The 143187-nt window shown below is 52.3% G+C and overlaps 1 long non-coding RNA gene across 1 annotated transcript; it reads right to left on the bottom strand.

Moving 5' to 3' along the window:
* Positions 1-21937: 21937 nt before the first annotated feature.
* Positions 21938-83331, bottom strand: LOC122188239. The gene is made up of 6 exons (XR_006181530.1): positions 83065-83331; positions 81751-81930; positions 55657-55724; positions 31284-31440; positions 29257-29422; positions 21938-23644 (listed from the first exon to the last, which is right to left on the bottom strand). It is a non-coding gene; the product is annotated as an uncharacterized LOC122188239 (long non-coding RNA).
* Positions 83332-143187: the final 59856 nt, after the last annotated feature.

Below are 143187 nucleotides of genomic sequence, written 5' to 3'. Positions count from 1 at the left end.
CCCCAGAACACATCCTACTTCCACCTGTGTCACCTTCAGGCAATGACCCCTGGGTCCCCAGCCTTAGGCGCATAGGTCCAGCAAGAGAGAGGCAAGCCTCAGTGTTTCCCTGCAGGACATAGGCCCTGCTCCCCTCCATCTGTGCTCTGCTTTTGCCCTTCTTGTTGTTCCCAATGCCCCATAGCCACAATTATGCTTGGGCTGGGCCATGACAGTTCTATGTTGTGGCTGGGCAGGTGATGCTGGCTTCTTTCTTTCACCCTTCTGCTTTGATTTAACCTCTGCCTATCTCTCCTCAGGTTAATCAGTGGATTAACTGCAGCTCTCCCTCCCTTTCTCCCAAATCCTTATCCTTCATCACTAATCTAGGAAACAAAACAGACCAGGTACTTTTCCATAGAGGCAGCCAAACTATTTGCTCCCCTATCAGCCAGCCTCTCCCACACCTTTCCCCAGGCTGCCTGACCCTGCAGACACCATTCATCTGCAAGTCTGACCCCAACAAAGGGGCAGCATGGATCCGTAGCAGATCTTGCCACCACCTCAGAGCCATGGTTGCAGGAGCAGGGAGCCTCACATACACCCCAATCACCGTGCAGAGCCCAGGACACCTGCCCCTCCTGAAACACTAGCAGGGATTCCACAGGTCAGGGAAGACCCAGAGCAGAGCCACACTTCGCATTTCCTATGGGGATATTGGTTCCATCCCTATCTGCCCCAGTGCCCCCCATCCCTGCCTGCACTCTCTCTTCCTGCCACCTAGAACCCCAGCCCTTCACACTGACCCAGCCAGGTCCCACAGTTCTCTGGGGACCCCTTAACAGCACCCTTCCTCCAGGCTCTGCCCCCCCCCCCCCCAGGTCACCCTGGATGATTCTGGATGTCTGAGCCTGGCAGGATGCCAACAGGGCGATCTGTCCTCCCATCTCCAGAGAGGAAAAGGAGCAGCTGATAGCAGTGAAGTACCTTCGCTGCTAAGATCCATCATGTTTTCTGCCTTAATCAGCAGCTTCCAGTGCTGGCTGAAGGCAAGATAAACTCTGTCAGCCTTCCTGCAGATGGGTAACCAAAATGAGAGTCTCCAAAATAAAAAATGAAGCCACTGTAGAAAGGTGTCCAGATCCCCCCAAAAAGATTGTTTAGCATTATGGTAGAGCATTAAGTAGAGGGAGAGAACTCTTGTGGCTCAGCTCTGCATGAATGGCCACTCAGTACCAGGATGACCTAAAGGCTAAATTGCTCTGACTGAGTGCTGGGAAACCTCAGGCTCTGCAGAGATCAGTAAGCTCATGGAAGGATGGATGCAAAGTTTGTGTTGGACAGAAGGGAAGAGATGACAAGCACTCAATTTATGAACATAATGCTGCAACATGAAAGTACAGCAATAGTAGCAAAGTGACAGAGTCCTAGGATGCAGCAAATGAGGATAAGCCCAAAAGCAGCTACCGTGGACACAGAAACAAAAGGAAGAAAAATTGCTTACCTTTAGAATGCCTCAGGTAAGCAGGAACCTCCAGCAAGGTACCTTTACATCCACTGCCAACCCTTAAATGAGGGCTGGGCAGGGGTGGATCCTGGCTCCATCCCTTTCATCACTCAGTGCATTGCATGCACCTGAGCTCCTCTGGGTTGGCCCTGCCTTCCCACCAGGTGCTCCATCACTGCTTCAGGCCATAACTTAGCATTGCCACTGCAGTGTAGCACTGTCTGGGAGCAGAGAGTCTCCCAGGACCTCGTGATTATCCTGTGACTGCTTCAGGCTCTCAGCAGAAGGCTGGGGGATGCCAGCTCCTAGAGCTTTCACCCCAACGGAGAGGAACTTCTCAGAGTGTTCCTCATTCCTGGGGGCTGCTAAAGCCCTGTGTGATGGATGGATGGATGGATGGATGGATGGATGGATGGATGGATGGATGTGCAGAGCAGTGATCCTAGCCACCCAGCCAATGTTCGTCTTGCTGGGCTGGTCACAGCTCTTCCACTTCTTACACAGCTTTGGGACTGTGCTTCTGAGTTCAGCCTCACAGCTCCCACTTTCAGCCAGCTGTCCCACTTGCTCAACAAAGGAGATTATGTTAATGCTTTCCTACCCTTCCTGCCCATCTCTGGGGCTCTCCTTCCAAGCTTGGAAGGCTCCAGTTCCTTCTACTTATGGGTTAATCATCCTTCTTATAAATCACACAAAAAAAGAGGGGCACCAAAGCAGCAAACCCTCATCACATCGAGAGAGTAACCCCACAGAACCTCCCTAGGATGTCTGGGCTCCATTGTGCCAGAAGCCAAACATTCAGAGAGAAATGGATTTGTTGCACCCAGCGATCAGACACTGGCCATGGAGCTGGAAGGCAGAGACCAGCATGGCCCCATTTCTCAGGCTGTGGGGCAGAGCAGACAAGGAAAGGAGAGCAGAGCAGGGCAGAGCGGAGGGGTCTTCGTGTGAGAAAGCGATTCCAGCAGCTCACAGCAATGACCCAACTGTTCAACTCAACCACTTCTGCCAAAGCAATGTTTCTAAAGCTGCAGCTCCCTGATAAAACCTAATACCGTTGCCCATAAATTGTATTAAATAAACAGCAGCTGCAGATCAAGGTATATTCATCAAGGGCTTCCTCCTTTTTTATGAATGGCTGAAGACTCCAAGATGCCGTTTGCCAATAGTCTGTCAGCGAAGCCTGCATTTAAAATCAATTTGGTAATTGCAACTCCGACTCAGAGCCACAAATCAAAAAGGAAACTTCAGCCCTTCAGGATGTTTTGGCCCATTAGGGAGCTGGTAATTATGCACCCCAGCCGGGCATTAATTTAAGGCCCCGGTGGAAATGCTATGGTGTGAATTTGAGACAGGAAACTGACTGTAAGGAATTTCAAAGGTTGGGAGGCGTGCTGTCAGTCTGTTTACAACCACCTAACTTAACATGGTTAAAATCTGCTAGGAAACACTTGCTGAACTCAGGATTGCCATTGTGTTCGTTTATTTTTCCTTGTGAAAGAGACCACTTTTCTGCTGGAGAGGAATAAATGAGGAAAATATATATAACCTCTGTTTATATAGGATCTACAATGTTTGTACTGTGCTACTCCAGGTCACTTGGATTCTGGTGTGATGAACGGCGTGTATGTATATAGATAGATAGATATATACACGGACAGACAGGAGGCTTTGACAGGACTAGCAAAAGGAGCATATCTTAACTCTACTAGCAGCAAAGTGAATTTGACTGGAAAACTCTGTTACACGCCCTCCCCTTTGGCATGTGAGGAGCAGGGCTGGAGGCCACACAGCCCTTCCCATCACAACGCAGAGCAGAGCCCTGCACTGCATCCCTGCCTGCCTCCTGCAGCTCCTGCCCCTGGGGCTCAGCGGGTTGTGCCTGGCCAAAGCTCTGTGCTGCTACGTGAGGAGCAGAGCGCTCCTGCAACTCCATCCTCAGCCATGCAGCGCCAGGTCTGGCTGTTCCTGCAAACCAGACAGCACTCAGTAGCTGCACAGATTGTTAATGGTCATCAAAGGATCCCGGTTACACTAGTTGTCACAGTGACCTCCTGCAGGCCACCCCACAGCCCCATTTTTCTGGGCTCTCTAAAATATTGCATCTTCACCAAGGACAGTTCAGCCCCAGGGTCCTGCTGAAGGTGAAGGGCAGATTTAGGGCTCTGGGGAAGTAGAAGTCTCCATCCCTCCATGTGCAGTATGGCTCCTCTGGGGCTGATTGCCTGGGCTTGTGCAAGGGCTCAGCTTCAACATACTGAAGGAGAGCAACAAGAACTGAGGCAGCTCCTGCGATGCAGCTCCTCTGATGCTGCTCCAGTGACGCTGCTCCTCTGATGATGCTCTTGGGATGTTTCTCCTTCAATTCTGCTCCATGCTTGCCTTTGGACACAGTCGGAGGACAGGCCATCAGCACCCATCTGTACTCCCAGGTTTGAAGGCATACATGGTGACTCCACTGATGGATGTTCTACCTCCATGAGACCTAAAGAGCCCAGCGGCTGAGGAGGAAAAGCTCTGCCTGCTCTCAGCTGAGGAGATGCTTTACATATGTGGTGAAACACTGATCAGAAAGCCACAGCCCCCATTCAATTGCTGAGCCCTCTGCAAGCACCAGGAGAAGTCCAGGCAGCCCCTGCGAAGCTGAGGCCCTATGGAGTTCTGAGCCACTCCTCCCAGCTCTCTCCAACGTGCTTGCTGCTTGGCAGTTGTTGTTTTTCTTCCTCTGCCCCAAAGTATTCATACTGGTGGTGCCAGCATGCAGCTGGCTTACACTGCCATCAGCCCAATTTTACAGAAAAATACAGCAATCAGGCAGGGAAATAACAAGTTAAAGAAGAGTGTAAATCCCTCATTCCGGATTTAAATGCTTTCATTTCAAGTTTCTAAACACAGTGGTGGCGGATGGCTTTGCAATGCGGGGCGCTGGGGTCGCGGTGCTGTGCCTATGGGGCTGCCCTCCCTCCGCCTGCAGTGGGGGATGCAGGCAGGCAGCCCAGCACGCAGCCCCGTCCTGTAAATAATGAGGTAACGCGGCAAGGATGTGTCTCGCAGCACTCCATTAAGTGGATGCATCCAGGCTGCCGGCCGGCGGAGGAGCTTTGATGGCGCAGGAGCGGGCTGATGGAACCAGCCCAGCTGCAGGGCACGGCGCTGAGCTCTGCAGGGCACGGCAGCACTGCTATGCCAGGAGATGGTTCCTCACCGTCCTTCCCTGGGCATCCCCCCCCCAGCTGCACTGCCCAAGGTCAAGGCAGCCACACGGTGCCGCCTGGCGCTGCCACGGCCTCTTGCAGGTCAATGCCACCATGTCACCGAGCTATTTCCTACCTCACTTGGCATTTCTGCTGATGTTCCTCATGTCCCCTCCAGACAGAACCCAAACTACACATAAATATATGTTGGAAATGTTGCCTTTAGTACAAATCTGGCTCTGAATGGCAATTTCTGCATTTGCTTTGAATACATCCATTTCAAGCGACAGGCGGAAAGCCGGCTGAGCTGCCATCAGGACGGCAGCGAGGAGAGGGGGTTCCATTGCTGGGCTCCCACATTTCTCTCCACACACAGCCTCTGGCAGTACAGCAGGCACAGCCAGGGAATGGGAGCATAGGGACGGGGTGGTAGGCAGGGATGGTGCTGGGATGCAGGGGACAGGGACACAGGGGACACTGCTGGGGACCATCTCATGTTTCCCCATTGCTGGCTTGAGCTGCCTGCAGGAAGGGTGGGGAAATGGGGGAAAGAGAGAAAGAAGATATTAAAATGTTCCATCTGAAGTTACTGACAAACTGTCAGGCTTACGGTCTGCGCACAGAACAAAGGTTTGCATTTGCAAATCAATAAAAATAAATATGGAGTGAAGATGCGGGAATATTTTAACATAAATCTGCATAAACCCTTACCCTGGAAATGCCTGTGCATGTGTGGGCTGCTGGCTGCCATTGAGGGGGCTGAGCCCCGGCCTGGGATGGGGAACAGAGGACAGGAGACAGGAACAGCTCAGCACCTGCAAGCAGCAGGGAGGGGTTGGGCAGCAGGTGACACAGTGACCCACATGCAGATGGGCACAGCGACTGTTTGGATGCTCAACCAGCCACCCACTGCATGAGCACGAGGTGCACTGATGTCTCGGTGTCACTGGATGGTGTGGATGCTTTAAGTGTCACATCAAGGCAAAAGCATTGAAATAGACACGAAAATCAGATGTTCATCAAAGATTTCTGTTGCTTGCCTTGGAAGATCTCTCAAGCAGGAAAAGTTGGGAAAGCTGAAATGTTGTGGTCTATATCCACTCTACACAGCTTTGCAAGCTCTGTGCTAAAGCTTTGGCCATCAGCCCCATCCTAGAGAGCGCTCCTCTCTCTGCCATGGGCTTGCTGCTGGTGGTGTCACCCTGATGCCAATGTCCGTTAGCACCTGCAGGCTACGGCAGGGGAAACTGAGGCCCAGCAGTGCTGTCTCCATCTGCTGTGACAAATCTCATCTGTGGAACAAGGGACGTGGGGCACTGGGGACAGGGAGAGGCACTGGGGAGGGGAACGTGAGACAGCCCCCCCAGGATGGACCCCAGGGCTCCTCCACACCCGGGGATGAGGTCACGCTCACTCCCTGCCGCACCTCCGCCATTCCCAGCCAATTAATTGCCTCTTCTCTCCCTCTTCTTCCGCCTTAATTGGGACAAAGACATCTGGCAGAGATTTGCTGGTGCAGGCCCCGCTCTTTAATTTAGAGACACATTCTGCTTATTGGGAGATTTAATACAGAACTCCCCTGAGGAAGGAAGGCAGGCCTGCAGAGCACCAAGGTCCTGAACACAGCCAGTACCGGGTCCTGGGGGCACATGCATCCCATCCCTATCCCACATCATGGGCATAAAACATGTATGCTCCGCTTCACCCCAAGCCTCCCCTCTGGGGGAATGTTCCTCTGTGCAGCTGAGTGGGATCTGCCAGGCAGTTGTGAGCAGCCTGGGGAAAAGCAGAGAACTCCCTCCAGCAAATCCCGTCCCATCGCCATTAGCAGGAGCTGGGATGATGCTGTGCTGGGAACACTGCTGGGTTTCTCCAGAAATAATGCGTGGTGCAGCTCTGCTGGGATGGCAGGCTTGTGTGGGGTGGGCTGGGGCCATCCTCACCCCTGCCTGCACCCCTCAGTACTGGGACACCCAGAGAGGGGGGAATCTCTGGGAAGGGATCCCCAAACTGCCTGGAAAAAGCACAGCCTGTGAACACTGAACCTTTTAATCACGCTGCTAGCTCACTCGTCCTTCGTTTCTTTCACTAAAAATGACCCAAATGGGAATTGAAACATTTTGTTTCATTTTGAGCAAAGCGTTTTGTTTGATCTAAAATGAACATGGGTTGTTATTTTTTTATTTTTTTATTTTTTTCAGGGGGGAAGAGGAAGAATGGGTCATTTCAGCAGCCAGGAAACAGTTCATTTCAACTCAAATAAAACTTAATTCTGTTATTGTTGTTGCTGCATTTGCTGTCCGGGCACCCCAGGGAGAAGGGAGGCAGCAGCAGAGCAGGCGGGGATGGGAACAGCCAGAAAAGGGCTTGGAGCAGCCAGTCCTGAGCACCACCTGCAGGGCCATGCATTACAGCAAGGCGCCACCCATTGCAGCAAGGTGCCATCCTGCCACCCCCGTGCCTGGGGAGCACAGAGCTGCATGAGTGCAGCCACGGCTGCGTTCCTCCCATCCAGCCCAGCCCAGCACATAGCAGGCTGACTAATGGGTGGCAAATCACTTATCAGGCAAACTTTAGCCTCTCTTCCGGTTCATGAATTGCTCATGAGCTATTTATGGTTTTCTTGACTTTAATTGTTATCCTAAATTATTCATCAAATAATTTCAATAACTAGTTCTTTGGCCAGATTACATTTTAAATGGGCTGTTTCCGTGCATGCTCCTGCCAGAGAACTCGTTGCCGAGGAGCCATGGAAAGCAAATGCAAGAAGGGCAAGAGATGCAGGGAAATGGAGAGCAGGAAACACCAGGAGATTTCTGCAGCGGGGTTCTCAGCCTGCACTGCTCAGTGTGTAACCAACACAAATAGCACATGGCTGAGCTGTGCAGCACCACACAGGAGCTTTGGAGAGGGCAGTGATGGATAACACAGTTTCTCCCTCAGGTCGCCAAGAGCGGAGCACTGAGGATGAACCCAGTGCTACCAGTTCCCAACTCAGGGCTGCAGGACCAGCAGCTGCTGCCATTGGTTCTCAAGCAGTTTCTTGGTTGTGGTGCATGCAGGGATGGAGCTCACTGTCCCCTTCCATCGTTGCTCTGCCTGGATGGGACCACAGGCACGGAGGGGTCACAGCTGATCTTGCCACTCTGCCGTGCTGCTGATCAACCCAATAGCATCGAGCAACCACCAGTGCCTCCTCTGCTCACCCAGCAGGGTACAAGCACATCGACCTGCCCCAAGGCCACTGTCCAGTGCTGTGCAATGGCCAAAAAAACCATCACTCCATCATCTCTAAGCTTGTTACCCCGCTGCTTGGTGGCTCAGCCCAGCACATCCCAACCCAACCCAAGCACCATGGCACAGCCCACATCCACAGCTGCGTGAGCACAGACTGCGGTTGCGACAAAGGCAAGGTGGGAATGGGGAGGAGGCTGACAACTGACCCTGTCTGCTCCCAAGATAATGTATCACTGAAGGCTGGTTTGGGTTTCCTGGATTCAGTACTGCTATTGAAAATTTACGGTTTGAGAAAGCTCCCAGAGCCCAGATCCCTCGACCTCCCACCTTTTCAACCTCGTGTTTATCAAGACACAAGTTCCTCTTCCTCCCACCCTTTGTTTTCGGCTCTTGGAGCCTAAGAGGCTCAGTCCTGAGGCTGCCCAAGCCAGCACTTACAGTCACGTGTCACAGTGCAATAAACGCTCCCAGTTTTCTGCTTCTCTGCTCCTCTTTTTTTGTCCTTTCTCCCTCTCGGGTGCTGCAGAGCAGTGCTATATTCTGCTCTCTGCCATCTCCACGTGCCACAGCTGCTCTCCTCTTGGCTCCGCTACTCCATCCCTGGGTACCAAACTGTACGTTTCCACAGTGACAGGGACCCATCAGTGCTGGGATAGGGCAACCTGGGATGTGCATCACCCATTGGTCCCAAAGATGTCCCCAGCTCCTGGCTGTCACACAGCACAGCACCTCGGGAGGCAGACAGACACTGTCAGACGGTGTGAGCTCAGCCCCTGCGCTGGGAGAGGAGTTTGTTTCTGTTGCTTCTACTGACACTGTCACCAGAAAAACAAATGTATCATCATTTTCTTTCTCCAAAGTGTTTCCCCGTCTCACAGATACTTTTCCACCTACGGAGTACAAAGCAGTTTGCTGGTACCAACAGGGGAACTTCCAAGCTTGTGCTCGCAGGAAATAGCAGAGGGCAGCAAGTTCTGTGCTGGGAAGGCTGGCAGCTGCCGCCTGGGGATGAGACACAGAGGGGAAGGCAGCCCCAGTGTGGCAAGCAGCAAAGCACAGGTGAGGGGCAGATGGTGCCCAGTGCCAGGGATCCACGAGGAGGGCTTGTAAAAAAACTGCAAGGATGGAAAGGAGAGAATAAGGACTGGGAGAACAGAGCGGTTTATTCCAGAAGGAGCGAGATGCTTTGTGGAGGAAAGCGGAGGAAATACGACAGAGCTCTATAAAAATCGTGGACAATTGAGATGAGGTGAACAAGAAACCATTATTCACATTTTGTCAGAATACAAAACTCCCAGGACATCCAATAAAGTTACCCGGCAGCAGATTTAAGATGAATGAGAGGAAGCCCTTTGTCACACAGAGCCCAGCTGTGCTTCACCACGGGATCTGCAGGGACAAAGCAGCACGGGGACAGCCACCACGAAGGGATCCTACCACAGCAATGCAGGCAGACACAGCTCAGGAGCCCCAGGAGCTGAGGGGGAAGCTGCCAGCAGCTGGAAGGTGTACGTGGAGGTGGATGGATGTGCCTACCCCACTGCCAGCACTGCCCATCCGCCTGCTGCTGAGGTGGGGATGCAGCACGAGGGGACGTGTGGCCCCAGAGACACTGACAGCTTTGCCAGTGGGGCAAGGGGGGAAATTTCTGCCTTTGTAGCAAAGGAGAAGGAATGAAGGGCCGTGCACACAGTCTGTGAGGAAAAGGACACCTCTGCCTTTGATTTTCATTCTCCAGCTGAAGTCACAACAGCCTTCTGCAGAGGACACTCCAGGCAGCTCTCACCAGTTATTAAAATCTGATAAAAGCCCACTCCAGTTAATTCTGCTGACAGAAAGCTGCAGATTGAGGGACAAATGACTGTCCCTCCTGACACAGCCACATCTCCCTGTTTATTTATTTACTCCTAATGTAAGCCTCAGCTGCACAACAACAAAAATTGGGTTTTGCAAGAGGCACGAAGGCTTGTGGGACAAAAGGAGGCAGCTCGGGATGCTGAGGCCGTGCTTCCCAGGACATCCCCACACTCATCTCTCCTTCGCATGCAGTTTTATAGCTACTTTGCCAGAATTATATATAGCTTTTACGGTCTGTTTTTATGATGTTTGAGTAATTGCTGTTTATTTATCATGGACTGTATGTCAATGGCTGGGTCACACCCCCCACGCTTTGCCTTGAAAGGAACTGTTTGATAGATTTTATTAATTATTTTTCTCTTCTTACACTATTTAACCTACCTTCAGGTGGCAGCTGGCATCGCAGCACGGCAGGAGGTGGGTGGCTCAGCAAAGCCTCAGTCCCTGTCCCGCGGCACAGCCCCATTGCCAGTCTGCAGCCTCCATTCTCTATGCACATTACTGGGCTTTGGGCAGACCCAGCTGGGGCTGGGAAAGACAGAGTGAGCTTTGGCCATAGAGGGGACCAACGCCCTTTGCCCACAGCTCTGCCAGCACAGGGCACCACAGGGCTGCACCAAACTGACTTTGGTGCCACTCCACACTTCGGCTGTGCTCTCCTTTGGATCTCTAAAGCAGTATCCAAGCAGCACGCTCAGGACTCAGTGAAATGAGGGATGAGTCCATCAAGGACCAGTTTCAGCAAAAGAGAATGGAAAAAAAAGAAATCACTCTCCAGCCATTCAAGGGAGGGAGCAGCTGTCCCTGTGCTTGGGGAAAGGCAGGCGGCAGCCAGCCATGTGCTGGCACATCCTGCCCACTCCAGTCACTCATTTCAGCATTACCCACTGACAGGGCTTGTGCTGCACCAGGGAAACAGATGGCTGTCACTATTTCAGAGCTGAAAAAAGGAGAAAAACCATGTGGGAGCATGGTGGAAGAGCGGGGGGAAGAAACAAAAACAATAAAAACATATGCACATAACTAAAAAAGCCTTCTCCTCAGGCAGGGCCCTTCAGGAAGGTTAACATGGGGAATGGGAGCCTGACAAAGGCACTGCCACCTTACAGCTGTGCCCAGAGCAGGGACCACAGGAACAAACACCACCAACCCTACCTGCATTCACAGTCCTGCACACCTTCAGCTACCCCAGCCCCACACTGCTCACTTTGCACTCCTTCTGGTTACTGAAGCTCTTATTGCCTCCCTCATGGACAGCCCAGCTGCTGTGAAATCCAGCTTCCTACCAGCTGGGAACTTAATTATGTCAATTAATTAAGATTGTTACGCCACCTCCTCATCAGGTCTGAATGGGAAAGGTTGGGGAGTGCCTCTAGGTGGGGAAAGGATGGAAGGGAGGAAAAAATGGATGGATGAATGGAAGAAAGGATGTGTGGACGGATGATGGATGGATGATCTCTGCATTTCTTAAGCATATTTATCCCAGGAAAACAAGACTTACACTCACACAGACAAGCACATTCCTGCTGTCCTGTTTGTACACGATGCCACAGAATTTGCTCACTGCAAAGTTACTCTTTTTCCTCTTTAAAATCTGGGCCGTTTATTTGAAATAAAACCAGCGATTTAACATGGAGGAACAAAACCCTTCCGGTATTGCATTTCAAAACATTTTGGTTGTTTGAACATTTCTGTCACATCCAACAGGGTAAGAACTACCAGAATTTAATTCGCACTCACAAACGCCTTTATTTCACATCACAGCTGTATTTTTTAGCAAATTTGGTGTCAAGGAAGAAGAAGAAGCTGTCAGGCTCAGCCTAGCACACCCCGACCCAGAAGCTCCCCAGCCTCACCCGCTGCCAGGCTTCATGCAGCCCAGCAGGAGGATCTGTCCTTGCCCATAGCAGGGTGGTGATGGGAGGTTTTTGGAGAGGGAGCAGAAGGGTCAGCCCCTGACAGCCCGTGCTGTGAGGCGTGGTGTGGCTGCAGCCCTGCTCCTGCAGCAGTGAGGGTTTATCTCCTGGTACCTTTCCTTTGAGGTGGCTTAATGCAAAGCAGAATCCAGATTTGGGGATTAAGGGAGGGACAGAAAGGTCAGCCTGTATCAATGATGATTAGCTGGAAAGGACCTAAAGAGCCCGTTGTTTGCTCTGCATTAACGATCCTGCTGCTGAGCGCTGATTCCCTCCGAACCACTTGAGAAATGAAAGGACAAACAAGCGGCCCTGCAGATTAAAGCCCTGAATCCCTACACCTGTGTGTGTGCCAGCACTGCTGGGACAGCCTGCAGGGACCACGGCCCCGTGTGCCACAACGCAGTGCTGTGGGGAGGGCTGATCTGTCCTCATCCCACCGAGTGGTGGCACACAGCCCTGTCCTGTTCCCATCCCCGTGTCTGCCCTTAGGAAGGGAAGTGAGGGCAAAGGAGGTTGTACTGCAGCAAGCAAAATGGGGAGCAAAGCCTAACAGGAATACGGTGACAGAGGAAAGGCAGGATGGTGGCAGGGGTGCAGAAACTTGGAGGAAAATGGAATCACATCACGGTGCTGTTTTCACGTGAGGCATCTGAGGAGCACATGAAGCCACCCACCTGAGCACGTGTGGCCGGCACCTGACTGCACTGTGGGATGGCAGCAGCACCTGGAGGCACCCACCCAACCCAGCCCCTTCCTGGAGCTGTATTGACATGAGAGCAAAGACTCAACCCAGGCACGGGGCAAACACCTCTTTCCAACCTGTCCTGAGTTCTGCCCATTGCCCACACACCGCTCGCTCGCATCTTCCCACCCCACTCTCCAGATTTCCTGTAAAAGCTTCATTTAGATTGAAAATGATATTTTCAGTGTGTTAATTAAGTACTAATTGCTGATTAGAAACATATTTACCGAGGTCTAACAACTACGTAACAAGTGATGTCTTATTACACCACCATTCCCTGGGAGTTAAACCTGCAGAAAAAGATTGTTCTAATAAGCAATTGGCATTTGGGTAATGTGCAGTTAGCAAGCCATGGAGCCGCTCTCCCAAATGGGAGAAGACAGTTATTTATGTTAATGAGATGCCAGCTGATTATTAGAAACACATTGATACAGGTTTGGGCTGTGGTGTAACTGATACATATCTACTGCGTTCAGTAGCTGCGAAACCTCAATCAATGTGTTTCTCATATTCAGCCTGCATCTCGTGCACATAAGGAATATCTCTGATGGGGAGAAGAGCTCCGGTTCCCGGCAGCTACCAGGAGATCCCCATATCCTGCCCTGCTCCTCTCTGTGACGCTGGGATGGGCTCAGGGTTGGGCTGTGGGAGGGCTGTGGGGCTCGTGGGCGCCCCTGGCCACATGCAGCATCCTGCAGAGGGGAGGTCCAGAGTGCTGGGTGGCTCCCACTGGGAATCAGATCTCAGTGAGTTCTGCACATAATTTAATTCTTCAATATTTAAGGCAAATGGGACTTTGGGCATACTGGTCGGGGGATTTGTCTCACGACTTTCACATGGTGCAGAAGGCAGGGAGGTGCCCAACACGGAGGGGACAAAGCAGCAAGGAGCAGAGGGCCCCCACGAATGCAGCAGCACCTCAATTGGCCACAGCTCTCTGTGCCACCACCTCCCATCCCGTGGCGCCAGGGTGCTTCTGCCCCATGTCCGGACCTTTCCCCTTCATTCCATGCAGCTGGAATGTGTCTGTGGAAACATTTTGGCTGCAGAGAGATTTGGAACAGAAAGGAACCCCAAGGGATGGTGAGAGGGCCCCTTCCCATCCAGAAGGGAGCGTTATTTTCAGTGTGGCCTTGTTCACACTCAGCCTCTGCTCAGCACTTCCCATACTCCTTCCCCCACTGGAAAAGTAGTTTGAGCATCCCCTCTAATCTCCCTAAACCCACGCTCATGTACTAATAGGTACTTGCACAACGAAGGTATTTTTTCAGCCATTTCTGTGGCTCTTCTCTGGACCCTTTCCATTTTCTAGTGGCTTTCCAGAGTCCCAGCAGCAAAACGAGGCAGTGGGCAGGATGGGGCTCACAGGGTCATCACACCCCCACCCCAGCATCCCCAGTGCTGCAGCCCCCTGCCCCTCCTCGTCCCATGGAAACCCCCAGGGCCCCCCAAGGTCTGGGGTGCTGGGGTGCACAGGAGCCAGCAGCCCCATGCTGCAGCCACACGCTGCCTCCGCCGCTGCAAGCCTAATCTCATTACCAAACAAAATCGGGTTTGTTTGGCAAGATCTATTTCTATAAACCTTGCTGACTGACACTAATTCCCCCTCAACTCAATTTCTTATCATTGTTGCCCCTCTTCTGCTGGGGCTGGGTCCTCCTTCAGCTCTCTCTGCGGGCAGCACGTGCTGAGGGCTGCTACCTCTGGAGCCAGCTCTGAGCCCCCCTACATATCTGGTGTTGGGTCGTGATGTCCTTGGTGGCTCTGGGACTGGAGCTGAAATAATGCTTTTTGGTAAATTCACATTTTTTCTTTAAAGAATTTCCTGATTTCGTTCCGATTTTTCCTCCCCCACAGCTGTCAGCAGCCGTGGGGATGTCAGTCCTTTCGAAGCAACAAATCCACGGCTTCATTAACACCGCACTCTGTTTAGCCCCATCAAATGCCATTTAGTCACAGCAGCTAAATCCTTGGGCACCACTAAGTTCTGTGCCAGAATTTAATTCTCAAATCAAGAAGTCCAGAGCAGAATAACTCTTCCTTGTGCAAGGGAGCTTCTGCTCACACACAGGGACACTCACAGGGACAAGGATGGGTTGGGGGAACAGCACCCTGCTCCCAAACACTGAGCCCAGAGAGCACCGAGCGAGGGGCTGTCCAGGCTCAACCCGACACGCAGAGAGAGAAAGTAGCTGAGGATGAGGTCAGGTAGAAAGGAGAGACAAAAAAAGACATTAGTGGGGGAAAAAATCAAAAGGTAGGAGAGCAAAGCAGCGGGGATGACGCAGGGCGCTCAGCCCACACCTCATGAATGCCAGAGAGGGGCAGAGAGGGAGTTGTTTTATTATATTTTTTTTTCAGCCCTCTTCCTTCCTTTAATCTTTGATCGGGAAACAAGCTGATTTTAATTAAAAAGCCCTCCAATTAATGCTGCCGTGGAGTTTTCATTTCCTGGGCTTCAGTAATTTGCAAGCCCAGGTTATGGAGGCTTTGTGTTCCCTCTTGACAAATAAATAACAACAAGCAGAGGAGCTCACCGCAGGGCCGGGCTGCTCCCAGGGCTGCTGGCCGCTCCCTGCTGCTGGCATGGGACCCTGAGCGCCGTGGGGGGACAGCACCCACAGCACCCACAGCACCCATCTGGGCGCTCACCCCTCTTCCTATCTCACACCCATCCGCACAGCTGGACGGGCATGAAAGCCCCGGGGAGGAAAAAAAAAAAGGATTGTGAAAACCTTTATTATCCTCAGTCCCATCTATTGTTAACGTGATTGTGAGCAGGGAGTGTTTGGAGAATTCATTTGTGATAAATATTTATACGCTGTGTTTTTGGGCTGTTATCTGCAAAGCGTGGCTGTTTGATCTGGTGTAGTGCTTTTTTTAGGTCATTTACATTCCCTTTCATAGGAGCCCTTGTCCGATAGCAGCTATCACATAATTATGTTTCTTTTGCTTATCCCTAATCCTGTCAAACCACCTACTTATCTCTAATTTCCTGTCCATTACCCTTATTGTTTGAGCTTAAATCTCCAGCGCGGGACAGCGGGCTCTGGGGGCTCCGGGGCTCAGCAGCAGGCGTGGGCAGCCTCCCATCACCAGCAGCCCCGGTGCTGGCACTGAAGGGCTCTGCTCGCCCTGCAGAGCTGCACGGGGCACCCCATGCTCGGAGCAGGTGGATTCACACACAGGAGCCCATAGGAATCGGACCGCGTGCAGCATTTCACTGGGTGATGGGCTGCCAGCCCCAGGGGTGCAGCAAGGCAGCACAGTGTGGGGTAAGTTGTGGTGCACGTGTGGTATCGTGTGCTATGCTGCCTTCGTACCAGGACGGCTCCCTGTGAGGCACGAGTTTGCATCTCGGAGCCATCAGAGCCACGGGGACTGATCGTGTCCCACTGTCTCCAAGGCAACCTCGCGTTTGGATTTGAGAGGCAGGAGCAGGGGCACCGCAGGGGTGTCACCTCCTGGCCGCTGTGCGGTGCTACGTGGTGGCACAGCACAACGTGAACAGCCCCTGCCCTGCCAGCCCCTCACACCAGGCACTGGGCTGCGTGTTTTGGAAAGGTCCTGGGCTGAGGTCGCCTCTGGAGATGGCTGCTCTTCACCCCCAGGTACGTCACGATGGGGTTCTCATAGATACTGTGCCCGCCCCAGCATTCATCGTGTGCCCTGCATCCCCAGAAAAGGAAGGTTACTTGGAAGCACTCTCCCCATATTTCAGGTAAGAGTTCTCAGATAAAACAGCACTCATCTCAGTCAGCATCAGCCCCAGCTGGGGTACCAGCACTGCTCCTCTCTGGCATTGAGACGCCATTCTCTTTAAATGCAATGAGGCAGAAGCAGTCTGGTTGATGAAGCTCAGGCTCCACGGTGCAGATTTCCAAGTCACTGCATCTTCACACAGAGCTTCAAAGGTGAGACACTATCAGACAAACCCCGCTGGCTCCCCTGGCTGTGACCTGCACTCAGCCCCATCAGCTCAGCTCCGTCAGCTCCATATTGCTGCTCCAGCAGTGACCACACCGTTAGCATTTCAAGCACATCCTCCCCCATTAGTGCTGGCACACGGGGCACAGACATTTGTCTCTCGCATCCTCTTTGCTGCTTGCTGTCACCTCCCTGTGCCACATGATGCTGGATGTGGCCACTCATCCCACCTGCCAGAGCTCTGCCCTACAGACCCTGACTCACAAAGCCCAGGGCTGAGACAGCAGGACTCTGAGATACCCCCATCCCTGTGGACTCTGGTGACCCTGAGGTCTTGGCAGGGACGCGTCAGGGCCTGGGTTTAACCACACAGGTGCTGTTCCTCTTCCTCTCAAGATTAACTGCAAACCCAAATCTGGACACAGGAAACCCAAAGCTGTCTGAAATTGAAAGCTGGGTTCGAAGCCCGAGGCTCAAACTCACCTCTGGGAGGAGGAGGAGGCATCTCAGGGCTGGGGCTGGAACAGCTGCAAGGCGCTGAGGTCGGCTGCCTGCTGGATCCAAGAGCCCAGTGTGAAGCAGCCATGCAGTGGCAGCTTCAGAGCACATCTCCCCACCAGTTACACGGTCTCCTTGGCTTGAGCTGCCATACGAGACCCCTCTTACTTCCCATGGAGCATCTTAATAGCACGTGGCTCATTTCTTAACCATTCCTTATTACAGCTGCTTTCTGCCAGATGCGCACCAGCTCCGTGCCCACCACGAGCGGGGCACTGCGTGCAGCCCTTCGGCACAGCTGAGCTGTGGCCAGGCGCCAGCGCTGCCTATTATGGGTTTTATATTGGAGTTTTACTCCAGATAAAGAGACAGCCGCTGGGGAATCTCTGTCTGCCACTGATGCCTCAGCCTGACTGCAAATAAACCGCTCCTCCGTCAAACAAAGAGCACGCATCACCTCCACCGAAAGAACCGTAGGTGGCATGCAAGGCCAGCTAACAGGGACGCCCGCCACCCGCTTTGTCGTGCAGCCCTCGCTGTCTGCATTTCAATGACGCCGAGCTCCGAGCAGCAGCAGCGCCAGGTGCCGGCTGAGCTCCGCCGCTCCCGCTGCCACCGCTGTCACCGCGCCGGGTGGGACATGGGAGGGACCTCGGGCTGCAGCCAGCCCCTGGAGGACCCCAAGCAAAGGGTTTGGGCTTTGGGTGGGGGATGGGGTCTGCCTCAGCCCTTCCCTTCCCCTGGGGACTGGTCATGCTGTGTTCTGCATGTCCCTGTGGTTGTCACTTCTCTGCAACAGCCAACAAACGGGCGGTCTGCATCCCATGGGGAGCTCCAAAGGACAATGAGACACCCAACATCCATATGGACAAAGGAGCTGCAGGGCAGCGAGAAGTGCTAAAGCAGCTCTGGATCCACGAGATGGGCAGCGTGGGCAGCAGCACTGACCTGGGCTGCAGCAGCAGTTCCGGAGCAGCAGGACTTGTGCTCCCATGTGCCCTGCCTGGGGCTGGCAGGAGGGCACCAAAGATCCACGCAGCCCCAGCAGCACCCAGGCCCTGTATGGTGTTTTTCAGGGCTTTCCAGTCTGACTCACGCCGGCTCCCCTTGATGCTGGGCTTCTGACGCAGGCACGGTTTGAGGAGAGCAGCAGCTCGGTAATTAGCAGGAGCGGCTGGCCGCGAGCGGGGAGGCAGAGCCTTGCATTGCCACCAGACAGAGACCTCAGCCTTTAAAGCAAGAGCTGGGGGGACTTTGATTGCTGAAGTGACACTGAAAGACAGCAGATGTCCATGTCCTCCAGCCACGACATCCCTCCCAAAGGAAAAGCTCAGATACGAAAGGCTGCATTTATCTTTTTATTACAAAAAATGTGTGTTGAGCAGGGAACCTGTCCCCCCAGCGTGGCTACCCGCAGAGACTGTGCTGACTTTCCCCTCCTGTGTGTGTGCATGCTGGGTGCTGAAAACAACTGCACCAGCTGCAATGTCTCCTGCACTGGGGATGCTGAGTTCCAGCTATTGCACTACACGAGCTCCATGCTAAGCCTCTCCCTGCACAGCACAGCACAGCACAGCACAGCACGGCTGCACTCAAAATTTGAGATCACTCAGAAATGTACAAATGCACTCATCTCGACTCCCTAGGAAAAAAAAAAAAAATGAACTAAAGCAATCCAGGGCACACTACAGTAAAGCAATGGCTTTTCTTAATCCTTCCTTGTTTTCAACTCCCTCCTCCCGGGATGGGCAGGGATGGGGCACACCATGTTATTAGCAGGGCCACAGTTCCCATGCAGCTGCCCCAGTTGGAAATCCAATATACTGTGAGTCTGACACCAGAGCCAGCTCCCAATAGATGCCTGCAAGATGTGGGTCAGAACATAGGAACTGACACAGCAAAGCAGAGCAGTGCTCCATCCAGTCCTGAAACCAGCACTGTATTCATCTAAGTTAGAGAGCCACCAAGAAGGGGACCTGCACACTGGGGAATTTGTGTCTGGTGCCCATCAGGATCACAAACAAATGCTTTCCAGATTCTGTACCTGGATGGTCACAGCATGCCTGAAAAGGTCAAATCTCTGTGCTTTTATCTTCCTCAGTGTCTGCTAAGCAACTTCCAAAGTCCCCACAACAGGAGCAGTGCATCACTCCCAATCAGGCAGAGCAAGCCTTGCCCCTGTGCTGCTGTTGTGTGCCAGCCCACAGCCATGCAAAGGGATACAGCACTGCACTGCCAGCATGGCCCTGCCTTGCCTGGCCCCACCAGCCCCCTCTGACCAGGGCTTTGCAGCGCTGAAGCCCAGCCCTTCCCTTCTCCTCTCCAAAAGCCTGCAGCTTCCTGCTGGGCTGCTTCCCAGCTATTTATAGAGCAGGGCTGACAAGGTGTCCTGCAAGTAGCCAGCCCTGGGAAGCTGCTACCATGAGTGTGCTTGCTGGAACAGAGGGTCTCTGGTGCTGTTGCTGCCTGCATATGGCCCTGCATACCCCAGGGCCAGACTCACCCCAACTTGCAGAGCCCTGCACGGTGCAGGTGTCTCCTGGCTGTCATACACCCACTGGATAAAAGCACAGAGTGACTGACCCTGCAGCACTGACAGGTGAGGACTGTCCCTGCCTCACAACAGGGGGGCGAAGCCCTGCAGTGTCCCTGCCTGTGCCACCCAGCACCTGCATGCAGCTGCACCCCTTTCCAACACCGCCAGGGATGCAGCCGCTGATCCTCTCTGGAGATGCTGCTCCTGCCCTCACCCTCCAGCCCCAGGTCCAGCATTCTCACCCAGTCACAGCCCTGCATGGCCCTTCCTGGAAGCTGGCTAAAGTGGAATTCTTACCCTGAACAGCGTGTGCCTTCAACATCACTCCACCCCAAGACAGTCCCTGCAGCTGCCCAGCCCTTTCCAGGCATGATCACAATCCTTGTGCCCATTGCTTTTTCTGTCCTCCCAGACCTGAAGCACCTCCACACCTCCAAGCAGGTCAGTGGGACACGCAGAGAGCCCTGGTGCAGGTCCCAGCTGCATGAGGAAAGATGTCAGGGGTTTTCCCCATGAGAGGAAAGCACGGGGTCTGGGCCAAGATGGGAATTAAGAGGAGGCTGACTGTTCTGTACCTGGTGTGAGAAGCAGACACCGCTCCCCAGAGCTGTCAATCTGGTACCTTTCACCAGCACTAAAATTCAATTAGTTAAAACAACAACAACAACCGAGGCTCCAGACAGCTTGCGCCTAACACATTTGATCCCTTTTATTACTCAGCACTGCTCCAAGCCCAGCCAGCAACATCCTCACTGACTCCCACTAGTTTCCCTGTTTTATTCTACCAGGATTAAGTCAACCCTACAGACTCCAGCTGTTTTGTGGTTGGGCCTGGATACATCTTTATACTCTAGCTACATTATTAAGTGGATTGTGGCCAAATTGACAGAGCTGCTTCGGGGAGGACAAGGCCATTCAGGTCAGTGATGGTCCTGCCAGCTGGAGAGACACTCGGGACTCATGATCTGCTAGCAAAGCTCTGGACTGTTGTCTTAGCCTCACTTGATGTCTCGGAGGGGGCTTCTGTGAAAGCCCTGACTCTAGCAGGAATGTTTGATTTCTTGGCAGAGATGTGTAACAATCTGTCTTGGAGTATTGCAGGAAGATTTCATGTTTGGGCGGTTTGTCCATAGCATCGCTTCATCATCTGCTGCGTAATCCACTCCTTGGCCTTCCCTGAATGGAGGCTCCGCTGACCGCTGGCAGCCCTCTCTGCCCATAGCTGCTGGACAAGGCTGATCTGGGAGCACTGCGTCTGGGCTGGCGGGAGCTCATGCTGCTCAGGAACCAGGCAGTGACACAGCTGAGAGCTCACCCAAAGGTGCAAAGGTGCATATTGTGATGTAATGCAACACGCTGCCAGGCCATGCAAGGCAACAGGATGCCATGCAGTATGATCTGATGCAATGTGACACGATGCGACACGATGCAAGGCAGTGCAGTGCAGTACACAACAGAATGCAACGTGATGCAGAGTAATTCAACACAAGGCAATGCACGCACAAGGAGCATGGCTCTGCCTGTGCCAAATGGGAGGACTCAGGAGGAGAGTTAACTAAACAGAGAAGAGCCCGGTTTGCTCCTAGGTTAAAGCACCCTTTGTGCTGTTAATGAATGCCAGCAGAAGGGTCATGCAAAGAAAGGGATAAAAGCTCCATCCATCGGTTCATTTGAAACAACACTGTCTGTGTGATTTATGAAACCCCTTGAATGCAGGGGGCTGCTGGGGGCTCTCACACCAACTCAATGCAGAGCAGCAGTGGGCTGTTGGTCAGTCACCCCCTGCTGCAGGTATGTGCCGGAGAGTGGGCTCCTGGTCACACGTAGCCTGGCGGCAGCTGTGCACCCACCAGTGCAGGGTGCTGCACTGAAATAACTCCTTGTGAGCAGATCCTGGCATTACAGCTCTCCATCTGCAGTAAGAAGAGCTTATTTTGGAATGGTGAAATTCAAGGTTGGATGTGGATGATGCTCAATGTGGGCAGCGCTCTGACTGTGGGTGAGAACAGCCCTGCAGAAAGTTAAGAGCCTCAGCAGCAATCCATTGTCCAGAGCCATTCCATGTGAACCTCACACCCCACCCGGGCGCAGCTCAGCCTCTTTGTGCACACACAGCCCTGCACACCCCAGGCATTGCAGGGTGCAGCCGATGCACGCTTACCTTCGGCAGTCTGCAAAGCTGATCCTCCTGCAGCACAATAACACTGCTTCCATGTGTGACTCATAGTTTTCCCCCTGCCTTGGTCTTGTAGTTTTTCTAATTACTGTGAGCTTTGCAACTGTGAACATGTAATGTTCCAGAAATGTGTGTGTGATTCACCTAACGCAGGGAGCGTACTTCCAGCCAAAAGGGACTCGGAGATTTTTTTGGCATCAGTCTGCTACCTGGAGAGCAGCCAGAAAAGCTCACCAAGGTCATTTCTTTCTCCTTCTCCTCTTCCCTGTGCTTCTCTCTTCCCCTCAGCCCCTCTCTCCCTCCCCTTTTTCCTCCAAACAAGAATCAGGCAGCACCTTGTTTATTACTCATCAGCCTTCCCCCTATAAAAATCCCCCCAGAAACTCACACCGAGCCGCAGCTGCGCTCCTGCCAACTGCTCTCCCCGCGCCCTCCCCGCGCTGCTCCGTGGGAGCACATCCTGCTCAGGGCACAGGGGCTGTTGGCTGGAACACGCTCCGGATGTTCCCATGGGACTGAGGAACTCAGCTTCCATCGGGATGTGTCCATGGAGTTCCCCCGGTGCTTAGAATCTCCTATAGGAGCTGTGTGTCCATCTGTCCCTCCGTCCTCAGCCAGCGGTCAGTACTTTGGGCAGCCCCAGCCTCAAGGCATTCCCAGCCCCATTTCCACAGTGGCTGTGGTGGAGATGTTTGGGCAGAAGGCCATGCGACAAGGCCCCAGGGTTTCCATTGCGCGTGGAAATAATCTGGCATCCCACGAATTTTTATGAAAGCAGCAGCAGCATTTGCGACTGTTATCAGCTGTAACAGGTTAGCATCAGACATAACAGTCTGTGGAGGGAGCGGGAAGGGGGACATCAATTGTCACTGCCTTATTTCAGTCCGTGGGTTCCATGCTGTCCCATAGGAGCATCTCAGCTCTCTCAGCACATACCTTGAGAAGCAGGATGTTTCTGAGCCCTGGCTGTGCTCACATGGCAGCCACAAAGCACCCACATGGCTGGGTGCTGCAGTCAGAGCCATCTGCCCCTGTGGCATCAGCGCAGTGCCTTGACATGGGCTCATGTGCTCCCATCCCACTCTCCCTCCATGTAAGCCAGGGCCAAGAGTCTCACCCTCTGCATTCTGCCAAATCCTTCCCCAGTGTAGGACTCCACAGTGCTGATGACCCCAGAGCCCTCAGACCCAAAGCCATTTTAACTGCTTTAAAGGTGGCATGTGGGGAACTCCGGCACTCCCAGGGAGCAGATGCAAAAGGCTTTCATCTGCTTCCTCCGTGCTTTCAGCAGCTGGGACACAAATGACATGGAGTTTGTGACACAAATCCCAAAGCTGGCAAACAAACACCAAGAGCACAGCTGGTCCCATGGCCTTGGCCATGAGCTGTGGCTCAAAGCACATTCTTGCAACACGCGCTTTCTGGGTCGAGCGGTGCGTGTCCGCGGTTACGCTGCAGTGTGAGCACAGGGGATGCTTCGGGACATCTCCCCCAGCAGCATTTTGCTGAATTCTTCATCTCTGAGATCACAGATCAAGGCAGAGTTTAAAGCAGTGGCCAGATCACTGTTTCACGGACCTAGAACAAATACACTAAAAGCTTCCCCTGTGTGTGTGCAGATTAAGTCGTTAATGAATATTTTTGCTAAGCATAAGAAATCTGGCTGGCCTGGGAGCTCAGCTCGGCCAAGATGTGGGAGATTTGGCGGAGCAGCTTCAGCACAGCAGCAGTGGGGCCTCAGGCACCGCACGGTGAGGTGAGCGCACTGGGCAGCCCCTGGGTTGCTGCTAAGTGGGCAGGAATGTGGCCCTGCATATTGCTGGGGGGCTGCAAAGCATTGCAGGACAACTTCCGTGTATCCACTGAGGGAGTGTTCTTGTGTGTGTGTGCATGCAGACAGGGGTGAGAGCTGTGCTGAGAAAGTCCATGAGCATTGCTGGGTTCTGTCTGCTCTGTAGGGCAGTGGGGCTGTGCTGTGGGGAGGGGCAGGGGGCAATGGGCTCTGCGCTGGCACAGATAACGCTGGTAAATGAGCCTGGGTAGACAGAGTTCTGGGAGTCTGCTGAAGAGATCTGAAAAAAAAAAAAGGGGAAGAAAAAAGAATTTAAAACCATCGTGGTACGACAGTCACCTTCCCTGCCTCACGTTTTCCAGGAATGGTGCTCAGGCAGCTTTACAGATGTTAATTAAGACTCGTGCCCTTCCCCGGGGATGCACTGAGGTATTACAAATAATAGTATTAGCAGGAGTATCGGTACAGACAAATTAATTAAGGGTAATATCTTAAAGGCAGAAGGCTGCTGGGTCATGCTGCTGGCTGGGAGATGGGGAGAAACGGCCCTGCAGGGTGAGGGCAGCACGTGCAGGGAGCAGCAGCTGCACTGAATGGTGCAGGTGCGTTAGGAGGGGTGCAGTAGAGGGGCTTTCCCTGCTCTGCTCACCCCAGGACAAGGAGAGCACAGCAGGTGCTGACCCTGTCAGCCAGTACTGTGGGATGCTGCCCTCCCAGCCCCAGGAGCACTCCCAGCCCCACCGGATGCTTTTCGGCCGGCTGCGTTTGGCCTTGGTCAGAGGGAGGATGTGGCCGTGAGTAGCCCAAGAATCAGCCCAGCAGTGACTGCACGCTGAGTTATTTTGGGAAGCCAGCTCTTTGTGTGTCACACTGCTCCTCGTGTCCAGAAAGAGCCACCGAGAACAACTGGGGAAAAAATATTGCCCTGCGGCGTGATGCATTTAATGGGGGATATGACCTGGTCTGATTTCCTGCGATTCTGCCACTCCAGGCCACCAGCACTGAGCTGGAGAGGCACTGCCGGCCGGTGGCTGTGGGACAATGGCCAGAGTGCCATCCGTGCCAACACCATATCTGATCCTGCGAGGAAAGAGGGGTTCCTGCAGTCCCCAGATAGGGCTGTGCATTGTTTGAGCCGTTTATATCCATGCAGGTTTGGCAGCCAAGGTCCTTGGGATACTGGGTGAGGCAACTCCTGTTGTTGTAGACATCACTTCCATTTTCCTTCCTCTTCTTCCTTTAAAACAAAGCCGTTATCACTGCCCTGATCTTGCTCCTGAAGGGGGATGAGGAGGGGCTCGTGCTGCCCATGGAAGCCTTCCCATTCCCTGCACGCTCGTTTGTCACCTGGGAGCGGTGACAGCGCAGCATGAGCTGGGGCGCACGGCGAGGCCACTAGGCTGCATTCTTGGAGCGCTGCTGAGAAAGTCTGTGGCTTCTTCAGGGAGGCTGCAAAGAACGGAGATGGTCTAACAGAGCCAAGCTCTAGTACGGCCAAAGAGACCACAAACAGATGGTCTGTGTGGATCCGTGGTGGGATGAAGGGGAGGAATTGTGCATCTCCAGGGAAGGTAATGACCTGGTCGGGGCACCTGGGTGGAGCTGCACAGAGCAGTGCTAATGGGAGTGGGTCACTTCTCAGCTGCTGCTGGAGGGAGCAGCAGCGTGTCGCTGGAAGTATCTGAGCACAGCCTTGGCCAAGGCCGTAGGAGAGACTGTCCAGACCCCTAATCCAGCACCAGAAGAGCATGAGCTAAATACCACTTGGAGAAATAATGCTTTCAGGAACGCACCTGGCACAGGTAATTAGTGAGGACAGCCCTGCCTGGCTGTACCTCTGCCTGCTCCAGGAGCCCCTGTGCTTGCAGGCTGTAGCAGCCACCGTGCAGCAGGCCCAGCACTGCAACTCCATGGCCAGGAATTGTTTCCCACGGTGTGTACAGGCACCCACGGGTGGAAGTTGCCTGCCCCCAGCACTGCCCTCGTCCATCCGCAATGCACACACAACCACAGAATGCAGACCGGCCCCTTTTTCCATCTTAAACTCCTCAGTACATGCGTTCCTCTGGAGCTGCTGTTTTGTTCATCACTCCTCTTCCAGCATGTTCCCAGAGTGTGCTCAGCCCTTACTAATTAAAGCAAAGGCAAGGAGAGGCAACGATCTGTGCGTGGAGCAGACATGCAGAAGCATGGATGCTGTGAGTCAGGGAACACTCCTTGCCAATTCTTCACATATGCTTTTGTACTCACTCATTGTTTGGCTTCTTTATATTTTTCCCAAAGAGTTCAGCAGATGGAAGGGAGTGCTCCCTGCGCATACCCATGATTGTGCTGAGCTGTAGGAAACCTGCTCTGGGCATCGCCGTGGGGCTGGGCAGAGTGTGCAGAGAGGCCGGCACCAGGGTCCTGCTTTGCTCTCAGCACATGTGGGCAGGGCAATGGCAGCAGACAAGCAGCTGGCTGGGAGAGCGGTGGTCCACATGAGATGCAAGCCACAGAGGCCAGGGAAACCAAAGCTATGTCATGGCTGGAATGGATCCTGCTGCTTGTGGTGAGAAGCTGTGCAGCTGTGTCCTGTGAGGGAGTGCAGGCTGCAGAAGGGCTTTGCCCCAAGGAGTCCTTTGTGCCTCCAGGTAGCATTATCAGTGCGGCAGAGAAGGGTCCTCAGCACCCTGCAGAGCATCATCACAGCCTCACACACTTTTCACAGTGCCCCCTCCTTCAAAAGCAGCTTTGGGTACCCTCACCTCATCCAGCGCCACTCTCCACCTCAGCGGCAGTGCTGGCTGGGACCTCATCCTCTGTGAAATGAGGGAGAAGAGAAGCACAGCATCCTTGGAGCCCAGAACAATATCACTCGTAGCTCTTGGTTGGCGACCTTGTCTGCAAAAGGCATTGCAGTCTAATATAAGGCCCCGACCAGCCAGCTCTGCTCAGGCTGAAACTGCGCACACAGGTGGGAGCATGCAGGGAGATGCAGGAGGCGTGACAGAGAGAAATAAAGACTGAGACCTGCTGTAGCAGAAGAGACACCTCCAATTGGATCAACGTCAGCTCTAATATGGAATCTTCCTCTCACACACATCTGTCTCATGGCTCTGGGTGGGCACCAGGCTCTGACAGCAGTTTTGTTCAGCAAGGTTCGTGTAAAGCAGCTGGAAACAGGCACTGCTCCTGCCCTGTGATTGTGCAGAGCTCTGCAAAATGCTGTAACTGTCCGGAACAAAAAGCCAAATTTTCCTCAAAATGAGGGACACATGATGATACCAACACTCCCTTACCACCATTGTCTCTGCAGAAACACATGCACCTCATCAGCTGCAGATTGCCAAGGAGAGAACAAACCATCTTCCCACACTTCGTTCCAGAGAAAGGCTGCCAGCATTACCTACACGTGCACTGAACAGGTGGAGGGAGATGGCAGCGCTCAGATAGGGCACCGTGCTCAGCCTGAGGGAGAAGGGAGCTGTGTTTGGCTGCATGTGGGTGTGTGAACACTCAGCCATCGCCTCAATAATACTCCACTGTCACTGGGACTCTGCCCAGCCTGGTTCTGGTTTCTCTCGGTCACCATGGGAAAAAGCTCCAGGCCACCCAGCATGAAAACGCAGCACAGAAGGGCAGCAAGAGGAATCACCTCCCAGCTGGAGGGTTTTCTGAAGATAGACACGAACCAAGCTTCTGTATTTTCAAAACTGCTTGGAAAAAAATCATGCTTTGGCCCAGGACTGCACTCTGCATCTCACATCAAACCTCAGCTGATACCGTCTGAAATGTTCGGTTTGCTCTCCTTCAGAAAAGCACATCCATGGCTCCTCTCCTGCCTTGGCTCTGTATCCATCTCCAACAGCAAGGTGTGATGAGAAAACCCTTCACTCTGGCACTGCGGGTGCAGCTCAGGCAGAGCCGGGAAGCACGCAGAATCCCAGGGGAGCTGAGGTCTCTTAATGTTTTCCAGCACAGCCCTCGTAGCAAAGATCTTTGCAGCCCTCCGGGCTCCAACCTGTCAACCCCTGGGACTCAGCACAGAGCCCCACCTGGCACCTGTGAGCAGCAGCACCGGGGCAGCTCCTGCTGAGGAACACAGCCCAGCTCAATGGGCTCCTTTAAGCCACGCCAGGCTGCTCTTTGGAGCCATTAAGACTTTCTAAATACCACAGAAATGCCAGAACATGCATCCGACGGCCACAAATTAATCAGTGCCGGCCAAGGCCAGCACAGCCTGTTGTGCACCACTCTGCTCACTGGGAGCTCCCAGCACTGCACTTCCGAGGGCCGGCTGTGGCCACAGGGCTGCTGCCCACTGCTCCCAGAGCACTGCCAGGGACCCTTGCCGCAACCCAACCGATAGATTAGGTTCAAAAAGAAAAGCCAGCCACCGAGTTTGCCACAGAGCACATGTGGTATTTATCCGTGGGGTGGAACACACTGACACAGCGGGGGGACAAGACCAAAATTCCCCAAGAATAATTTAGAAGAGCCACACACAGAGCCGGCCACCTCCTCCCCAAGCAGCCCAGTGGTGGCACATGGCTCTGACAAAGCTAGTGGGGCTCTGCAAGAAGCAGCTCTGTGCAAAACTGTGTGGCACAGAAGGGCCGTGGCTGGGGCTGATCCCTAACAGCCACTGCAACCCCGCTCCACCCTGCACAACGCACCCCTAGGTGTAATGAGGTCCCCAGGGCAAGGCATGAACTATCTGAAACCAAATGAAAAGGCAAGGAAATGCCTGGGGAAGGCCTGTGTGGGACACAGCCCCGCAAGGACACATGAGCCGGGACCTGGTGAGCCTGTTCCATCTGCAGCTCCTCCATATGAGTGAAAAAACAGGGGAAAGAAAATTACAAAGAATGCGGGACACAGAAACAGAGCTGTTTCTAAACAGGATGCTTTTAAAGCCTTCCAGGAGGCATGTGCTGGTTCTTTAATCCCCATCAGTTCATTTATACCTAGTAACTTTTTACTGCTACCCTATTACATCAGGCCCTATAGGGACAGAAGATGGTGGTGGGAGAAACTCAGGAAGTTGGGAATTTGAGGGAGACAGAGCGGATGAGTTATGGAGGCCCCTCCTGTCACCAGCTCTGCTAGAGTTCAGCTGCGGGTAAAGCACTCAGAGGTCTGAATACTTCTCCAAACTTGCCCAGCGCCCCAAGCCAACACTGCTGGCTGAAAACCTGGCTGAGAAGTGCATGTGACTCCTGCTTGCAGCTGGCCAGAAGCACCAAGGGACGAGCCAGCCTAGCCAGAGGTGAGAAGAGGGCAAAAAGGGGAGAAAGAGCCTTCCCAGTTGCCCTGAAGCCCATTCTTGCAGAGCTTTAGAGAGAAGAACCCAGGGCTCACAGAGGGTTCATTTATTTGCTACCTCGCTAAGTCCAGCAGTTCCCTGGGTCCAAGATCTCTGGTTTACAACCTCTGCTCTTCTGCTCCAGGAATTCTGCACAATAACAGAGCCAGGTTTGTGCTCAGCCAAAGCTCTGGCACATTTGAAGAGCAAGGAGGGTTGCAAATGTTATTAATGCTGCGCACACTGGGCTTAGGAACAAATTCCTCTGCAGAGTGCATCCAGGGCTGACTGGCTGGAGTTCTGCTCCCAGCTTGGGGACCTCGGTGGGGCGATGAAGCCTCACCTTGGACAGAACGCTCCAGGAAGAGGGGAAGGAACAAAAGTCTCTCGTGAAAAGCAGTAATCGTTGTTTTTTGTTTGGGTAATTGTTGTGCTCAGGCCCTGTAGGCCACTAGTAATCGCTGCCTTAACCAAAGACCTCTGGGAAACAAAGCAAAACCTACAGGGGATGAAAGCTCTCTTCCCTCCTCCCCCCCCCCAGAACAACGCACAAAGTATCCCTTGTAAAAACGGGTCATTGAAAACAGCGGCAGTTTCTGGAATACCTGTTAATTTACTCAAACATAACAATAGTCAGACTCTGCTCCTCGTTCCTGCGGCTGGAGGAGGGCTGTGGGTGAGGGTTGGCACCCAGACTCCATCGCACACAACCCCGGGCTGGGAGGAGGGGACGGTCGCTGTGCACCAGGAGGAACGCTGCCTGTCCACTGTCTGCAATGGCACAGAGCAAAGGGGATACATGAGGGGCCTGCATACATAAAGAAGGGACTGGAGAAGGAAAGAGGGATGGAAGAAAGCTGGAAAGAGAGGGAAAGGCAAAGAGGAGGAAAAAGTCAGCGGCAGAAGTGAACGGAAAACGTGAGAGAGGCTGAGCCCCTCGCAGGGAGCAGCCTTGCCCCTACAGCCCTGCCGTGCTGCTCAGGCCTCCCCTTCCCCCTTGCAGAGCAGCAGGAATGCCTTTTCCCACTAGCACCATTTTGTTCTTGCTCTGGTTTTTGCTCGCCTGCTTTGTTCTTCTTACAAGCCATGGCTGAGGGTAAGCGCTAATTCCTTCCAGGTGCTGCGTCCTGACATCCTGCCGCTCCCTGCACCCCCTGCAGCTCCCAGCCCTGCCCCGGGGGGGCTCAGCCCTGCTCCTCCAGCCCAGGCAGCACTCAGAGCCTGGCAGTGGCCTTCTGGCCTTCAGCGCAAGTTTGGGTGCAGCGGGAACACTTGTCCCACCCGCAGCCACAGGACACTGGGCTCAGGGAGATGAGCAGAGCCACAGTGACGTTCTGAGGGACGCATCCAGCACCTAACATGCTGCATCAGTGCAGGCTGACCCCAGGAGTTCAGTATCAGCTCCCTGCTCTGAGAGAACACGTTCTCATGGGGGCCTCTCAGGGTCTGGACAAAGCTCGGAAGAAGCGAAGAATCAACATCAGACCAGGAAATAACATCCAGCTCAGTGAAACGCTTTGGCATCTCAGTGAAAGTTTTAGAGGGGGAAGAACAGTTATGGGCAGCAGTTCAGGACGCTCACAAATGAGTTCACATGACTCTAATAAAAACAAACCCAGGTCAAATCACAATAGGTGGTCCACATTATGAAACCCATGGACCCCGCAAGATGAGTCCATAGGTGGGTGACACGCAGACCCTGTTCCATCAGCCCAAAAGGGCTCAGGAGCACCCCTTGGTGTAAAGGATGGTGCTGGGGAAGGTTGCCTGGAGCTCAGCAGAGCCTCCTACCATCAGCATGTCTGAGCAGTTGGAAAGGAAGCACAATAAAAAGACCACTTAAACAACTCATCAGCTAAACAGCTGAGAAAGCCAGGCAAGAGGTCTGCCAGCAAGTTGGGGTCCTAATGTGTTTGCAATTCATCAGCCTCCTGCTCAGCTCCTAGCAAGCCGGCAAGGCTGGGATTCAAAGGTGAAATACCTGCATCTGCTCCCATCGTGTCTGCTGCTTAGTGCAAACATTTATGTTTCTCGGCATATAAAATAAACAGGCCCGTGTTCCAGGGAAGCCTGTCAGTGCAACAGCAGATACAATTTATGGTGTGTGAGCATGACTCCCAGTGCACAGGTCCAGGAATGGGGGAAAGGGAGCAGAGTCTCCTTACAAAGCAGACAACTCTGGCTCCTGCTTCATTCTCCACCTGCAGAGAGACGCGGGGCAAAGGAGAGGACAGACATCTCTGTCCTGGGCTGCTGGAAGGCACATTTCTGGGGAGTGGTTCTGGCACAGCAGATGCACTTGGCTGCCTAGACATGGGGTGGCACCTCCCAGCCCTCCAAAATACACAGGCACCTTGGGGCTGTGTCTTGCCTTAAGTGTACATCTCAATAGACACATGGGCAGAAGCAGCCAAAGGCTCCAGCACAGCAGCTGCAGCCACTGCTGGGTGTGGGATGCAGAAAAGAATACGGGAACACGGGGCGTAGAGGCTGCACAACCCCAACACAGCCCCACAACACCCTTAGCATCCCTACCCACCCCTGGCTGAGCGGAGGAAGCAGGCCACAGCCATTTATTGATTGCTATTACATCAGCAATGGCAGCATTTTGTGCAATAGCGTTGCATCTTACCTACTAATACTGGTGATGCTGGTGCAGCCTCGTGCCTGGGAACAATGGCAGCAATTAAATGTCATCCCCTCACCAAGGACGATGTGAGAGAAGTGTTCCTGTCCAGCTCCTCTGCTCAGGGCCACACCTCCGTGTTCCCAGGGCTTCAAAAGGGGAGCTGGAGATAAGAGATGAGAAAAAGAAACACACAGGACAAACGCGAGGAAATAAGGTTACTGGGACCAGCAAGAGAGACTTCCTCTATAAGCCTGTTTCCCATTTCCTCTCCCTCCTCTGAAATTATCTCTGAGCTCTTTTTCCCCTCTTCACTGCCCAATATTTAATTGAAAACGCAGATCTGTGGTGCAGAGAGGTGTTATTTTCGGCACAAGAATTGAGATATCTCCTAGCAGCTGTCAATCCCCGCGACCTCAGCTTCTGTACAGACTTCACGGGCCATTTTTCCCCTCCTTTTTCTTCCCTTCTTTTCCCCCACCTCCCTTTCTTTCCTGCAGCCGAGTTACTGTTCCATTGCTCTCCGTTGGGACTCCGACAGGAGCTGAGCTCCTCGTGGATGACACAGAATAATTGAGCCGTCCTTCTGCTGCCCTTCAGTCCCTGCCAGCGCTGCCTCCTGCAAGCGGCAGCTGAGCAGCACCCGCACGGCACCGAGCCGACATCCACAGATCCACACAGAGCATCGCCTCTGTGCACCGAGGAGGTGGCAGAAGCGCCGGCCCGGATGATGACAACATTTGAACGAGGCGGTGATCTGAGCAAAGAGGCTGTTATCGCTCCTGATGGCTGTTATTGCTGCCCCTGGAGATAAAACCACCAGTGGGGATGGCACTTCTAAACAAATGCAGGGAGAGAGGGGCGCTCGGTGAGGAGGATGGCAGTGCATAGGGCACAGGGCAGGGCTGCAGGCTGTGCCGTGGGGCAGGAAGCGCTCAGCCCGCAGCCCCCGCTGCAGATTCCTCAGTGTCCGCTCGCAATACAAACAAACTCATTTCAGCAAACGCTATGACGAAAGGTTTTGACTTTTCTCGTGGTTTTTGTTTTCCGTTCTTTTTTTTTTTCCCTCCCCCCTCTATTCATCCTTTTTGGCATTAGTTCACCAGTGGATTTGATTGTCCCCAAAGTGGTGTTTCTGGTAAATAAACCATTGTCCACCTCTCTCTCCCCAGCATTAGCCATGCCAACTTCCATTGTGCTGACAATTGATTCCAGGTGCTTTCAGCCTCTCTTTCCCAACGCAAAATGCCTACACAACATCAATCTCAGCGGTTGGGGCGAGCAAAGCACCGCTCAGAAGAGCCCACACAGCCCCAGCCAAGCTCAAAGCACACACTGCAGCACATCAGAGAGCAGGGCAGAGAGGTGAGCACCTTCCTGCACACATTAGCTCCAAAACAACCCACAAGAGATTGGCAAAGACTGCTTGTAACCATTGAAACCATTCTCTATGCATGGGATCCTGGAACACAATGGAAAGAAATACCCAAAACAAAAACATTCTTGATCCCATGGCTGGGGAGAGGGTCAGAACCACACAGCAGCGCTTCCGGGAGCACTGAGCAGTCACCATCAATTTTAAAAGCAGTATCACTTAATTACTTCCTAATTGTAAATACAGGTGCTGTACCTGTGCTGAGCTGGGAAACCTGAGGCAGGAGAAACGCTTTGGCCACTCGACTTCATGACTCAAGCTCTAAACCAGGAACGCTTAATTCCATTTGTGCACTCGATCTGGTCCTGAGATATTTCAAAGGCTATCTGTGGTGCTTTAGAAGCATTGCAAGGTGTTGTAAGTTACAACAGGAAACGTCTTTAATTTTGGTTAGGGACCTTAAAAACACAAGGAAAAGCTTAGGTGAGACTTGTATGCAGAGTGGGAAACATGCTGCCTATAAAAAAAAATGTAAAAACGGAATCAATAGAGGTTAGATGTAATGGTAATATCTGTGCAAAGATGGCTTAATTGTCAGTTCAGAGGGAAATGTCAACTCCGCAATGGAAATATTTACAGGAATTTATAGCAAGGAACTATTTGGCTCAATCTATGGTCAATAATTGAGATAATTGCTGCAAAATGAGATTGTCTGGCATTGAAAAAAGGGTCATAAGAGACAGCTGAGCTGCTAGAAATGCTGCTCTCCAGCCTGCGCTCGTTAACTAACAGGGAGAGGAATGGCTGGACCTGGTGTGGGATCACCTTGTCCACTTTAGGGAGATATTATCCAGGCAAGCAGCTTCTCCAAAAGAGGAAAAATTATTCCTGCATCGTTAGAGTGGGGGATTTTATAGGGATAAAATAAAAAAGGGGGTGGGATTGGCTCTGCCCCTTCCTGAAGGAGGCTCCACAATGCCCAAAGCTCCTGCCCACCGCTCTGTGCTGCTGCAGGGAAGCTGCCTTCAGTTCTCACCAGACAGGGTTGGCACTGCTCCATGAGAAGGAAACAAACTGTCCCACACCTCTCTGCCACTGCTGCCCTGCAGAGACCTTTCTTCTGCCCTGTCGATGTGAGCACACTGGGCTGCTAACATTGCTCCAAATCCATCGGGACCTCAGGCACATTCCTTATATTCCACACTCTGTATTCCCAGCTCCCCATGCCTTGCTTGCCTCTGTTCTGCACAGCTTTCCTCCTCCAGCCCATGCAACTGCATTCACACAGAGATGCTCCTAGGGAGAAGCAGAGCAACACTCATAGAGCCCAACCCACCCTGACATTCCCTGCAGCAGAAGATGGTCATTGCTCTGAGACGAGCCTGAATTACAGTACCTCACATCAGAAGGTGGGCAGCACCAAGCGCCATGCCTGGGGGCAGTGACAGGGGGCCTCTCCAGGCTGGCAAGGAGCACAGGCCAGAAAATGGCTGTATTTCATCCTTTCTTCAAAGGAAAGTGGCTGCACACCTGCATAGGTGTTCCCACCAACCCAGGCTTCCTTTCCCCCAGCACAAAACACCAGTGAGACCCCCAGTAACCCAGTGATGTGCTAACAAGAAGCCCCACACCACAGGTTGCCTGGCTGGGGGAGGTCAGGACCACCTCACCTGTGGTGAGCTTTTATCAGCACTTAATTAAAACTTGACAAGAAGATTAACGCACAGAGAGTAGTTTTAATTAACTTAAAATCGTATTCAATTTTCCAGCTCATCCCAGGCACCTGCAGATCCCAGTGCAAACCTGGGTGGGGTGGGGTGGTTCTGCCCCACACCTGGTTTTAGGATGTTAATAACCACTCTGCCCCCTCTCCCCCGGGTCCATTCAAGCCTAACTGTGCATGGAAAGAACCTCTGCCCTATAGGGAACTGCAAGCAGTGTTCACCAGATCCTGCTATTTCATCATGGAGGTGCTCTGCAAGACCTGAGAGCTTTCCCTGCAACCCTGTGCTGCTCTGAGTGTTTCCTCAATGCTCCACCACCCACTGCAGCAGCACACAGGGCTGGGGGTACCTGGCTGCACCCCCGGGGCCCGGCTGTGTTCCTGCATCAGGGAGCACACTGAACCTTCCACCAATTCTGTCAGAAATAGCTTGCTGTTCAAAAAAAACCCCATGTTATTGTTAACTTTCTCCTTCCATTGTTTTTTCTGTGTCACCTCGTGCCTCTCCCCTGCTGATTTCCTGACAACCTTGGGCCAAACAATGCACTGACAGAGTATTTTTTTCCTCCAGAGATTTACAGCCCGGGGGGGTGGGGTGCTCTCTTTCAGCCCCAGGTCTCAGCACTGCTCTGGACACTGCTCTGAACCCTGCAGGGCAACTGCAAGGATTGACACTTTTGCTTTCATTGCTTCAGAGCAGTATTAGAATGGGGCAAGGTACTTTGGATCCAATGGGAATAACCTCCCAGCCATGCTGTAAGGTCATGCAGCTGACAAAGGAGCATATCCAGCTCCAAAGGCAGGTGTCAGCTGAGTGTGTTCTTCTGCAGTTTGTGTGACTTTATTTTTTGGCTCCTGCTGTCTTTCTTGATGCTCTGAGTTCAGTCAGTTGTGATTTAATAAACTGTCGTGTTCTAATTTCCCATGGAGAGTTTCATTCAGGTTTGATTTGGGAAGGAAGAGCGAATGTCCTCCTAGCACCTTCCTAAAGTAGGATTTCCCTGCCCTTCTTTTGGATGAATTCCATCCAAAGCCTGATGGGTGCTGTGAGACACAAAGGAAACGCAGTGGCCAATGTCATCAGATGTCCCTGTGAGCCCCATGCTGCTGGAAGAAGAAAAGGAGTGGTGGTGCTGGCTGTGGTGAGCCCATGAGGGCTGGGAGCAAGGCACAGTCTGAAATAGCAACCATAGGGTCTGCAGTACAAACCCAGATTGATCACGAACTCAAGTGAGATGCTCGTGGCCTGACTGCTGTGTACACTCCCTGCATGAGGGGACTGCAATCAGGTCCAAATTATCCAGCAAACACTTCAGGATGACAAATTCTTGGGCAGAAATCAGCCAAGGGCATGTGAGTGCTTTGCAAACAAGAACTATGCTGTCGGATTGAAGCAGGCAGTGTTCAGCTGGGTCTGACCCCAACATCACACCCGTGGCTGCGGCAAAGGTGGGCAGCTTTCTCCTCGAGCATTCCCTCCAGAGCAGAACCAAAGTGGCTCTGCAGGGAGAGCTGCTGTGCACACCATGCTGCCTGCCCCATTATAGAGCTCCTGGCTCGGGAACTTCTCACTATCTCCTCAGCAAAGCCTTGAGGCCCTTAATGCCACTGTGTTTGCTGACATCTGGGCAATGAGAAAGTGGGAATGAATTTTTAACAAGCCCTTCAGTCCTTGTAGGAACATACTTGCAGTTGCTGAAGATAACTATGCTGACATGGCGCCAGGACACTGAGCAGTCCTCTCCAGTTCACCCGATCATCAGCCGCACTGGAGTGTGCCCTTTCACCAGTACTGCCTTTACAAGGATGGAACTGTTTCTGTGCTGCCACTGAGTCCTCCAGCCCAGCCCTCATGAGCTAACTCTCATTCCAGGTCATTTCCCAGCACAGCATCTCTGGGGACCCTCCTCCCCAGCCCATTCCCACAAGGAACACCAGGACTGGCAATGCCAGGGGACCGGGAGGCCGTGGGAGATGGGACAAGCATTTTACAATGATGAATGGACAGAAGCAGCCCATCCTACATGGGGGGCACGACCCCCTGCAATATCTCAGAGGGCAATAGAGGCAGACCCTCCTCCCCCACCTTGTACCAATATGGTGTAGGGTTTAAAGGAGGCTCCCCATAGCGAGAAGCTTCAAAGCCTCGCCAGCCCCTCCCACCGAGTGTCCTCCTGCTTTGGTTCCACCCTCCACATTTCAGTGCCTTTCATCCTTCCTCTTCTTCGTCTTCATCATTATTAGGTTCCCTTCCCCCGCTCCCGCCCACTCCCACCCGTTCTGGAGCCTGCCTTTGGTCAGGAGCCCAATGGGAACCAGCTGTCAGGCGGAGCTGGGATATCCTGGGGAAAACAGCTTGAAAATGCCTCCCTCATGGCAAAGGAAAAAAATCCTGCTGCAAAATGGCCCCGCAGATGGAAAAGGCATCCTGCGGCCCCATCCCCTGACCTGCGTGGGTCTGCTCGCTGGCGCAGTACCAGGAGGTCCCGGCTCCTGTTGGGTCCGTGAACCCATCCTGTTTGTGCTCCTCCTGCCAGCGGGACCCTGCCGACCCACGCACAAGGACCCAGGGCCCTGGGCTGGAGCGTTTTGCATCCATCCTCCTTGTGACTCCTCCAGCACCTCGCTCCAGCATTGTTCTTCTGAGATGCTCCTGCCCTCCCCGGCCCGGGGGTTGTTGTTGTTTAAACAGCAGCAGCAGCCACACAAGCTGCGAGCTGTCCTGCCTATACAGGGTGGTCTGTAATTGCTTCCTGTCCTCTCCAGCAACTGCCTTCATTTGTTTGAATTTCTGCCTAATCTCTGAACTGGGGGAGTTTGGAATGAGAGATGCTTGCTGCAGGCTCCTGGGTGTTTCCCTGCACTGAGCCACAAAGCCAGCTAGGACATCCAGCCTGGTACAGCCACAGTCCCTCCACAAGGAGGAAAACCTCAGCTCAGAATAACCCAGCTTTAGCTGGAGTCCCAGCTTTAGCAGTGCTGCGAGAGCGAGACTCAATGTGGTCCTTGGATGCAGCAACTGGAGCCCAGGTGTGAGCGGCAGGAATGGGAAAAGCAATGGGGGGATGGGGAGAGGCGAAGAGCTATTTCTCAGGCTTCATAGCCTCACTGTTCTTGGTGGTGTTATGGTACAGGCTGTGCCTGGGGTGATTTTATCCAAGCCGGTTTGCACACATCCCGCTGATTTCCCAGCATGCTGACTTTGTGTCTCTGCGTCGGCCTCTGAGCTCCCATTACGTTGGAGCAGGAAAAGGGGATGCTGGGGGTCGGCCATGAGCAGGGCTGAGAGCTCAGATGGCTGCAGGCAGAACTCTAGAACTTTCTTTTTTCCAAAAGAAGGAGCTTTGTCTCTCTTTTCAAACAAAAAGGGCTGTGGGTAATGACCACATCTAACAGTGTTTTCCACATTGATGTACTAAAACCTTTAAATAAAAATTCCCCAGATGTTGCCAGAGATATGAAGCATCTTCCAGCACCAGCCTTGTGGTCTCTCTGGAGCAGGAGCTGGGCTTTCTTCTTGAGTCTGGAGGGTGACCGAGAGGGGAGGAAAAAGACCAGGGCTGATAAGACCAGGGTTTGAGCTGCAAATCCAGCATCTGTCTCCTAACCAGACAACTTCCCCATCTGCTCCACCTCTGCCTCTGCTATGGCTTTCTAGCTTACATCAATCCTGCATGGCAGAAGTATGGGAGAAGTATCCTCCTGTGCAGTTCCCGTGGCTAACAGGGGATTTTTCCCTTTGCAGAGTTGAGGAGGAAAGAAGTACAGGTATGTGTGTGTGTCAGATCTGGGGTGCTCAGAGCCAGGGCCTCAGGCACAGCCAGTCTGTAGGAATTACAAGGCCAGAGAGATAATGCAACAGATACTGCATGGATTGCAGGGGTGGGCATCTCCCTGGGTGCACAGCACAGGACTAAGCCAGTGCTGTCCCTTCCTACCCTGCATGCAGTGGGGAACTGACTTTCCCCAACCCTGTCTGTGCAGAAGGATCACCAGCAAGCCCTGCACTGGCAGGAGTGAATGGAAATGTCAGTTCCTTTACTGCTCCTTTGTACTGCACGGCCATTGTGGCAGTGAGGTGATGGGCTGCAGGCAGCAGGGCTGTCCGGCTCTTTCTTGGCCACATGTTTGGGGTCACCAACACATGCTGGGGGACTCCCAGGACAGGAGATTTGGAGTTAGAGCAGCCACAAACCCAGAGACATCACCAGCCCATTCCCACCCCTCACCCCTCGCACCATTTTCCTGAATGGCTTTGCAAGCTGTTCCCGGTCCAGATGCATCTCACACACACATTTCACATCTATCTGACATGCTCAGAGCACACATTGGGTTGCGTGGTGCATATTGAAAATATATTGGCCTACTGTCTAATTTAAACTGCATGAATATTACGTGTTAGGTAGTATTTTATATGTAGCTGCGTATATTTTAAATTAATGGATGGACAATACAATGCGTGATGGCTTTTTAATGCCCCCTGTTGCACACAGGCCTCGTGGCAGCTGCAGTTCAAAATACCTGCAAAAAAGCACAGGCTGCCCTGCTGCAGCAAGAACGGCTGTTCTCATGCAGCAGTGAGAACAACCTGCAGGACTGCCATCCCCACGGGGCAGGATGGGGCCATCAAGGCAGGATGATGAGCAGAGCTCTCCCTGTGCAGTCTCACACACCTTCAGCCTCTCTCTCTTGGCTCTGAGATGTGCCCTGCTAGCTCCAAGCCCTGCGAGTGCTTTTCCCAAAGCTGCCTTCTGTAAGCACCCGTCCAGAGCCAGCCCATGAGACACACGCAGTGGCAAGTGTGACACAGGCTTCTGGAGGGTCATCCAAATCAGGCACATTTCAGAACACAGCAGGAGCATCTGCTGCAGTGTCCTTGCCATGAGAGCTTTGGTGTGGGCTGGTGGACTCAGCCCCAGCTCCCGCCTGCCGCCCTTTCTGCATTTGGCCTCCTGGTTTTGGCACCGGGTGTCACCCATATCCATCCCCCTCCTGATCTCCATTCCCTGTCTCCTTGTTTGATGAGATGCAATTCCTAATGAGGCTCTGCTCTCCTTCTGGCAGCCTCTTGCTTCCCGCGCAGCCTGGACAGTCAGAGCTGTTCCCGGAGGGAGCAGTCAGTACCGGGATGCGGAAGTCGGGGAGGAACTGAGTTTGGAAGAGAGATCTCCAGTGGTGGAGTGCAGCTGGACTGTGGGAGACAACAGGAACTGGCCATGACAGCTACTGCTGTCCTCGCACTGCTAGCAGAGGTGTGGCCTTGGCAATAGTATCTGTGGAAGCAGAGATCCAGGTGGAAGCCCAGAGACCATGCAAGTCCTGAACAGTGAGCCTCAGGGACAGGGAAGGGGAGGCTGCAGCTCAGGCTGCAGAGCAGGAAGCAGCGCTCCCAGCTTGCGGATGAGAGCCACGTTGCTTTTCCTTCAGACATGGATGTTAGGCTGCCAGGAATGTAGCTGCTGGCTCACAGCGGGTTTTAAAGCATGATCCCAAAAGGCCACAGCCTTGCCAAGGCTCTGATGTTGGTGGTCAAGATGCTAAAGTGGACTTTCTGAACCAATGGAGAGACATGATCTGATTGGTACCAGAAAGTGATAGGGGAGACAAAAAAACATTCATGGTTCTGATTACCTGGCTTCAAAACCATGCTAATAAACCCAAATTTGGGAAGCAATTAGAAAGAGAGAAGAGCAAGAAGAAAAAGGAGAATGAGAGAGTCGCCTGGAGGTCTCAAGGCAGCCTTTCAAGGATCAGCATTTGGAGAAAAGCCAACATATCAGCTCTAATCTTTGGCTTTTTGTTGGACTTAACAAGAACTTTAAAATGAATCCAGTCGCAACTGACGGGCCCCATATGGATCCCGGTTTGAAACCTCCTCCCCAGCACCAAATCAAATAGCCTGGAACTACAGAAAGCAAGGGAGAAGACTTTAAAAGGGAAAGACAAAGTCAGAAGTGCGCTAGCCACTCACACAAGCCTGTCCGGGCGCACATCCGTCTGCTCAGGCTGTGCACGGAGCCATCAGGCTCTGTACCACTACAGTGACTGCAGACAAGTGGCTCTGTGGCTCCGCAGAGGGGCTGTCTGTGACCATGACAATACCACGATGATATTTCCCTTGATGCCACTCAACTGAGTCGTTTCCCAGACTCTCCGTGAGTTCAATCGCATGTGCATCTGTAAATTGCCTTCATTTACTGCCTTTTATTTCAAACTTTGATATAAAGTATGGATATTTTCCTTCACGTACCAATTTATTTATTTTTTTTAATTCTCCCCTCATCTTTCTCTGTAGCTGGTGCATCTCTCATCTCCCTAAGCTACACCACAATGCGAGAACAAAGGCATCTGACCTGTATCCATGGCAACCCTCAAATTCTACACCTTTGCCTTTTGTACAAAGTACCCCCTCCCCTCGTCTCTACACACGCGTGCATATATACACATTCGCCATGTCTCTGCCTACACGCACACATTTGTGTATGTACATGAGTACATATTATAGATATGTAGATATTTAAAAGACAATTATTCCAAACTCTTACAACGGCTTCTGTATTTGCCTCATCTGCCAAGTGAACTCGTATTAATTCCATGGTGGGTTTTGCCTTTCAGGTGATGGCAGGGTTAACTTAAAATCCACGGATGGCCACAAGGTAGCACTTGGTTCAAGGAAGAAAAGCAAGTGTTGAGAGTGAAGTGAAGCAGGGGTGTAATAATGCATTATTACTTGGCATGCCAGGGCTAGAACAGCCAGCCTCTGCCTTTTTGTGGTCACTGCTGGTGATTTGAAGGGGCATTCCCTTATTCAGTTCATCAGCCAACTCAAGGTGAAAGGCATCCCATTCCTGCAATGAAAGAAATAACAAGCATGCAAAAAAAAAATCCATGTGGCAGTTCAAAAGGTGCCAATTGACCGTAAGCCGGGTCACTTTTTAGCACCCTGCTCTCACAGACATCAGGCACAGACCAGCTCCTCCATTGCTCTGCCTTCAGCCAGCCTCAGGACCCCTCTCAGAAGCTCGGGCTTTGCCTCTTCTCTCTATTTCCTTTGGAGGGATTTCAGGGCTGTGCAGCAGAAGCCAGGCACCAGCAGGTGTAGAGGATGGCATGGAGGAGCAGAGCGGTGTGCAGGCAGCCTACAGTCATGGCATGAGATGGAAGCTCTCTGCAGAAGGTGGCAGTGCTCAGGGCTCACTGAGCGTCCAAACAGCAGGGTGCTGGAGCACAGCCACACACACGGTCCCACTTCACTGAGCAGCTGATGGGCAGCATCTTGCCTCCTTCAAAGACTGGTTCTCAAGAGCTTGTTAATTTGGAAAGGGCTGGCACCTCCTGATGCATCATACCCACAAGTCTGCCAGTCCTCGAGCTCTTGGAAGATACAAAAAATTCTCACAATAAGCTTCGAATCATTGGTTTTGTATCAACTCTCCAATCAGTTTTATTCTGAGAGAACATTCAGAGCTGCCACAACTGTGTCACAAAGCTCTCTCTGCTCCTAACCTTGCCTCCTTCCCCAAAGCTGAAAGCATCAGGTACCTGATCTGCTTCTCCCCAGACGGACCATCACCATGGAGTCCTGGGGGAACAGAGGATCTTCCAAGAAGGAGGAGCTCAGCACTGCTAGCATCACAGCCAGACCTCCCATGACCATGTGGCATGGTGACAGCCATGTCCCTGGGCAGAGAGGGCATGGTCATCTCTTTATCCTCCTCTCTTAAGTGTTTCCAGTTGTTAGCTTTGCAATAAAAAACAAAACAAAACAAAACAAAAAAAAAACCAACCAGCTGAATTGTGGTTATAGACAATGAATGATGCAACAGAATACCTCATGCAGACATAGATTTGCTGCTCATTTCTCTTCAGCAGGAGGGCCGTATGCATGGGACCTGGTCCAAACTTATTGACGTCAACAGAAAGACTCCCATTGACTTCAATGAGCTTTCACTGGGACCATCGTTCCCTGTGAGAAGCACTTACTGGGAAGCCAAGGGAGAATCTAAATCCAGATGAACAAAGCATTATGGAGCCGTGGTCCTCAGCAGTACCATGGCCCGACCCATAGAGACTGCATTTCCCAGCATGCTATGTTCCATCTGTAGCCACTGACAAAGTAGTTCGCCGTGCTGAGGCTCATGCACGAAGAAAACTGATGTTGCTGCTCTTTCATCTAAGCAGAAGCAGAAATGTCTGAGCTATGCAGTGGCACAGAGTTTTGCTTCATTGCCAGGACAACTACTTATGAGGTTGACCAACCAGCTGTGGCAGAAGCACAGGTACACTGAAGATGAAAGTGACAAGCGAAGCCTTGGCTGTTTGGGTCCCTGGCACTACACTGCTGTTTGGCACAGTCCTCATTCACTCTCTGGAGCAGGGCAGACTACAAGGACTCTGTCTCATACTCCCATACCTCAGTCCATAGGCAGCTTCTCCCTCCCTGGCCAAACACACCCTAGAAACCATCAAAATCTGCGTGAATTCAGACTGAAGGAGTGCTTGCCACCACTGAGTAAGAATCCTCGTTCTCTACAACTCACTTATTTATCTAGAAATTGCTGCAGACTGCCTCGTGCCCCAGGCTCTCCTCTGGGTTACCAGCACCAGGGAGCTGGCTCTAGGCACCACTGAACTTCACTTCCAGACTGTATATCAAACGATGTTTGAGGTATTTAGGCCTGTAGTTCAAATTCCTTGGCCCCCTGAAACAAAGCCTACAAGCTGTTTGACACATGGGGATGAAAGGGGAAGCAGAGATGAGAATGCTAAATAAAAGGACCAGCACACGCCAGTTCCTCTCCTCAGCTGGGAAGATTTGGACATGCAAGCAGAAAAGAGAAGCCATCTCCTCTCTGCCCTCTGCTCTGTGACCCAGCCTCCCCCACCCCTCCATCCTCCTCCTCCGTGGGGAGGAGGTCCAGAGTGAGAAGCATTCCAAACACCCCGCTGGTACCATGTTTATACAGCGTGTCCTCCTCGCTGAGCTGCTCAGAAACAGCGCTGGAACAAAAAAAAAAAGGAAAGGGGAAAACAGAGAGAGGGAAAAAATGAACAGCTTGGGCTTTTTGGCCAGAAAACAACATTTTTTTGTTTGTTTTTCTAGCAAAAAGAAACCCTGCCAGAGATTCCCAAGTTTTCAGATTTGAAGGTGTATCTTGAGCTGGAGACAGGGAAATCAATGGATATTTGGTTTATTCCTTTTTCCTAAGTTAAATAAGAACCATCAAGGACTGATGTTTTTGGCGGCAATCACCCTTTCTTTATCACCCCTCTGGGTGAGGGAAGGACTCGGGTCCATACGCTTCAGTTTCAGTTCCAAAATCAAGGAGAAAACAATAGAGATGTTAATTTACAGACCCCACAGTTATGGTGCAAGGACTGAGCTCTGGATCCCTTTGGCTTTTGTTTTCATTGGAAATCACGGTCCCCAGGGGATGCTGCAAGAAGCTGCTCCACGCTGAGGCAAAGGAATCTCTAAATGCAGCAATAGCCACAGCAAGGGCTGTCTCCACAGACACTTCAACAAACTGGGATAGCACATGGTTTGCTGTAGTCCCATTTGGGTGTGAAATAGCCATGTCTTTCCAGGAAGCACAAGAAACAAACGCTATGCCAGCAAAACTGTAGACAACATCCACATCTCATGCAGTTAAAAACTTTTAGGGACACAGAAGGACTCTTCTTTAATGAAAGTATCTTGGAACACCCTTAGTTCCTTTATCAGTCTCTTATGAGACCGTCTTTTTTAGGACCCACAAACACTCCAGACACAATAGATGTAGGTGCCACTTGTTGCTGTAGACAAGGGAGTCTAGAGCTTATGAGCAACTCTCTACGCCAAATTCCCACACCACGCTGCCAAAAATACTTTGTGTTTCACTGATGTGAAATGTTTCTTTATATTGTTTGCTCTTAACATCTCCATTTTTTGTTGCCAAACGCAGGAAAGAACAGTATAGGGACCCACATCTCCATCTACAAGGTTGGGAAAAGGCCACTCTCCGGGAAGCACTGCTGGGTTTTAACCACAAAACTGCATGAAGACAGCAAACACACCAAGAATGTACTCAAACACTCCTGGGATGAGTGTGAAACACCCATGTGTCAAGAAGGGATGTTGGCTCCCATAACCCTGACTTAGCTGTAGGTGGTGCGGCACCAGAGAGCCCCACAGCCCAAAATGCAGCGCCATGTGTCCCTTCCTCCCTCGCCTTTCCCAGGCAGTAGACCATGGAGATGTTCCACTAATTTACCCTTGTATCTTCTGTTCACTGCTAGATTTATCTCTTGGTTCTCAGTCATGCACAAAAAGAGTTAATTAAGTGCATAGCATGGAATGACACTGAGGGAGTGCCATGTTCCAGTTCTACTTTGAGGTACAGAAATGGCTCACTCACTGAACCGCACTGGAAGTACAGGTCAGGGCTGTGCTTTCCCCTGTAGATACGTGGGTGTGAAGCTGAGTGCCAGTATGAATTATGTTGTTAAGCAAAGGGCTGATAGTGCCAGACAGAGAAAGCCAGAGAGAGAAGATGTTAGGCGAGCTCCATCTGTCCCTGCTAACGCCTGCGGTCCCAGGCCTCACCACACCTTCCCACGTCTCACCCTCAGCATCCACAGATTCCCACTCGCCTTTCCCTGGACCAGAACATCCTCTTTCCACTTTCAGTCTTGGCTTTGCTGTGTGGCTGCCATCCCTCAGCCCCTACCCTGTCTGCCCATGAGAGCAGTTCCATGGGGCTTTTAGCAGAGCAGCGTGAAATGCCTGCAGTGGGAGCAGCAGCACTCAGTCTTCGCTGCTTTCTGCTTTGCTGGTGTTTGAGGCATGGTGCCCCTATCTGTGCTTCCCACGTTTCCACCCTATTTCACACAGGATGTTCCTCACTGCCAGAGTGTTAAGAATTTCTCTTCCTCAGCAGAGAATTTCTGGGCTTGTTGGTGCCAGATCCAGGATATCTGCTGATGATGTGATGGACCTCTGTGTCTCTGGGCTCAGGATGGACCATTTTGACTTGCTTTGTCTTTGCGGACAAAGGACAGCCTCATCTGCCCTCTATTACCCACACAAAGCACATCTGCACAGTTTTTATGTGTTTTCTACAAGCAAAGCAACTTGGAAAAGGACTGTGCTTGTCATTCATTCGCAATATTCCCCCTTGCATCCTCATCCATGGCGTTGCACAACACCAAGGCTTAATTTGCCTCAATTACCATTCTGATGGGCCTGAAACTCTCACCCAAAATGAACATCCTTGTTACTCAGCTGAAGTCTGACTGACCAGTGCCTCATGGGATTCCCCTTTGATCTGGGGAATGGACTGACTGAAATTTTATTGCTACCGATTCCTCCCTCATGATCCTCTGCGAGGGAACCGCTTCCCTTTTTCAGCCTGCCAGTGTTCGAGACAGTAAATAAGCCTCACATTTATTATTAGCACAGTATACTGTTTTATAAGGGGAACACAGCTGTCTGAGAAAGATCAGAGCTCTCTCCCGCAGTGTCCTACCATCGCAGGCATTCCTCGGACCACGAAGGAGGCTGGAAGCAGCGATAGTGGTGGCAGCAGCCCTGGCGGGGGTTCTCCACTCGTAAAGGAGCGCCTCCAAAAAAGTGCCCTTCGTCATGGGGCCACATACACAGACTGGCTATCTGTGATGCAGAAGCTTCTGCTTGGTCACACTGAGCAGCAGCCACCTCCCTACCCAGGTGTGTCTCTGGCACGGGGTCTGCGGACGAGCTGGGGCTGGGCAGTGGCTCAGGCAGACTCATCAGGCTCAGCGGAGTCCCTGCATGGCCTGGGATGTGTGACCTTACTCACAGCCCTGCCCTCCTGCAGCAAGAAACAGCAGGTCAGAGGGAGGATGGAGGGTCACAAATAATCAGCTTTGGCAGCGAGATTTTGCAATCTGATACGCTGCTTTGCTTGCTGGAGGAAGAAAAATAATAATAACGTGTTGGTTCTCCTTCCCTGCACAAGATTCTCAGGGAAAGCAGGAATGCCAGTGAAATCAGATGAGAAAAAAAACAAAAAACTGTTAACAGTAAGATTTGCCGAGTGCATTCAGTGGCCTGGAAAACGAGCCAGCAAGTGATATAAGAGCTCCTTCCGAATTCTGCACACTCAAGGAAACATTCAATACATCTTGAAGTAAAAATATGCCTTGTCCCTTGCTGCTGGTGTAAATATTTGTGTTCACAAGTGTTGGCAAATATTTGAGACATCTATGTTGTTTAACCAAGAGCTTTGTCTCTCTGAGTCCATCTCCCTGTTTGGTCTCCCCTGTAATCACATTAGCCAGAGGAATCCTCTTGGTATTTATGGGGAAGATGGGATCAGAATCATTTCTATTCAGACCTTAGAAGCAGGCACAAGCTTACAGAAGACAATCAACAAAGGGTAGCAGAAAAGCTGCCAAAGATCACATCCTCCATCCCTTTAATATTGGTAGTCTCCTTTAGGAAATGGCTAATTTAGTGTGGATTTGCAGACACAGGTAGTGCCATGCTGAAGGTCTGTCTTACCTCCACAGTAATTTCCAACATTTTATACACTATATTATACAGAAGGGAAGAGAGGAAAGACAGCTTTCTACCTGCCTTGCTTGTGGTAGTTGTTCACATTAGATACGTTAAGACTTGAAGTCCCTCTGTGAACAGCTCCTGTACAAAATGTTGATGCTTTGGCAGCTTCTGGTGAAAGGGAAGCAAAATGCAGGGACAGCAAGAGTTCCATCGTGTTCAGCCTGGAGATGGAGCAGCAGGGGTCTTCAGCTGTGCAGCAGGACTGTGGTGCTTCTGCAGTCCGGGTGTGCAGTTTGCTATGCCACTTGTTCATGGTTTGTCTGCCTTCAACAGCGTGTGATGTTATCTTCAAACAGCATGTGGATCAGACATCTGTATGGTCTAACTCACCACCCGCAGGACCTGCTCGCACACAGCACCCACCACGTCCCGCAGAGATGGTCCTACTGGTAGCACTGTGGAAGTTATCTACTCTGATAGAAGTTACCTCCTCCAATTGCCGGCCCTTGGGGGAAACCCATAGGAATGGTAGCAACCCTGGTATCACTCAGTTAAGTCCACAGATCCCCACAGAGTGGTACAGACCTCGTGACTTTGCACCACAGCTGATGAAGAGCACTCACACAGACTATCATCCCAGCTCAGAGGGAAATGGAAACGCCTGACCACACAGCAGTTGTTTCAATGGTGATTTTGCACCCAGGTGCTAAGATCTCTCCTCCTTTATCTCTGCTAGCAGTGGCAGACACTCTGCAAATTTGCCGTGCCAGAAAACAATTAGCAAACAATTCCTAACAATTGCTAGAGACAAGCTGTCATGTTTTTTGAAGAGGTCACTGGGTGCATTCAAAGTGTTCTAGATAAGTCTTGGACTTAGGACAGCCAAAACACTTTGTAAGTAGGTTTGTGCCCAGATAACATACTAAAGATGTTGAATTGGAAAAAGATATCAAATCAGATCCTGACAGAACTGAACAGAAATGGTCATCGCAGCCAACTGAGAGCCAGCAGGGAGGCCTGCAGATGAGTAAGTATGGAGTAAACAAACTGAAATCTTCAAATCTTCATTCACCCTTTGGCAAGGACCAAGGTGAAAAAAACTTGAAATGATGAGGATCACATCTGTATTTCAACATTCTGTCCAGAAGTGGGCCTACAAAAGTGCTCTTCCAACCTGTTTATTCAGTGGAAGATGTTCAAGCAATAGGAAAGAAGCACTGAGCTACACTTCTGGGTGCTAACCCGAACCACTGCTGTTTTGACAGGTTAGCCATCATGGACAGAGAAAGAGCTCCTGTTGTGCTCTGGCTGGCAGGTTCCTTACAGCTAATGCATTAACCTCTGAATAAACAAACGACTAAGAAAGGCCCTTTCCTAACCTAGCAAAGTACAAACACAGGCTACATTCTTCTGATTATAAAACCACAAATGCAGGACACACTCCTGGGAATGGGCTTGATACTTTTTCTCTTTGATTCCAACCTCTTGGGAAGATTAAATAGTGTCGCTGCCAGGTTAATACATAATGACCTCAATGTCTCGAAACATTATTGCATTGCAAATAAGACTGACATTTACATATTTCTCAGTTGCCCAAGGGTACAGAAGACATGTTTCAGGCGCCTGCACTGGAAGCATGCTGGAAGACAGCAGTGCAGCATGGTGCATGGAAAGCGAAGGCACGTCATTAATGAGTCGAAGAAGGAGGATGGCTCCCTAATGAGCCAGCCCAAACCCTCTGGCCAGACCAGCGAGCTGTCAGTCAGCAGCATGCTAAAATCAATTCTTCTGAGCTGAGCTGCGTGCTCCCGTGCCAGCGGTGGCTGCATGGAACAGAGCCATCTCCTGTCTCCTCCTGCTCGGGCTCCCACCAAGGAGCAGCAGGAGATGGGCTCAGCTCCTGAGCTCTGGAAGGTAGCCGACAAACAGGAGCCATTCGTGTCCAGGTCTCCTCGTGTTCACAGCTCAGTGGTCAGTCAGGATGTGCTCCTTTCACCCAGCTTGGCTCTGCTCCCGTGGCCAGGCCTTCCTCTCACAGTATAAACGCTGTGCTCTCTGCGCGGGCTGCTTTCCACAGCAGCAGGCAGCCAGACAGACCGTGAGGGACAGAGGCCCCGAGTAGAGGGGACTGGTGAGGGGACGTGGGGCCAGGCCCCTGCAATTACTGCACGTGAACCTGCTGACAGACAACTGAACTCCAGCTCTCCCCTCAGCCAATAAATCTTGCAGTGGTCTAATTTTGCAAGGAATGATGCCTCAGGGAAGGCCTGTGTGGTCCAGAAAAAGAGAAATTAAGCATGCTCAAAACCCCTAATTCTGCTTATAGGGTCCCCCTCCCACAGCCCTCCCACTCCTCAGCAATGGTGGCTAGTGAGGGAGCACAAGCTGATACAAGCCACAGCAGCAAGGCAGGGAGCAGGACATGAGGCATGTGACTGGCCCAACCGCCTCATCAGGATGTGGGGGGATCTCTGGGGCACTGTGGAGTGGGATTGGATCAGATTGGATCATGTAATGGGGCTGCAACCAGTCACAGAATCACAGAATCACAGAATTGTTCAGGTTGGAAAAGCCCTCTCAGATGCCCAAGCCCATTCACAACCCACCCCACCATGCCCATCGCCACGTCCCTCAGTACCACCTCCCCATGGCTTTGGAAGAGACAGTGACTCCACCACCTCCCTGGGCAGACGTGCAGTGTCTGATCACTCTTTCAGGTAATAAATAATTCCTAATATCCAACCTGACCCTCCCCTGGTGCAACTGTAGGCCACCACCTCCCGTCCTATCACTGTTACCCGGGAGCAGAGGCCAATCCCACCTCACTACAAGCTCCTTTCAGGGAGTTGGAGAGAATGATGAGGTCTCCCCTGAGCCTCCTCTGCTCCAGACCCAATTGTCACTTTCCTTCAGGTGCTTCATAGACCATATCCTGTGCTGCCTTTTTGTGAGAGCTATGCACACAGGGCATGCACCATCACCATCTGGTTCTCATCTCCCCACAGTCTGGAAAAAAGAGCGCCTCCTGCCTGGGCTCAGCTGCTGCCAGGGCTGAGGAAGGGGCTCTGTCCATGGAGAGCATAGGGAAGCATACTCCCCTGATCACCCTGGGTCAGCAGAGCTCTGGTCAAAGCCCTTCAGACCCATCTGGGGTTTTGTATCGCTGCATGAACTTGCTTTTCCAGAGCATGGAGAAGGAGAGCATGTGGTGAGGCTCCTTCCCCTGTGCATCATAACAGGACGTTAATTCAAGGCCTTTGCAGAAGACAAAGGGAGAGTTGTAGCTGTTTTATTTGGGGGGTGGGAGGAGGCACCGCATCCAGGAAGCGCCCTCCCCAGGGAGATAAGGGAGACCTGGCCACCCACGAGCCGTGGCTCGCCAGGAATCCAGGCTTCCATATGTACAAAGCTTGTGCCAGAAGTGTCGTTCCCATCATCAGCAGGCCACCCGCCCCTTCCCCCCCCCTTCCCTGCCTTCTCCCTCCTCCTCTCCTCTCCCTGCAACCAGCTGACTTTTTTCACAACCAGGAAACAATCAAACAACCTCTTCAGCTGCTTTGGCTCCTCCTCCCAACACCACCATCTCCCCCTGCAAAGGATGCTGTCACTACTCCCAGAGCCTGATGTGCTGTGCAGTGCAAAACTGTTATTCCAGCCTCCCAGTGGGGAATACCCTCTGGGCTGCAAATACCTGTGTTTCGTTAAGTAAATAATCACACAAGATAAAATATCCGTCTTGATGGTAAAATAGAGGGAGGGAAGAAGGATGCAGACCTGGTGTGCACCAGACAGCACTCCCTGAATTCGTATTGCAGGGGGTATGGCAGTGCCACTGTGTGCCTGGCCTTTCTCCTGCAGGTAGATAGCGACATTTGCACCCACCAGAGGACAATTAAATGCAGAGCTTCAGAAGAGGGGATTCTGTGAGGGGCTGAGAGCAGGGGGAATGTTGCATTTAGCTTGTTAAAATAGCTCTCACAAAGAGAATGGCTGGGAAATGTATTCAATGCAACTCACCCAGGGAAAGGCTTGGAAAGCAGCCAGCTGTGCTGCTCCGGTCTTACAGAGCACTGAGGAAGAGGAAGGTAGATGGCCCTGGTGGAAGGAGAGCCATTCCTAATTGTCCTTGGGGCTTTCTGTGCCACTATGGGTCCTAGTGACCACTAGACCATCCAAAAGAGCTGACTGCTGTGGAAAAGCTCAGCTCCTGGGGAAAGTCCCTGCCTTCTGCTCCTTTCCCAGGCCATTGAGCAACTTATGGCAAAGCCAAGCATTGACCTCGAGTGTCCTGGCGTGCTGCCTGCGTGCTCCAACCACCAGACTGCAGTGCTGCTGCCTCCCTGCCACGAGGTCTTGACTGTTTTATTGCTCACCTGTTTAGGAGACTTCACACATTCAGCACAGAGGCTTATAAACCTACTGGGAAAACAGAGGAAGGGAAGAGGTGAAGGAGAAGTTCAGCCAAGAGTGAAATGCTCAGGAGGTGTAGGAACCTTGGGCTGGGCTGTGCCAGGGTCCATCACAGCCCGTGGAGGTGAGCAGATAATTTGCCCATGCCAGGATCACAGGGAGGTTGGTCTGGGGTCACCTGTGGGACCTCAGGACATCCAGCAGCCAAGGGCATCCTGTTGACTGCAGGTAGAGCTGGCAGGCAGCTCACTCTGCATCCACAGCTGTGAACTGGGCTTGGACCAGGGGTGAGAGTCTCCCAGATTCATTTCTCAGTCATTTATTCATATATAATTGCCTGTCTGCCTGTCTTAAAGCTAATGACTGGATGTGAAGATTTCCAGCTAGGGTTTGTGAGAAGGTAATTACACTGCAATCTCACTGTATGACTATTCCTTGAATGAAGATAAACTTGTTTGAGTAGGTCTGCACATCGCAGGAATCAGTTGTATTACAGAGACCAGGCATGGCAGGGGAGATAAGGGAATGTTTTCACTGCTGCTTTTTTATCTGCTGACCCATTAAAAGCTTTTCTGTCTGAAGGGGGTGAGGAGCAAGTAAAAGGGTTAATCCCACAGCTCCTCGCCCCTGATGAACACGATTTAAGTCTCCATCACTCGGTTGGGGATCAGTGGGTACCCTGAACTGCCTTTCAGGTAGGCGCTGCTTTGCTGAGGTGCTCGAGACAGAGCTCCAGCTCCATGAGGCTGATGGACTTAATCTATGAAGGCCCACAAGAGCTGGACAGAAATAGGCAGACACAGCTGGAGCCTGGGGAAACAAACCCAAAGCGGGAAAGCAGGCAGGGGACAATTGCACGGCTCATATCAGAAGGACCAGGGGAGCAGCTGTGCATCACCACGAGTTTGAGGCTGCTGCCAGAGCGATGTATTGGCTGACAGCAGGAGCTGCTTCCGATCAGCACTGCAGTGCATGTGCGAGCAGAGCACTCTGTCCCTGTGGGTGAAGCCATCTCTGGCCAGCATTATCAGGGCCTGCTGATGCACAGACATTCACTCTGTGATTAGAGGGCAGATAAACACAGAGCGTCCTCTCTAAACAGCAGCTAAGGAGATAGAAAAGTCCCACAGCAAGATAACTTTCCAGGCTCAATCACTTACAAGCCTGATGGTTAGATAAAGCTCTCTTCCATCTTTAGGATGCCCTTGCATTTTCCAAGACTGCAGAGTGATGGAACTCTATGCAAGAAAACAACCAAGTTTATCCATGCCTGTCAGAACCTGGGTATAATCCCCATCGCAGTTTACACCACTTACCAGCAGCCTTGTCATCCGATGCCATTTCCGTGCAGTGCACACTCAGCCACCCTGTGCAGCTGTGGTCCCACCCCAGTGACACTGCCCTGTCAGCTGTGTCAGGGCGCAGAGGCACCTCTCCTCTCTGCAGGGCTCTGCTCTGTTACTTTAAAGCTCTCACCCTTCTTCCAAGCACAAGCCAATGCACTGAGATCATCTCTCAGTCCCATCTAGCTGTTAAACCCCCTCAAATCTTTCTTGCTCAGCAGCACTTCATATAAATCCAGTAATGTGCATATCAGTTTGGCTGCCAACTGCTTTTGGGTCAGGAGGGAGGGGGCTGTGTGGGGTTATTATTACAGTCACCACTCCATTTCCCTAGGGGATGCCAGGAAACCACAAGCTGCCAGCAAACGTCTCGAGGACGGAGGCATGTTGGGGACCCCTGGGAGTCAGCTGGCAAATCTGATGCACTGGCTATGGATTAACAACCCATTAGGGCAGGGGCTCGGGGCTGCATTAAGCAAATCCTTCCCCTCAGCCTTTGCAGACGCTAGCGATTGTTTCCTCAAAGCAAGGCAGATTCAGCATGGGGATGGTGCTTAAGCATCAGGCTCGCACCATTAAATATCGGTGAGGGCTTAAGGGCATTGCACAGCACTTCCCTAAGGGAGATGAATGATTTCCTGGGATGAACCCAACTGGCCCACTCCGTGCTGCATTTGCTTGATGTTGACGCGGCCAAAAGAACACTCTTCGGCATGAATAAAACATGCTTCTTGAGTAGCAGCAGCAACTAGTTTGTCTGGAAGAGCCCCTGACTATGACAGGGCAAGATGTGTGAACCTGTCTTTCAAGGAATCGCTGTTTGAGCTGCTTTCGGGAGCAGCTCCACAATTACTCCTCTTCGCTACAGCAGGGAGCCCATGCAGGTGGAAAAGAAAACGCTTCCCCTATCCGATTTCTCTCTTCTGCAGCAAACATTGGGAATTGATGGCAAGCCCACCCTGGGGAAGTATTTTCCTCCACGGGCCATTAGATCCCCTGCAGGGTCATGACCCATTTGTCAGAGCTCTTCATGAGGTGGCTAGGAAACGTGCATTCAGATATGTGATACAGGCACTGCCAGCAGCATCCTGCTTTCTACCAGGACCAAGTGAAAACTGAAAAGATCTGGAAGCTTCTGCTTGAAGTGCAATGGTTTTGGGGGGGGGTGTGAGTCCAGCCCTGCCACTGCCCAGCGGTGCTGTACTGGGGAACGTCACACACCTGCTGTGTGCACTGGTTTGCCCACAGATCTGCAGCACCACAACTCTTCTCAAACGCATTGGATTTCCACATGGAAAGTCTGATGGAACAAATGTACGCTGCCAGCTCCTGAGCTGTGGATTGGCAGCACGGTGAGACGGGGTCTCTATGCCTGGAACTGCAGGGATATGGCGTGTTGAGATGGAAAAAGGGATGGGAAGAAATTAAAGATCTCAGCTTTGCTGCTGTGAAGCGCTCAAGCCTGCACCCAACATCAAGACGTTGAAATCAGCCTTGCTGACGCAGGGCTTCAAGTGATTAAGAACATTCGAATGAAATGTTTACCTCCTGGAAAACACCATTTTATCCAAAATAAAATCTTTGCAAGCAGGAAAATTTAATTTACAGATCAAACAAAAATAGTCCTAATGAAGCAGCGCTGCACAGCTGGAAGTTTCCAACCTAATTTGTCAAAATGAACATTAATATTCTCCTTTCATTTGTGACTTCATCACTTGAACTGCATTTTGTTACAATACCATAATGAAATGAGGTCACTACGAAAGGCTGCTCTTTAAAAAGCGAGCAATTGGCAGCACTTCCATAAGTCAGAGGTATCACTGTCTAAACAAATTCCAAACTGCTGGAGCTTTCTGCAAACTGGAGATGTGGCCATAGCTCTGCCATTAGGGGGGCTGGGGGGGAGGGAGGCGGAGCCATAAATCCTACAGGAAAGGGAAGTCTTCCTAGTGGGGAAGACAGTGAAATTCCAGATTGTTTTCTTTAAAGCCACGCTGGCTTCTCCATCATTGTGCCTCTTCAAGGAAGGAGCAAACAACGCCAGCCAGGACTAGCAGGGAAGGGGCAATTCTGCCTTGGGGCGAGGCTGCTGTGGCCCCATTTCATGCTGCTCTGCACCCATCTGTTACTCTGATGCTCCTTTGCCCAGCAAGGCAGTGGGATACCCCAGCCCCTTGGGGACTGCTGGAGGCAGGGGCTGTGCTGTGCCCTGGGCTCCCATCCCCTCTTCCCAGATGGGCTCCTGTGGTTTGAATGGACTGCTCAAAGCCCTGCAATATCACCGAGCAGGCAGCTGAGGAAAGACTTGATCAAAGTATAAACAAATTCTAAGTGCCTGAATCAAGAGAATGACACAAACTAACCCACCCCTTAAAGTGCCTGTGACCACAAACCACATCACTGCAGCAAAGGAGGCACACTTTTCTTGTTCTAAGTCATAAAAATTACTTACTGAGGTGACAAATTTATGGCTGGAGTAATTACACGATTACTTTATTATGTGCCACCAGCGTGAGAAATATATATTGAAAAGTCACTTATGTCCAAACCAAAAGGGCCAGCAAAGAATTATTGGAGGCAGTAAATAACTGTGACAAGTACAATTATTTACTTGGTTGGAAGCTGGAATTTCAGATTGAAAGCCGGCAGTCATGTTCAAAGAGCTCAGATGCAGTGGCAGCAATCTGTCCAACCCTCACGCTGTCCTTAGCACCGTGTGGAAGGTGATGGTAGGGAGCTGCAGCATAAACCCAGCTGGGCTGTGAGCTCTCCAGCACAGGTCCAGCCTTTCGGGTCCGTGCTCTCAGTCAGAGCCAGGGGCCCCAGACACCAGGGAGTGGAAGACAGAGGTGGCTTCTGCCCTGTGGGCAGCAGCACTGAGCCCCGATCCGGAGAACAAACCCAGGCATGGCCTCGGCTGAGCAGTGAGTTCCCACTGGCCCCATCAAGGATCTTCTAGTGCATTGAAATAAATAAATAAATGCCCTACTGAAGTGCTTTCTTACCTTGGGCTTTTCCGTGGTGGCACAGATCGCAACAGGGAGAACTGCATCCTGCAAACAGGAATTACCAGCTGTAAAGACAGAAAGCAGCAGACAGATGCTTTAAACCAACTTGGAAAGGAAGCAGTCACAATCCAGCAGTAAAGGAGGAGATCCTTACTCTCTTCCAAAGATTAGGGCTCACTAAAGCTCTGGAGAAAGCAATCTCTGTGTAGAGATGCTTCCCTTGCAGCTATCAGCCCTTATATGAGGTTAGGGAGGGGTGGATTCTGGGTGTATCCACAGACGTATTGCTTCCACCTGTGCTCATAGGGCTGGCTACGTCCCTTTACCAGGTGCACAATCACTGCTTCAGGCTGTGACCTAATGGCTCCCGTACACCAACACGCAGGACTGCATAGTGACAAGGGCTGGCAGGGTGAGGGGAGGGGATGCGGTGGCTCCGGCAGAGGAAAGGGGACCTGAGGTTGGGGCTGTGATGTGTCAGGGCCACCCCACCTGCGGTTGGACCTGAGCCGTGGTGCAGCCCTGTGCTGCTGATGGCAGCAGCCCCTGGGATCTGCCCGCCCCGGGGTACCGCAGTGCTTGCAGCTCTCACACGTGGTGACAAGTTGATCTCAGCTTTAATTTCTTCTGTTTTCATTTCACCGTCTGTTAAAGTACTTCCCTTCTAGTGCTCAGTTTTACCATCACCGTGAACCTCCGAAGCCATTCAGAAAACCCTGAGCTTGCCTCTGATCTCTCACTGCCGTCGGCTCCATTTGTGACTCTTAGATAGCAGATTTAAACTAAAGTTACTGAAAACCACTTCTTTTTCCTTAATTCCTTGCCAAGACATGAGATTGGAGTTCTAACGCTTCCTCTGTCAGACAAGGGTTTCTCAGGACACTGCGCATAAATCTTATCTGTATGGAATCGCTCTATTTTTGAGGGGAAAACAGAACTGAACTCTCATCTTAGAAGGCCAAAATAAAGCATGTAACCATAAAATGTATAAACATAATAAGGGTTTTAGCCCTATCCCAGTGGATTCACACTGTACATTCTTTTCTGCTTTCTTTTTCTTTTTACCAGGGAAATTGCTTCATCTGTTGACTAACAGACAAAATCGATGCCCGGTGAGCACAGGGGCAGCCTGGAGGCTCTGTGTGGGCAGAGCATGGCAGTCCTGCACCAGCCCAACAGGTCTCAGCCTGCTCGTGTTCTACCCAGGCAGGCAGCTGGGGCTGGGGGGAGCAGGACTGAGTCGGGGGGAGGCTGTGGGAAGCCTTAGTACAGAGCTTGTCCCAGGAGCCCCAAGTGCCCCGGATACTAATTGCTAATAAATGTGCATGCTGAGTAGCTTTTGTTTTTCCAGCAGGATGGAATAACAGAGAAAATATGTGCAAGTCCCCCGACTTCAAGAGTGTGTTTTTCTTTCATTTATATTTACCTAATTATGCTGTCACAGGCTGCTGAAAATCAGACCCTCATCCCCTCCCCACATCCCCAAAATGACCAAATAAGCAGAGCAGAGACTGCGGTGTGCTGACATTGCCGCCAGCCATAGAGGAGCCAAGGGAGGGATGCTCAGGGCTGCCTAAATCCCCTGGGCTGTCATCTGTACCATGGAAATGGGGCTCCAGCCCTACCTGCAGCAGGGAGGTGCAGCAGGATGGAGGCAGGGAGAGAGCTTAGGGCTGTGTGCTGCAGGTGCTGGATCCAGGGGGAGGTACTGCAGGTGGAAATATTGCAGGTTGCCATCCTCCCAGCAGGAGGAACAGGCAGCTCTGCTCTTGCATTTTGCCCGCGCTGCTTTGCAGAGCATGGCAAAGTGCACCTGAATGCTGAAAGATTGGTCCAAGAGCTGCATCCAGCCCTAGAGCTCCCAGCTGAGTGCCTGTGGCCTCAAGATCTGGAGCAGCTCATGGAGAGGAGCAGGAGTGGGAAAGGTAGAACACAGGGCTGTGGTGCATTCTTGGCATGCTGCTCATCTGAATAGATTGCGGAGGAGCAATTAAATGATTCTGTCAGATTAAGCTGTGAAAAGCAGGGCTCAGGCTGCAATGAGGAGCATGGGTCAGACATGGAGGGCAGCCCAGCCCTGTACAGAGGCTCACTGGGGAGGGAGATGTCAGCACTGGAGTGTTTTAACTTATTTGCAGCCTCAGAAGTTCAGAGCTTTAGTCAACAGGGTGCAGGAAAAGGGCTGGCAGGTTGTGCTGCTCATTTTAAGGTGAACCACCAGCACCACTTGACTGCCCTGTGTTACAAGGCAGCTTCGTTAATCTACTTAATTCCAAAGCTATTTATTAGACCCAAACCTCCAGAGGTGCTCCATAGATGTGGACCCGCAGCGCAGTGCTGGTTAGAGCAGGAGATGGAGCTCCACTGCATTCCTGGAATGAGAGATGAGCAGAAACCTCAGCTCTGCTCACAGGCGTGGGGCGAAATGCCTTGCGGGCACTAATGCAAATGTGAGCATGTATTCTAGTGTGCATGTAACTTAGTCAAACTGAAAGAATGCAGAAGTAAACAAACAAGCAGAAAGTCCTGCAGCGTGTCATGTGTTTTTTGCACAGAAAGAGCAGGGCAGAAGGAAGGCAATGTGGACATTACGTTGCAGAACTGCAAGGTTCTACAAGTGCCTGGGTGAGGCTGGGTGCTGAGCTCTACAGAGCCCAGCAACAGGCCCTGCTCCGTTCCCATCTTCCTCCCAGTCTGCAGAGGACAGGAAATGGCTCTGGATTTACAGAGCCTTGGATGACAGTGTGAAAGAAAATGCAAAAAGGCCAAACCTGACCAGGATTTTCCCGTGCTAATTAGGTACAAAACACTGGTTTTACTCCTCCATAGCTTGGATGAATCGCGGTCCCAGCCCAGGAGGAGATCGATTTCCATGTACAAACATAGCCTAAGGTCTCAGGATTTCCTCCCTTCGCTGCAGCTCTGGCCAATTTTGTTCTTGAGATAGAAACTGATGGAGAGAGGAAATGTTAAATTTGTGTGGGAGGTGACTGGGGCTTGTTCAGTGCTGGGCTGGGGGTTTGCAGCAAAGCCCTAATTGTGGCTCCTGATAACGGGAAACCTTAAGCACATCACTGCTTTATTGGCTTCAAACCCTGTCCAACAATTAAGCTTGTTTTTAAAAAGCTCCATTTCGCCTAATCTGCTTTGTGACCTTTATCTTGCCAAGCCCCAGTGGCCGCAGCCCACCTCTGTGCATGCTGAGGTTTGCTGTGAGCTTTGCTGCAGATGACAGCAGCACCGTGGCTGTGCATGCTGGGCAGGGGCTTCCACCTATCACTGCTGCACCTTGCCCTTGTGTTTAGCTAACAGGTAACGGAATCCTCCTTCCATCCAGGCTGAGGTACGCATTTACTCCTCTGGTTTGAGATAAGCATCCGTCCAAAGAGTTGCACGGCTTTTTCACGCAGCTAAGAGTTTCTCAGGAGCATGGCTGGGTTTCCTCACCCTGCGCACAGAGGAGCTGCCAGGGCTCTGCTGGGCTGGCACAGGGCTGCAGAGGGGCCCAGCACACGCAGACCCCCTCAGCTCTGCCCTCTGATGTGATTGGGATCTGTTGCCACGGGGAGCTGTGCTGGTACCCAAGTGCTGGCAGCACAGCCTATGCAGTATTTCACTTTGCACAGCATTTAAGCCAGCAGCGTGCGGCACAGTAACCACAACTGAGTGCACCGTGTGTACTTATAGATACAAATGTGTGCACATGTATTTACATAAAGAAAGCACGAGAGAATAGAGTCGTTGAGGAAGAGTAAAGCCAGCAGTGGGCTGGTAGTTAAAATCAGGTTTATTGAAATCGATTTGCAGCGCACAGTGCAGCAAGATGTGTTGTGCATACAGCAGTGAGGTATCACAGCCGGTTCTGAGCGGGGCTCTAGGAAACCCGGCCCCATTTTCCTCTGCCTCTGTACCAGGCAGCTCAGGAATGATGCTCACTGTGAATGCCCCACTGTTTTTTCCACAAGTTGCTCACGGAGCTGGGGCTCAGCTGGCCTGGCACCAGATAGGGCTACTGAAGCATTCCAGCCCCCTTCTCACCTGCAGAAATGGGCTGGTTTCCTCCAAAAATTAAAACCACCTCATTTCTATTGGATTCCTCCTCCCACAGCCCCTCTCCCTGCCTGCGCTGTGCTGCAGGACATGCAGGTTCGCAGTGCTGCTGCCCATTCCCTGCACTCCCTAATGACTCCATAGGCAAATCACACACCTGCCCTCCTCATGAACGGGAACGATGGCTCCAGAGAGCCACATGCAGGAGCTGCAAGCACCCGTCAGAGCTTCACCAGGACAGCACAGCCAGTGAGCTTTTGGGGAGCACAGTGGCATCTGAGAGCATTTTTGGGGCACTTGGGTTCTCTGAGCCCTCAATGCAATTGCCCCCTCCTCACCCTCCCCTCCTGCTTCAGTGCTGATGGTACTGCACAGATCTTATTGGTTTCCCTGTGGATCCTATCAGCCAAGGAATTTGCTCCTTTTTAAGGGCTCTTTTTTTTCCCTATTACTATTAAATGAATGCACTTCAAAATATGTGCATATATACATTTGCTTTGAGATGAAATTTCAGAGGTGAGGTTCTGCACACAAACTCCAGGCTCTTTCTGCCTCAATTACATGTTATATCCATACATGCATAACAGCTGAGTTACTCCATGAGCCCCCACTGTGCCTGTGCTCCCTGCAGAGCTGCAGCTCCTCCCCCAGTCCTGGGAATACCCTCCAGCTCCATCCAGCTCCATTCTCCTGTGACTGCCACCTGTCCCCAGCCCTTTTGGAGGAGGTGGCACTGATGGCACTGCTGTTGGGCTGCCTCACAAGAAGGCTTTGGTTGTGGTGTCTCCACAAAGCCCTCTTTCATTTCAGAGCAGCAGAGAGAGAGGTTGCACTTGTAGATCTGTCTGGCAAACCACTCCAGAAGGCGTTTGCAAGAGGCAGACAATGCTGCCAAGAATCTCATTACACACCCTGCTTCACTGCCTGGTCCTCCCTGGGAAGGATGCTCCACGGGCAGCCAATCCATAAAGCACACACTGGGTCACAGCCACAGCAGTGGCACTGGTGCCATTGGTAGGGGGGGATGTGTGGGGGGAGAGGGGAGAAGACAGCCATCCTGGGCAGCCCCAACTCCTGGCAGACCCACAGGACCCAGGAAAAAACCCACACCCCCAGTAGGAGAGGCACAGGAGAGATGTGGAGGAGGTTACAGGAGGAGGATGGAGACTGCAGCCCAGACTTTGTGCACTGCTCGCAGTGGGTTGGGAGAGGGCTGCAGGAGTGCAGCCAAAGCAGACACCCAGACAGAGCAGCCATCATTGGGAAAACTCACAGCTCAGCCTCTCTGTCTTCATTTAGAGAATTTCCACGCAGTCAGGAGCTGAAGCGAGGCACTGCTCTCCTGTGAGCACCACACTGTGAGCTGCTGGGGTCTGCAGTGGAGTTAATGTGAGGGTGCAGCCAGAGATTCCTCTCCCTTGCAATGCTTCGTTAATAATTTTGTGGTGAAACAAAGCGAAACCGTCCAAGTTTGGTGACAATTCTCCCACAGTCATATGCTGCTCTGATTCATTTTCATCTGCAGATTTAAGTGGTAATGGCCTGACCACAGGACATTTCCTGGGGATTAATCACAGCTGGGAAAAGGCCACAGTGCCGAGCTGTGCTCCAGGTGCCCCAAATTCTCTCTGCTAGTCAAGAGTTTGGCAGTGCTGAGGTCACTCCACTCTGACTTCACCGGTGCAATTATCACCTGAACAATGCTGATTAACAGCAGCATTCACACACTGAGGTATAAGCACATCTCTACTGTGCACATGGCAGTGCGCCACGGCAGAGCACAAGCATGTGGGCATGGGAAGGGCTGGGCACCCATGGGAAAGCCCTCACTCACCCAACAGCTCTCCCTGCCCCTCCTCTGCTCTGCACAGGGCTGCCCAACAGACTGACAGATGGACAGACTGTGGAATATCCCTCAATTTCAGACTACCCACTTCCCTTCCAGTGAATGAGTCAACACTGAAAAATCAACTCCCAGGACAACATTATGGGAAATACCACTTTTTCCATGCACAAACAAGAAATTCCCAGTCAGTGGCAGTGCAGGATGGGACGGCCCCTGGCTGTGCTTGGGAGATGCTGGGCTCCAGGTGATGCTGAGTTTCCAGTCCAGTTCATTGAGGCAAGAGCAGCTGGTGGCCTGGGCACGAGCTCTGCATCACTTGCAGTGCTTGCAGCTGTGGCTGAGCGGGCTGTCCTGCAGCCAGGTTCAGGCAGGCTCTCCCTCTGCCTTTTTCAGCCTCCAACTGGATGGAGCATGCAGAACCAGCCCAAGACAGGGAGCCTGCGGGGTACTTCTGAGTCTCTTTCACTCTCGTGTTATAATACACAGCTGCCAAGGGGAAAAACAGCCAATCCCCACAGGTTTCTAGCCCACAGCACCGTGGCCGCAGACGACGGCCCCACGACTGCTGCGGCTGTGGCCGGCGCAGCTCGGGGTCCTGCTGCTGTTCCCATCCCCGTGCCACATGTCTGCGGCTGGCTGTGGGCCATCGCCTCGCAGGCAGTGAGTGCAGCTGGGCTTCCAGCCCCGGTGCTGCCAAGCGTCTGCCTGGAGTCAGGCCCTTCGCCTGCCCGCAGCGGGATGCCACGCTGCCCCGTGCTGCATGACCGAGCGGCTCTCGGGCCCGTGATGCTCTTCTTTCCTGCTTGTCTCTTTTCTCCCCCTTTGTACAGCCGGGGATGGAGCCTTTTCAACACACCTTCTCGTTGTCTGGAAGGTTCCTCGGCGCTGTGTCCCCATTTGATTTCCGCAGGCGGTGCAGCCTCCGACCGTCGTTTGAATTTCCAAGGCATCCCGGCACACGAGCGCTCGCATCCATCTCTCGTCTGTGTTTTTGAAATTGAGATTCTGCCTCCCTGCATGATCAAATCTTTTATTTCTGATTAAAGCTGTCAAAGAAACAGCTTTCCGCCTGCTGGAAATTCAGATTAAAAAGGAAAAGAAATTCACATCAGGCAAAGAAGTAACAATACCATTTTCATTGACCTAAGGAAAGGAAAACACCATCAATGGTCCCAATTCTTCATCTGCGCTTTTCCTCCTGCTACTCCTTTTCCTTTTTTTTTTTGCTGTGATGGGCATTTTTTGGAGGCACAGCCCCATGTCAGCTCTTCCCATTGGGGATTTGTCGTTTTCAAAGCATCAAAAATAAAAACCCTCTGGAAAATTCAAAGGCAGATTTCTCCTGCGACGTTTGTAATCGCTGCAGCCCATCCAAACCCATCCCATTCGCGGGGAATAAATAAATAAACGGTTCTGGTTTGATCGTGTAGCATTTTCCAGAACCATCAAAAATCATCATAAAATTCCCAGCTTGCTTCCCATTGCTCAGGCTATCAATTACCGACACCTTGGCAGACAGCACCCTCCTGCTTTGCACATTCTTAGTAGTACAAACTTCTCTGCAAACAATAGGACTAAAAGGGAAAGAGGAAAGGACAAATTAAAAAAGCATGCTGTGAGCTTAAACTGGAGGCTTGACACTGTCAGCACAACCCATATGGAAAAAATAGACCTTTTCCATGGCATAGCAACATGTTTCTTCATAAAGGGGATTGCACACACATGTAAAATATATGTGAGGATGAGAAAAACGCACATGTAATAGATACTGCATCACCACAGTGCCAGGTAGTTCCAAGATTACGAAAGCTGGGCAATTCAGTGCAGATATTTTATAGACTGTTGCTTCAAATGGCTTAAATATATTGTGTAAGAGAAGATGGCCAAGGCAGTAATGTTTGCAGCCAATCTTGTTAAGGTAATGAGGAGGGTAACTGAATCTGCAGTCTGTAAGGGGCAAGTTGTTTGTCACGGGTCGGGAAGGGGGAGATTTTCCAGTGACGCCTGGCACGGACGGCCAAGGGAGTTATGGGATGGGAATGGCTGGCCCCAGCAGGGCTGCAGGAGTTGGCCACTGCTGGTGGAGGCTATCAGCAGCTGTGGTGTAACAGTCTGGCTGGGAAACATGGTAAACCTGTGCTCTTGGTGAGAATTTATGGCCTCTGAAGCTGCGGTCATCTGCGGGGCAGGTGGGTCGCCTCCAGTGGCTCATGGTCATTCATCTCCAGTGCAGGTTGCTCAGCTCCACAGTCTGTTGGGTTTCATCTCCAGGAAAGCATCCCATGTAGCCACACTCATCCTTAGGCTATGGAGGCCAGGAGGCTGCACAGAGTGTCTGCACCAAGTAGGACACAACCTGGCCCATCAGGCTGGTCCTAATGGCAGTGTGGAGCTACCTACCTCTCTACCAATGCAAACAGCCTTGTGAAGCCACCCAACAGCCATTGGAAATGGAAAATGGTGGTATTTGCTGTCACCCATCCTATTGGTTGTTTTCAGAGGAGCAGAGAATTCCCCTACTGAGCCTTTGTGGCGTTGGAAGGAGAGCAGTGGGGTGTTCAGAGGTGCTGGGGCTGCAGCATAGATGGCCCCAGAGGATGCTCCAGCCCTGCGCTCTCTGTCAGGGCAGGGAGGCACCATCCTGCCCATCACAGACCCCAGAGCAGCACTCCTGGAAGGTTCCTTGACCCAGGTGATCACAGGGCAGCATTCACAGCTTCTGGGTTTAATATACATATTTATAGTACATGTGCATTTATTTAACAGGTCTGGACCATGCAGCCAGTGTTTGCCAAAAAGAGACAATCATCCTTCATTTCACAGCTGTGACATCATTAGGTCATATTTCACGGATATGATGTCACTACTGCGCAATACGACTTCTTCTTTTCAAAAGGTTTTTATTAATGCTGAGGTTTTTTGTTTCTTTTCCTCTGGTCTGGCCAGAACATCTGGAGCCGGGAAACTTCAGAGTCCAGAAATATTCACAAGATGTAGCAGACAGCATTACAACCCGCAGTATTTCTTTGAGGAAAAGAGAACAGATAACAGTGTGGGGAAGCAGAAGTCACAATTAACTGCTACGAGTCCCAGCACTGTGCAGCAAGGGAAGGAGCAGGAGGTGCAGGGCTGAGGGTGACCCCACTCCTTCAGATGGCTGCTCTGCCACAGTGGGCTGCCTGCTCTGCAGTGATGTGCAATTGTGGCCACGAGATCCTGGCCCTCCAGTGCAGACATCCAACGGCAGAGACAGCACCAGGACATCTACATGGAGCAGTATTTGTTTCTCAGCACCAAGGGACAAAGTGGTGGCACCTGGGGTCTGTCCATTTCCTTCGTGCTGGTCCCTTCTGTGTCCAGCCCAGGGATGTGGGACAATGTCCTGCTGCTCACTTGAGGTGCGTGTGGGGATGGGAGGGACATTGATGTGGTATGGGGGGTATCCAGGGAGCTCACTGGGGCTGGGACCTGGACCAGGGCATCTGGCCACCAGAAGGACACTGTGGGGCACACAGGTGCCTCTGGAGGTGAGAGGTCTGTCCCTCTGCCTCCAAATAAAAGCATCAGTCCTTCCAGAAAACCAGGAGAAAGGGAATGGGAGGCATGCTGGGGATAAGGTGAAGGAGGGGAGACGGTGCCCCTGGTAGGCAGTGGGGAATAGGGGCACTTCTGGAGGACGTGGGCAGGATCTGTGTGCACAGCTGCCCCACAGGGCTTGGGGGTCCCTTGGTGGTCAGAGCTCACTGGGACCAGTCCCATCGCATGGCTTCTCTGTGGGGCTGCAAAGCACAAGGTGGGAGAAGGGCTTGGGTGTGCATTCATCTGAAATCTCTAATTAATACATTCCAGCTGCATCCCTTTTGGGTTCCCTTTCCAGCAGTGCTCATGTAAGTGAGCACAAAGAGTCCCAGACAATAGATTTTAAATGCTTTTTCCATAAGCCTGCGCAGCAGAAGCAGGAACGCGAAAGCGTTGCTGTCAAGGGAAAAGAGCACATCGCCGATGTGACCACGCACAGCCCGTCTCAGGCTCCAGCAGTGGGTCACCTACTGAGTGCCAATCCTGATAAATGTCACTGCCTAATTCTGAACAATGAAAAATGGCCGGAGAGCTGCAGCCTTTGTGGCACGCTGCTGTGCCATGTCAGCTCCATGCGTGCTGTCACCCAGCACCGGGCGGGCAGATGCTTGCAGCCCAGGGGAGGAGGATGCCCTGGGATGCAGAGCAGGTTGGGTGCAGCTCAGGTGGCTGCCGTATGCTGGGAGAGGAGATCAAGGCTGTGGAATTAAGACTGACAACCTGACGAGATAAACTGGTCAGATAAAAGGATGACAGAAATAATTTTACACGGCATTACTGTGAAAAGCTAATTTATACACAGATGAGTCCATGACAGACTCAGTGGAGGGTGGCAGACGAGCCGGGAATGAAGAGCACTTCATTTATTGCCTGGAACAGGAGGGGGAGTGTGAGGAGTTAGCTGCCTGGGATGCCTCTCTCTCTCTCTCTCTCTTCCTCTTTCTTTTTCTCTTTGCAAAGTTATCAAACTTTATCTGGGCGATCTTTTGCAACTTTGGGAAAGAAAACCACTGCATCTGTCAGTGTTTCTGCTTTGCCCAGGCCCACGGGTGAGAGTTTTGGGTTGACTGCAAAACACAGTCCTGATTTCCCCTGCAAAAATAACCAAAAGCCAGGCAGAAAGGCAGCTGCACTTCTGCACTACGTGGAGTTTTTGCTTTGCTTTCCAACCGAGCCAGAGTCACCATTCTCCCTCTTCAGCTTTTTTTCAGCTTAGTGGTGTGACCAAGCACTGACTGCTTCCCTTCTTCTGGGCACTGCCCAGCCTTGGCCTGGGGTACAGCAAGCCTTCATTTCCCACCTCCTTACCCTTCCCCATCTCTGCAATCCACACCACGCTCTGTGTGAACCCTCAGCCCCTTGCTTTGGGGCTGCACATCCTGGAGATGCTGTGACCAGCCCAGCTCAGGCACCAGCTGTCCCACAGCCCCAGCCGCCTACTCTCACCCTGTTCTTGGCACCAGCATCCTGTGCCGCACCTCATATTTTATGCAGACCTGACAGCCTCAGCCCTCTTGCTTTTCTCCCAGGCAGCAAAGCCATGCCCAGCCCTTGCCTGCAGCACAAAGCAGGCAGAGCAGGGTTGCTGCTGGGGATGCTGTGTGCCCATCCCCTCCCACCGCTGTCCCTGCAGCCTCCTGGCACCCAGAGCACCTCTGTCGCGCCCCGCATGCTCTCTCAGCCGTCCCTGAGCAGGCTGGCTGCTCTGCAGCTGCCAGAACAATAGTAATAATACTAATAAACCTCCTTCACACTGAATACTGCAGGCTGTTGGCAGGTCCTTCTCACACAATTAGCATTTCTCGTCAAGCAGGGGGCTCACAGATTGCACATGCTGGTTAGTGTTTTGCAGAACAGACTGAAACCAATATGGCCCTCCCTGTGCCATCAGCTGAAAGTGGCTTCCCACCAGGCCAGGCCCAGCACGCCGTCCTCCAGCACAACCCCCGGGCTCTGGGGACGAGGCAGCTCTCCCAGCTCCCCAGATGCTCCTCGGCATGCTTGCACCTTCCCCAGCATGCACAGGCTGCAGACAGTGAGCAGAATGCTCAGTCCGCATGGCTGCAATAAGGGATGTTGCATGACTGGCTTCTGCCAGGGGCAAAGATGGCCATACAGGTAGAGAGAGCGCTGCCATTCCTTCACTGTGCTCAGGGACTGCGCCTTTGTGCTTTGGTGAACTGCAGGGCTTGGACACAGCATTGTGACCAGAGATTTTGGGTTCAGATCCCCAGCACAGCTCTGTGGGTTGCAAGAGCGCAGGGTGCATCTCTGCAAACCACTGTTTGCCATCTTGCTGCTGATCAGCTTGGTGATGATGAGTGCTGAGCGGGCTCTGAGCCTGCTGCAAGTGCAGGATCAGGCAGGTAAGACAAGCCTCATGTTGGGGCCTTTGAGCGCTGCCGCGGCTCAGCTTGTGCACAGTCTGCTGGTGCAGCTCACCAGATGCACAGTAGCTCCTTAAACCAGTATAACCCCAACTTCATCCTCAAAGTGACACTTGAAAAGAGCCTTAAACTTCTGTCTGCCTGCGTAGGCTGGACCTGTAAATCTCACAGTAGATGCTGGACTTCTCTCCACGCTGTTAAACCAATGTAAGCCCATCCAAACAGCAGCATGCACCATGATTAATTGCCTTGCTTTAAAGCTCCTATTTATAGACAAGCACTGCGAGCCCATTGCCAGTGATAAGGGGCTGGCCAGGCTCCTCCCTCCCCGAGCAGCCAAATCCCGTTGCTAATCCATGGCTTCGGGCTGTCCTCTTGGCTCCTCAGCTCCAGCTGCTGCCACAGGCTGAGGAGGACAGGGACAACACCAAACCCCAAGGGACAGCAGGGCCTGGGGACAGCATCAAAGGAGCTTTAGATCTCAGCACCTGCAGGGGCCAGGAGTAGGACCCAAGGGTGCATGTGATCTCTGACCTCACGTCACCCACCAGCACTGGGCTCCCATGAGGCTCGCTCAGCAGCTCTGGGCTTTGCATGCAGCTGCTTCTGGGGCCGTGTGCTCACAGGGGTATCCCAGGCAGACCTGGGCTGCAGTAGGCAGCTGGGTGTGCTGCTCTGGGAGCCACGTGTTTGGGGAGCGATGCTCCACATCAAACAGGTTCCTACCCTACAAACATTTTTCTTTACCCTACGTTATTCTTTTAAAAGAAAAGTCGGAAGAAGAAGAAAGAAATCCATTCCACCCTCCGCTTTTATTTTCTCAAAAGCTCCAGATCTTATCAACAAAGCCTCCTTCCTTTCTGGCCTGCCTGCGGCTGCTGACTGACGGCACCGGGGATGAAAAGGACAGATCCCTTTGAATGCCAGCAGCTGGAAGAGCCGCAGCCACTCCCAGGCTGATTCCTACAGGACGGGCTTCTTCCTCCTTCCCACTGGGGCGGATCTCTCTCTGTGGGTTCGCTGGGAGCGAGGGATGCAGGCATTGCTGCCCAGGAGCTTCGTGTGCTCTGCTCCTCCTTCCATCCATAGGGCAGCAAAGCAGCCCCAGCACCGGGGCATCCCTGGGGCAGGGGAGAGGGCAAGAAATATTTCCACCCCGTGGGCTTGTGGTGAATAAACGGCCGTGCTTGTGCTGGCTGGCTTGGGAGGGATGAGGACATGTTCAGTAGGGAGCAATGCCCCTTGCACACGCACACACACACACACACAGGCGAGGGGAGCGGAGGGGGAGGGAGGCATTTACACACGCACATGGAGCAATCCCTATTTGTCTCCTAAGACAGACCCCACTGTTGGGTTTCCTGGGGTCATGCAGCTGCACGAACATGTGGAAAAGAAATGTATCTCTCTTAAGTACTGGACACAAATGTAATTCAATACATTGCTCCCATGTGCAAGAAATCCACCAAATCCGTTTCAAATCACAGGGAAATACAGACTATCAGACAAGGAGGCAAATCCACTCTTAATTCGACTCTTCATTTCATTTTAATTGGGTTGGACTCAGAGTGTGGTGTCAGAGGCTCTCGGGGTGCTGCCATACAGGGGTGCCCCCAGTCCCTGCCTGTGTCCCACTGCAGGCAAACCCCAGCATTCCCCCCAGCTCCATTTTTGTCTCCTGGGTGCCCCACAAGGCCCTGGGGGGGGTCCCTGCCCCACACTGCCTCACCTCAGCCCCACACCTGCTCCCCAGTCACAGAGCCAGGAGAACCCATCCGACTTCCACTAACGACACGGTGAGGACATGAACTGCAGTTACCTCATCTGAGCGTTAAATGGATTTTTCCATTAAGAGGGGATTTTTTTTGGTCTTGTTTTATTGAAAAGGAATTTGCAGTAATTAGCTCTTACGGGGGATTTCACTGTTCTCTCTCCTCCTCTAAAGCATAAAACACTTATTACAACACATTGTTTAACATGATATCCACTCCCAGAGATTTTTCTTTCCTCATGCGACGATCAAGCTCTGCTTTTGGACTTCAAGGCCCTAAATCTTCCTGCAGACTCAAGCCATGCCCTGGTCCCCTCTGCCTGGATCCGCATTTATCTTTCCCCCGCAGTCCTCTGAGCAGCTCGAAATGAATGAGCTTGCAAAACGAGGTGCTTTTTTTAATTTCCCTCTGCTTTGTTGGATTATCACTGTAGGGACTTTCCCTGCCTGCTTCCACTGTCATGGCCAGAGCAGCCGCCCATGCGGTGGCAAAGACAAATTCTCCCTGTGGCCATTTACCCCTCCCAGAACCTTTGCCTTTGTTCTACTGCCCTATATTTAGACCGCCGGGCTTCGTTTTCCTCATGGGAGAGCACTGGGAGTGGAGCAATAAATCACTGCCCTGATTCCTGCTGCTGTAGGGGGTGGGATATGGTGGCTCAGCCTGGGGATGTACCGTACCCTATGATGGGGCACTCCAGCACCATGAGAAGACCCGTCCCCATGTCACTGCTGTGTCGCCACCAAGTCCTCATTCACCCTCTCTTCCCTGCTGCAGTCCAGTTTTCCTGATGCTCTCCCACATTTTCTTTCTCTCATTTCCAGGCCTTTGTGCTGCTCACTGCAGCCCCTTGGGCCAGCCTAGCCCACTCCACTGCTCTGTGGCACTTGGGCTCCAAGGAGCCTTGCAGATGGTTCCCATATCCCTCCTGCAATCAGCAGGCTGAGCTAGATGCAGTTAAGTTGTTAATGCAGTTGGGCGTAGTATAAGTTAGCTTCATTCAAGTGCAAAGATGAAAACCACTATGTGCTGTGAGCGCTTATTATTGTTGCTATTATGCAGCCCTTTTAAACTTGCCATATAAATCATGCCCTCCAGCTCCTTGATTACGTTCCCGGCTCTCCTCTGAACTCTCTCCAATCCATCAGCATCGTTCCAGCCCTGAATGCAATATCGCAGGTGCAGGTGGGGAAGCTGAGAGCCCCCCATCCTTGAGGGCTCCCATGCAGGGTCCCCATGCCCACAGAGAGCCTGCACTGCCAGAGCTGCTGCAGACAGTGCTGTGCCTTAACGGCTGCTCTGGTTGTGCTGTCATTTCCCATTAGAGGCCTTGGTAACTGGCGCTTCATGAGGCTTTGCAGAATAATTTGTATGTTTAATACACCTCGAAAGCCCATGTTGGGCTGCAATTAAGGCAAGGGGGAGGGAGAGGAGAGAAGAGGAAAAAAGCCACCTCCCGCTGGCTGCAAAGAACCTGCTGCTTTCTGCGAAGGGCTGCTGCCATTGAGGATGCCAGACAAGCTGGAATTAGAGGCAAAAACATAATTTGTCATTTGGAAAGCTTGGGCTTGTGGGAAGTGAAATGAGGGGCTTGGGAGCTCCTATGGGCAGATCACCACGTGAAGAGCTGCACTGCTCTGGGGGTCCAGAGCCCAGAACAAGGGGGGGAGGGGGACACAGGGCTTGGCAGTGCTCCCTGCAGAGGGGATGCTGCAGTTGGGGCTGAAAACCGCTCTGGGGATGGGAAATTCATCTTCCTGAGCACCGCTGGGCAGATTTCCTCAGGTTCATTTTTGCTTCTGTTATACACAAATGTTTGAGAAGATAAACAACAGCAAATATGAGTGCCCCCTCAGCCACCCAGCTGCTGGGTTCGGAGCGCACCCTGGCACTGAGTAATTCATCCAGGCAGCAAATGGAGACACTCCTGGGGACGTAGGCACAGGGAAGCTGCAAAACTCTCCTTATTTCTGCAAACGCAAACACTGCTCCACATGAGGAATTATGAACTGCCAGAAGTAGAAAAGTCTCAAGTGAATTATTCAGTGTGAATTACTCTTTTAGCCCTACGCTGCTGCACTGCCGATTGAAGGGAGTTTCCTCTCATTTCAGCTAGCGTGGGGCGGGTGCCTTGGTTGGAAGATGGCAAAGGCAGAACAACAGGCACAAGGCCATGGGCAGCACTGAGCCCTTGTCTGCTCCCTGCCTCGGGCTGCTCCCAGCCAGCAGCTCCCAGCACAAGCTGCTGGAGCTCAGCATACATAGGGAAGGTGGCTGTGGTGCCTGGGCACGGGGAGCACAGGGCCAGGGGGATGCAGCTCAGCCGTGCACCAGGCAGGAGGGATAACTGCAGGAATGGAGCTGAAACCTTGCTTTAGAAAGAGTGCAGATTAAATATTCCTAAAACCTAATCAAATGTAGCAGTGTGTGGGAGCTGAGCATTACTTGAAACCATCAGAAATATCCCTTTGTTTGTCAGGTGCTGCATCTCTGGGTGCTTCCTCAGCATCCCTGTTTAGCGCTATGGGAATTCATCTTGGACACAGCCATGACTGCTGTTTGAGGAGTGCATGAACAGATCCCATCAGGAACCCTCATCCCCAGCAGCTCAAGTGGCTCCAGAACAGCAGAGCTACAAGGCAGTGCCAAGCCAGGTTGCCACTGAACCTCACAAAATCACTTGAGCTTTACTTTCTGCTTCTCCATCCTGGGGACGCAGCCTGGGTGAAGGCGGCTCTGCCATCATCTCCTGAATGCACTCGGAGATCATCAGCCGGAAATGTGATCGCCCTGCAGCAGCCCTGAGCCACCTGAGGAGCTGACCTACGCTGCTCTGTCTCAGTGGGACACCCTCAGATTGTCCCATTGGCTCTGAGGTGCTCGTTTGAGTGGCACTGCTCTATGAGATCGATGGGAACAAATCAGCTTTTGGTGTCGGCTGCACCATGGAAAATCCCAGTGAGCGTTTTAACAAGCTTCCATCAGACCTCACATCTTGTACCTAGCACCTGGCTATGGAAAATCCAGTTTCCACAGCTGGTATTTTCTTTTGCTTTGCTGCAGATCACAGCACACAGGGAGCATTCACTGCGCCATCCCTGCTGAGGTGGGCACACATCCCTGGCTGCCCGTGTCATGGCACTCTCCTCCAGGGCTGCGTTTAACTGATAGAGGCTTAAACCCCTCTGTTGCCAGCATCCCAGCCTGTGTTTCCAGGAGCTGGAGGAATTCCTCAACTCACTGCTGGTGCTGTCTCAGGGCAGAGTATGGGTTGTCCCTGTACTTTGCCCCAGCCCAGCAGCCCGCACCAGATCTCTCCTCGCTGATGCTTTTTCCTGTGCTCCACTTACGGCTGTTGCTGCCAGTAATCTCCCAGGGCTGCCCCCCACCAGTCCCCCAAGCTGTGATTTACGCCCCTCATATCCTTGTAGATAGTTATCAGATCTCGCCACGGATGTTGGGTAGCCTAGCTAGACAGATTTAGCTCTTTTAATCTCTCTTCATAAGTCAATCCCTCCAGCCGCTTAATCATTTTTGTTGTTCTCCTCCAAATTCCCAACGAGATGGTTTATCTTGCAAGCTCCTGGTGCATGGCCGTATATTTACCAAAACTTCAGCAGCTTAACATAGAAATACCGCTGTGCAGAGCAGATTGCTGACTCACCTGCACCCCAAAGAGCAGCTGAGCTCCTGCTGAGGTGCTGAGCAGATCCACGCACTGCTGGCACAGCCCCCAGCATGCAAGTGGGGGATTGGCTGCAAGAGCGCAGACAGGGGATGGAGTTTGGTTCAGCGGCTGTAGGGGAGATGCAGCCAAGAGGATGGGAAGGTCCTTAGCTCTGCCTCACTCGCAGCATTTGATGGCTGTAAAACACCCGTCACTGCCAAATCTGGGTCCCTGTGGTGGTAAGGATGTGGTGCACAGGCACAGGAATGGCACAGTGCAGCCAAGTGGCTGCCACTTATGTGCTGAGTCCCACCCTGTGCTCACCAGGTTTGTCCCTGTGCTCACTTTGGGACCCCTAGTGAGAAGCTGTGATGAGGGACTGACACCCTAATTGCTCCTCTGGTCCCACTTCACTGTGTTCTTTTCAGAAGTGGGAGATCTGCGGGCAGTGTCCGCAGACTGGCAGCATTCACCTGGCCCAGGTGCCCATCCCAGAGCAGCAGGGCAGATGCAGAGGGATTGGGCAGGCTTTGATCCTGAGGAGCTGCCATGAGGACAGGCATTGGTGAGAGTAGCACGAGCCGGAGGGAGCACGGCGCTGCCTCTGTCCTCAATCCCAAACCTCCGACAGTGTACTTATAGCTTCCTGAGCAAAACATTCCTCCTGCCCCCACTGCTCCCTAGTTCCCCAGTCAGCAACATGCCCGTGCTTGAAATTACAGCCGGGAGCCCACGGGATGTGAGCTGAGCGCACATGCACCTGCTGCTTGAGTGGGAAAGCTTTCCCCGTTCTTTTCCAGCCTCTGAAAGGCAGAGAAGAAACCGCCTGCTCCTAGCAGCATGTCATGAGCAGCCCATGGACATAGAAAGAGTCAGTCCTGGGCTGGGGATGGCCCGACATGAAGGCATGGGGTTCAGGGATGGGCCGGAGTACCAAGGATGAGGTGGCTGTCGGTCGGCTCATGTCCCTCCTCATTGAACAAAATATTTCAATGGGTGCTGAGCAGTGTCAGAAGAGGCACATTGCTGCAGGAAGGGGGGAAAGGGAGGACTGTGGCCATGCAGAGAGATCTGGGGCAATAATTTGGACCCTGCACAGCTACCCTGGCAGCCTCAACCCCAGAGAGCTGCAGCCCCAGCTCCTGGAATTCGCCTGTGTTTCGGACAGGGGTGATTGCTTCAGCAGAGCAGGGTTAGGATTTCACGGAGCCCCAGCAACACGAGGCTGGTGGATGGCAGAGTTTACATTTCTCATCAATATCTCCCCTCCCTCTTCCTTCCCTGTTCCCTGATATTTATTGTTTCCCCTCGTAATGCTTTTTTCATTATGCGATCAAAATCTCTCCCACTCCTCTAATAGAAAACAACAGCAAAGTGGGGGGCTCGGTCTCAAGGAGCTCCCACAGTGGCTATGTCCCATCCTCGAGATGCCCCCACTGAGGCTCAGCTCCTCCATCAGCCTGGAGAAGCAAATTATAACCAAAGGAATTACAAACCTGTCCGTCTGGGGCTTTTCACAGCAAAGCTGCAAAGATGGGCAATTTCCTCTGTTCCAGGGAGACCAGAGCTTATGTAGGATGGAACCCTTTGAGCACTGTATGCCCACTGCCCCGAACCCTTCATCTAATGGAAAGCCCATCTCTGCACACACTTGCTCCCTTTACATCTCTCTTCTTTTTTTTCCCCTTTTTAAGAGACCTTAGAGGAGGGGGAAGAGGAGAGGGCTGGCATCTCCCCCTCCCCCTTGTCCGAAATAAAGGGATGCAGCTGGAGAGGCAGCGGTTCCTGCTGCAGTATGGATGGGGTGAGAAAGTCATTACCTGCCTTGGGTTTCACTGTGAGAATGGCTGCAGCTTCCACTGGGAAACACTGCGTCTGAGGGGGCTCAGAGGGGGGCAGGAGGGAACGGGGCACAGGGGGCACAGGGCAAAAAACGCCTGTCAGTAAAGAGGGGAAGAAAGTGAAAAAAGGGGATTACGTTGTTTTGGGGGTTTTTGTTTTTTTTGTTTTTTTTCTTTTTTTTTTTCTTTTTGCATGCAGACATGTAGAATCTGAAATAAATTACCTGTCTCCAAAAACAGTGCATTAGGAGGAATAATCGATTGAACACGCCACAAACTCTGTTTTATGGCACTGTAAGGTTGAGCGGGGCTGGGAGCTGCGGAAGGGAGAAGCTGTCAGACACAGAGAGGGGATACTTCAGGGGAGGAGGGCTTTGTCCCTTCCTTTCTTCTTTCTTTTTGTTCCTCTCCTCTCGTTTTGTGGGTTTTTTATGTTTAATCTCCCCTTGGGGACTTTCTCCTTTGTTCTGTTTTGGGGGGGAGAGAACTGGATTGTGTTTCTCCTGCTCCTGACTAAAAGAAATGACATCAGCTCAATGTGTGTTAGCATCTCTTCCCTCTGTGCTCCTTATCCCCTTGTGCCCTGTACTCTTCAGTAATTCAGAATTTAGCCCAACAGCAGGGATGGTCTGAAGGACAGAGGGAGGAATGCAGCATCCCTCTGCACCCGGAGCATTCCTGGATGGGACAGCAGCAAACAGAGCCTTGAGATGGTTCAATGGCTTGGATTCTTCATCCATTTGGGAGCAAGGAAGTCACCTGAGCCATGCTGAGCCATGCTGAGTTATGCTGAGACATGCCAAGTCACGCCAAGCCATGATGAGCCACACTGAGCTGCCACTGATGACCCAGAGCCACCTTTGCCACCCCCTGGTCCTACAGAAGCCACACATCACCCGAACTCTGCTCTGCAGAGGACACTGCTAGCCTCAGCAGCACGGCTGCCTCAATCCCTGCTTTGCATTATCCATAATTAAAGTCACACGAAGGAAATAAATCTTGCTCCCTACTAATATGACGGAGGAGCATGTTAAATTATGGTGCCGTTTATCAAATGATTGCTCAATGCAGCTACCTTCTCCAGTAACTTATGATAAAACATGTCATAAACTGATTTGGGAATTAATACCTACTGGATGATGTGGTGACAAACGGCTGCAATATGCTCTGCTACAGAAAGGAGCGAGCTCTTGTTTTATTTAGAAACCTGCAAGTGGATTTTGTATTCATGTAAATAGGGGGCTGACCAGTGGGGGTTTCAGAGAACAGGGGGTGGCATTGGCACTGCCCGTGCTGCCTTGCCCTGTTGCCTTGTGCTGCTCCCATGCTGCACAGCACCACGTTGGTCCTTCTGCATCCCTTCCTTCCATGTTCACCCACCTCTGATAACCTCCTGGCTCACAGCAGCCATCCCCAGCATTTTGGTGTTGATAAGGAGGTGAGGACAGCCAGGCTCAGCTCCCTGCCCTGCTCCCCAGCCGTGCTCCTGCCTGCAGCAGGGCGCTGTGCTTCCCACCTCCTTCCTCCTTGCTTGGAAGCGGTTACAAGCAGTTGGAGAACCTGCATCAAAATGCATGGGCTGGGAACCGCCGCCAACACCGAATGGAACCGGGGAGAAAGGAGGAAACGAAACAAGCAAACTAAATAAATTAATGGAAGGAAAGCAAAACATCCTGTAAAAATACCGCCCTGTTACACAGGTCACATTTGATTATCTCCTATGAAAATTGAGTTCTCAACAGGAGACAAAGATTTGTCACAGTGCAAATCCACCGTTGGACTCAGTGGGGATTTCTCAGTTGGAGCCCAGCCGGCAGCACACTCCCACCCTGCAGCAAGGCTGTATGCACTCCCTGGGCTCCAGGAGCTGTGCTCACCCTGCTGAGCAGTGCCCCCATGCAGAGCACCCAGCAAAAACCCCGTGCCCATCACTGGCAGCAGCAGCGCCGCACAGCTGCAGAGCAGCGCTCAGAATCAGCCCCTGCTTTCCCACCTTCATAAATGTCCAAAGCGTTTGCACTCAGGCTAAAATTCCCCGTGTTTAATCTCTGCCCAATGGGGAATGTCTGCGGGGAAAGTCTGAGCAAATTTCCTTCATCCATTTGCAATTGATCAGCAAAAAAAAGAAAAAAAACAAAAAAAAAGGGGGAAAACCGACCCTTTTTCTAAAGTAAAAATAGCCTAACCACACGTTTATAGAAAAGTCGTGGCTGAAGCAGAGCAGTAAAAGTTTGTAACTGGAATCCCAGATCCCAGATAGAGCCGCAGGCTTTTAAAAGGTTTGGGGGGGGGAGGTTTTAAAAATAAATAAATAAAAATGCCCACGTTGTAAACGAAAGTAGATAAATACCATAAAACAAATAGTGCATGTGCTCGAGCCCTCAGACGATCAGTTCCCACCCTGCCCAGCATTTTGTCTCTGCTAGCCGTGGAAATCCCGCTCAGTGTGCTCTCTGCCAGCAGCCCCAGAAGCAGTTCGATTTAAGTAAATATTACAGAACATCCATAGGAAACACATTTTGAGTCAATAAGCACAGGCACACGCAGCACCAACCTCACCCAGCAACTTGTGCCACTTATATGCCCAGCAAAGCCAAATACATGGGAGAATCCCTAATGAATGTGCTCTAAACAGATCCAAGCTGCTCATTACAAACACTCAGAGAAGAAAAAATTTAAACAGCATTACTTAAAGTCACACCAGAGACAGTTTTTGTATGAGGAATAACCCCACGGCCTGTGGTTATTGAATGCATCATTGGTGGCTGCATGTCCAGGGAGGGGCAACCGAGATGTGAGGGGTGTGCAGCACCAGTCTTGTAGGGTGCAGCTGAGGGAATGGGGTGGGTCAGTCTGGGGCTCCTGGGACCCCTCATCACTCTCTACAACTGCCTGAAAAGGGGTCGGACTGAGGCATGGTGGCTCTGCGGATAACTATGATAGGATGGGAAGTGGTGGCCTCAAGTTGTGCCTGGGGATGGGCAGGTTGGGTATTGGGAATAAATTATTCTCCAAAAGAGCAGGGATGCAGTGGCCCAGCTGCCCAGGGAGTGGTGGGATCACCATCCTCAGTGCTGTTCCAGAACTGTGGAGATGTGGCACCGAGGGACGTGGGGATGGGCATGGTGGGGTGGGCTGGGCTGAGGAGGCTCTGGGCTCAGGGATGCTTCAGCCCTCCCCATGATGCTCCTGGTGCCCAACATGGTGAGCACTGCTGCAGGGATCCCCATGGCTGTGACAGCACAACTAGAGCTCGGTGTGATTTGCTAAGCTAAAAATCAGGAAGAAAATCAGGACCATATTTTTACAACTTCACGTGCCATAAAACCTCCTCCCCTCTGTTTTTCATCTGGGGAGAGTTTTGAATTTCCCTGTACTCATTTCCTCTCCACATTCCGGGCTCCTCTCCCCACTTTGCACTGATGCTCACTGCCCAGACGCCGGCAGCTCATCTGACACAGCAGTGCCTTCCTATGGGGACATCGCAGTGCCACCTGCCCCATGGCCAGCCCCTCCCCGCCCCGTGGAGCTGTGCTGGGGGCTGCCACCCACCTGAGAGCTGGGAGTGAGAAAAGGGGGGTGAGTGGAGAGCTGTGCCTTGCCTTGTCTGCAGCACCGGCTCCAAAACCAGCTCATGTCACAAGAGGACATCTGAGCGCTGCCTAAGTCCGCTTAAAACCTGATATGATCCCATAAACTCTGCCTACCTTAACTTGTATTAAACAGAATTGGCTGAAACTGTGTTGCATCTGAGCTGTAAGTCAGCTCATCCAACTCCTGCCCCATCTCTCCTAAATGGAGGCTTAGGGGAAAAAGAGCCATCGAGGAGCTCGAACCAGGAATAACGGTGTTATGTTGCAGCGGAGAAAATTAAACATTAGGGAAACCTTTTTAACTCTAACTAGAGTTCAGACACAGAACAAGCTCCTCGGGGAGGTTGTTGAATTGCTTTTCCCAGAGACATTCAAGGATAAGGCTAAGTACACCTCTGACAAGGATGGTTTGCCAGCCTGATGCAGGGGATCAAGCAGAGCAGGTGAGTTGGTGGCAGTGCCTTCCAGCCGCAGCAGCTGATGTTGGGAGTGATGGATGCTGGGCCCTGTGCACTAGAACACCATAACACACAGCCTCGTTTTTGCATTGCCTCGTTTCTCACAGCATAGCAACGCGCCCTCAGAGCTCTCCCAGTGCTCAGTGACACAGAAACATGGATCAGGCTCTGCAGCCATTAAGTGGCCGGTGCTCATGAGCTCAAGAGGGCTGCAGGAAACATAAAAGCTCGGAACAAAGAAATCCACAGTCAAGTGTGTCTGGGGGAACGTCTGGGATGGGAATGCCTCCAGGAGGACTCTCAACCTCTCCATCCAGAAGGCTGCACTGCTGGGATGGCGGAAGCACAACTCAGCATTCAGTGCAGCCAGAGCTTTCTTCATGAAAGCACTTCAACAAATACACAGCCCATCTGCCTTCCTGTCTCTCCATTTATAAGCTGCAAATACAGAGTGCTGCTGGGGCTGCTCACAGCAGGCGGTGCACAGAAGCCCTGGGTGCCAGCAGAGCGGCCGCTGGGCACCACAGCCTGCTCCCTCTGCATTGGCCTTCTGAGGGAGAATACAGGAAAACAGCAGGTTTTTGGGCACCACAGCAGCTGTGGGGGCACCAGGAGGGCTCTCCACCCCAAGACAGCTGCAGGGCTAGGGAGTGGAGGTGATGGAGCCCCGGGGCAGCAGATATCTCCCAGACAACCCTAGCTCATTTGTAAGGCATTACTGAAATGTCGACTGTACATATGTTAGTGCTAAGTCAAGTGGAAGGTATGCTCAAAATGTGATAAAGTAGTTGCTCAAGGAAAGAGGAGGAGCACGGGAGATAAGGAGCAGGACCCAGGACCAGGCTGTGGCTGCAAGTGCCCACTGATGGCATGATGGGGGATTTGGCTCAGGCATGCAGCGCAATGTCCTGGGATGCCTCATCGCTCTGCTGTTCCCAGCATGGACCGTCCCCTGAAGGACCCTCGGCCATCGCTTGGTCCAAGTTCTCCTAGCCTTGCACCACGGGGCAACCCATGCCCTAGGCCCAGGAGCGTGGTGTGGGCTCCCCTTCCCCACAGCGGCGCAGAAGCCCTCTCCTTGGATGCATCCCAATGCTGCGGCTTTGAAATTCTGGGAGAGAGGAGAGAAGGATTGGCCTGGCCAGCAGATCTCTCCCAGGACTTCAAAGCTTCTTGGATCCATCCCAAAACAAAATAAGATTTCTTTAATTTTCCAGCAGGATGAGGGGCGACCTCCCTGCCAACCCCCACCGAGCACTGCGCACAGCCAGAACCAAGCAGCCGCCTGCGTCCCTCCCCACAGCCCAGGAGGGGAGAGCACATTGCCTCCTCCCCTGGCTCGGAGCAGACGCTCAGATGCCGGAAAGATTGGCAGCAGGAAACTGGATTTCTTCTTCATTCCAGCAATTTGATATATACACGTGCAGGCTGACTTCGATTTCGGTAGCACCGGGCTCCAGAGGTGGGTGTGCAGCCCAGCTCCCAGCTGCTGCAGAGGCAGAGAGCGCTTGTGTTTAATGGCTGTCATATTAGCAGTTGCTATTTAATATTTGATGTTTAGTCTGGTTTGTCTGCTTTTCCCTTTAGATTCGGGTCTATTCCAAACAAACAGAGCCAAAACAGGCTTAGGGAGGGATCGGGTTCAAAGATAGACACAAACTGGCTTCAATCCGGGCTGCTCCCTCTTGCCCCACCGGGTGCAGCTTCGGCTGAGCCCTGTGTTCCTGTGCCCAGGAGCCATGTGTGGGACCTGGGACATTTCTGAAGGCTCATGGCCCTGGAGGACACCAGGTGCAGCCTGCCCCATCCCATCCTTGGGTGTGTGGTGGGGAATGAGAGCCCAAACCCCACCAGCAGCAGCAGCCATGCTCCTGCAGAAGTACCCCTGATGTCAGATGTTTTCCACAACTTTTGGAAACCATATTAAAGAAGGAAAAAGAAAACACACAGTGTCACTGGCATCTCCTTGGCAAGGTGCAGAGGTGTAACATTAGTGTGTTTTACAGTTCATGAGCTGCAGACAGCTGGAAAAATAGTTAACGTTCCTGTTTTACGTGCTCCTGCCTGGCGTTCACAGGGAGCAGGTCTCACAGCTGAGCTCTGCCAAAACAGGCAACTGCGGGTATTTAGCTTAGGGACAGGGTTTGGACTGTGATGCACTGAGGCCTCAGAGGTTTCTTGGCACAGTGGAAATGACAGAGTGGGTCTGGTCTGAGTAGGCTCAGCTTTAGGGAGTAGAGGAATCCAGTGTGTCGTGGATTAGTGTATGGCATAGGAACCAGCAGGGATAGGAGCAAATGCATCAGTTTTAGAGGGCCGTGAGCTGGGATAGCGATGCTGCCTCCTCCCTCCCAGCTGCCCTCAGCCTTCAGTAGTGTGGAACGTGCCACGCTGTGAACGGCAGTGACTCTGCAGACCTGCATTGTCCAACCTCAAGAGTACCCCTGCCTCCCTGGACCTCTGGGGAGGAGCAAAGCACTTCGATTTTCTCGCCTAAATGAAGAGCTGGGTAACCCTATGGTGACCCCAGATGCCTGTGCTGACCTCCTCACCCAGCAGGTCTTCCCAAGCTGTGTTAACCAGCAGCTCCGCAGCCCAGCCAGACACTCAGGAGCCACCGGTGGCCAGGGGAGGATTAGGAACCTCAGCATTCCCATTGCTGCAGGGTGAGCACGCAGCAGGGATGTGGCCGAGCAGCCCCCCGCTGTACAACACCCAGCTGCTGCAGACAGCACTGTGTTGAAAGTTCAGCAAGCATCACCCTCATCCTTCTGGAATGCCAAAGCAGCCAGGCCATGGCTCTCAGGACAGAGTGGGAAGTTTGGACATTTTTTGTCCAAACCAAATGCCCTTTGGTGCCAACAAAGAGTGTACAGAGCACAGTGCCACAAGACTCACCCTCTCTCCATGGGATTTATGCACCTGGGCTGATGCCTGCAGCAAGGGTGACAGCTGTACATGTTGGGCAGCACTCAGGGCAGCTCCATGCAGTCCATGCAGCGATGACACTGAACTTGCTGTCTGTTCTCCCAGGCATCCCTAGGAACCAGGCTGGGAGCTCGTCCACCTGAAGTTGGCCTGGCAAAATACATAAATAAATAAATAAAAATGATAAGGGATTTGGTCATTTGCTCATCTCAGGCTCCCAAAACAGCTCACCGCTCTTCTACACGCAACAAAGGAGGAGGCACACAGGGGGTGGCTGTAACTGACACCAAGCACACAGGCAAAATGTGCTCCTTGAGCAGTGCCACAACATAAACCCAGAGTGACAAAATGCTGCAAAGAGCCCTATAACGCTTCACAACCTGGTTTAAAATACAATTTTAACTAGGAAGCAACAGCATGAATCATGGTGCATTTCAAACAAGGAGAGGATATATTTAATTTCCAGTTTATGCCGCCAGTTTTATTTATTTACGATTATGCTCTGATGTTCAGCTCGTGTACAAAGTAATGACTCACTGCTGAGGAAACTTCAAGTCATCTTTGGAATGGCACATTTCCTCCATGAGGAAATGAACAAAACAGTAGTTCTCTCAGCCCCATCATCTGAGCATCACAGGGAAGGGCTTGACATTCACATCACAAGATTTCCCTTCCCTCATATCTCCTCGCTGTGGAAACCTCCTGTCCTCCGGGTGGGAAACTCCTGTTGTTAACGCTGCACCAGGGAGAGCAGCAGCAGGGAAATGGGCTTCTGCAGAGCACTCCTTACACAGCATCAGCTGTGTTATCCACAGAGGCTAATACAGGGCACATGCTGGCACCAAGCTGGTGCACACAGGATGAGACACAACTTGTCCATTGAGGGAAATAACATCATAGTGAAGAAAGTAGGACCTACCACTGCAGCTGGTGGGGTGATGGGGTTCACCGAGCCCTCCTCTCTGCCATGTTCCCTCCCCTTCTGCCCTTCAGGCCTGCTTTTGCCCTTTACCAGCTTTTTGCAGGGCTCTGGGGAAGCTCAGTTAGGAATAGCAGCGTGAGGCACTGGGAGCTGTGATGGCGCAGGGTCACAAACGCAGAGGAACCTCACCTTGAGGACATCACCATGGGGAGCAAAGCACTCTGCTCCTACAGGCAAGGGGTGCAGCAGCACTGCCAGCAGCATCCATTCAGGGCAGGATGGAAAGCTCAAGAACCCCAAGCCCAGCCATCCCACTGCACACCCAGGGCAGCACCAGAGGAATGTCCACGTCCCCACCTCACCTTGCCCTCCCCTGGGGTCCCAGCCCGGGTCCCGGCGCTGCTGCAGACCCAGCAGGCTGCTATTTCAGGCTCATTATCTCAGCACAGCTCCAGGCTTCCTGATAATTCCCTGAATTAGGCGGGCAGCTTTGTTCTCGAGTGTTTGTGTCAGAGAGATCGGACTGCACCTCGGGGAGGGGGTGGGACGGGACTGCAGGGGCGGGGGGGACAACACGGCTGCTGCATGTTTACAAGTTCCCAGGCAGGAACTACAACGCTAATTAATTTCTCATTAAGGAAGAAGTTGAAGGATAAAGAAACATAAAACCCGAGCTCTGGGAGATGCTGCGGAGCCCGAAGACACGCACGCACTGCCTTGCCTTTCATCCGGGAGAATGAGCTTCTTTCTGTGTTGCAAACACCTTGCCTGCTGCTGCTCCCTTTTATCACCAACTTTGCTTTCCCAGGCAGCTCATCTTCCTTGCCACGTGGCTCAGAGCAAACGGTGAATCAGTGCAGCCCAGAGGTCAGACCAAACCAGAGGATTGCTGCAAAAAGCTCCGCCTCAACCCCAGGGTGGCACAGTGGCAGGAACTGTTAGCGATGACTCAGGTGCTGCCCAACATCATCCAGCCCTGGCCATCCTTCCCCACTGCATCACATGGGAGATGCTGCAGAACTGCCCACACCCCACACAGAGCCAGAAGCAGCCCGGGTGACCCAACTCCTTCTGCTCCACAGCCCTGCAGTGCTGCAGGAATCTCTGCTTGGGTGTGCTCACATCATACACATCTCCTGGATGCTGACACCAGAGAGTTCTTCTGCAAGCAGGGAGTGATGCAGAGGGGCCGAGAAATAACTCAAGTAATTTTATTTCCTTCTTCTGTGGCCTTTTTTTGCAACTCTCCCACCAGAAGCATGGGATCATGTGGTCTCTCCAATGAGATCAGAGCCATGGGGTGACCTGAGCTGCTCAGCAAGGCATCCTTCTAGATGGGGTTTGCCTCATGCAATAGGTTCTAAGCACTTGGAAAACTGTCCCATTTCACAGTGTTCAACTATGTGCTTTTTAAGATCCCTTGTCTCAAACACATCAATTATGCAAACACTAAATTTTATCAAGCAAATAATGACTGTGAGGAGGCTGAATATGCATCTCCTACCTATGCTTCTCAGCACAAAAACTGGGAAATGGGTTTCCTGGGCAAGTGCTGAAAGCGGCAGGGAGGAGCAGCGGATGACCAGGACCTGCAGGGCCACGGTGGGCACATGGGAGACATCATAACACACTGCACTGATGAGTCCTTGGCTCCCATAAGGAAGGAGAAGCATCCCTCTGTGGGGCTGCGTGATAAGAAAGGGTGCAGCCGGCAGAGACCAGGAGGGAGGAGGTGCAGCCTTTCTCTTCCCCACCATCCCAGCCCCAAAGCGCATATGCAGAGCTCATGAAACTATTTCTCCACTCATTTACAGGAGGTTTTTCCCAGCTTGGAATTCAGTTAGCTGCAGTTTTCATGCACAAAGTGCCAGAGTTGGCCGGAGTTGGGGAGGTGCAGCCCTCCCTGCTCCCCAGGTGCGGAGGGAAATCACACAGTTCATTTTTTCTGGCTGCAGAATGCCTTTTCCTTTGCATTCTTCATCCCTCAGGTACTTAATCACCGTGCTTCCTATTCACATGTCTGGTCATTTCACTTGTGTCAGGGCTCCTTAACTAGGAAATATCAAGATGTTTTCACCCTAGAAAGCTGAGAAGCATATAATTAGCCACCCAGGTAATAAATTACCTGCACTGGCGACAGCCCACTGGGGGAACCTTTATTCTCCATCTCATCCTATTATGCTGAGCCAATTTAGCACATCTGTAGTTGTTTTAAAATAGTAATTTAGATGGAATCATAGCAAGGGGAAGCTTATTAACAACTTAGCTGCCAACAGAAGGATGGAAGGGACAGCAGCTGCAGGCAGGACGAGGCTCATGCAGGGCTGGGGACAATGCAGAGGGGAACAGGGAGCTCCCACACTGGCTTAGCACAAGGACAAAGCTGTACAACCACCTCAGTCAGTGTTCAGCACTGCTGAAAAGCAAAACTGGCCATGCCCTGCTGGGCACAGGGTCAGCCCGCAGCTCCGTGCCATGAGCAGCAGCCAGGGAGAGCCGCTCTAAGTGCTCCATCACCAGCAACAGGAGCTCTGCCTGGCAGCAGCTGGGGGCTCCCAGTGCTGGCCAACGACGTCAAGTGCGAAGCCCAAGGGCTCCACACCTTGGCACTGGCTGCTGAAAAGACAAGCGACGTGTTTTGCCAAGTGAGCCTCTCCTCCTTCCTCCCTGCTCATATCCACCACCTGAACTCTGCTCAGCTGCCTCCTTTGTTGCCATGGCCAGTGCTGTCCCACAGCCTGTAAGATTCTTCCACTCTGGCCAGAAACAAACCAGCTGCTGGGAAACCTCCCTCTCGACCCCTGAGAAAACCCAGCTCCTCCTCCCCATACTGCTGGTGGGAGCATAGCAGGGCTACGGTGGGGCAAGGGGAGCACTGATTGTTCTGTAGCCCAGAATGATGGGGCTGTGGTTGCTGATGGACTGGGACAAATGGAGCCGTGGCTCTGGTGGCACTCCAGGAGGTGTGAGCTGCATCCCATCCGGAAACAGTGGGACACATTCCTGACCCCCTCCTAGCTCTCTGCCTTCATGCTGCTGGCCCCAGCCCGGCCCTGGTAGGAGAACCCAAGCACCCGCAGGAGGCTGCAGGCCTGGCTCTCTCCCAGCAGGACAGCTAATCCTAGCCTGGCTCCTCGCAACAAGGAGCAAAACCCACATGAAAGACACTCTTTTTCCAATTTCCTTCCCTGTCTGGCAGCCTGGAGAGCACATCTACTTCAAATAAAGCACCCTGGCATTTCCCCTGCCATCACCTAACCTCTGTGCTCTGGGAGCTCAGCTGTGCAGCTCCCTGAACCTAGGGCATCAAGTCAAGGCCATATACTGGTGGTTTTTTTTTTAATACAAAACCAATCATTAGAACTATCATTTTTTTCCATAAATAAATAAGGATTTGCAAAATATTTCACCATAGACCTATCTGGAGTGCTGATGTACGGAGTGCAGCTTGGCCACTGAAGCAGATTGCCTTCAGAACAGGTCCCCGTGCCGTGCAAACAGGTCTGTGCCCAGGTCAACCCCCCAGGCACGGGGCAGCTCCTGGCATGGGGACACTGGAGCTCAGGGGGAGCTCAGGGGCTGCATGAATGAGAAGCAGAATTGACTAAAAAAGGAAGAGCAAAGCACATGAAGGGAAGCTGTTCCCTGCGGCTTTATTTTTCCTTTCTTATTTCTTATTTACACAGGTTTTTTTTGAGCTCCACTCTCATATTTTTGCTCTTTGCAAATGGAAAAGTGCAACGCCACATACCAAAATCCTGACCCTGAATAGCTGTGTGCAATAACCCTCTGCTTCAGCCCACCAAGCTCACATCCACTGAATCAGCTCCCAGAAAACCGAGTCACACTGAGCATCCCCTCCCTGGGCTCCAAAGAGGATATTTCATAGTTCAGAGGCCAGCCAAGGCCCCTCTTCCACATAATCCTAACGCAGTGCACGGCCCTGGAGCAGGCACAGCCCCTCGCAGTCCACCTCACACATCTCACACCCCAGCTCTCCCTTTCTCCCATCCAGATGGCTCAGCACAGCCTGTTGTCAAATTACCGCTCTCTGGAGCTGCTCAATATATCATTTGCCTTATGCTTTCATTGAACGGATCGTTGACCCCACTTCTCCTCATTGTCTTTGATTATCTGAGGACATCCCATTCACTGTCTCAATTATAGCTCCCAAGAGGATTCCAGTTCCTTCCACACATAAAACCAACGTGAATGTTCTCCCATCCCTGCTGAATCGCCATCGCTCCATGCCCACATTGCACTGACATGCAGGGAGTGCGGAGCTGTGGCTGTGGGTTCAGCCAACTGGATTCAGGAAAGCAGGAGAAGAATCTACTTGACTCAAACATTAGTTAGCAAATCAGATTACTCTCCACTTCATCTATATTATTTAGGCTTAATTGTATTACTGTAATACAGTGGGGCTGTAATACAGTGAGAATGCAATTATTGTCAGAGAGATTGCAAGAATGGCATCTTCAGGAAGGCAGGAGGGAGGGTATGTGGCTGGGGCTGAAGAGGAAGGAGCTGAATCTGCCCTGTGCTGAGACAAAGGCTTCTCTCCTTCAGGGATTCCAGCTTCTCTCCTAAGCCAGGTTGGAGCTGATGGATGAGCAGAGGGCTTTTACTGGGCATACGATTGCAGCAGGGAGCAGAGCAGGACAGAGCTTACCCATGGGCCATGGTACCCGTAACCATAACCACCAAACTGCCTTGCAACCTGCCAGGGCCATAGGATGCACCAGCACTCTTCCATGCAGTTATTACACGTGCCTTTGGTCTTGGCACCCCAAGCAGCATTGCACAACCCCTCCTAACAGCACAGCCATTACTGCAGTACTGCAGAGCTGCATTACTCTCACCCAAAGGATTGGCAAATTTCACTTGGCATGAGCAAAAAAGCCTTCTTTCTAGAAGCAGCCCAGGTTTACCATGGGAAGGGACCTGGCCCTCAGCCCAAATCAGTGCTGTGGCAGCACCTGTGAGATTGCTGTGGCCAGGGGAGAATTTCTGCTTCAGAAGCCTAAAGACAAGACTCCAAATAATTAAAATCCTTTCTGCAATGCCATTAAATATAAATACAAATGGTGTTAATATCTCTGGTTACTACGAGAGCATTCCCAAGCACCCTCTAATTGTCTAATTAAATCACTAAGGGCTTAGGTTAGTGACAAGGTAATCCTTAATGGTGCCTTGCTTGTACATTTATATAAGGTACAGTACAAGATTGTTGTTTATCTAATTAATCCCCAAGGTCAGATTCAGAACCTGTGTGCAAGGCAATGTAATTTAGGTCCCTTGTATTTTTGTCAGACTTGCTCAGACCTACTTACACCCAAAGGCTGCATAGAAGGAGGCAAAGAACCCAGCAGGCATGTCAAGGAGAGGGAAGGCAGACCAACAGCACCTGCACTGCCCCACTCTCATCCAGGTGCTCCCCTTCTCCCACTTGTCACTGTTCTTGCACTGGCCAACGTCAGGACGGTGCAAGGGGATCGAGGAGCAGCACCTGAGATGCATATTCTAAGCAAAGGAGGGGTTGGGGAGTCACAGGCCCAGCTCAGGAGTTGTGGGGCTTTTTGCATTGGGGAGGTTTGGGTTGGAGATCAGGAAAATTTTCTTCCCAGGAAGTGGTATTGCATTGGAACAGGCTGCCCAGGGAACCAGTGGACTTCTCCAAGAAAAGGGAAGATGCAGCACTTAGGGACACAGGTGGTGGGAATAGATTGGCAATGGGACTCAAGTCCAATGACCTTAGAGGTCTTTTCCAGCCTTAACAAGTCTATGATTACATTGACAGCGTGCCACGTTTGCTCCTTTCTCTGCCACTGTCTGGTACAGATGAAGACCCTCCATCCTGCAGGGGAGGTGAGAGCAGGAGCAGATGTGTTCTTGCTCATCTCCCTCACAGCTTTGAAGCCTACCAGTTCCCATCGCTCCTTCTGCAAACACCCTCTCTTATCAGCTAAATAGAGGCTCTAATGCCACTCACAACAAGTACCAAAGAAAAAAAAAAAAGGCAACTTTTCCTTTTATTTCCCTCTCTTTGAAATTATGAGCCACCCCCTCCCTGCTTCTCATATAGATTGAGCCAACTCTGATGGCTTTGGATAGTAACCGCTCGGTCTGAATTCCTGGGCAGGCTGTCAAGTTGTCACAGCCCGACCATGTGCAGCCAGTGGATGGTGCTCCATTGTCCACAAATCAGGAACAGATGTGAACATCCTGACAGCCACAGGCTCCTGCGGCAGCCTGCCTCATAGGAAATAAAAGAGCAGCCGAGCTCCCAGCGATGCGTCGACTGCTTCCCCCCTTCCTGCCCCGTTTCTCACAATGAAATATGCAAAATGTTCGGAACAATGGGCACGTTATGAATAAAGATGTGCAGCTGGGCAAATAATAACCCCTTCCCAATTGATGCCAGCCTTGACCCCCAAATCATCCCCAAACCATGCTGGCAGCGCAGCTGGAAAAATTCCCCCCCTACGAAAGGAAAGGGACGCTCCGTCCCTCCATACCCCTGCCAGCTCTGGGAGCCCCCGAGGCTCTGTTCCCAGGCCCCAATGTCAGCACAGCCTCAATCCCAACATCGACAAGATCTGGGACAAAGGCAAGCACAGAGCACAGCCCCAAGCCCTGCACGGACACCTCCGTGCCTGCAGCTCGAGCACGGCCACAGCCCATCTCGCTCCAAGAGCCACAGTGCCAACGCTGCGTCTCCATTTCCACAGTCAGGCTGTGTAATTCCCTCTCACATTCCTGGGTTTTCTGCTTTCTTTTCATTTGCACCATTGTAAATTAGTATTCACTCCGCTGGAATCCGTAGCAATGTAAACAGTCCGCTTGCAAGAAGAGGGCTGGCCTTAAAATCTTCAACTGGTATCTCTTAGCGGGACGCGTAAAGCAGAGAGCAGATTTCCGCTTATATTTGTTGCATTGCAAACAGAAGCAAATGTTTATAGCCGAGCTGTAAACCACGATAATGTGGGACAGATACTTTACAGAAGCCACAGTTGCAGACAGAGGGAAAGAAAGGAGAACCCGCGGCTTCACTGCGAAGTCTGGCTGTGCCCGCAGCCCTGCTCCTGCCTCAGACACATTCACGGAGCATCGGTCACATCCCACACGTTTATAAAATTACACACGCACTGAAGTCATGCACCGGCAAAAATGCACATCCACTGAGTCACACTCCTGTGAAATTTAATTTGCGTTCGGTCCCGCATTGATGCAATTTCATACACTCATGATTGGACACCCCAGCAGCACGAGAGCCAGCGGCACAGCCCCACGTCCCACTCAGCAGGAACCTGGAACTGGGTTCACGCTGCTCCTATGCCACCCTTCAGGCCCTGAGCCACGGGGAGATGCTGACAGCTTCCTGCCACCCTACGGAGCACATCCCCAGGAGGAAGGCCCGATCCTTCAGGAGCACACCGCAGCTCTGAGCGCTCCGACCCGGCGCATCCCCACACCCATCCCTGACAAACAGCCTCAGTGACCCAGGAATGTTATCTTAGCAAATCAAAAACGTAAACATTTAGGTTCAGGACTGTGCTGAACGGATTTGAAAATGAGTTATGGTAAGGACCCGGCAAGGAGTCTGAGTTTGGTTTGGCAGTTGCCTCCTTTGCCTGGAACCTGCTTTTCAAGATTAAATACGATACTCTGCAACACATCCAAAATGTCAATTACTCCAAGTCTCTCAGGTTTGCAATTACAGAATGCAAGTCATGTTCAGCATTTTATGAAACTGCTTTTTTTGGCATGGACTATCTTTCTCTTATTGTAAAAAATAACTTTCAAATCAAAGCCTTAAATCAAGGCAAATGCACTAGGAGGGGATTCTGGGCTGCAAACCCCTGTAACACTGCTGCTCGAAGGGGCTGAGCGAGGCTGTTTCTGCTGGGGGAAGAAAAGAGAGCATCAAATGGTAAATCAGGGAGTAGGAATGTGGAACCGTCCTGGTTGGGGAACGCCTAATCCCACCATCGCAGATTTAAATCCCACCACCACTTGTTATACCCCCTGCGGGACAGGGAAGAGAGCCTCCAGAAAACACCTCTCCCATCGCCCTGGAATTCAAGAAGTACTGTCATGTCTCATGTGTTCTCTGCAACAGCAGCTGCAGGCAGTTTCTTTCAGGCTTTTCCAAGCTTTAGGTCTCCGCTGCCAGAATCCCTCTGCCCCCTTTCTTCCCCTGCAATGAGCTCAAGAATGCTGACTGAGCCCTCGCAGCACTGAGCTGGGCAGGACTCATGTTGGTGAGCGGCTGCTTCGTTCAAGAGCGTCGCATCCCTGTGAAGGTCAGGCCCTTGGTGCTGTACAGGAAAGGTGAAGCTGCTGGCCAAGCAGAGATTAGAAAGGAGAGCAGTCAGCTCCAAGTGGGTGAGGCTGGTGGGCAGGGCATCACCTTCCTTCTGCTGGGATTTCAGCTTCCCAGCCTCTTCCCAGTCTGTCACATCCTTCAAGGTGAGGGGAAAGCCTGAATGCTGGAGCTTTAAAGGCGCTTTGGTTTGTGTCACTCTGGACAGACAAGCCAGCGGACCTGTAGAACCTGTGGATCAGGAGGCACCTGGCCAGATGACAGCCTCACCGGGCTGTTAACGCACGCAGACGCTGACAGCCACCCACTCCCAGCAGCCCAGCCAGATTCCTGGCCAGCAGGAGCCCTGCTGCTCTGGTTTCACTCCTGTTGACAATCCCATGTCGGCCAATGACATCTGGTTACAGCACAGGACTAAGCCGGGTGGCTCCACATTGGGCTGGGTGCAGCCCTGGGATAAGCACATTTCCATCTGTGCGCACATTTCGCTCTTTCTGATGAGGAGGTTTGGCACAGGATAGCTGCAGATCCGTGAGCTCACTGCTCTGATGGTTCCAGGTCAGCTCTGGCGATGGGATGCCCATCAGCAGCACTGCTGTCCCCAGTGCCAGCCATGCACCAATCACGGCAATGCTCCCACACTGTGCTGGGCAGCACCAGCAGCTCCCAGGCGTTCTGCCAGCCCACAGCTCCAGAGCTGCTGCCTCAGTGCTCTCTGCAGCCCAGAAATCATTTGCTGTGGGGTAAGGGAGAGGCAACGCATCTGGCAGGAGCCAGAAGCAGAGCGAGGGCCGACGCTGGCCAAGGAATCTTTAAGTTCTACCACTGGGCTCAGGAGCACCGTTCCTCTGGACCCTGCTGCAGGCTTGGGCCCCTTTTGGATGTTGTTCCTGGAGATGCAGGTGCACAGCGTTAAGAGATCATTTCCTGTTTGCACCGCAGCTCCGGGGGATGGATTTACCACCGCCCTCCTTTGCTCTCCATCTCCCTCTGCACTCATCTGCTCGTATGCTCCCCTCCAGCACCCAGCACTGCTCAGAGCCAACCGCTGCACCCAACAGCAGCTCCCAGAGGGGACAGACACCCAGCTTTTGCGGCAGATAAGAAGCTGAAGGAACGAAAGGCAGAACAAGCTGGAGGAGGGAGATACAAGCTGGAGAGCAGGCCATAGTTCTCCCTCAGCTGAAAAGGGTTTAATTGCCAATCACACAAAGGTGATCTGTAAAACCAGCCTTAAGTGGGGAGTTCATTCAAAACACATGCAGTGGCTGCTGAAGTTGCCAATGGAAGTGCAATTAAGCACAGGAGCTGGGGAATGGGACCTGCTGGAGCCAGTGCAGATGGCCCCACATTACCAGTGCTCAGAATACAAAACTCCTGATTGCCCTTGATGGAAAGGGAGAGATTTGCCCTCTTTTTTCCTTTTTCCCCCTGCCTAGATCTCCACAAATCTTTCAGAACAAACCAGGCCATGCTAAAAACTTTGGCTACAAAGAGAAAACTTGACTCAAGAAGTACCCACCCCTCTGCCAGCAGCTGGACGCCAGGCATTTTGCCTGTTTCATGCGTGTGAAAGGGGCAAGCATTGGTTATTCCGAAAGGAAGAGATGTAAAAGAGATAAAACCTCAACCTCCCCACTCCAGCACAGTCACAGCCACGAGCTCTCCTTTCCCCTCTGCCCTCCAGCCCATACCCCCACCTCACGGTCTCTTGCTGGGACCTATTTTTAATGAGCCAGGCTTGAAATGCTTTGGGCAGGTCATTCATCTGCAATAACGCTTCCGCATTGCAAAAGCAGCGAGGATTAATAATATCTGATTAAGAAAAAATGAGCGGTATAATAAAAACAGATAGTATCTGTCATTTAGATCACACTCTAATTTAGGGCAAAGGTTAAAAGCTCTGATGACAAGAGATACTGCACAAAGAGATGACATTTGTTTCAGTAAAAACTCACTGGAGGGCTGTGAGTGTTGTGTGCTGAAGGAGGAGGGAAGGAGTCACTCTGAGCTCCCATTCCTCATAAGGACACCCAGGGGATGCAAAGCCCCAGAGCCCCCCCAGGATTGAAGGGATGCTGTTCTCCATTGGAGCAGTATTCAGCATAGCTGCCCCCCAGGACAGGATGCTGTGCTGCTACATCACCGTGCTCAGGGACAGGACCAGGCAGCCAGCACCTCAGTTCCCTTCTGAAAATGTTATATTCCTGTGTGCTCAGTCTCCCTTTATCAGCAGAGCTGCAGGTCTTAATGGCAAAATGAGTTATGCTCAAAGGAAATTGAAACCCTGGGTAAAAAGCAGGGTTAGCTCAGTGAAGAGTAGCCCCCAGCAGGGCGCACAGCAACATCTGATACCAAGGAGATCTGCCCTGTGCTGCCCTTCCCCTCAGCCAGAACATTATGCTGCTGGGATGGGCAGGCTGGCAGCCCTGGAACAAGCCTGACCCAAAGTCACTTCCAAGGAATCGTTTGCTGCTTAGACTCAGGGCTGCCACTTACGGTGCTTCTAAGTGTTGTTTCTCCATTGCAGAGGACCCATACCTAATATGAATGGACCTGGCATCTCCAGACACCAACCATAGGGCAAAGACTGACCAGGCTGTGTAACGCTATAATATGATGGAAAACACAGCAATAATAGCAGGGTGGTGAAGTCCTAGGCTGCAGCAAGTAAGGATAAACCCAAACACAGCAGCCACAAACACAGAAACAAAAGAAAAATGTCTGCTTACCTTTGGAAAGCTTCAGGCAGACAGAGATCTCCAGAAGATGCCCTCACCTCCACTGCCAACCCTTAAATGAGGGCTGGGCAGGAGTGAATCCTGGCTCCATCCCTTCCCTCACTCAGTGCATTGCATGCACCTGAGCTCCCCTGGGCTGGCCCTGCCTTCCCACCAGGTCCTCCATCACTTCTTCAGGCTGTGACTTAGCAATTCTGATACGGGCTTCTTCCTGCCTATGGGGAAGGACAGTGTTGGCACTCAGCAGTCCTGGCCAGGAGAGAGCAGCTACAGCCTTTGCAGCCCCCCAGAGAGTCCCTAGGTGCCTCATGGATGCTCATCTGCATTCAACGTTATGTCCACAGGGCTCAGAGGGTGAACAAGCCAACCCCACTGCCCACACCCCTTGGGCACTGCCTTGGTGTGGAATGCACCCTGCTGCCCTCCAAGGGCTGCCAGGAGCCATCAGCTGCAGCTCATGCTCCTCATGCACTCCCCACAGGAGGTAGCTGGAGATGGAGCAGAAAGCTCCCTGAGTAGGACTGGGGGCTGCTCTCTGTATAGGTGTTGCTGTGTTTATACTGGGCTGGAGAGGGTCTATTAAAATGGAGCCATCGTCTGCTCTTTAAGCGTGTAATTACCAGAAAAGATAATGATGGACTGAGAGAAGCTTAAGAGGGGAGGGGCAATGATCCAAAGGCCGGGAGAATTTGTACAGAAGTGTTTTAAGAGCAGCATCTGCCTGTTTCAGGCAAGCAGCAGCTGAGAAGGGGATGATAGCACCCTGCAAACAGCCTGAGTGCAAAACCACTGCACTGGAAGAAGGCTCCTGCACACTGCTAAGAGCAAGGGGACCGCTTTAATAAAAGGGAACTTCGGCTGAATATTGTTCAGCCTCCTAACATGCTGGTATCAGGCACTCATGGAAAGCCCATGGGAGGTGGGAGCCCAAAAGTGCCATTTGAAAAGAGAAATCAAACTGAAGGGAAGATGCCACACATCTGAATTAAAGAAACCCACAGTGCGATCTCCCATACAGCAAAGCTGCCCAAACCCACCCTCCCAGCCATGCTCTGCTTTGCAGCATCGCCTCGTCGCTCCCAGCACCATTAAGCACAGCCACCAGCACTGATACAGCACTGCTGATGGCACCGAGGAGGGATTCAGGGCTATTTAGGACCCTATTAAGTAAGTGCAGTGAAAACAGGCAGTCATAACCAGGTAATAAAAGAAGCATCAAATTATTTTTATAGTTAGAGCTACCAGAAACTTCTTGCCCATCCCAGAACAGGAATTGTTCCCTGATGGTGAAAAGATTGTTTGGAGGAGGAACAGCTGCTCTCTTTCACACCGTTAATTACGAAGATGGGCTAAGAATTAATCAGGTAAAGGGAGGCATTGCAAAAAAAAACAATCAGGATAAGGGACAAATTTAGTGGTTCCTTAAAATAAGTTAATTAGCTATTTAAACTTGTCAGAGGCCCAACATACACATACTCACAGCTTCCAAGAGCGTGAATGTACAGCTCATTTCCTACCCCTGTGTAAGTGCATGAGAGGGATTGCATGGAAGCTGAGCCTAAGAGGGCTTACAGGGAAGCTGTGGGGCAGGAACCTGGTGCCCACTCAGCATCTACCCTACAGAAGAAGGGCGGGAGGTGCAGGGCCAGGCACCCCGCAGGGCCGCGATGCCTGCAGATCCCTCCCACCCTCACGCACTGCCAGCTGCGGTGTGAGAGCTGCTCTTCCCCAGCCAAAGCTCCCAGGAAGCCAAGCAAAATCTCAGTCATCGGAAGCACAGAACCAAACCCCATTGAGCTGGCAGGCGAGCTGTGAGCTGCTGGGCTCGGAGATGGGGTTGATAAGATCCCTGGGAGGCGCTGCAAGATGGGGAGTCTATGTGCCAAACACAGCCAATTAATGTCAGCCCTTTTCCATGCCAACCAATTAAGCTGTGTATACTTGTCACCAGCAATTGAGAAGGGGGTGGAGGGCAGAGAGGACATAATTCCAGAAGAGCCTTAAAGATATAAAACCTGCTTAATTTATGGAGGGCAGGGTGAGGGCGTAGACACCCTGCACTAGTCCAAATGGGACCTGATTAATGTCTTTGCTAATTTAGGAGCCGCTTGGCTCTCGTGACCTGGGGAGGCTTCATTTAACAGAAACCAGGCTGGCATGGGAAGCAAAGAGCAGCTTAACAATGTAAGCAGCAACAGATGGGGTCTCCAGCCGCCTTGCCAAGCACCAAAACTGTGTTCTGAGTGCTTTCTCTTCAACCTCCTCCAAAATGGAGAGAGGAGCACAGAGCAATAATCACAACCATAAAGGCGTGTGGCTCACCCACCAAGCAGCAGCCAAGAGCTCTCCTGGCCAGGAAAGAAAAGCTGTGGGAGCAAGGCCTGGTGCTGAGCACCCCGAGCCTGGACCTCACGTTTTCAGTGCAGAGGGAAGAATGGCAGCAGGGTAAGCCAGAAGGAGCACCCTGCTCCAGCACCAGCCAGAGCGTTTCTCAGGCAGGGTGAGCTGAGGCAGCAATAAAATACTGAACAAAGCAAGCCTGCCTGGCTCTGGAGCTTTTTAATAAAGAAACAGTAGAAAACAAATAGCAGAGCAGCCCTGCTCACTCTTGCCAAGGGGTTTCAGGAGCTGCACCTGGCAGAGGAAAGCACTCAGACGCAGTTGCGTCTCCTCAGAGCCAACACTGTGAGGAGGGAGAGGTGTCCTTGTATACACCATATGCCAGCGTGTAGATGCTAATAAGAAACACTAACATTGTTATTTCATTTAAGAATAATCGCTTGTTTTTTTCCACTTAGGAAATACTATGTTTCTACAGATCCTATTGTGCTGTTTCCCCTGGAATCCTTAGCTTGCAACAACTAAACACCAGCAAGGACTGCTGACCATCTCCTCCCTTTTTGTTTGCATTTCTGAAGGTATGCACATTAGAAATAGAAGATATTTATTGCAACTTCTCGCAAAGCCTTCATAAAGCACCACATAGCCCGAGGAGCACAATAACAAAGGCAGTGTTCAAAGTCAAGTCGGAGTCTCGCATCTATTTGAGCAGCGCTTTTCTTTACCTTTTCATACAATTGCTCCAGGATAGACAGAACAATGCCTGACATTTCCGAAGCTGCCATCGGGTCCCTTTAAAAGCCTGGTGTGCACAAAGTGCTTTGCAGATCCCCCAACTTAAGCCGAGTCTGAAGACCAAGAGAAAAATGAAGCTCTCCTTCCCCTCTCCATACAATAGGCTTCGGAAGCCAGGCTTTCCCCCAGGCAATGTGATGCAGGAGGAACTACGACCCCGCCACAGCGATGCTCACCTTCACCAGCACACAGCCTGATTTTGGAGCAGTTTCTGGTACATTACTGGGTACTCAGCTCCAATGAGCTGCACTGTGGCAAATCCCACAGGCAGCCCCAGCATCACCAGGATCCACAGATGCCCCTTTGCACCCAAGCGCTTTCCAGCCCTGGAACACAACCTGCTCTTTGCCTCTCCCCTCTACAAACGCAGCCCTATGACCCACAAGATCCTCCTGCATTTCCAAGCCTTGGAAAAAGTGACAGGCAGCAGCTGCCTCCGCTGGATGCACTAAAAGCAGGGAGTGCCATTACTTAATCCAAAGCGAGATGTGGGTTTAGAGCAACGGTAGAAGCACGGGGCTGCCTGATGCACTCCCTGCAAAAGGCTTCATCTGGGCTGGCTCAGCTGGAGATAAAGCGGCTGTGGAAGAGGCCGTGGTGTCGGCAGGGAGTGAGGAATGGGCTGCCTGTCCCGCTCCGCCTGTAATTGATGAGCAGCAGCTCCTGGCAGAGATGCCCTCCCTGTGAGTTACAGACTTAGCAGCAGATTTACACGCAGCCCAGATGGGCGCCCCGACACAGACATACCTGGCAAGAGATTCGCAGCAGGGAACAGTGGGAACACGTCACCGAGCCCCACAGATGAATTTCTGTTCTCTAAGCATTGCCTGCTCCATCACGAACCGCTTATTAAAGAGGTCCGTGGTGTTTCTCTCCATACATAAAGTAGTTTATTATGAGTGATTTATTAAACTGCTCTAACTTGTCAGCAGCCACTTGAAACATTCACTTTCCTTTTTTTTTTTTTCCCCCTTCAGGTTTGCAAATGTCTTTATAAACAGCGGAATAAATAAATCCCCAACACCTCCGTCTGACTGCCACGTATCAAAAACCCAATCGATATCAGCCCAAGTTAGCAATGAGGTGAGACTGAGCCCTCCCCCCTTACAACCAGCCCCACCTGCGGGGGTGAAGTGATGGCAGCAGACTTCCAAACCAAAGATGCATTTTGGGCTTTCACACAGGGAGCCGGGCTCGACAGCCTCTAATTCCTCCCCATTGTGGTCTGTTGGTGGGTGCTGGTCCCCAAGGGAGATGAATGGTACCATTGCAGGGCTCCCAAACCCTCCAGACAAGGTGCTCACAGGCAGACCCTGCTGCCTTTACAGCCCTCAGAGCTAATGCAGTTCAGGTGCTCTCAGCTCAGCTCCTGCTAGACGAATCTCTTTCCAGGACAGGACAGGACCCCTTTCTATCATTAGCTCTACCAGTCTCAGATCATCAGCCTTAATTTATTTGGTGCAGGATCGCTGCTATTTTAATGGTTTGTCGAGCTGAAATTCCACACACTCCCTCCAAAAGATTTTCCGTGTGACACAACGGCCGCTTCCACAGCCCCCAGCCGATGCTGCTCTGAGCACAGCACACGCTGAGGGCCGGGTTCTCCCCCTGGCCAGAGAAACCCTTGAAGAAAACGCACCACCAGGAGCTCCCCGATTCAGAGGGGTTCCCAGCCCAGCCCCGGGCACGCAGTGCTCTCCCATCCGTCCTCCTGTCGGGCTAATTGAGCTCCGAGCTGCACACCATATGCTCTGGATGCGCCTCCCTCCTCACGCTCTGTCTGCTGCTCGAGTCCAGGGAGATTCTCTGGAAGAAGCCACTTTTAATTTGTAATCTGATTAAGCCATTAGAGGCGAATAGAGCAGTAACTAACACAAATTGCCGATCGTTTCCATCAGCAAATCCCCCCAATTAATCCTGAGATTAACCCTGATTACACGCAGTAATGGTGATCAATGCACCCTAATAGGGTAAATCCGCCCACTCCACTTTCTCCCACATCCCAGAACGATCAATTTTAAATCGGCGTGATTTATCCGGCGGGATGGGACGGGGCCGGGCGCGGGGATGGGCGCCGCCTGCATCTCCTGAAACAATCAGAGCAGCGCTACCTCATTAAGTTAACTGCCTCCCCCGGGGAAAGGCAGCCCTACTCGGAAATGCGGAGAAACAAAGAGCGGGGGAATGCGGAGGGCAGCGGCAACGCCGGTTTTTCATCTGCCGTGCGTCCGCCCGTCTGAATCCTCCCGGCGCTGAAAAGCCTCTGCGAGGTGCCGAGACCAAACGGCACAGAGCGCGGCTGCACTTCTCAGGGATTCCTCCGTCAAAGCCGACGAGTCGGGCCGCGGAAGAGCTGAAAGGAAAAAGCTTTCCCACGTCGTGATCCGAGCCTCTGTTCTTCCCTTTGCTGCTCCAATCAGAAGTTCCCCAGGACCAGCCATTCCCGAGGATCCCCGAGCACTTTGCAAGCTTCAGAGCCCGGCTTAGTTCTCACTTATTTCTGTGTTATTTATAGAGAGGCTGATATCCAAATGCCTGCTTCAATGGGGATTTTGCCTTTGTACAGACTAAGTAAGAACTAAGTCAGAAGCTCAGGATCTGACCTTTGGTATACAGAAATCAATTCATCCTGCACTGAAACGCAGCCATCTCCAGGGTGAAATGCAGCAGTAGTTTAACAGCGCATGGCAATAAAGCAGGTTGATTTATAGAGCCTTCTCCTCCAGTACTTTCCCTACTTTGGGAAAATAGAACAGGAGCAAAAAAGATCTGCCAGAGGTCTGCTGGGCTCTGCACAGCGCCTCTCTCAGCCTGTGGGCTCCGGCAGCTCAGGACAACCCATGCCCAAACACTGGGGCAGGACAGAAATCACATCAGTGACAGCCTGCAGGTTTTGTGATGCGGGAGGACTTTGGGGGGGGGGCCGGCGGCGGGAAGGATTACAAGTTCATCGTGCTCTGCCCTGAACTCTGAGCAGGGATCTTCCAGCTGGACCCTTCCCTACAGACCACACGTGTTCCCCACCCCCCATCACCTCATCCTCAGAGCTGGCTGTTTCAGTGATAGCCAACCACATCAAAACAGAGCTACATTTTCCATATAGAGTGCCTCTCTTATGCCATTGCACCTGGTGTCAAAAATGAAGGAGCTGGCCCTAGTGCAGTTACCACAGCACACTCAGACCCACCTGCCTGGTGAGGATGAGGCATGCAGGCCTTTTGGCTCTGTTCCCATTGCAGGACCCACTCTTTGCTGCACAGACTGTGGTTTCCCCCCTCCAGGAGTGGAACCATGCCCCCTGCTCTCTGCTTTGTGCCAGGGCTCAGGGGAAGCAGCCTTTGGGTTTAGCAGCCCCTCGTCCCACACAGCCTGCTCCAGAAATATTGTCAGAGGAGAAAAAACACACGGTGAGAGGCAGCCTAAGTATCAATCAGCTGTACAATCCCCCTGGGAAGAAAGGTTTCGCTCCCTGCAGAAGCGGCAGTCAATAAACATGGCACATGCTTTATCTCCTGTCAGGGCTGCCCGCTCCCATCGACAGCCCTGACACCAGCCCAGGGCACAGTGAGGAGCCCACCCATGGCTGTCAGCTCCTTCTGAGGATGTCATGGGAGGAGATGCTGTCCTGCAAAGCGAAATAGCAAAGCAGATCCCTGCATTGCACACCATAGGGACATTATGGGACAAGGAGCGCATCGCAGCCCAGGTACAGCTTCAGACCAGACAGTTTTAGGCTCTTTCAAAAGGCAAGGGAAATTTTGTAGCATTTTGCTCACGTTAAGCTAGAATACCAGTACACAGCAGGGACAGCAGGTCAATAATTTAGTATAATGTACATGGGAATTATGACCTCTCAGCCAAGGTCAGTGTCTCTCTGAGCCATGCTCACATCTCCCTTCAATCTCCACCACCCTTTTAATTAAGATGCCATGCACAACCCCAATCCCCAGGGCAGGATCCTACTGCTCCCCTCCCCAGGGACTCCCCAGCACAGCAGCAGGCAGCTCCATGCTCCAGCTGAGCTGCTCACACAACAGGCAACACAGGCTGCTGGCTGCTCCACTCCACCTGGGATGCTCACAAGCACTAAAACCAGAGAAAACCTGAAGGAAGTGCTCTGACAACTGCATGCTGCAGGACGCAGGCCAGGGACATCCCTCCAGAGCCCAGCAGCTGCAGCCAGCAGGCAGGATCTGCACCTCTGCAGCAGCCCCAGGTGAGCACTGCGCAGCACACACCGATGCCGTCAGTGTTTCCAGCCAGCACCACAACCTCATCTGCTGCCTGAGACGCGGGTCAGATCCCAGACACACACACAGCACATCCTGCACGTAGCAGAGCACAGGTGATACTTTACCCCGCTGCCTACAAGTGGCTCCAAGGCCCTGTGGTGCAGGATGAGGTGCGGGGCCACGGTGCTCAGCTGCCCCCACACCCCCCACTCCCTCAGCCTCTTACAGAGGGGCTTTTGCTTCCCTTTGATGTGCAGATGAATCGAGCCTCGGCCGTGAGAAGCCCCGTGGATTTATGAACTCCTCCTCTATGATGTCTTTCCAATAGCAGCCCCCAGAAGAGCAGTTGCTCTCCCTTCCTCCCTGGCTGCTCCGAGCCAAGCATTCCTTTCTCCTCCTCCATCCCACGGCCCAGGAGCCGTGCTGCTCGTCCGGAGCACGGGTTCCCAACCCCAAGCTCAGCTCTGCCCCTGGCAGCTCATTTGCTTGATTACGGCAGGTCCGATGTCTCCTTGCTGCCAACCCCACGGCAGGTAATGCAGGCTCACTTGACAGCCAGAGATGAAATACTGCAATTCAATCCACTCCCACCCCAAATCATGCCAGGTCTGCAATTCTACTGAGGTTGCCTTTGACTTGAAAAGAGAGGGACAAATAATTGTGATGGAAACCATTCACTGGAGACTTCTGGGGGAAATTATACACCCGCGAGGGGAAAAAGGATCATTAAGAGGTGACAGGAGAAAACATTTGCATTGCAAGTCAAACCAGCTGGAGGCCAGGAGGAAAGCATTGTGGTCACTGCCCTCCCCAGTCCAATTCAATCAGCTCCAACAATTGGGAAACCCTGGAAGACAGCCCCTCCAGTTATTTGACCCACATCCCCCAAACATAGAAGTCAACTTCTACCTATAAACAGAAGTGGAGTGTTGCAAAGGTCCTGCAAAGTTCACCTCCTGCATTAAACCCAAGCACAAAAGCAGAAATCTGTACGTCTGTCTCCTTTTTAGCAGTCACCTCCATCTCAGCAGCTTCTGAGAGCCATAGCTGCATGGGGAGATTGCTTTGCTTGGCAAATAAACTGAGATTAAAGTGAGTTCACTGGGAACATCTCTGTTTGGTTTCTGGGCTGAGCACGCTGATAATGTGATGGCACATTTAACTTTCACTGCTCGAAACAAGGCACAAGAAGATGTAAAAATAAGGAGAATTTATCTCCGGTGCGAGCATCCCACCAGAAACTGTGCCCAAATGGCAGAGGCAGGGAGGAGGCTGAGCCCACCTCCAGCAGCTCAGCAGAAGGGTGGATGTCCCCAGGGGACACAGAGCTGCACACCCCACCCCTTGCTTCTCTGCCAGAGCATTACACAGAGCTCTCTGAAGCCCCAGAGCAGAGGTCGAAGAAGGGAAGTGATGAAAGAGGAGCTGAGAAGGGCCATCCCACAGCCAGCTGGAGCAAGGGCTCCCCATCTGCCCAGGGAGCTGCTGCCTCATTGCATCCCCACAGGATACGTGCAGAAGCCTGCCCTAACATGTGTCCAGAGGCTGGAGCCAGAAGCGCTCGGTTTGCAGCTCTGCCTTCCTGACACAGGTTTCAGCTATAAATGCAGCGTGGAAGTTTGCAAAGCTGCCTCCAGTGTGTGTCCTCAGATGGACACAGCACCAGAACACAGCAGCATGAGCTGGAGAAGTGTTAGCTGTCCCTGCTTAGCCTGATGCAGGAGAAAGCTCTGCCAGTGGGCAGCAGCAGCAGGAGCAATATACTCGAGTGACATTTGCGCCTGGGCACAACGATGTGTCACTCAGCACAGCCAGACCACGGAGCATCTCTGGGGCACCAAAATTACACAGCCAAGTAAATCCTACAAAATCCATCTGCCCTTTTCAATATTTGGAGATAATTAACTTCTCCAAGCTGAGATATTACAAAAGAAAGCTGTTAGTGAATCTGTTCAGCCATAGGTCCAGGTATGGAGCTTGCCAGCATTCAGGGCATTAAAAGGGTAAGGAAGACATTTCATGTTTCCATGCATTCCTGACTCTTTCATAGCAAGACCACAAGGAAACAGATCTAACACAGCAAGCCAGGAAAAAGAAAGAGCAGAAGACTTACCAGGGCACACACCATCCCCATCCCTCCATTGGCACCATCTGAACACAATCTCTGGAGACGTATCCAGGCACCGCTCATCCACCAAGAAATCTGGCTGGAGAAAGCTAAGTAGAAAAATCAAGCGATAAAGCACAGCTCTAGGGAGACAAAGCAAATCAGATAGAGCTCCTCCAGCACAAAGCCAGGTCCCAGCCCGGGGAGGAGCAGAGCTCACGCTGCTCCCAGTCCCAACACCCCACCCACAGGTGACCAACACCCAAATCAGCCTTTAGCCCCCACCCTACAATAAATACATGGCCTCAGGTGGCCAGCAAATCCCAGTGGGGTCAACAGATTGCCTGTGCCAGAGGGAGGCAGTTAACACTTTCCCTTCCATCATTCACCCCAGGGCTATGCATCACCACAGAGTGATGGTAGGGAAAGCAAATGTGATCACGGTTCTGCTCTTGTGTCTGATCTGTATTTTACACTCATCCCATTGATCTCTGAGGTGGGAGCTGCTTGAAGGCACGGCTGTTGGTGCTGGAAACCTGTGTATTCTTGGTGGGTGCAAGGAGCTGCCTCATGCATCTGAGCAGATGGACACGTTTGTCTCTAAATTAAAAAGTGAGCCAGTGGCAAACAAGTAGGGCAGGAGGGGAAGAACGTGCCCAGAATGACTGAAACAGACACAGGCTGAGCAATCTGGGTGAGGAGGGACGTGCAGAGCTCTGGGTGGAACCAAGAACCTCCTGGACAGAATTCAGTGAGCATCTCCTGTGAGCGGCTGCTCTGTCTGGCAGAGAAGTGGCACAAAGGATGGGAACCACTCACAGCTATGGCATCCTGGCTGCAGGGAAATCTGATGGCCCCTGGATTTCCAGCTGTGATTACTCCTTGTGCTACTCATAAAACTTTGGCAAAACCCGATCTGAGGAGAGGATGAGTGGGACTCATGCTGTGCCCACACTGCTCCCCTTCAATTGGCCCCAGGAGAGCACAGTGTAAGGGCATTAGGAATGCAGGTCGAGGTGCTCAGTGCAGCAGGGCAGATGCTTCCTGCAGCAGCATCTCAGTTCGGAGCTGCCACTGCCTCTGCGGGTCATGGGGGCAGTAAATATTTGCACAGGGCTGGACAAGGAGAAAGCAAACAGGGGTCTCTTATTTATGGGCCTTGGCAGCCTGCTCCCTGGGCAGCTCCATGGCTTTTCCATCCTAACCAGCCCCCATGCACCCTGAGAGGGAGAGGGAGAGGTGAGGGAGTGGGATGAGAGGGCGAAAGCAGAGAGGGAGGGGAGTGACAGAGAGGGAGAGTGGCAGTGCTTGCAGAAAAGTGAAGCAATGCTACGTGGTCTTCGAGGCTGTGTTTGTTTTACCTGCAGGCTGGAAAGGAGGAAGATGGATGCATCTGTTGGGCTGGCCCCCCTTCCCACCCCGGGCTCCCTCATGCAGTGTGGGGTCAGCTCCATCCCAGCGAGGGATTGAGGCTAAGCGCTATCACCGTGCCCTTCCCTTCTGCACAGCGACATTCCTCTCTCTGAGGGGCTTCAAGGAGGACCAACAGGATGCTGACCCCTTCCTGCACAGACATACTTGTATGTGCCAGGACACACACATGTATACACATGTGTGTATAAAGCAGATGACTCATGCATGCTCCAGAGACAGAAAGCATGAGCATCCCATGAAGCAGCTGGTGTCCCCTGCATGCCTCATCTGCTTTGTATCACCACCAGAGACTGATGGCAGGAGTCAGAGGGGAAGGGGCTTGGGGTTCACTGACCCCTCTTCGTGATGAGTGTCTGGGTTTAGGAAGGATTCAGACTTATTACAAACCTCTGGAGTGGTTGATTTCTTGGATTTCTGTCATGTCACGAGGAGCTTTCTTTGGGCTGAAAAGGGCAAGGGTGTGGATTTTATTCCATAAACTCCTCTGAGATGAAGGTAAGCCCATAAGGCCAGGGGTTAAAAGGACCCACACCAGGCTGGAAATAATAACATGAAGGACTATGTGAATAACAGGATCCCGGTGGCTCTTCAGGAGAGGTCAGGATGGATGGAGGGTGATGGATGGTTGTTATTGAACTGGCGCGCAGTGCGAGGAGCAGCGCTGAGACAACTCCCTTCCCTACTCTTGCTAATGGATAGGAGGGAAGATCTGTCCTAGCCTGTCAAATGCGGTGCTGTCCATTGCTTCCTGCAGCCTGGCTGACAGAGTGCTTTATTTATGCACCATGACCCACGCAGGGATGGTCAGCCCATCGCTCACTCCAGCAGCTCAAGCAGGAGTTCCAATGCAGCAGCGATGGCATCCAGCCGGAGGTCTCCAGCACTGAGCTCCCTCTCCCAGGTAAGCCACAGTGTTTCTCCTTCAGCCAACAAACACATGGTGGTGTGGGAGATGGCAGCAAGCAGGGACTGTGTGCCAGGAGTGGGAGGAGGGAAAAGTGTTGCCCACCCTGCAGCACCCACCCAGTCCAGCTCTTCCCCATCCTTCTGCGGCCCCCCCCCCCAGCCCCAGGCTATGAGAGCTAAGGGAGGCAACATCCCAGAACAGCAGCAGGAGCAGCCCTAGGATTTGGGCAGGAACCGGTTCATTTGCAGAATATCCAACCCGGCAGCCCTGGCTGGCTCTGCCTCTGCCTCTCTCCTCTCACCATAATTCATCCTGCAGCAAAGTGAGACTAAACGGCTGCCATATGGATTCGATAGCACACCGCACCTGTTTCCCACCATAGATAACCACATGTGGTGCAGCATGATGGAGAGCCCGGGCTGCGTGCAGGCACCCATCGACCCTGCAGCCAGCCTTGCACCATGGGGTGCTGCTGCTCTGAGCTCCTTCTCCTTGAGCTGCTGCTGGAGCTGCTTTGCTGCCCCGGGGAGCAAACCCTGAGCTGTGCAGCAGAGTCCATCTGCAGGCACTACGTGGTCCTGTGTCACCAAGCGAAGCAGCTAGCAAGAGGAGGAAGTGGGGGGCAATTTTCTCTTACTGTCTATACACTTTCTCTTAGGGAATGTAAATTTCTACAAGGAAATAACTGTCACTGACCTATAGAAACCATCTGACCAAAGGCCCTGGAACCTCTGGGATGAGTTTATAGAATTCTGCATAAACATTACAGACAAGGCCCAGCCCTGTTGTGGGTGTGCTGCAGTATGAACACATGCTACAGATGACACTGTCAGGACTGTATCTCTGTGGCCAACTCTCTAGGTCCATGTAGAGCTTCCTTAACCCTGCTGTGCCCTGCTGCTGCTCCTGCCACAGCCCAGCTATCCGCCATTCACAGGCATACAGATCTGCCTTCTTGCTTTGCAGCCCAAGGGAAAGCCCCTGCTATCTCATCCAGCCCACTTCCACCGTGATCCTCCCCAAACACTAAAGTGTTTATTTCAAAAGTAGACATTAAAATTTAAGGAAAGCTAAATAGAAATTAAACTTGTGTATTTTAAGATGAAATGAGTCCCGTAAGGTGATCATGCTGCTATGTGCAGATGATTGATGTCTGTTTATTTATCTGCTACCGCTAAAAGCTTGCAAAGGAGAGAAGAAAGGGACACAGCCGAGCTCTGCAGGCAGGCGCAGCTCCTGTGATGTGGTCCTGCCTAAATGTGAGCTGGGAAATGCACTCCTCTCCTCTCCTCTCCTCTCCTCTCCTCTCCTCACCACTGCCAAGAAAAGTGTTCACACATCAGAAGAGCCTTGATAGCTTCTGTCACGGGCTCCCTCCCTGGTGCAGACAGCCCCGTGCTGCTCACCGCCTGCGCTGTCACACGGGTGAGACCTTGCTCTCCCCTGCCTGGAGATCCCAGCCACTTCTGCTGGCTCTATTTCCTTTTCCTTATGAGGCCGCTTTGTTGGCCTGGCTACTATTTGCATAATGGTGCCCTTAATCACTTGAGGAGGAAATCATTTCCTTTCACTGGAACTGGGGACCTTTTCATTGCATTTATTTATACATATACATTCCTGAAAGCCATGCACTGACAGATGCTGGAAGTGGCAGCCCCCTGCTCTGCAATCAGACACCCTCCGCCCCGGCCCTGCGGCTTCTTTTAACATTCTTGTTTCTCCGCAGACAACAAGGTTTGTTGATTGAGTGGTGGTGCTCTGCAAACGTCTCTTGTTGGGTCCCAGCCATCTGTTAATGCGTTCAAGGTTACCAGGGGGCTGACTCACACCCGTGTCTTTCCCTCCTGCTCTTCCTCTATTGGACTTCCCCAGGAAGAGCTCTGTGCCAGGGGTGGTAGCACCCAGGGCACTGTTAGATGTCACCTACAGGTCGCTGGGTGACGGTGTCCTCCCACCCAACACTGCCTCTGCCAGCTTCGTGCTCAGGTTTCCTTGCTGCACAGGTAAATAAATATGTGTGTGGAAATAAAGTCCTGATAGAGGCGCTGGGGTAAGAGACTGCTGCACCAGGAATGCAGTCAAAAAAAGGGAATGTGGGGAGAGGAAGAAGAAGAGAATTGAGGCAGGGGTGCAAAGAGGGTGCCATCAAGGCACAGACAGGAAAGCAACAATGCTGCATCCCAGGGCACAGAGCAAGGTGCAGAGAAAGGCACTAACAGGGTCTGCTGCCCTGTGCAGCAGAGTGCACAAGTGTAGGGATGCTCTGCCTGCAGGAAGGCTGGGCCAGGCACACTCACTGCTGCAGATGGGCTCCTCTGAGTAGCAGCTGCCTCCTAACCTGCAGCAGAGTGGGGGCAGCTGCCCACCCCAGGGCATGGAGAAACTGCAGCATGACCAGCCCTGGGGGTCACACTCTGCCCTGTGCCTTTGGGGTCCATCCCTGTGAACGAGCCGCTGCCTCTCACTGCCTGGGAAGCTCAGAGTAGGAGGTGGGACTTCTCCAACTAAGTATAGAGAGCTTGGAGTTGTTTTTGTTGTGCTTATTTTTGTTGTTGTTGTTGCTGTAGTTGGCTGTTTTTTGTTTTATTCTTGGAGGAGCATTGATGTGTCCAAAAAATTCTCTTTACGGGAATGCATTGGTTTCAGCTTAACTCTTTTCAGGAATTTCTTGTCAAAAGAGAGAAGCAGGAGAGTTCTCCTATCCCATTCCTGCCTTGTCCCATCCCGTCCCATCACAGGGCACAGCATGGGGACAGCTTCAGCTCTGCCCAGCCCTCTGCCCACCCTTGCTGGAGCCCTTCTGCCCACACAGACCGAGAGCAGGCAAAGGGTTTTTTCCTTCTGGGAGATGTGGCTTTGATTAGAAGTTTTTGGAATAAAAATGAGCAAGTAAAGCACAAGGCGGTTTGGTTGACATTATTCTCTACTTCCACTCTATGCTTCCTGTAAGTGTTCCCATATTAATCACAATTCCTCATGAAAATCACCTCCTCCCCCCATCCTGCCAAGGCAAAATCCTCGGTTGGAGTGACCACAGCGTCAGGAGCGGAGCCCAAAGTCGCAGAGGTTTTGCAGCAAGTTTTTGGCACAGGGATGGTCTGACAGGCAGCAGTCCTCTGGCCTTTCTGCACCCCAGCTTATAGGGCTCCCACCTGCCCCCCCTGGGCATCCCCCACCCCACACCATCCATAGCAGTGCTCGCAGGCGGTTTGCAGCCCCTCCAGTTGCACTTAAGAGACTCCGATCCTATTTAATGAATGATCATTAACTGGGGACATTTCAGATGAGAAAATTGTTTCAGGAACGAGCAATTAAATCTTAACGCTTAGATCACGTAACTCATTTCTAATTAAACTCACTGTAAATTATAGCAACGGTATTTATTTTTAATGAGAAATAAAACTGGAAAGGAATTGTGGCCGTTCAAGAAAATGAAATGAATGGAAGGGAGCAGAGCGGGGGGGGGGGGGGGGGGGCGGGGAGTGGAGGGAGTCTAAACCAGGCATAAAAAGGCTGTTAAAAACCCCCTGATGGATGTGGGCAGTGATGTCCATTCCTGCATTGTGCCCAAAGCCCTCCTGGCATCAGCCCTTCCTATATCGGACCTTTTCCAAAGGTGGGCAGAGCTCAGCAGCAGCAGCCTTTCTCAGTCTGGCCGCTGGGAAGCGGATTTTCTTCCCTCTCTCTCTCCATACAGCTGCGACGTGACAAGGAAAAATGGTGCCCATATGGAGACATTAATGATCAGAGGTTCAGAGCAAGCACGGAAGGGCTGATTGCTCTCCAAGCAAGTATTAATCACATCCATCGTGGTGCAGCCAGGGAGGGCAGGGGCAGGAATGGGCAAGGGGACGCTGATGGGATGTGTGGGGCCATGTGAGTCTGCTGGGAGCTGGGTAGGGAAACCTGAGGGTGCCTGGATGGGTCTCACCCACAGCCTCACGGCAGGTGCTGCTGCACTGCTGGCACGGGGCATGAGGACAGGCAGCGCCCGCAGCAGGTGGAATCCACCATCAGCTGCAGACAAAACGCATTCCACGCAGTCACACCAGGCTCAGTAAGGCTGCAGAGCTGTGCAATAAGCCCCACGTGCATGTGTACATCTGTTGCTAGCTCTAGTAAATAATCCCTTCCCAACACACCAAATCCCTCCAGGCCAATTGTGCAGTGTCATTGCAATCGTGCTCTGTTGGTGTCTTTCAGCCAGGGACCTCAAAGTACTGGAATTTGAATCATCACCCTTCAGTATCTCGTTTATCCTTAATTTTAAGGTGGGGAAGCTGAGGTGAGGGCTGGGGCTAGACCCAGCTGGCATCACTGCAGGAACAAGGGCAGAGCCACAAAGCAGCTCCTGGATGTCCCAGGGCACATAGTCAATCCCTGCAGGACATCCTGCAGCAAAGCATCGCAGTTGTAGATGCTGTGCCTGGGGATACCCTGTTCCTCAAGCCAGAGGGCTGTTTTTAGTGGAAAACATGCCAGTTTGGATGCAGTAATGATACCTTTAAGCCCACAAAGTTGCATTCACACCAACCCTGCTTGGAGAATCATTCTCAGGGTGTCAGGACTGAGCAACGCCCAGCCGAGCCCAGCCAAAGAGGAGCCCCAGCCCTTGTGCAGTGGCACAGAGACACGTTCCCACTGGAGAGGTGTGAGGGATGAGTTCACACACTGAGCTGGTGACACTGCACAGCTCTCATGCTGGGTCCCTCTGTGCCTGCAGAGGGATGCGCAGCACCACACCATGGGCAGCCAGATCACAGAGCAAACACAGCTCTTCTGCCTTCCCAGCGAGCTTCCCACGGAGCCCCTGGAGAGCTCTTCCTCTCACACCGGCTCTGTTTAAACAAGCTCAGTGCCTTGACACCGTGGTGCACACTTCTTCCCTGAAAGCCTCGCTAATGACTTTTGCCAAGGGGCCCTCTCATGCTGCTAAGCCCGTGCCGGCTGGGCTGTGTAGTGCGGCTCGGCAGCTGTCTGCACACAGATTTCCATCTGATGGGCGTGCAACAGCAGCAGCCACGGCGCTGGGCTCCGGACAAAAGTAATGATTATTCCCCCCCTCCCGAGAGCCTGGCTGTGTCCAAAGGCTTCCTAGCAATCATGCTGCCACGCGGGCGCCATCCACCCCAGCCCCATGGGCACCACGGTGAAATAGCCGCACATGGCCGCTTAAATTGCAAATGGTTTTCCCCATGGCTATTATCACACTGAGCTGCGACTGGCACTAGCAGTGACTGCGTGAGAGAGGATGGAGATGTGCAGCTGGGGAGAAGCAGAGGGGTGGGGACGTGTGTCCCACCAGTACCTGCCTGGGCCCCGTTGGAGGAATAAAGAGAAACCCTGGATGCACACACAGCATCTCCCTGCTGCAGGATGCAGTCATAGAGCTGATGGGCAGCAGAGGTTCTATCCCTGCCTCTGTCAGCCCCATTTTTTGTCACCCCTGGCAGTGGGGCTCCCAGCTCAAGACTGTGCTGGGTGGGACTGGGATGAGAGGTCGGGTGATCAGGCAGGAGGCGGGGGGAGGTCCGGCTCTTCCCTTTCCCCCTGGTTTATTTGCATTTGCAGAAATGAGTGGAGAAAGGTCCCGTTCTGGGTAAGCAATACATACAAAAAATGAAGAGATGAGCATATGAGGGAAATGCTGTTAATGGGAAATGACACACTGGCTGCCCTGGGGCAGGTGTCTCACAGGTCTGCAACAGGCTGCACCCAGACAAGGAGGAAAGGATCACAGCAGAGCACAGGGGAGAGAAACAACCAACTCCGGAACTCACATACGGCTTCAGCACCTGGAGATTTCTGCAATTAGTAGCAATTATTGTCTGATTACTCTTTACACCATACCAAGAGGATTAATCCTGGCCTGCTCCTCCACGTGCCCCATGGCTGCAGGCAGCAGGAGGTGGGCACTGGCCATTGCTGAATTTAGCCCCGCTGTTTCTGTCTGCAGTGGCATGTGCTTATGGGAGAGGCCAAGTAACCAGGTCAATGTTAAACACATGCCCCTTCAGAAAGATTATCCGGAGCGTGTTTTCCATGGCCTTGGACAGCTGTGCTCTGGCAGTATCATCTGTCATTTAGCAGTGCCCTGCAGAGCTCTGAGGTTGCCATTAGTTAGGCAAGAAGCAAAGTGAGAAAAGGAGCAGAGGCAGCAGCAGCACCCAGACCTTCCTGCAGCAGTGTTTGCTCAGATCCTGCATGGCCAGTGGCAGCAGGCATTCATTAGCCAGCAGCAGGTGACAACAGAAGGACATTAGCCAGGGAGCAGCATCCTGCCCTTCCCTGGTCTCCAGCCCAGGGCTGTACCAAGGCAGAAGCACAGCTCAGAGACCAATGCCTGCATCTCCTGTACTAAAGAAACGGTGATCAGAGGGCTCCTTTCTGCGCTGCACTGGCACTGCCAGCTCTCCAACCGCTCAGCATCCCCACAAGCCTCACACCAGCCTCTTTTCACCCAATGGTCCTGGCTTCCCCCGAGGGTGGAAACGTTGGGGAGGGGCAGGGTGTGGATGCAGTGTGAAGGGTAGGGTAGGAGTGGTGGAGGGAACTGCTCCCTGACGTTAACTGATGGTATTAGATCCAGATCAACCCAGGAGCTAAAACCTCCAAGCCTGTGGTTTGGATCTGAATCATGTAGGAGCTGCAGCATTAACACCCACGCCAGCTCCCTGCTCCTGCCCATCCACACAGCTCCCTGCAAGGAGCTGCAGGGGCCTTTCCCAGCTGTACCGAGCTGCCCCAGATAGATACCCGACAGCTGGAACAGAGAAAAATGGAGCGGGTTCCCTAACTGCCAGCATGAGCCGATCCATCACGCTGGTCCTGGCACCTCTTTTCGGAAGGGAATCAAAGGGCTCCTTAGTGAGAAGGGATGAAATGACAGGTAGAAAGGCCAGAGGATAAATCCTGCTGCCTACTGGGACTGTTAAATATTAGGAGAGATTAGTGTCTGACAGGGGAGAGTAGGGCAGCAGCTCTGCTAAACAGCCAAAGAAATGCGTGGAATTCCTGCTCCTTTGTCAGTGGTAAGCACAACACTCAGAGTGGAATAAAAGGGAGAAGAAAAAGTACCTTTCCCTGATTTAGATTTAAAAAAAGAGCCTGTACAGAAGCCCATCCGGCTCAGCCCTTCCTGGAGCTGTCTGGGACAGGAGCAGTGTGCTGGTGTGATGGAGCTGCAGGAGGAGGGAGCAGGGCCCCAGCTCCCCTCATCAGTGTCAGCATCACCGCCCACCCAGCCCCTGCACATCACCTGCTGCATCCCAGCCCCTCCCAGGGGCTCCCTTGGGAAGACATTGTGAGTAAACAGAGAAGAGGAGGAGGAAGGGTACAGCGAGCGTGGCACTGAGGGCTGGAGTGCTTCTGCCTGTTCCCCCTTTCCCCAGGTTGGTGGGAAAGGTGAAATGAAGCCATTACCAAGACCACCCCCGAGGAGCACGTGGGCGTCTCACAGTTTTCGGGGGGAGTCAGAGGAAAACACCCCTCTCCAGTGTCTTTTACACCCCATTAGAGAAGTCCTCCCAGGAAGGAATCGCTTTCTCTCATTACAGAGAAACACAAGCAGGCTGCAAATCAGCCACCTCGTCCCCAGCAGCTCCAGCTACACCAGTTGTGCAGGGCTAAAGACAAATCCCCAAACAGAAAAGGGAAAGAGCCCCCCAGAACCCCCCAGGGAGAACACGGTGACGGCATCACAGTGTCACAACTGTGGCTGTTGGGGATAGGGGTCAATCCAGCTCAGGTAGATTATGTGGAATGATGGTTCCCGTTTCCTTGCTAAGGCATCATAAAGCGCTTTGCTCAGACCAGCAAAGTACATGTGATGGGGTTTAAAATATTACAAAAATTGGCCAATTTTCATACTTTCAGTGTCTGGCATGCCACAGCTTATTAACCAGGAGAAAAGCTGCTGTGCTGGACAGGTGAGGCGGGGTGTGTGTGTGTAGGGCTACACATGGCCAGCATGCCTCTGCACAGGGAGCAGGAAGTGAGGCAGCAGGGCATTGCAAAGTGTCCGTGTGTGCAATTACCCATGAGTGTGAGTGGCCACGTGTGCAGCGTCTGCGTGTGCAAGGGCCTCTGGTGCTGGCATCCGCACGTGCAAGCACCACAACCCACACACACAGTGCTTGCCAGGTGTGCACTGGGGGCGCTGGGGCTGCAGGCTGTAGGAGCAGAGCTCTGGCCCAGCCAGCTGCATGCTGAAGGGACTCACGCAGGGACCTGGGCTGTCATATTCAGCTCCCTCCTAAAGTGAAATTCAGACATGTGTCAGACTCCCATCTTGAACTCGTTACGTTTCTTCCCTCAATTATCCCTTTGGAAAGCTATTTAATAAACTCCCTCATCTGCCGATTAGGAGAAACCTTTAATTTTTAGCTGACATTTATTGGTGACAGTTTTCCACCAGTTTAGCTTTATGCTGACAGTGTCCTCTCGCTGAGAGTTCTTGGCACTGTCAGGAGTTTCCTACTCCACATATTGATCACAAATCCCTCAGCCCCCAATTTTTCCAGACTACACAAGCAAACGTTTAGAACCTGTTTTTCTGTGTCCATTGAGCCACACTGGCTACTCTAAAAAGAATCCACAGATGCCTGATGTTAACCTCAGACCAGCAAATCTCCTCCCTCATTCTCCATACAAATCCCAAACATCCCCAACTGCCCCCCACCCTCCAGGTGCTCCCTGCCCACGTTCCCCATGCCAGCCATCAGGACAGGAGGGTGATGGCACTGCTGCTCCTCCCCACAGCGCCACCAGAACCCTGGGACCCCTTCCTGAAAACCTGAGGGTGACCCCACATCCTCCTTAGGGCAGTGCTGCCAGCACTGGGGGCCACGTGGTATGACAGGGACCTTCCCCAGTGCAGAATTCTGCTGAGGTCAGGGCTGAGATGCAGCCCAGATGCTTCCAACCTGGATATGGCATCATAGTTACTCGGACCACTTGAGGAGGCCACGCTGACGACCACAAAACTGTTTGTCATGGGCAAACCTGAGAAAACAGGCAGGTGTTCCTTTGTGCTCCTCAAGTTGGCTGCAGCTGCGGAGCTGCTTCAGACCAGCCTTGGGAAGGATGCACTCTGTAACCTGAACTTCTGAGCAATGCCAGAGCTGCCGGGAGAAAAGCAAAGCAACAGCTTCTCTGAGTCCTGGTGTCTGCTGGCTGCACACCAACTGCTGCAGGGTCACTAAGAGCAGGTAAAACAAACTGCAGCGTCTCCTGCAGCAGCACCGTGCCCACGGTAGCTATGAGCTGGCAGGTGCCCCATCGCTGGCACTGGCACTGCCAATATTATCTTTGGATGCAAAGCCCAGGGAAAAATGGAGTGCTTGGAAGAGGACGGGCTCTCCTGGGCCACATTAGTCATTCCTTGTTAGAAAAGCCCTGCTGGTTTCTTTGTTTCTCTTGCTCTCCAGCGTACCTAGATAAATACATTTTCTAATTCTCCAAGTCCCGCTGAATTGAAGAACAGCAAGGTGGGAATATTAAAGCAGAAAATTACAGAGCGCAGCCCATGAACAGGAAGTCCAGCAGAGGGATGCTGGGGAGGGGGCTGGGATAACCTGCAGAGTGGGGCAGAGGAAGAGAAGGAAGAGGTGGATGCAGAGAAGAGAACCCAGGGAGAAACCAGAGGTGTTGGAGGAGAGTGGACGGGGGGAGCCGGGCTGCAGAGTGCTTTGGCAGCCACAGGAAGTGTTACACATTTCAATATTTAATGATTCAAAAACACAACCATTAACATGTCAGAGGCAGAGGTAAATGGCAGAGTATTTTTTTTTTCCTTCACGAGCCCTGATGTCTTTGAAGAACAAGGGCCATATAAAAGTGAAGCTTTTAAAGCATTTTGGCTGGGCCCTGCTGCCTGCCTCCTGCCCTCTGAGGGTGCAACCCCCCTCCAACATTGCCCATGTTTGGGTCATTTTCTCTGTTTGTTTTTCTCCTATTTACTTTTCCTACCATCCCACCCTGGGCCTGGGATCTTCCTGCTGACACAGACCTGTGAGATGGGGAGAGCTCTGCTTTTCCAACACCCTCTGGTGAGCAGATTTGCATCGGGTGCAGACAGTGACAACTTGCATCCATCATTCCCTTCCTGCCCCTGTGGGGTTCTCCACCTGCTTCTCTCATGTGCCCCTCATCCCTCCCCCCCTTGCTTCACCCATAGGGACACCTGTGAGGCAGAGAAGCAAGGTAGGGCACAGAGCTCCATACAGGAGGGACTGTGAGCCAGGGGGGAAGAGTGATGGCCATTTGCCTTCCACACTGTGCTGTTCCTGCCCATCCTGACTGACCTGAGGCATCAGGTGTGACCTGCAGAGCTCGCTTCTCATCTCTCAGGAGCAGGAGGGGACATTAAGCAGACCCAGGCACTCCAGTTCCCCCTGCTGCCATCAGTTCTGTCCCAGGTGCTAAAGCAGAACACGTTGAACACAGCTGGCACTCCTGCCAGCTCCTGGCCACGTTTTGCCATGCAAATCAATAGAGTAAGTCTGAAATACATGAAAACCCAAGGAGTATAAAACAAACAGGAGGTACTGCGTGCAGATTACGTATGCAAGGTTTGAATTATTTGCATTGCTCTGGTGAAGGGAGCAGCAGACCCTTAGAATCCCAGTCCTCAGACAGCCCTACAGCTCTCAGCTTGGGCAGGCAGGAGAGGCCCCTGCAGAGGGCAGAACTCTGCATCACTCCTCCCCACCCGCAGCTCTCTCACCTCCCTTCTGCTGACCCCACAGTTTCTGTTCCAGCTGGAAGTGCACATCTCAGAACAGCTCCTGAGCGGCTGTTCTCACAGCATTCCTGCCCCGCTCCAACATGGGAAGTGAAAGCTTCGGGAGAGAACGCTTCCTGCCAGAGCCCATGCAGTGCTGCACCTCAAAGACTGAGCCCCATGGGGACCACGCGCTGCAGGTGGGTGCTGCAGACAGAGCCGGGCCGGAGTGGCTGTGGGAGGATTTCATCACTCACTCTTAGGCCGAGTGCAGATTCGTCATTTATGGATTTCTTTTTAATGGATGAAATTCCTTCCCCTTAAAAGAGAAACCCCACCACTGATGGCACAAACAGCTGTGCTGAGAAATAGCATCAGAGCAAACCTTGTCGATATTCCTCCCCGGGCGTCCTGAGGATCCTAACAGCTTTTGACTTGCAGAATGACTCAGAATGCAAAGGAATTTCTAAGAGAAGGCAGAAAGCATGCCCTGACTGCTCCAAAACACCCTCTGCTGGGCCCCATCTGCCAGCCCTTTGAGTACCCTTGGGTCAGGGCCACCCCTTGCTCCCTTCTCCTTGTGCCACAGAAGCTCCTGTGTGTCAGGGAGTGCTGTCCCACTGCCACTTGGCATTGACTCCAACTTAAGCTTCCAACTGCTCCCCAGGGAAGCAGTTTCTCCAGCTCCCCGAAATATTATTGAGTTGGACATGTGTTGTTCTGCTCCTGGATGGATCCTGGCCACTGGAATATCCATCTGATAATCAAATAAAACAGCCCAGCCCCCCTGCGTGCTGCATATTTTCTATGCTGCTCCCTGACTTCCATTGTTTCCTATTGTTTAGACTATTCATCAGAACTATTTGTCATCCTGCCCTGCTGCCGAGTGGGATTCAATACGTTTCAGGGGAAAACCAGCCCAGAGCAGGCAGTGGTGACACAGAGCCCTGGTGCTCAGTTCATTGAGCTGAAACCCTGTGCCACGGGGTGGTTACATGGAGCTGAGAGAGAGGCTCGGCCCCCATCCCAAAGATCCCACAGGCTGGAAGCCACTTGGTGCTCCAGGAGATGTTGTCAGCCCTGCTCTGCTTGGGGTGCAGGGGCAGGATAACTGTGTTGGGCTCTCTGGGAGCTGCAGCCCAGGCTGCTGTTTCTACTCCTGCTCAGATCCCTTCAGGGGTTCCTCGCATTATAAACACCTCCTCAGGAGACAGTGATTGCTCTGGCTGCTGTTATTTTGCATGTCAGGTCTCCCTGTCAGCTCCACTTTGGTGTCAGGAGCAATGCAGTACAGGCTTGAAGGGAGTCTGTGGATAACGCCGCAGCAGGGAGCAGGAGGCTGCAATTAAGGGCAGGCCCTCATCCAAAGAAGGGCAGCAAAGCTGGAGAAGGGTCTGGAGCACAAAGTCTGATGAGGAGTGGCTGAGGGAGAGGCTGGACTGGGTGGTGGGGAGGAGGTGCTGAAACTTACTGGTGAAAGGGCTCTGTGGGATGGGGGGAGGGTTGGCAGTGGGGATGGCAATGGCCCAGGCATGCAGTGTCTCACGGAGGGACTGCTCCTGCTCCGCTTTCTGTCTGTACGTCGGCACGTTGGGGCTACAGTGCCGTGCAAAGAATTTAGAGAGCCAGGGGAATTTCAGGGACCAAAAAGCCAGTGACCAACCCCTGTAGCCTTGGAAAGGTGCTGTGAAAACTGTCAGGACAGTAGGATTTATCAGGAGCTGCCTTCTTCATAAGGATGTTACCCAATCGTCTGCATTCAAACAAAACGTGCCAGCCAGATCCCTGCATGAAGCTGAGTCCTGCTCAGAAGCAGTGGCTGCACCTTCTCACCCTTATCTCCAGGCTGCTCATCAGAAGCCAAGTGCAGCATCCCCTGGAGCTGCATCCCAAAGCAAACTGCACATTCAGGCCTTGCCTAGGAGGCAGAGCAAATCCCCATAAAACCTCTGAATGGAAACAGAAATGTATGCTATTAAAAGAAAAAAAAAAAAGAGGAGAGAGAAACCTCTTCATCCATGCACACAGCACAGCCCCACAAACCAAATGCCCTTTGCACCTGCTCCCAATCTGCACTGCAACACAGGAGGTGCCTCATTATGCACCCCTAGAACTCCCCATGGCCACTCTCAGCCCCAAACCTGTTCCTCCCACTCTGCAGCACAGAAGGGGTTAACTCCCAGCAGCTGCTCCCCAGATGCCGGTTCTGGAATTCACATTTGTGTAATAATAAACCTCAGGGTAAGCGCTGGTGATGGGGGGAGCTGTGGGCCCCCCCTCCCTGCCTTCCACTCCTCACATTGGGCCAAGGGAAGCTGCTAGGCAATGGCCCAGGCTGCACAGCCCAGGTGTGCTGGGATCCCCCGATGCACTCCCAGGGAGATGAATTGCAGGGCTGCTGGGACCGCTGCATCCCACCGCTGGGGGGCTGGGGAGGACTGCATGGGTTCCCCTCAAATGGGGCAGCACTGTGGCATAATTTGTTTCAGGAGAGAGGGGTGAGGAGAGATGGACATAAATTTTCCGCAGAGGCTCTCTCTGTAATTGCTCCCATCGCTGGCAGGGCAGCACACCTGCTTCCAATAGCCAACCCTGAGGTCCTGCTGCCTGCGGGTGGGAGGAGGAACCTAGCCTGCCATTGCCTCTGCACAGCCATGGTGCATGCATCCAAAAAGCTGTGGGTGCACAGCACCAAGCCATCTCTTTCCCATGGAGAAGGGATTTCCTCCCTTCCCACATTCCAGGTGCTGCAGTAGTGTGGCCGTGGCCCTGCTGAGCTTCAAGCAGGAGGCTACAAACCTCTGTGCCCCCACCACAGGCTCAGACTCATGAAGGCCCCCCAAGCTATGCTGGGAGTTGGACGGAGATCAGAGGTTTCACTAAGATGGGAGGGTAAGGGCAGGAAGAGAGTTTTCAGGCCTGATTTGAGCCTGTCACTGCATTTGTTCTGAAACCTTAAACCAGGTCATCTCTCCCAGACGGCTTTCTGCTGCCAGCCAGAATGCCTTTCTTCCCACTCCAGTGCTGTATTTCACACTGTGAGGAGCAGCAGGCAGCCACTGGAGCCCTCTGCTGCCCTGCAGCACTGGGCTGGGAGCCACCAGCACACCTCTGCCTATGGAGGGCCCTGCACAGCCCCCCTGGAACTGGGAGCACAACAGGTGGAAGGGGGATTCACCCCTCTCCCTAGGGGCTCCACTTGCTGTGGAGGCTGCCCTCACTCAGGCTCCCCCAGCAGATGGCATCAGATGGGATGTCCCCAGCACCGTGGGTGGGTTTGCAATTGTAATGTTATAATGTCACAGGAAGTACAGCAATAATAGCAGGGTAGCAAAGTCCTAGGCTGCAGAAAGTGAGAATAAGACCAAATGCAGTAGCCATGAACACAGAAACAAAAGAAAAACAGCTGCTTACCTTTAGAATGCCTCAGATAAGCAGGAACCTCCAGCAAGATGCCTTTACATCCACTGCCAACCCTTAAATGAGGGCCAGGAAGGGGTGGATCCTGGCTCCATCCCTTCCATCATTCAGTACATTGCCTGTACCTGAGCTCCCCTGGGCTGGCCCTGCCTTCCCCCCAGCTGCTCCATCACTTTTCCAAGCTCTGACTTAGCAATTCTGATACAGAGCCTATCCATAGCCCCTCTGATCTGAGGGCTCTGCAGCATCTCTTCTTCATCCTGAGCAGTAGGGGCTGGAGGTCACACTCATGTGTGGTTCATCCGCTTCTGCTGCTTGGCTGCTCTACAGCAGCGTGAGTCCAGTGCACCCTATGGAACCAGAGAGAGCAGTGGGTGCATTTGAAAATGTGAAGAGTGTTTTTTATAGGGATGCAGTGGAGGCTGCTGCTCCCTTGCTACAGGAAGCCTAGTGCTGTCACGAGCTCTCACTCTGCCATTATCATCCAGGAGCACTGCCCTGAGGTAGCTCTGATGCCCTAAGCAGGACCTGGTCCAGCCCTGCTCTCCAGTTCCCATGCACAAACGGAGCACAAGTTGCTGGGATACAGCACTGATGCCTCTTGCTGCCCCTCCTGGCTACACATCTCCCCTTGTACGTTGCTGGGACGGCCCAACCCTGTCTGTGCCCTGTGCAGAGCTCTAGCCCAGCACAAAGCTCTGCAGCGACACAGGCAGCTCTGTGGGCTGGGGGCACACATTGCACTTTATGGGCAGCCCAGCAGCGTGATGCTGCTCGCAGTCCGCTGCTGCTCCCGCTGTGCTGAATGGCTTCTCCAACAGGCCAAAAAAAAGGAAAGCCAACCCTCCAAACATATCTCAAAAGGCCTCGTTATGACTGTTTTATTTGTTGGCGCTGGCCCAGGAGCTCGTGGCCAAAGAGCCCTGATTTCCCCCTCCAACTGCAGCTCTTTGGGGGAGCAGCCTGGCTGGGCTCCCATGCTCAGGATTCAGAGCAGTCTGGGTTTCCTTTGGAAAGTGCCGTTAATTGACATGAGAAAATAATCCAAGGCCCTTTCTCTCTCAAGCAGCAATAGTTCTCCTCACGGGGCATCCTGAAAAGCCGTGCGGCTTTTTTTGGGGCTGTGCAAATGCACCAGTCAAAATAACACTCCCCAGGCCAAAAACTCTTTCCTGGGACACGGCCGTTGGCTTCAGCAGCCGTGCTCCAGAGGTGTCCATTGCATTATGGGCTGCCTGTGGACTCGCTCCAACACTTTGGCACTTTCTGCTCCCCTTCCACACCCCTTCTGCTGGCTCAGTGTCTCCAGGGAGGGCACAGGGACTTGTTCACAGGGCTCTGTGCTGCTTCCCATGCAGCACTGCACCGATGCCCAGCACCACCCTGGGGACAGCTTGATGTCACCTCTGCCCGCCCTGCATCATCCCAGCCTGGGAATCATTGAGAAAAAAACAGGGGACAGTGGACAGAGAAGGTGGCAGTAGGGGGCAGGAGCCAGAGGTGCCTGAGAACCCACAGTGCTCTCTTGTTTGTGAGATGTATGGAGGCTGTCATTCTTGGACACTGATTTCCTTGTTGAGACAGCATCCGTGGAGCAGGAGCTGCCCAAAGTGCAATGGAGCCTTGGGGGGCAGTGAAGGCTCGCAGCTCAGGGCAACTTCTGCAGGTGCATTCCCTCCCCAGGCTGCAGAAATAAGCAAAGGATGCTGCTGTTATTGCTATGAGATGATAATTTCTATCAGCAATAAAATTTGCTTTTACGTTTGTATAAAATACACTTAAGTGCATGCTAAATGTGGACCAAATGAGACAGGAATTGCAAATGGAATGAATGCCATATTGATTATCAAGGATTTATTCCCTGAGGTTCAGCAGGTTTGCCATAGACACAGATCTCTTTGCACATGGCTGTCGTTAACACTCATGAAACTGGCTATTAATAGTTAATGGCTAATTTAATAATTAATCAGTATTTAACAAACGAAGAGCAGAGGAGAAGCCTTCAGCCATCAAAATCACAAAGAGAAGAAGTTTATGGTGGTGGCACCCGAGTGAGTTTTGGGTGCTTTGCTGGGCTGGAGGCAGAGAGGTGGGCAGTGGGAGGGATGGCACCAGGCCCCCTCATCCCACCGCCAGCCCCATGAATATTGCATGCCTACAAAGCGATGCATGCTGCCTGCTTCCTAATTGCTGCAACTGTGTATTAAACAGGCTCTAATCATTTCATAAATATTGATATTTGCTGCGTGGCAGCGGCTGGGATGGGCAGCCCTTGGCCGAAAGCAGAATGTCACCGTGGAGGGGCGACCGATGGCCACCAGCACCGCCAGTGCCCAGCACCCATGGGCAGCACTGGGTGCCACATGGGATGGGTGGTGGCAGCGGGACCAGGGCCGGGCTCAGCGCCCATTCCTGTGCCATGGGACGTGCAGGCTTTGAGCCAGCCTTGGGCGTTTGTAAATTAAAGGCTTATTATTAGCAGTACTTGAGATGTACAAGTTTTGTCTCCCTCGGGACGTTCATTTCGTGCTGATTATCATATTTTTTAAAATGTAATGAATTTATGGAGATAATTCAATCCCACTGACTAGGAGTGTGTCTTACTTCTGCCACAAGTAAAGCTGCTGCGTGTGTGAAAATGGAAATTGCTGCGGCACTTTCCATGTCTTCTGCCTGCCTACCAAAGGATCCCAAAATGCTTTGCACACTCTATCTACTGGGGAGATCGACCAGAATTGCAGCACTTCATAGAAACACAGCCACCGCTGGGCTGGAACACAGAAACTCTTTAACTAGAAACAGAAATGTAATCAGATTAATTAAGTAAGTACAATTCCGAGGCAAGAAAGTCAATTAAATGAATCGTACGTCAATATGTAAATAAAAGGAGCTGGCTTTGAAGCAGGATTAGAGATAGGAGTGACAATCAAGAGTGCTGCTCCTTGCAGAGTGTGTTCAAACACCCCCCAAGAGCCACTTCTCCAGGCCAACCCCTGCAGCTGGGATGGGGGCTCCATGTGGGTGACCCTCCAGCAGCTCCGTCCCCAACAAGACCTCCATGAACCCACGTGTGTTGGAAGGCACACAAGTGTGTCTGTGCTGCCTGCTCTGCTCCTGCCAACATGCCAGTGCCTTTCCATGCCCGTGTCGATACCCATGGCCATGTCCATACCCATGCCCACATCCATACTCATGTCCACACCCATGAGCGTGACCTTGCCCATACCCAATGCATGACTGAGTGTGTTGCCATGTAGAGGAGCACATTTCTTCTGCCAGCCAAATCCCGTGCTCAGCCTTTTGCCCCAGCAGTGCCTGGCTTCTCTCCATTCATCTCTCAAGATGTCCTCTACTTTTCCAGCATGTTTCCTCTTCTTTCTCTCCTTCCTTTCTGCCAGTGAATCCCTGCCATGGATGTCTTCCTGTACCCATAAATCTTTTGCATGGCTTGAAGTAGTGCCATTGAAGAAAGATCCTTTTTTTGTGCAAATTTCAATAAATGCCACTGGAACAACACGGTAAATGATCCTGAAAATACAAGACCAAAAACGAGAGAAAGAAATGGCAGCAGAGGACGAAAGAGAGTGAAGCACCCGTATTTAAGGCTGCCAAACAATGCATTTGAATGCAATCAATTTGCAAAAGTGGGGGAGAAAGGGAAGAGAAAAGAAAGGAGCAGAAAAAATCCAGCTTGTATAGCAGCTTAATAAATAAAGTCAATAAAGAGAGCATGAGGCTGGGAAGGCAGGACTGAGATAGGCCTTCTCCTGGTTAGAAGTTTCCATTGGAACACTAGCAAAACGAAGAGACGTTCTGATGGATTGGGGCTGCAATTTCACTGTTGGCTCCTCAAGTCCTCCTGAGGAGCACAGCCTTGCTCCCTGCCCCCCACTTCCCTGTGATGCTCTCAACAAGGGGAAAACTGGGCTCTGCAGCAGCTGCAACCAGGATACAGCCTCACCAACCCATGGCTGCAAGTCTTTCTGTAGTAGCAGGGATGACAGAGAGCTGGGGCAGTCACAGGACACCTGAGATGTGCAGGAACCCTCTGCCCCTGGCTCCCCCTGTGGCTCATTGCCTTTTTGTACTTGCTCCCTGCAATTGCCCCTTAATTACTGTGGCTGGGGTTAACGAGCTAACTTGGATCTGGGAGAGAGCCCATCCATCCTGCCAATACCTGGCTATATATCCTTATTCATGACTATATTGTTGGGAAAATGAATCAAAATAATGATCACTCGTTGCCTTTTAGCAGCACAGCCCCAGCCAGGTACTTTGCAAAGGTACTGAAGTTTGAAGGAAAAGCAGAAGTGCCACAAACCAGGATGGGAACTTCAGGGTCTTGGCAGAGCCCTCTCAGAGCCTCCCTGCTCCAAACCTTCACCCAGAGTGTGCTGGGGACAGAGTGACCGAGTGGGCAGGGAGGGGATGCACCAAGGGATGTGCAGGGACCTCCAGCATCTCCAGGTGGGCACATCCCTGTCCCTGGGGCCAATCCAAGCCGGGGGTGCTGTGCCCATCTGCCTGCCGAGCGCTCCCTGAAGAGACCAAAAGGCTTTTAAACTTAGCAAAGCCACATTTTCTGTGAATAGAAACCAGAGGCCTCCCTTTTCAAAGCGAGAAAACTCAAAGCAAGCAGGGAACAGAAGAGAAATAAAAAGCTCTCCCCCTATCCACCCTACCCACGAGGGCAGAGCCCTGCTTCCACACTTGGATTCAATTAGCTCGGGGACTTGCAGAGCTGTGTCAAACTCTGCCAAAGCCCCTCCGGCTGCTTGGATGTCCCCTCTGGTCTCTGTGCTGCTGTGATGCAGCACGTGCATTCTGCTTTTGGGCAGTGCATGGCATGCCCACAAGAATTAAAAGAAATAAAAGCATTCAACAGCTCAGCCTATTGGTGTGTTTGGAGCAGGGGCAGCAATCGCAAAGCTTTGCCAAGAGGATGGAGCAGGATTGGCCTCACCTGCACAGATTGGGACAGGGAGTTTTTCATTTCCAACACCCCGAGCCCCTCACATCAGTAATGCTGGGTCATGTATTTGAGATCTATTAAACTGCGAGGGAATGTTTAATTATCTGTTTAATGATGCTTAAAGCATGTCGGAAATATTATTCTGAAGAGGAGGAAAGTGCACAACCTCCTCTGCTCTCAGAGCTGTTCATTACCCCGGATGGTTTTTTGTCAGTCACAGAGCTGAGGTTCTCATTTTGTTCCCATTCACACCCCACTGCCTTCTGATCCTGAACTGCTGAAAGAGGCCAGTAAAGAGGGGCAGAAAAAAATGCCAGCAGCTGACAGGTCCCAGCATTGAGGCCTGGGGGATCCAGGTTTTGTGCACTGCCTGGCAGCTGAATCACGGGGACAATTAGATGGAGGCTTCCAAGGGATGCTCTGTACTGTGGATCAGACCCCCTCTGAGCCAGCAGTCAGCCAGCAGGTACCATAGGAGCACCAGGGGCTTGTCCTGAGAGCCACATCGTACTCACAAAGCCCCAGATGAAAGCCTAGGAGCCCCCCCACCCCTCTGGAGCTCTGGCTGGGGGCAGGCAGTGGGTGCTGTGCTCAGTGACCTGGCAATGCTGAGGCAGGGCACCAAAGGGATCTCCACTCCCTCCTGACAGCTTTACAGAGCCCACATTTCACCAGCTACAAAGCGCTGAGACTCACGCTCCCACTTAATTCCAGCACTGCAGCCCATTCTGGGGCTATGAGCCTTGGAAAGAGCTGGTCTGGTTCACCCAGAGGGGAAGCGTAAATCCTCATTGAGCCCCTGGCAGGGAGCACTGCCACCTCCACAGCCTGCTTTTGCGTTCACATCTCCTGCTTGCAGTGAGGGGATGGAGCTCCATCCCATGGAGACCAACTGGGGAACCCATAGGCAGTTGTGATGGAGAAGTCAGCACAGAGCAGACCTGCTGCTGGTGCCCCAGAACGGTTCCCCACAAAGGGAGTCCTGCAAGTGCAAGCCCTGAAACCAGCTTCTGAGTCCTGCATCTGCTTAAGAACAGACTTTGTTGCAAACTGGCTGAATGAAGTTTGTTCCCAAGCAGACTCTTGTCTGTTGGGAGTGCCTGTTTCAAAGGGTTTAGAAAGCCAGCCTATTTCTGGAAAGAACAAAGTGCCATTTCCTGATTTATTTCCAGTTTGAGTGGGACTGTGAAGTCCTTTTTCAAGGTTGAGGAGGAGGGCAGAAGGATTATCCCACAAACAGCTGTGGTGCCTTGAGCCCTAAAATACTCTGTGAAAGAGGATCCTAGCCCTATCGCTGAGCCCAGCCAAAAGCTTTCCATTTATTGTTCTTTGTCAAGCACCTGCGCTGCAGGACGTCATTTATCTCCATGCAGAGGACAGAGCTGTGATTTAAGTCCCCAAAGAGCACTGTACATCCGATGACACCAGCTGGGCATCCCAGCATCATTCCAGACCAACACAGAAAGGACAAGCTGGAACCTATAAGTCCTCAGGGGACAGGAAGAGAGCGGGGCACCAGAGGTACATCTCCTCTGCCCCATCATGAGTCCCCAGCAGCAAAAACTGGCAAATCCCAACATTCATCTTTTTCAAGTTCCTCCATTTCTGAGGTCATCTGCCTCCTTTGTGGGGAGAGAAACAAAGAGAGGTCAGAGAACTGCACAGGAGCAGCTCCGGGGTTATCCCCTGTCACTATGGGGAGGGATGTATGAGCTTCTTGGGTCCCACAGAAAGGTCCCATGCTGGAGTCCCACATTCATTAGCGAGGCAATTATCCTCCATGCAGGCCCTCCAGAGAGGCCTTGCAGATCAGCTTTACATGAGGCAGAAAACAATGACATCCCAGAGCTTTCCAAGCAATTCAATTTTCTCGTACTCAGGAGAGCAAGTGTATACTCTCTTCTCTTCCAAAACACTCCACAGCCCGGATTTTAGGAATAATTACTGCTCTTCCTCCAGTGGTACCACTAACAGGGATCCTTGTGGTGCCAGGGCACGTTCCAGCCCAGTTCTCCTGAGAGCATCTCCTGCACATCAGAGCCCTGATGGTGCCCCTGCTGCTGCCCGTGCCCTGTTGGTGCATTGGGCAGGGCTGGGGCTCCGTGCTGAGGGCTGGGAAGGACGGGCCAGGGCTGCTGCAGCACTGCACTTGGCAGACAAAATGCTCTGTAACTTTTTCCTAGCTCAGGAAAGAATAACAACAGTAAAAAATAGCCTTTGCGTGTCTCCTGCACTAAAAGACAGTAGTGTGCATTATGGCTCGTGCCTGGTTCTCTCAGTGTCTCCCCAGGATGGGACTCCTCCAGAAAACAAGGCAGCCCCGTGAGCAGCCTTGGCCCAGGTGAGGCCATAATTCAGCTCTGTCAGCAGCTCCAGGAGCCCCACACCAGGACCACCCCCACTGCGTGCTCTCCCCATCCCCATCTCCCCACCAATCTCACTCACCGCAGCCATGAGGATCTGGCTGGAAATCAATAGGATACTGGTTCACACCTGGGGAAAGCTGAGCAGCACTGCAGGGTGCAGGAAGAGGAGAGCCCTGTCACATCCCACTGCAATGCTTCCAGAGAACAGCCAGGAATACCTGCCCCACTGATTCACCCCTACCGCAGGGCGGCCCTTTGGGATGCAGTGGCCATACTGAGCATGCCAGGCTGTGCACCCAGCAGCACCACGTGGGCTCAGCAATGGGCTCCTAGATGGGTCTTGTCCTCTTATCCAATACAGCACAGGTCAGTCTCATCCTGCACCTTCTTCTCATCCAGCAGGTTCGTATGCCAGGCTAACGATGCACCAATTGCTTTTACAACAAATCCTCTCGGAGCTCTCCCAGATGGCTACTTGGTGCTTGTGGCCTGCTCTGGATGCAGCATCATGGAGCTGCTGCTAACCCCACCATAAATATGTTTTTAATGTTTAATTTGCATCTCACTCACATTCAATAACTGCTCTGGGAAATCTAAAGTGCATCTCAAAAACGGAACCACAATCATTATTGAATATTAGATACTATCACTGGAGTATTAAAAACATATTTCTGCATAGAAATAAAGTTTGCATGCACAGTATGGAGCCACACCACACACATTGCGTGCCATGCACCGACAGAACGACCAACTCTCTACTACAGCACTAACAACAACCCACGTTTCCATTGCATTTCCCATCAGAAGGATCCCAGAGCAAGCAGGAGCAGCATGCAATGCACAGCCCCTCCCTGAGCCCTGGGGGCAGCTCAGTGCCCAAAGGGGCACCAGGACCATCGTGGTGGTCCTCAAAGGCTGAACCACAGCAGCTCTGATGCTTCAGATCGCTGTATGTATAGTCACAAGTTAAAATATCAAACCCAGCAGTGGCACTTGGGTGCATGAATGGAGAGATGTGCTCCTAAGGGGCCACTTAGCTGCAATCACGCTCTGTTTTACCTGGTTGGCTCGCTCCAACACGGTGCCTGCACAAGCAAATGAGACTTGCAGCTGAGCAGGACCTTTTCAAAGCCAGCTCCAATTAAGCTTACTCACAGGATTAGTGTATATATTCTAACAATGCAGATAATAATAAATAAAGAGAGAACATGCATTAGTTCCACCCGGAGCCCTGCAAATACCCAGAATTAGTGAGTCAGTGTAAGAATAGAGCATGCAACCATTATTTCCCCATCCTCCAAATTTTCATCTCCCAATGGATGCACTCAAGGGAACAGCTTGAGAGCATCTCCATGAGACACTTTCTCAGTAATTTGACTGTAAGGGTTTTGCTTCTGTGCTCCCAAGCAATTGGAGGCGAATCAGCACTTCCCTTGATCATGCAGAACTTTGATATCACCAGGCAGACCTGCTTGATGCCTCCAACACCTGCATGCTTTGCTGTCACTGAGGTGATGATCACAGACCCCAGCAGCCGTGGAGCACTGCTAAATGGAGGGACACTGATCTGCTGCTGGAGTTCCTTCAGATGCTGCCTGCCCTATTGCTCTGGTTTTGCCTTTCTTAGGCTAAAAGCAAATTCATTATGTAGAGAAAGGGACTGCAGTACAAGGGCAGCAAGGGAGCAGCACAATGCTCAGCTCTCCACACGCCAGGACTGAGTCTGAACACCAGGCTCTTCCCAAGTTCATTAAGGTTAATAAATTGGCTTTTCACACAAGGGCAAGATTATCCCTTGGTCTTTCCCACCACAGGGCTACAGACAGGCTCAGGTGCTAGGCAAACTGATGGAAGAGCAATGCAACCCAGCGACCTCAATGCTCTCACTGCTTGGCAAATCCATGTGTTTTGAATTCCTAAATCAGAAGGTAGAAATAGAAAAGCTGATCTGGTTCTACATTATTTCCTGTATATGTTGTCTCAGAATCATGCCAACATCATTTTCCTGATCCTGTCATCCTGGAATAAGAAAAAGCAAGGCACAACATATGGAGGTGTTCCTGTGGCACACTGAGCCACACAGCTGGCGACAAGGAGAGGCCCATTGCCACGTGGCAATGCCTTCATCCTTCCCTGCACCAAGAGGAAAGTGCCTGGGGGGGGGGGGAGGGGAGCAGCCCAGTGCGGGGCACAGGGACACCCCCACCCCAAAACTGACATGTGCCATGCTGGCAGATGGAGATGAAGCAGCAGCTCTCATGCTATTCCAGTCTTAGCAAGAGCTGTGAGGAAAATGAAAGTCACAAAAAATAGAAATACTTGACAGCAAAATGCAAGACTCCCATTCCCATAAGCCGCTTCCATCCGATGCTTGTTGCAGAGCCCCTCGTCCCGCTGCGCCATGCACCGATGGGGCTGCAGCCCCTGCTCCCTGCACTGGGCACAAGGAGCCATGCAGAACCCACCGCCGGCTGCCGGGGGCGGTCTGCAGAGCTGTCAGGGAATCTGAGAAATCTGAGTGTGAAATCAGCATGTTTCGTGGGACAGCGGGCACGGACTGCCCATATGTTACCCACACACATCACCAGTCATCTGGGAAATGCACACATCTTAAAGGCTTTCATTTCTCCATTTTTCCCTGTTGGACTTGTCAGAGAAATTTCGCTGCCAGCCCATATACCTTCGCAAAAAAACGCACGGCTCAATCTTTCACAGATGGACTTCCCTCATGTCTGGGCTTTGATCAAGGCAAGAAAGCAGCGGGGGGGGGGGGGGATTATTACCTAGAAATGTGTCTGTGGAAGCATTTGTGCATGCAGCCACGCTCCAGTGCCTCTTAGGTTGCTTTCCTCACTCGTGTCCGTGCCATCGCGGCTGTGATGGGAGCTCGGTCCTGGAGTTGCCCAGGGACAATGCTCACACCCAGGAGCACAGCGAGAACGGGTGCCCCTGGGGGCTTTGTGCCCCTCTCCTCCCTGCAAGGCAGGCAGGGATCGCATGTTGGCAGGAGCAGGGCTCCGACTTTGCCAGAAGAAAGGTGATGGAGAAAGCTGAGCTGTGCCAACTGCGTCCTGTTCAGGGGCAACTGAAGCACACTGCCTCCGTATTATTGCTCCCATCCTTCCATCAGGAGGGGGAGAGGGTGCAAATCTCAGCTCAGGGATCCTCAGAGGCCTCCTCCCAGCCCCTCGGACATGCTTTGTCTTTGGGTTCTGAATAAAAGTAATCAGAGAAAGCACTGGGAAAATATTTTTAACCCCTACTTGCCAGCATTGGAGGGACAGCCCAGTGCTGCTAGTTCACTTTCCTGGCTGTGCTTCCATCAAATCAGTACTGCTTTAATCTTGGGTGAGAGAATCATATCCAGCCCCCAAGGATGCTAAGCCTGCACTGGAGCACTTCACAGAGGGAAACGGAGTGGAAACAGCAGGGCTGGACTTGACAGCGTAGATTTGCCCAGCTCCACTGCTTCTTCTGGCACAACACAACCGAGTACTTGAATCCCATGCAAAAGCAACATGCACAAAGCACTGTGCCTCTCACCAGGCTTCTGCCACAGCGTTGTCTCAAGCACGCAGCGGTGCTGAGGATCACAGGGCTGGGGGCACCGAGAGCTCTGCAGCCAGGACACGAGGCTGCTGCCAGCAAGGGGACATGTGACAAACCCCAGAGCCCTGGGCAGGCTCTGGGAAAAGCAGTGGAATCACAAGCTCATGAAGGCTGCTGAGCCTGGCCAAGCCATTCCTTGCATGCCCAGACCGTGTGCTCCAGCCTGTTTCCCACGCGGCAGCAGGTTTGCTATGTGCCTTCGGCAGCCGCCCCTTCCTGCTCATCACAGCCAGAGCAGCTCAGGCAGAAATCCCCCTGGCAGTGAGCACGCTTGTGAGTGGGAGCACAGATGGCACACGCACACCCCCTGATGCCCACCCCTCCCTTGAAGGTGACCACAACCCATCATCCTGCAGCCGCCAGGGCTGTCAGGTCCCCCTCGCCCGTCTCCAGCGTGACGTTCCAGCTCATTAATTTTCCCCATTAGACGCTCCTCAGGGAGCTAAGGAACTTGGGTGCGATTTTTCTTCCTGGTTTTCAGCCCCTGAGCACATATGAGAAAAAACACACGCAATCCCCATTCGCCTCTTCCCTCATCACCCGCGTTAGGGTTTGACCTCTCTGCTTTCTGCCCCCATTTTTAAATAATGTTGAAAGTTTGTCACTGGACCTCTGTCATTCTTCAGCCGTGATCCACTTCAGAAGGACGAACGGCAGAGCCAAAGAAAACATTGTGCATGGGACCCGAACAAGAAATACCAGACCTGCTTTCTCTGGCCTTAAAAGCACTGTGTGTTGGAGACCATACGTCCTGTCTGACAGGGGCTGCTCCAAAGGCTGTCCTGGGAGAGAAATGGCCTAGGAAATACCCTGAAAAATTAATTATTGCATGTTACTGCCTCCAGAACAAATGAGATAACATTTTTTGCGCTAATTGGGTAAACGGAAACTCTTGTTTCCACAGGGAACTTGGGCTCCGTGTAACAGCTATTAATCAGGGGGAGAAGGGAGCCCCGGGGCAGCGTGGTGCCCCCCTACCCTCAAAACATATCCTGGTGCCCCAAGGCTGTGAGACTGCCTGCTGCCAGCACTGGGGTGAAGCCCATGACCCACCACCCCCTACTGCTGGCTGGCCTGCATTCAGCCTGCCCTGCCTTGCTATGTGGCTGTGGTCAGATAACCCCATCCTGCACCACCCCAGTGTACCACCATGCCACCATTCCATTGTGCCACCGCCGCCCCCTGCAGCACCCCTCCACCTGCCAACACAGCCCAGATTCCCTGCACACTCCGGGGCTGCTCTTAACATGCCTCCCCCTCCAGCCTCTCACCCTCCTTGCAGCACAAGGCAAAGGCTTGTGCCTGACATCCCATCTGGGGCCCATCAGCACTGACTGACCTAGAGATGCCACTAATGAGAATCCTGATATTTCATTTAAAGGGGCTTCTGTCACCTCTTTCCTCCAGAAGTGATAACCACCATGCAAGAACATTCCAGAGCTGGAGAGACCCAACCACCACTCCAGGCAGCAGCTCCTTAAAGCTGTCTGTTCAGACACTGATCCAGAGAGGCACTGAGCCCTCTCAGCCCTTTGCAATTAGTAATTAGGGCCAGGGCCAGGCCCATGGCTGCAGGAGATGAGCTGCAGTGCATACAGCTGCTTGCAATGCCCCATTTCCCAGCATAATTCCCCTTGTCCCCTCCTGCTTTCCTTTGGGGCTGAAACTTGTTTTTTGTGCACATGCACACAGTCCTGAAGGATTGAGGTCTCGGAGATTAAAAGGCACCATTATGGGAGTCAAACATAAATTTTCTTTTTATTAAGCAGAGTAAATGTCATCAGTGAAAAAAAGCAGAGGAGAATGGAGAGAAGAGGAGGATTTCGTTCCAACTTCCCTTTACTTTCATTCCTGCTCCTGGCCCTGGCTCGGCACAGTTGTTTATTTTAAAGTCCAGTAGGGAAAGCTCATATCTTCCCTGCATTCTGTGGGGATTTGCTGCACCATTACCATAAAGAACAGTGTATACCAAGTCCGTGATGTTTGGCTCATGTCCTGCTGCTGCGATTCCTGATTGCTGCTTTTGGGGAAGACTGGCACAGTCAGGAGGGACACGAGTACTTTGCCAGGTGCCAGAGCCACCTTCCCCTTATCTCTGGTGTTGTCCTACTGCTGTCCCTCTCCTGGTGACAAGGAGCAGAAGGTGGCAGCCTCCAGGTGAAGGCTGAGGTGGCCAAACCCCTCCGTTCACCCCATAACAGCCAGACAGCAGCAGCTGCCCCAACCAGCCAGGTCCTGCCCCAAGCGATGGGAGCAGTGAGACAGTAGGGGCAGCCCATGGGAATGCAGGGACGGCTCCAGCTCCACTGCGTTGCTCCTGCAGTGGGGGCTCCGGGCCGATGCTCTTTGGTTCAAAGCCAAAGCCCTGTCAGTGGGGCTGAAACTTTTCCCTTAACCTGATGAGACAGAGGCAGATTTGTGTCACATGCCCGCCTCATCTAACAGGCCAACGCAGCAACTCTGCAGCCCCGCAGGCACAGTGAGCCCAGGCAGCCCACAGCACCCTGGGGACAGCAGCACTGCAGGGACCCGGGGGCACACAAGTGTGCATGGCACTCTTCACAGCACAGAATGCCCCAGAGCAGCAGGGATGCCAGGGTTCAGTACTGGTGTTACGCAGCATATTTCAAGGGGCAAAAACGGGAGATGGAGAGCTCATGGGAAATGCTTTTCCCCCTTTCAGGTTTAATTCTTCTGCTGTGCGCTTGTCTGAGATGGTTTTGTTCACACATCGCAGCAGAGAAGTGGCTGAACAAAGAGATTCCTTTCTTTATACTTCTCATTGTCTTTGTAGGCTGAGGAATGCAGCTGAATTTAATGGATACAATGCCCTGCACACGTGTGTGTGTGTGTGTGTGTGTGTGTGTGTGTGTGTGACTGTGTGTGTGTCTGTGTGACTGTGTGTCTGTGTGCAGTGTGTGTGTGTGTGTGTGACTGTGTGTGTGTCTGTGTGACTGTGTGTCTGTGTTCAAGAGAGGGATCAAGGTTCAAGCAGGGCCAGAAGCACAGTGAGCTGAGCTCGCTGCTCCAGGTATAGTGCTTGCTCAGGTGGGCTGCATCACACTGTGGGGGGAGCACTCAGAACACATCTTAAATGAACAACCACTGTGCACAACAAATCTGCTGTAGAGTGGGCTTATGGCACAGCCAGGTGCTCCTTCCCAAGGGGACTTCCATTCTCCTGCAGTTAACTCTGTGTCCTGCAGCTAGGCAGAGTGGATTTGTTCAATCTTCAGCTCTGCTGGACTGACCCAAGCTCCAGCTCTGCCATCACGATGTTCCTATCCACTCATAGGCAGAGATGCACATGCATTAGCTCTGTACCCAGCTCCACAGGTGCTGCTTCATAGGTCTGCACGTTTCTATTCCACATCAGCCTGCTGGCCCCAGCGTGTCCTGCCGAGGTCCCATTGCCCATCTGTGGGAGCGTGCAATAAGCAAACGGATAAATCATGCACCGCGGAGGATCACCTCTTCCCTGACCTCTGAATAAATCAGCTTATTCCCTGTACCACGACATCTGAGCACTGTTGCTGAGCTCTGCACTCTAGGAACGATACGCCCAGCACATCTGGGGCTGCAGCCCCACTCCCCGGCCCAGACATCACAGAGACACAACTCCTGAAAATCACACTCAGTGCATCCCTCAGCCCTGGGGCCAGTCAGGCAGCACAGCAGCAGCCACCTGTCCCCTAATCCTCTCCTCCAGAAAAGCAGAATTATTGTGTCCCATGATGGCAAACCATTCCATCACCATCTCCGCACAGCAGCTGACCATGCCACGGTAGCACGCAGCTCAGAGGGTTACAGCAGCGAAATGCATCCTAGGCCTTCAAGCCCCAGGAAAGCTCATCAGTGCATTTTCACCCTTTCCCTGATGAACTCCCCCAGCGCTCACCTTCCTCACTCTGCCCACCACCCCCCCCCCCCCCCCCTCCAACTGGCTTCCTCCTGTTATCTTTGTCAGCAAAGAGAAACTGATATGGTCCATTAGCTCAGCCCCCTCCCCTGATGTCCCCCCACTGACAGGGAACATGACACTGTGCTGCCGAGCACAGATGCGAGCTCTCCATCCTGACAAACGCGTGTTGAGAAAGCATTTTTGACCAAGTTCCATATCCAGGGTTGGTGTCAGACAGCAGAGGTGGAATAAAAGGACCTCTTGGCTGGAGACGCTGGAGATAAGCAACTACAGGAAGCCTGCAAGTGAAAAAAGATGCTAGCCTGAGAAATTTTAGAGGAGAGAGCAGCCACACAAAATAATTGCTGAAAGAATGCAGCTTGATTGCAGACAGCAGGGAGAGTCTCAAATCCTGCATGGAATGAAAGCCCAGGATGATAGCTTGAGGGGAAGAAAAGTTATCAGGCTGGCAGGAGTGATTTATTCAATGGAGGGGATTAAGAGCCCAAAAGTTAATGTGTGAAATGTAGAATGGGGAGGAGGAGGAATACAGGAGGGTGTGCAGGCGGGGGAGGCACAAGGGTGCGTGGGTTGTTGGGTGCTGCTTGAGGTGTTGGGTGCTGGTGGTGGTGTTGGCCATCAGTGGCCATGCCAAGGCCTTGTTCCCCACACCCATCATGGGTGTAGGGTGCAAGGCATTGCTGTGCCTCCAAAATGAAGGTGGTTGGGCGTGCTAGAGTACAGGTGGATTCACCCCAAGCCCTCCACTCTCTTCCATATGTCAACAGAAACCAAGAGCGACGTCCTGGGGGTGGTGGATGCTCTCCCAGACCCATGCCAGGAGGCCATGAGGGTTGGGATTGTGGTTGTGTCACCATGCAGACAGCACAGGGCTGAGTCTGCGGGGCCAAGCATCCTGCTCCTCCCCACACACACTCACAGTCCTTCATCTCTCCGCAGGCTGCCAGCAATAGGCCAGATCCTGTCCCAGCTCAGCCCCTGGAGTGGTGGAGCAGTGCCAGCCCGACCCCATATCCCCGCATTGTTCATTTTGTGCTTCCCACATTCAGCCTTGCTCTTCTCCCAGGTGCCTCGCCAGAGAGGGAGGGAATCCTGTCAGTCGCTAACAAAAATACTGTGCAAATCATATTAAAATAAAAGGCTCTTGTAATTTTTAGCATTTATTGAAGTGGTTTCTCTTTATTTCTTTTCTTTTGGCTCCTCAAACGTTTTGGAGCACAGCTGCCAAAAATGAAATGTTTGACCAGCCCCAGTGATGCTTCTGTTGGCCTCCTTCCCTCCTCTCCTCTCTGTGCTGTGATTCTCTCACATCACTTCCCTGTCCATTCTTCCCAAGACCCCACACCCCCGTGCCTCTCCACCTCCTGCTTTGCCCCATCACTCTGCCATTCTCCAGGTTCACACTGGAATCTCTACAGTACGGATACCACAGCAGCCCTCACCGTCCCCGTGGTGCTTAGGGCATGGCAGCAGTAGCTCTCTATGATGGGTTGTCACAAGCTGTAGTTCATCACTGAAAAATGAGGGGGAAAGGTCTCCACCAGCCTGTGCCCCCCAGAACCCACAGGACGCTGCCAGCCCATGGCGTATCAGCGCAACGCTGTCCCTGCAGGATGCAGGGCTGCATGGGGACATGGGACAGCAGCAGTGTCACTGTGCAAGGACTGGCTTGTCTCCACCTGGTTGTCAGTGCCTGGTAGGTGCACGTGCACCACTCCACGCCGCTGGAGTTAATGCTGAGAGCAGGGGCTCTTGGCATGTTTAATCCCCTAATGGTATTAATTCCCTATTAAATTAAATGGCACAAATATGTCGCTGGTTCGGTCTGGGGAGGAGGGGTGGTGCCTCTCCCTCCCCCACCCTTTTATCCCAGTAAGGACACTGGAGCATTTGTTAGCAGAGAGAGAAAGAAAATCCTACAAAGAATCGCAGCATTTATGCAGATAGAAAAGACAAGAAAATGGCAGATTATTCCTCAAAAAAGCAGAAGGGAACTCCCCTTCTCCTGCACAGCAGCCCCTGTGCCCCGGGAAGCGGCCCGTCGCAGTCACAGCATGTGGGCACACAAAGGGCTGCCTGGTGCGGGGTGGGCACAGGGCAGCACAGAGCCCAGCAGCTCACCCAGCCGTGCCCGGCCCCGCTCGCATTTCAAAGCTGTTGTTTGAAATCCAATGTCCCTTTTTTCTCATTCATATATGCATTCAAAGCAAAGTTATGACAAAAATCCAGCGCGGAGCTGAAAGCGAGAGCTTGAGTTGCATTTTGGCACGGGCTGGGCTCATCCCTTCTGCACGAGGCTCCTTGCCAGAAGACATCTTGGAGTGGAAGGAATTCTAGAAATCAGGATTCTGCATATTATCGGGTTTTATTTGTCTCGTTCGGGGAGGTGAGAGGAAGCAGCAAGAAGCTTCGTGTTAAAAGATCTGCTCTGGGATTTACCTGCGACTGACGCAGGTGAAAAGTGTTGGATGATGGATTCTTCCCGGTGAATGAAGAGACAAAGGGGAGCCTCTTCCCTGTCTGACACTTTGTTAGTAGCGTATTTTCAAGCAGGAGAGGTTAAGTAAAAAATCTGGCCTGGATCAGCGTGCTTGTATCTCATCAGCCAGACTCCGTAATGTCGTTTCAGGTGGAGGTGACACACAGTGGGCACCTGGAGAGGACGCACGCTGGGATGCCTCCCTGTGCTGGGGCTGCTCATTGGAGATGCTGGCTTACAGATCATCACCCATGTCTGACTGTCTGCCTGTGAGAGGGCTTTGTCCTCCTGGTTGTTGTCTTAGTCTCGTTTCTCATAGCTTGATGCTCAAGGTCGGCATGAGCTGAATGCTTCCAAACCTTCTCACCGCCACTTGGGATGCCATAGCCCTGCTATGTGCCCCAGGAGATGTTCAGAGGAGCAGAAGTTCTCACCTCGATTCTTATAAATTTCCAGGGAATGTCTGTGAGGAGCTGAATTGGAATCCAAGCACGTGTGCCTGCATCACTCAGCCAGCCTGGAAGGAGAGGTATACCGTGTTTCTTGGCTGTCTGATTAAAATTAACCAATCCTAATCAGATTTTCAAATACCGAACGCTCACAGGAAGCATGGGCAAATGCATAGTGATGAATCGTTAATATTGCTGGAGATACATAGCCCTTAATTAATGCATTCAGGAAAATCACGCAGAATGCAGGTTGCAGATGGAAAAGCAGTTAGAACTCAGGGATTTCATTGCTTACAAATTTCTGGTCACAGCCTCCCCAGAGCACTGATATCTCTGCCAACAAGACCTGACATGGGCCACGTTTCCATCGGCAGCATGCGATGCAGGGCTGTCAGGAAAGGCCAACGCTGCTCACCTTGTCCACCCCTTGGCCTCCCAGTGCCTCTACCAGTGGTGGGTGCAGACTCACTGCCTCCTGAAACTCTGCTCCCAAGAGCCCCCAGAGAGCCCCAAACAGCTCCAGGACAGCAGCTCACGTCCCATCCACACAGCCCGGGGCACAGCAGCAGCTTTAAGAACATTGGAGCTCAGGGGTTCATTCCCTGCTGCTGCCCCAGGGAGAAGTGAAAACCAAAGACAAAGTGCAGCGTATGCTGTGGCTCCTTGGAGTGATTCCTAAAGGGGGATTTTGAAAACATGAAAGAGCGAGCAGGACGTTGCAGCTCTGTGAAATGGAGGCCCAAGGATCAGCTTGTCCCTGCGGACGGCGGTGGGAGTGCTGAGGTGTTGAGGAGGTGACAGATGGTGAGCATCCCTCACTGCCCCGTCCCCATCCTGCGCTGACCTGGGGGTGTCCCAGTTCAGAGGCAGATCCTGGGGACTTCAGGCGAGAAGAGCAGAGGGGCAGATGCTCCCACAGCTCCTCTGCTATCACCTTCCTCCCCCATGCTCAGGGAGAACCCATCACCAAACTCTCCCCAAAGCCCTTTTGTTCCAGGGCAGCCACACGCTGTTTCCAAAGACCCAGGGGAAGCTCAGAAAAGCACATCACAGCTGCAGCATTTACTTGATAGCACTTCCATGAGGGTTTTGCTCACAATTCTTTACTAAGAGCACAGCTTGCACCAAGCTGCGATGGTAATGGTAGATCTGTTCTGCTGATTTACATTGCAGTGACAGTAACCCCCAACCACCACCACTTTCCTGGGTGGGTGCAGCAGATGTGACGATCAGGTTGAATATTTGGAAAAATTTCTTCTCCAAAAGAGCTGTGATGAACATCACAGCTGCCCAGAGAGGTGGTGGAGTGACTGTCCCCAGGGGTGTTCCAGAGCCATGAGGATGTGGCACTAAGGGAGATGGGGGTAGGCACAGTGGGGTGGGCTGGAGTTGGATTTGGGGAGCTGAGAGGTCTCTTCCAACCTGAATGATTCTGTGATTCAGAGATCATCACTACGTGAGCTGAAACAAAAGACCTGAAACAGCCAAAGTGGAACAAGAAATGAGATAACCCACAATAACCAGATCCCAGGCATGTCCCTAATTGGCAGCCCCACTAATTGCTTTCTATCGTGTCTATTCCTTCCTTTTTGAAGAGCAAAAGGATTTCCATATGTGTACAGCTGGAAGAGGTCAAATGAGCAGTGCCTGCTCAGCCCCACTGCTTGGGGCAGCTCAGCAAGGGGAGGAGACACAGAGAGCAGTTGTTGTCTGCAGAGCTGTGGTGAGAGGTGGGGAAGGACGACAGGAAAAGGGATTTTTCCAGGAAATGCTGCTGAAAAACAAGTACCTGCCGTGACCCTGTGCAGCCAACCCTGGCCATGCAGCAAACAACAGACGAAGAAAACACAACTCGAAGGAGCTGATCTGGCTCACAGATGATTAAGGCCTTGGAAAATCTATTTCTGTTAAACTGCTGAGGGATCTGGGGGGGGGAAAGGGGGGGGGAGCAGAGATTCAGCGACAGTGCAGTGTGAGTGCATCCTGCATGGTTGAGTTACCGGCTGTGATTAAAGTCCCAAGTCTGTTCCTGAAGACTTCATTTGGGTTCAGACAACTGACTTTGCCCTCAGCTTGCTTTGCGGGGACGGACCAGATTGTGATCAAGGGGAACGCCTGGGAGTGCAGAAGGAAAGGTGAGAAATGTCACAAGCAAAGGTGGTATTTGCTTTCTCTTCCTGTAGAATAGAAGGACACCACGAATCGAGCTCATCTCACCTGGCTTTAGGATGGACCCCACTTTCCAAAGGCACACAGAGACCCCGTTCTTGCAGAGCTGGTGGTGCAGCAGAAGCCCTGAATTGTGAGCCCTGGCCTTGGGTAGGGGCACGACTGTTTCACAAAGGCTGTCCAGCAACACACACGGGCAATGTCTTTTGCACAGAAGCATTTGCAATGACTCTTTTACACATCTCTGCAATGGTGGAACTTGAAGTGAGAACACGGATGCAGAAGGTAAAACAACAGAAGAACTGGAGCTTGTCCTTTGTTGAGTCAGTGTAGCTGAGTCCGTGGAGTAAAACACAATTTAATTACTGCTGTAATAAATAGGATGGCAGAGGCATATTACAGGCATTCATTTCACATGGTGACATATTTGCTAAGTATGCTTTGCTTAAGTTGTGCTCATTTGCAGAATGAATTAACAACTACCTTGGGCATGGGGTGGCCGAAGCACAGTCCCCAAAACTATTCTGCAGGAAACTTTCCTTACACTTTCCCATTCCACTCTCCACCGGAGGAGACCATCTCTAAAACATTCATGACCAGCTTTAAAATAATAAAAAATTAAACAACCTTTGCTATAAGGTATGAAATATTTACCATGCTGCTGTAAGCTAATTGCATACAGAAAGAACAAAGCGCCGGCATTATAGGTTCAGTGGCACCACCAGCATCCAGTGCCAGCATCCAGCACGGGTTGGGATGTGCAATGAGAAGCCAGCAGGGTTGCAATTCCTCCCAGCTGTTCCCCAGAAGGCTGATGCAGCCTTGGGGCAGCGAGGAGGCACAGTTCAGCCCCTGCAGCACTGCACTGGAGCTGCAGGGCTGCTGTGTGCCAGCAGGAGCCAGCTCCAGCCATCAGTATGCTCAGCAAACGCTCCTCATGCTGGAGACTTGCAGGCCCTCATCATACTTTGTCACTTCTCCTCCTCATCCTGGCTGCAACCCTGAAGTGCACTAATGGAAAATAGTAGAGCCGGCTGAATGAGTCGGAGCAAATGATACATGTGACAAATTAAGCCTACATTTCTGTTCACTTTAATCATTGCAATTTCCTCCAGTTTTTCTTGTTGTTTGGAAGTATTTAAACATCTTTGGGAGGCAGACTTTGCTTTTTTTGTGTGTTGATTGCAAACAGCTCCCCGCGGGTGCTTGGCGTTCACGCTGTGCTTGAGCTGGAGGCACAACTGATGGGATCCATCACCTGGTTCCACCCCCAGCCCTGGGTTTTTGCACACGGACACTCATGGAGAATGCTGAACACATGCAGATCCCAATGCCAGCTCCGGAGGAGAGGTTGGGAGTCACTCCGTTTGAGAGAGGTGAAGCACAGACACCCAGAGCTTTGCAAGAACCAAGCAGCACACAAGAGGGATGTGTCCAGTGATAAGGAGCCGGCCTTCCCCACCATCCCTGTTCCCATCCCCAACTGCTGCCCCTGCAGCCTCCCCTTGCAGCCCATCCCAGTGCTGCCCAGCTCCAGGAACTGCAGCTGCGCTGCCTCCATCCCCCAGACAAACCCCTCCTCTGGGGCACAAGAAGGTCGCTTTGCTCCCTGAAGCCATGGGAGTAGAACCACTGGGGAAGAAAGAAATAAACAACGGGCACAGAAAGTATCAGTTCTCTCCATTATTACAGGATTTATCTTCCTAATATCCGGGGAGCGTTGCCTGGCAACTCTCTCTCCGACCTCTACCATCTCCCCCCAGAACAGCCCAAATGAGCTGGAGCCGCATGGAGCCTCTCCGGCACAATCAGGGCTGATTTACATGACTGGAGAGAGCTGCTCAGCCCTCCATCCCCTGCCCTTCTCCTGCCTGGAATGAGGGCTCCCACAGAGCAGCTGGGCTGAGCCTGGCCTTATGAAGATCCTGAAAGGAAGGGGATATGGGATGGAGGCAGCTCCACACTCAAAGGATGAACTTCTCCGTGCAATCCCACACCCTGGGACTCCAAGTGAAGGGGAAAACAATCAGCAGCAACAGTAAGATCTATGCTCAGAATCCCCATTTGAGGCACGTAGCACAGCATGAGCATACAGGTGCACATATTATCCAAATAACTGCAAAGTCCATGCCGGAGTGCAAGCAGCTCAGCCAGGAGACATGAAAGAGACAGGAAAGAGCCAGGAAACATGAAAGCAGGAACAAGGAAAAGAGGAGAAGAGCAGAACTTCAACCTTCGCATGCTTTCCTAGACAGCAGCTTCCCAAAGCAGGCCACCGGTTGTTACACTCATCCAGCTGCTCTCATGTGCTGGAAGCTGCACGTCAGCTCCGTGTTAACAAGGGAGCAGCCCCGTTCCAACCTAAAGGCTTTGCATTCAAAGAGGCACAAGGCTCTGCTTCCCCTCCCTTCACCCCGGCGCCCAGCAAGGTGCACAGCACAGCCCTCCCTCCCTCACACGGCGGGGAGAGGAGGAGAGGACAAGCAGACGGAGCAGCAGGCGTGGTGCTCAATGGAGAACAAGGAGCTCGCACAGATACTATGGTGACGAGCATTGTGTAGAACCTGAATAGAGCAGAATAGAAAAAACTTCAACAGTATCACAGCCAGGATCACCGAGGCTCCGGGAAAGCCGAACTGGCTGCGTGCACTTGTAAACTTGAGGGTGGGCTGCTATTGTAAGGCAGAGAGCTGGAGGGAGAGGTAGGGGTGGGGAGTGCTCCAGTGATGGAGAGAATTCAGGTGAAAAAAGGTTAAGTGCAGCCAGATACTTAAGTGAGACAGAGTCGCCCATGAGAGCAATGCAAACAGTTCATTGCAAAGAAATCTGATCCAAGGCCATTCACAGCACAGACCCAGAGACAAGCAAGTGCCCCCTCCCCTCACACTCCATGGGATCTGGCAAGGACAGTGCTGGCTCAGAGTTCATAAATTCTTCAGCAGAAAATACTTAGATACTTAATCAAGGACTTCTCTGTTACTCCAGAACAAGTTTACATTATTAGAGGGGGAGAGAAAAAAAAAAAAAAAAGGCCCTCAACCAAACAAAAAGGGTCCTAAATAAAGAGATAAAGTAGTATGACAGGACAGCAATAATAGCTTTCAGGTGTATGTTCTGCATAAGATTTCCAGGCAGTTGGTTTAGTTAATGGATTCCCTTAATCTTTCAGCTGTCAGCGTGCAATCTATAGTCTACTGTTTCTTCCACACCGTATTTATGCGGACAAATTCAAACTTGTATAAACAGACAGGAGTATCTATTGTTGTGCAAGAGCAGAACACAATGGGAGCTTGTCACCGATCCATCACAGCTGTCGGGGAGCCGAGGCTGCGGAGCTGGGAGCTCAGCCGTGAGCTCGGGGGGACACGGAGGTGCTGGGGAGTGTGGGAACAGCGGCAGGGCGAGCGGAGGAGGCTTGGGAATGGCAGCAAAGGGGGAGGGAATGGGGAGCTGCAAGGGAGGAAGTCACGGCCTGGGGATGGAAGAAGGAAGCG

This window comes from Lagopus leucura, unplaced genomic scaffold (genome assembly GCF_019238085.1).
Source record: "Lagopus leucura isolate 7727_CA_CO unplaced genomic scaffold, USGS_WTPT01 Super-Scaffold_100057, whole genome shotgun sequence".
Taxonomy (NCBI): domain Eukaryota; kingdom Metazoa; phylum Chordata; class Aves; order Galliformes; family Phasianidae; genus Lagopus; species Lagopus leucura.
Note: the sequence above shows the minus strand (reverse complement) of the source record. Positions and strands in the feature narration are given on the sequence as shown.